Source organism: Salmo salar, chromosome 19, assembly GCF_965601325.2.
Source record: "Salmo salar chromosome 19, fSalSal1, whole genome shotgun sequence".
In the NCBI taxonomy this organism is placed as follows: Eukaryota; Metazoa; Chordata; class Actinopteri; order Salmoniformes; family Salmonidae; genus Salmo; species Salmo salar.
The window spans coordinates 67,058,630-67,202,808 of NC_138309.1; the positions used below are offsets into that span (position 1 = coordinate 67,058,630).

Below are 144,179 nucleotides of genomic sequence, written 5' to 3' on the forward strand. Positions count from 1 at the left end.
ACCTTGGACAACACCCTGTCGTTCTCTGCAAACATTAAACCTGCGACTTGCTCCTGCAGGTTCATGCTCTACAACATCCATAGGGTACGATCTGACACAGGAAGCGGCACAGGTCCTAATCCAGGCACTTGTCATCTCCCGTCTGGACTACAGCAACTCGCTGTCGGCTGTGCTCGCTGCTTTTGCCATCAAACCCCTGCAACTTATCCAGAACGCTGCAGCCTGCCTGGTTTTCAACCTTCCAAAGTTCTCCCATGTCACCCCGCTCCTCCGCACACTTCACTGGCTTCCAGTCAAAGCTCGCATCCACTACAAGACCATGGTGCTTGCCTACGAAGCAGCAAGAGGAACTGCCCCTTCCTACCTTCAGGCTGTGCTCAAACCCTACACCCCAACCCGAGCACTCCGTTCTGCCACCTCTGGTCTCTTGGCTCCTGCTCTGCTCAGCCCAGTCCAAGCTCTTCTATGTCCTGGCACCCCAATGGTGGAACCAGCTCCCCCTGAAGCTAAGACAGCAGAGTCCCTGCCCATCTTCTGAAAGCACCTGAAACCCTATTTCTTCAGAGTATTTTAAATAATCCCCCTCCTCACCTCGACTCCCCCACACCCAAAAAACATTACTTTCCTGAACCAGCACTTGACTCCCCCCCACCCCCCCTTTCTAGCTCTGACTTTGCAGATAGCTACATTATTGAGGAAAAGTGTACTTACTATGCCTGTGATATGTGGTTGTCCCACCTAGAGGATTTTCAGTATGGCTCAGATGTGATTACCACAAAATAAATTAAAAGGGACATTTTAGGTGCAGAATTGTATATTCCATCAAGGTGTGCCACGCTTCAAAAAAGGTTGGGAACCACTGCTCTACGGGCATATCAAAGTTCCAGAGAGGGATCTCTGCTAAGTTATGGCCCATTTTATACAGAGAAATTGGCATAGTAGGCAATGTAACCAACAACAGCCCTCCTTTTACTTGTATCATTGCACATCTTGCAAATCACCAGCAGATGGCGACCATTTTGAATCCATTTTCAATATGTTGACAAATTACGTTGAAACAATGTTGATTCAACCAGTTTCCATTGAACTGAAGCAGAAATTCAAGGTTGAAATTGGTCTGGGTTTGTATATCTCTGTGATCATAAAGGACTAGTCTGACTGGTTAAACAACAGTTTTTGATACACTATTATTGCAACTAATCTGTTATAAAAACATCAGATTTTCACCATGCAAGAGCTTTAGAAAAAAGACAATAATGCACAGATGACACACTGACTGCAGTGATGTAGCGCAGTGTTTTTTATGTGAGGGAGCACAATGTACCTTTTTAAATGACTCCATAATTTCCTCAAAGTTTGCACCAACAGATGTAGCCAATTGAATAGCCTATCAATATAGAACATGCATAAAATGCATGTTCTATATTGTAACGTCTGCCTATGCCCGCACATATTGTCTTTAATACCTTCAAACACCAAGTTAGGCATAGGCAAACTCATTTCAAAATAGGCCATCAATCATGAATGATAATACTTCACATTTTACGGTGAAACATCCAAACTGCTTCTCCATGCCAATCATGTGATTGGTCTCAATCAGTTTCATGGGAATATGCATTTAGATATTTTTTAATGACTGTTTTTTGAGTGAATTACAGCGGATGGTGTTAACAAACTATTAGCCTTTCTTGTATTTTGTTTCAATCAAAGCATATATCCTGCCTAGTGGTGCGCTCTGTTGAGTTTTGGCGCATGATTAAACAAATTTGACTATTCAGCTTCAGCTAACCATCATAAAATCTCATTAGAAATTAGGTGTTTTTGGTGCAATAGCAACATTATAGGCCTACTATGCAATGGTATTACAGTGCCTCCGGAAAGTATTCAGACCCCTTGACTTTTTCCACATTTTGTTCAGTTACAACCTTATTCTAAAATGTATTAAATACAGCGGCTTACGAAAGTATTCACCCCCTTGGCATTTTTCCTATTTTGTTGCCTACAACCTGGAATGAAAATGGATTTTGGGGGGGTTTGTATCATTTACACAAATGCCTACCACTTTGAAGATGCACATTTTTTTTTATTGTGAAACAAACAAACAAAAAAAAACTGAAAACTTGAACGTGCATAACTATTCACCCCCCCAAAGTCAATACTTTGTAGAGCCACCCTTTGCAGCAATTACAGCTGCAAGGCTCTTGGGGTATGTATCTATAAGCTTGGCACATCTAGCCACTGGGACTTTTGCCCATTCTTCAAGGCAAAACTGCTCCAGCTCCTTCAAGTTGGATGAGTTCCGCTTGTGTACAGCAATCTTTACGTCATACCACAGATTCTCAATTGGATTGAGGTCTGGGCTTTGACTAGGCCATTACAAGACATTTAAATGTTTCCCCTTAAACCACTTGAGTGTTGCTTTAGCAGTATGCTTAGGGTCATTGTCCTGCTGGAAGGATAACCTCTGTCCCAGTCTCAAATCTCTGGAAGACTGAAACAGGTTTCCCTCAAGAATTTCCCTGTATTTAGCACCATCCATCATTCCTTCAATTCTGACCAGTTTCCCAGTCCCTGCTGATGAAAAACATCCTCACAGCATTATGCTGCCACCACCATGCTTCACTGTGGGGATGATGTTCTCGGGGTGATGCGAGGTGTTGGGTTTGCGCCAGACATAGCATTTTCCTTGATGGCCAAAAAGCTCAATTTTAGTCTCATCTGACCAAAGTACCTTGTTCCATATGTTTGGGGAGTCTCCCACATGCCCTTTGGCGAACACCAAACATGTTTGCTTATTTATTTCTGGCCACTCTTCCGTAAAGCCCAGCTCTGTGGAGTGTACGGCTTAAAGTGGTCCTATGGACAGATACTCCAATCATCGCCGTGGAGCTTTGCAGCTTCTTCAGGGTTATCTTTGGTCTCTTTGTTGCCTCTCTGATTAATGCCCTCCTTGCCTGGTCTGTGCGTTTTGGTGGGCTGCCCTCTCTTGGCAGGTTTGTTGTGGTGCCATATTCTTTTTTTAATAATGGATTTAATGGTGCTCTGTGGGATGTTCAAAGTTTCTGATATTTTTTTATAACCCAACCCTGATCTGTACTTATCCACAACTATGTCCATGACCTGTTTGGAGAGTACCTTGGTCTTCATAGTGCCGCTTGCTTGGTGGTGCCCCTTGCTTAGTGGTGTTGCAGACTCATGGGCCTTTCAGAACAGGTGTATATATACTGAGATCATGTGACAGATCATGTGACACTTAGATTTCACACAGTTGGACTTTATTTAACTAATTATGTGACTTCTGAAGGTAATTGGTTGCACCAGATCTTATTTAGGGGCTTCATAGCAATACATATGCACACACCAATTTTCAGTTTTTAATCTTTTTGAATTTTTGGAAACAAGTTTTTTTTACTTCACCAATTTGGACTATTTTGTGTATGTCCATTACATGAAATCCAAATAAAAATCCATTTAAATTACAGGTTGTAATGCAACAAAATAGGAAAACCGCCAAGGGCAGTGAATACTACTGCAAGGCACTGTAGATTTTTTCCCTCATCAATCTACAAACAATATCACATAATGACAAAGTAAAAAACGTTTTTTATTTTTTTTGCCAATTTATAACTGATAATAAACTGAAATATTACATTTACATAAGTATTCAGACCCTTTATTCAGTACTTTGTTGAAGCACCTTTGACAGCGATTACGACCTCGAGTCTTCTTGGGTATGACGCTCCAAGCTTGGCATACCTGTATTTGGGGAGTTTCTCCCATTTCTTCTCTGCAGATCCTCTCTAGCTCTGTCGGGTTGGATGGGGAGCATTGCTGCACAGTTACTTTTAAGTCCCTCCAGAGATGTTAGATTGGGTTCAAGTCCGGGCTCTGGCTTGGCCACTCAAGGACATTCAGAGACTTGTCCCGAAGCCACTCCTGCGTTGTCTTGGCTGTGTGCTTAGGGTCGTTGTCCAGTTGGAATGTGAACCTTTGCCCCAGTCTGAGAGCTCTGGAGCAGGTTTTCATCAAGGATCTCTCTGTACTTTGCTCCGTTCATCTTTCCCTTGATCCTGACTAGTCTATCAATCCCTGCCGCTGAAAAACATCCCCACAGCATGATGTTGCCATCACCATGCTTCACTGTAGGGATGATACCAGGTTTCCAACAGACGTGACGCTTGGCATTCAGGCCAAAAAGTTCAATCTTGGTTTCATCAAACCAGAGAATCTTATCCTGTTATGGATAGGGGGCAGTATTTTCACGGCCGGATAAAAAACGTACCCGATTTAATCTGATTATTACTCCTGCCCAGAAACTAGAATATGCATATAATTATTAGCTTTGGATAGAAAACACTCCAAAGTTTCTAAAAATGTTTGAATGGTGTCTGTGAGTATAACAGAACTCATTTGGCAGGCAAAACCCTGAAAAGATTCCTTACAGGAAGCGCCCTCTCTGACCATTTCTTGGCCTTCTACACTCTCTTTATTGAAAACTGAGGATCTCTGCTGCAACGTGACACTTCCTACGGCTCCCATAGGCTCTCAGAAGGCGGCAAACCGCTGAATGATGTCTTTGCAGGCCCTGGCTGAAAAACACTAGCGCATTTGGATAGTGGTCGATCAGAGAACAGAGACTGGAGGCACGTGCACGAGGCGACACCATGTTTTTATTATTTCGTCTTTGAACGAAAACAACGACTCCCGGTCGGAATATTATCGCTTTTTTACGAGAAAAATCGCATAAAAATTGATTTTAAACAGCGGTTGACATGCTTCGAAGTACGGTAATGGAATATGTAGAATTTTTTTGTCACGAAACGCGTCGGGCGCGTAACCCTTCGTCACCCTTCGGATAGTGTCTGGAACGCACGAACAAAACGCCGCTATTTGGATATAACTATGGATTATTTTGAACCAAACCAACATTTGTTATTGAAGTAGATGTCCCGGGAGTGCATTCTGACGAAGAACAGCAAAGGTAATCCAATTTTTCTTATAGTAAATCTGAGTTTGGTGAGGGTCAAACTTGGTGGGTGTCAAAATAGCTAGCCCGTGATGGCGAGCTATCTACTCAGAATATTGCAAAATGTGCTTTCACCGAAAAGATATTTTAAAATCGGACACCTCGATTGCATAAAGGAGTTCTGTATCTATAATTCTTAAAATAATTGTTATGTTTTTTGTGAACGTTTATCGTGAGTAATTTAGTAAATTCACCGGAAGTGTTCGGTGGGAATGCTAGTTCTGAACGTCACATGCTAATGTAAAAAGCTGGTTTTTGATATAAATATGAACTTGATTGAACAAAACATGCATGTATTGTATAACATAATGTCCTAGGCGTGTCATCTGATGAAGATCATCAAAGGTTAGTGCTGCATTTAGCTGTGGTTTTGTTTTTTGTGACATTATATGCTAGCTTGAAAAATCGGTGTCTGATTATTTCTGGCTGGGTACTCTGCTGACATAATCTAATGTTTTGCTTTCGCTGTAAAGCCTTTTTGAAATCGTACAGTGTGGTTAGATAAAGGAGAGTCTTGTCTTTAAAATGGTGTAAAATAGTCATATGTTTGAAAAATTGAAGTTTTGGGATTTTTGAGGAATTTGTAATTCGCGCCACGCCTATCATTGGATATTGGAGCAGGTGTTCCGCTAGCGGAACGTCTAGATGTAAGAGGATTTATTTCTCATGGTCTGAGTGTCTTTAGGTGCCTTTTGACAAACTCCAAGTGGGCTGTCATGTGCCTTTTACTGAGGAGTGGCTTCCGTCTGGCCACTCTACCATAAAGGCCTAATTGGTGGCGTGCTGCAGAGATGGTTGTCCTTCTGGAAGGTTCTCCCATCTCCACACAGGAACTCTAGAGCTCTGTCAGAGTGACCATCGGGTTCTTGGTCTCCTACCTGACCAAGGCCCTTCTCCCCCGATTGCTCAGTTTGGCCGGGCGGCCAGCTCTAGGAAGAGTCTTGGTTGTTCCAAACGTCTTCCATTTAAAAATGATGGAATCCACTGTGTTCTTGGGGACCTTCCATGCTGCAGAAATGTTTTGGTACCCTTCCCCCAGATCTGTGCCTCGACACAATCCTGTTTCGGCGCTCTACGGACAATTCCTTTGACCTTACGGCTTGTGTTTTGCTCTGGCAAGCACTGTCAACTTATATAGACAGGTGTGTGCATTTCCAAATCATGTCCAATCAATTGAATTTATCACAAGTGGAATCCAATAAAGTTGTAGAAACATCTCAAGGATGATTTTGAGTCTCATAGCAAAGGGTCTGAATACTTATGTAAATAATCTGTTTTTCATTTTTAATACGTAAAAACTTCAATAAAATCTGTTTTTGCTCTGTCATTATGGGGTATTGTGTGCAAATTGATGAGGAAAACAATTATTTAATCAATTTTAGAATTAGGCTGTAATGTAACAAAATGTGGAAAAAGTCAAGGGGTCTGAATATTTTCAGAATATATTCGTTTCTGTTAAATGCAAAATGAATCATTGTAATCTTGCAAGACATTGATTCAGCTTTGATCTAACTTTACTAAATGAGAAACATTGTGAGAAGTGATAATCTTCTATTTATATGTCACGGTTGTCGTCTGGAATGGAGGATCAAAACGCAGCAGGAATGTGGATGCTCATCTTGATTTATTTATAAACTAAAGTGAACACCAAAATAATAAACAACGAAGAACTCACAAACAACAAAACAGTCTTGTAAGGCTCACACACGCAAGACAAGAAACAATCTCCCACAAACACTGTCAGGACGTGACAGTACCCCCCCCCCCCCCCCCCCCCCCCCCAAAGGTGCAGACCCCGGATGCACCTCATAAATAAACAAAACCCAAAACAACAACAAAAAAATGGGAGGGAAGGGACGGTGGCTGCCGTCACCGACGGCACTTGTGCTACACCCCCCCTCCCCAACCCACCTATACAGGTGGTGGTTCAGGCTCCGGCCTACTGTCTTCCAGAATGCAGACAGACTTAATCCGTTTCGGGCCGTAGGCAGACTCCCCTCGTTCCGGATTGTAGGCAGACCTCTTCCATTCCACACTGTCGGCAGACTCATTTGAAACACAGTTACTTATATTTAGTTCTGGACCATTAATAGACTTACTCAGTTCCGGGTTGCTGCTAGACTCCTTTGGTTCCGGGTCATAGGCAGACTCACCCGGTTCTGGGTCACAGGCAGACCCCCTCGGTTCCGGGCAGGCGGGCCACTCTGGCAGATCCGGCGCGGCGGGCCACTCTGGCTGATCCGGGCAGACGGGCCACTCTGGCTGATCCGGGCAGACGGGCCACTCTGGCTGATCCGGGCGGCTCTGGCGACTCCTGACTGGCGGGCGGCTCTGGCGACTCCTGACTGGCGGGCGGCTCTGGCGACTCCTGACTGGCGGGCGGCTCTGGCGACTCCTGACTGGCGGGCGGCTCTGGCGACTCCTGACTGGCGGGCGGCTCTGGCGACTCCTGACTGGCGGCCTGGCGACCTGTTACGAACCGGCTCTGAGTTCGCAACAAAAGGGAGACAACGTGGAGACAAGGAGTATCAAAATATATATTTATTAACTAAAGTAACTAAATAATTAACAATGGCGTGTGTAATCAGTAATCAGTAGTGTAAGTGAGTGTTTTGCATACCTGAATGTAATAATGCAGGGTGTTGAAAGGTGCCAAAGCAAATAACCAAAAAGCCACAAAACTACACAACCAAAATCAACAAAGTGTCTGCATGGAGAGAGTCCCCCTTAATGACTGTGGAAGAGGTCTATTTATCCTGGGACCCAGCCGGGCCCAGGTGCTTCCCATTTAGCTGACGACCCTTCCAACTCCGCCCACCGGCATCCTAATAAGGAAACAAGAACAAAGAGAGAGAATACGGCAGACAGTGGGAGGGTCGTCACACACCCCCCCATAAAACCGGGGACCAACAAGGGCCCCGGAACAACGTACCAGCCTCTGCGTCCCAAATTGACACAGGCCTCTGCGTCCCAAATGTATGAGGGGTTACATGTTCACCTTCCACTTGCCGCAGCCAACCTCCTTCTCCCCAGACCTCAGCAACCTTTGTGCACAGGAAGCAAAATTTAAGAGGAAAGGAGAACACAAGACCAGGAGGGAACAGACAGGAAAGTTAGAACATGACAAAACCAAACAATGGTCAGTCACATAACACTCAGGAACAGGGCGCACAAGAGACCACATCAGCTACAAACGCAAACAACATCTCCCAACGGTTCATAGTCACTTCTCAACGGTTGTCATTTCCCAACGATTCATAGTCACTAAACTCATCGAATACGAGTACGAGTACAGACCAGAGGGTGTAATAAAGGCAAACATTTAATGTGCCCTACTCGTCAGTGGCACCTGCCAATAGCACAATAACAGGTCAAATTTGCTCACAAACTTAGCTGCGCCGACTTGATCAACGCAGTCCTCCCTCCGAGGAAGAGGAAATTAATCTGGCTTAGTGACTCCGTTTACCTTACGGTGGTCCGTTCCATCCGGTTTACTGACCAAGATACAGGGAGAAGCCCAACTGGAGAAAGAAGGCTCTGCTATCTTACTCTCCAGCATGTACCTGACCTCAGCATCCAGACAACGCAGTTTCTCTACAGAAACTCTATAGAACCGCTGACGAATGTGGTCAGCATCTCCAATTTCAATATCATGCTCTATCAAGTTTGTACGTGTAGGTGTCACAGAATACAAACCTGGAATTTTCCGAATCAGACCAACCAGCTCTTTCCGCCCGTCAACAGGTAGCTGAGTAAAAGGGCTATCCAAAATATCCAGTGTCTCTGAATTTTTCTATCTACCCTGCAGTATACAATCATCGGGACCAGGAACATTTTCGTCCTCATGCACAGACCTAGCATTGCAAGAACCAAGGGAAGTAACGGTATCAGCCAAACGAACAGGTTTACCATCCTCTGTAGACTTCCACTTTCGCATCAGAACATCCTCTTGGAGAAAATAACCATGTGCGACATCTCCCAAGTGTTCCACAGGCACAATTTGGTCACGCAACTCTTCTAATGTGGGGTCAGTCCGTGGCGCATTGATTAGATCGGAGCGGAATACAGATAACGGGATAACAGGGAAAACAGTGATAGACTTCTTTGTGGTATTCTCACTCACCGGAGCAGGGACCAGGTCACCATGGCCCACAGACCGCGTCACTGCACCCGCAGAGAACACCGCTGGGAAACTCTGCGCACTCTCATCAGGAATCCCTACAATTGACGGTTTAGTGGAAACCACTAGAGATGGAAACACGACAGGCCACACACGCTCACCAGCCAAGTTATTCCCAAGGATAACGTCGATACCCTCAATAGGCAACGAAGGACGCACCCCCACAACAACCTCACCTTTCACCAGTCCACAATCCAATATCAGTTTATGCAATGGAACTGACAGATTGTTCAAACCTATTCCCCTAATTAGAACACTATTCCCAGAATCAGTCTCAGCAGAGAAAGGTAACACAGATTCCAACACAAACGATTCCGAGGCACCTGTGTCTCGTAGGATCTTCACTGGCACTAGGTTCTTACTTCCTAACATAGACACAAAACCCTCCGTAATGAAAGGTAAATAGCCTGGGTCAATATGGACTTTCACATGCCCATGGGCCTGAGACAATGTGTCAGGAGTAAACTGATGTGGAACAGACGCAGCTAACGCCGTAGGCCTACACTTAACGTTAACACACGTACTGAATTTACCCCTAGACCTGAGAACCGGACATTCGTTTTTCCAATGACCTGAGCCTTGACAGTAGTGACACTCTTGACCAAAGTCAGTTTTACCACGGGAGTCAGGCTCAACCCTAGTTGAATAAAACTCTGCCCGTGAACCAGAGTATCTCGGTGAGCGAGGCCCAAATCTCTCCGAACGCCCCCACTCACTCCAAGTACGGGGTTCTACAAAAACACTTTTGTGAGTCAAAACATATTCGTCCGCCAAAACCGCAGCTTCAGCGACAGTCTTTACTTTTCGTTCGTTAATATACATCGCTATATGACCAGGGATTGTGTCCTTAAATTGCTCTAGCATAATCAGATCACACAGCCCTTGAAAAGTCATAACCGCAGCGGCGGAACACCAGCGATTAAACTGTGAAGATAATTTTCGCGCAAACTCAACATGAGTCTGCCTATCATCCCTTTCTAAAGTTCTAAATCGTTGGCGGTAAGCCTCAGGAACCAATTCGTAAATCTGTAACACTGCCATTTTAATCTTATCATAACTGACACTGTCGGCTACACTAAGAGCTGAATATGCTTCCTGCGCTTTACCAGTCAGCACACACTGCAACATTAAAGTGCGGTCAGAATCAAGCCAACTCCTAGCGTCAGCAACACGCTCAAACAACGAGAAGAACGTCTCAGGGTCCTTTTCATTAAACTGAGGCAACAACCGTAAATTCCCAACAATGTCAAATGTGTCCGGGGCACGACCAAAAGAGGAACGACTCCTAAGTAAATCTGCATCACCTTCCCAGAGCAAACTCTCCCCCGAGAGCTTTCCTTCCCTAACCAACTCTAGTCGCTCTTGTTGCAGCTTGATTTTAGCACGCTCCATATCCTGTTTAAATTCCAATACCTTTTCATATTTTAACCGATCAGCACGCTCCATATCCTGTTTAAATTCCAATTCCTTTTCATATTTTAACCGATCAGCACGCTCCATATCCTGTTTAAATTCCAATTCCTTTTCATATTTTAACCGATCAGCACGCTCCATATCCTGTTTAAATTCCAATTCCTTCTCATATTTTACACGATCATGCTCTAGCTGTAACAGAATCAGCTCTTTCTGCTGTTCAAAAAGAAGACTACTAGGACTAACCGATGGAGCGGTAATTGTAACATATCGGGGAGACGGCGAGTCCTCAGCAGAGGCTGCCCCAGTGGTATCTTCAAGAATACCACTCTCCATCAGATTGGCTTTCAATATTAACCTAATATATTTTTTTTTTACGTTTATCACTAATTTCAACCTTATAGTGTTCAGCAACCTTCAACAGCTGTTCTTTAGTACATACATCTAACAGTTCCTTTGATGGAAAGCGAATGAACTCGTCTACTTTAGACGCCATAGTCAAAAAAATTCTCACTCAACCCCTCTACTGAGCACACCAGACCACAAAAAGAGAAAATACAATCACACCGGGCACCAAAATGGAGCTTCCCCAAAATCTACAATAACTCAACCCTAGTGTTCATGCAGATTTGCGGTGGGTAATTATGCACTGTAGCCCGCTGGCAAGGAAGTAACCCCCCAGCATGCTGGTAGATTCCCCCAAGCCACGGATGTGCCCCCGAGACAACTGCTCAGTCCACAGACACCACACAAAAATAACAAACATTAACAATGCCCAGCATATTCCAAAAATGAAACACGTCGCTAAGCCTATCAGGGGAAAAAGGTTATAGCTCCGGGTAGTAAGTTTCACTGCCCTATCCAAATCTCCCACCAAGGTACACAGCTGATTGTACTCACCTCCTCAGACCAACGTCCCAACAGCAAGTAGAACAAGCGTTTCCAGGCTAGGCAGGGGCCTGGAAACTAACCAATGTATTCTCTCCAACACAGCACACAAACCAAACAAACAAAGGCAACCAATACTAAGCACCAAACTCAAACTAACAAACAAAGCACCTCAATTTAACATACCTCCACGTTTTCTCCCAAACGCAAGTTCAAGATCCCGGACGAGCCCCCACTTGTTACGAACCGGCTCTGAGTTCGCAACAAAAGGGAGACAACGTGGAGACAAGGAGTATCAAAATATATATTTATTAACTAAAGTAACTAAATAATAAACAATGGCGTGTGTAATCAGTAATCAGTAGTGTAAGTGAGTGTTTTGCATACCTGAATGTAATAATGCAGGGTGTTGAAAGGTGCCAAAGCAAATAACCAAAAAGCCACAAAACTACACAACCAAAATCAACAAAGTGTCTGCATGGAGAGAGTCCCCCTTAATGACTGTGGAAGAGGTCTATTTATCCTGGGACCCAGCCGGGCCCAGGTGCTTCCCATTTAGCTGACGACCCTTCCAACTCCGCCCACCGGCATCCTAATAAGGAAACAAGAACAAAGAGAGAATACGGCAGACAGTGGGAGGGTCGTCACACGACCCCTGACTGGCGAGTGGCTGACGCACTAGATGCCTAATGCGTGGTGCTGGTATTGTAGGCATCAGCCTGGGAACACGCACCTCAGGGCTAGTGCGGGGAGCGGGAACAGGACGAGTCAGACTGGGCTGACGCACTGGAAGCCTGATGCGTGGTGCTGGTACTGGAGGTATCAGCCTGGGATCACGCACCTCAGGGCTAGTGCGGGGAGCAGGAACAGGACGAGTCGGACTGGGCTGACGCACTGGAAGCCTGGTGCGTGGTGCTGGTACTGGACGTGCCAGACCGGGGTTTCGCACTTCCGGGTCCGCACGAGAGACAGGAACTGGAAACACCGGGCCATGGAGGCGCACAGGCGGTCTTGATCTCACCTCCTGCACAACCCGTCCTGGCTGGATGGAACTACTAGCCCTGTACGAGCGGGGTGCTAGTACAGGGCGAACTGGGCTGTGCAGGGGCCTGATGGTTGCTGTGCGTAGAGCGGGAGTAGGGTAGCCTGGTCCTACGAGGCGCACCGGTGACCAGACGCGCTGCGCAGGCATCCTCCTACCAGGCTGGATGCCCACTCTAGCACGGCATCTGTGAGGGGCTGGAATAACTCGCACTGGACTGTGCGTGCGTATGGGCGAGATTGTGCGCACTTCAGCAAAACACGGCGCCCTCCACTCCATACGGTCCTCCATATAAACACGGGTAGCTGGCTTAGGGCTCACCCTTGGCCCAGCCAAACTACCCGTGTGCCCCCCCCCAAAAAAAAATTATTGGGGGTGCCTCTCGTGCTTCAACGCCAGTCGTGTTCCTCGGTAGCGTTCCCGGTCTTCGCTCCATTTTCTCCATGGGCCCTCCCCGGCCATAATATGTTCCCATGTCCATTTCTCCCGTTGGTCCAACTTAAATTCCCCTTGCTCCTCAAAGTCCACCTGTTGCTCCTTCCTCCGCTGCTTGGTCTGTTTGTGGTGGGAGATTCTGTCACGGTTGTCGTCTGGAACTGAGGACCAAAACGCAGCAGGAATGTGGATGCTCATCTTGATTTATTTATAAACTAAAGTGAACACCAAAATAATAAACAACAAAGAACTCACAAACAACAAAACAGTCTTGTAAGGCTCACACACGCAAAACAAGAAACAATCTCCCACAAACACTACACCAAACAATTACCCATATATAGGACTCTCAATCAGAGGCAACGAGAAAGCACCTGCCTCCAATTGAGAGTCCAACCCCCCATTAACCTAAACATAGAAATACAACTAACTAAACTAAACATAGAAATACATTAACAAGGAACAGTGCCCAAAAACCCCGGAATACATAAATCAAATACCCTTCTACAAAAACACCACCCTGAACCACATAAAACAAATACCCTCTGCCACGTCCTGACCAAACTACAATAACAAATAACCCTTATACTGGTCAGGACGTGACATTGTAAAAATAATAAGTGATGAGTATGACTGTTAGGCGTAGGCAACATATCTTGATGAGATGTCATTTTCATGGTGCTGAAAGGACAGCACCAGGATCGCTCAATGATGTTAAAGAAGTTGAACCAACTTGTGGTGCTGAAGGATAGCTCTGCCATTCGCACAGTTCAGGAACAAACAACAATAATTTGCAGCAGGCCTATAGCCTAATAGGCCTACAACTAAGTGGTATAGCTATTTGTAGGCTATACCCCAATGTAATTACAAAAACATGTTGCTTAATATCATTGCACTGTTTGAGGAGAGCTTCATCGCAGGTAGGCATTTAATTGTATTCTGTAGCTCACACACTGTATCATAAATAAACTTTGATTTAATTAGCTTGAACACATATACTCTATTACAATATACTCTTACAGAATAAAAGAAAACAGAGGTGAACTCAGAATGTATTTGCAAAGATTAAACATGTTATCATATCAATTGACCAAGTAGTGAACATAAATCACTACTACGTAGAATTGCAGGAAACTTATTTTAAAACAGCCATTAAATCAAGCTTTTGGTGTGGTGTATTCATGCATCTCAATAAACTATAAGCTAAATTAATTATTACCTCCAAAAATTGGCCCAATTCACATTTCCAATTGCCCACCCTGACATACCAAGCTAGATTTGGGCCTGTGTCTCAACCAATAGCCAATGTAGGCAAAATATCCCAAGCAAGTTTACAACCTCTCTGGTTTGGGTGTACTCGGCAGAACGGTGTTGCCGTGGTCACAAAACGTTCTGCATTCCACTGCGCAAGAGTGGTCCGTGGAGTTTTATGAACATCAAAGGCAGACTCACAGTGAGTTTTCCCTCAGATGCAGAAAATACTTACATGACTGTTCCGCCCACGATGAAAACAACGAGTGGGATTAACTATAGGGTGAGAGTAGACAGGAGAGATGAATGGACCATGAGTCAGGCAGACACCTTTTAACATTTGTAATATATTTAGGTGGCATTCAAAACCATACATGGCATGCACCTGTGGACTGCGGTTCAAATGACATGTAAATCAAATACTGTAAAAGGATCAATACCATGGGGTTCCACACTGGCACTGTGTCAACATCAAGATGTTACAGTAGCCACCTCTTCTAGAACAACCAATTAAATCATATTTGACTGAATGTGCAGGTATAACTATCATATCAAACCCACAAATATAAAAATGTTCATTACTATAGGGTCTTCCTCAAATAAGTTTTATTGATTCATTGCATTTTTATTGTAGGGTTGTGGTCTCTAGTAATTTCTAGGATACATGGCTTTGATCTTAGAGTAATGCATAGGCCTATTCATAGGAAGAGACACAACAGTTATAGCCTATTTAAATAACATGGAAGCTACCATTAAGCCGTTTCAACGCCTTATAGTCGATGTGAAATTGACTGCAGTGTTTGTCAGAGCAGGAGACATTCCAAATATCGGTCTTCTCAAGAAAACGTCTGTAGCGTCCAAACCTAATATGACCCATCTATGGAAAGATATGACTCACAAACACAATTATCGTCTGAAGGTAGCCCAGTACCACTTAAAAAGAATTATGGAAGTATACACTACAGTTCAAAAGTTTGGGGTCACTTAGAAATGTCCTTGTTTTTGAAAGAAAAGTACACTTTTTGCCCATTAAAATAACATCAAATTGATCAGAAATACAGTGTAGACATTGTTAATGTTGTAAATGGCTATTGTAGCTGGGAACAGCTGATTTTTTATGGAATATCTACATAGGCGTACAGAGGCCCATTATCATCAACCATCACTCCTTTGTTCCAATGGCACGTTGTGTTAGCTAATCCAAGTTTATTATTTAAAAGGCTAACTGATCATTAGAAAACCCTTTTGCAATTATGTTAGCACAGCTGAAAACTGTTGTTCTGATTACAGAAGCAATAAAACTGGCCTTCTTTAGACTAGTTGAATATCTGGAGCATCAGCATTTGTGGGTTCCATTACAGGCTCAAAATGGCCAGAAACAAAGCACTTTCTTCTGAAACTCGTCAGTCTATTCTTGTTCTGAGAAATGAAGGCAAGAAATCAGAATAGAAGAGGAGTGGGAGGCCCCAGTGCACAACTGAGCAAGAGGACAAGTACATTAGAGTATCTAGTTTGAGAAAGAGACGCCTCACAAGTCCTCAACTGGCAGCTTCATTAAATAATACCCGCAAAACACCAGTCTCAACGTCAACAGTGAAGAGGTGACTCCAGGATGTTGGCCTTCTAGGCAGAGTTGCAAAGAAAAAGCCATATCTCAAATTGGCCCAAAAAAAAAAGATTAAGATGGGCAAAAGAACACAGACACTCGACAGAGGAAAATTGGAAAAAAAGTGTTATGGACAGATTAAACTAAGTTTGAGGTGTTCGGATCAAAAATAAGAAAATTTGTGAGATGCAGAAAAGTGAAAGGATGCTGGAGGAGTGCTTGACACCATCTGTCAATCATGGTGGAGGAAATGTGATGGTCTGGGGGTGCTTTGGTGGTGGTAAAATGGGAGATTTGTACAGGGTAAAAGGGATCTTGAAGAAGGAAGGCTATCACTCCATTTTGCAACGCCATGCCATACCCTGTGGACGGCGCTTAATTGGAGCCAATTTCCTTCTACAACAGAACAATGGCCTAAAGCACAGCTCCAAACTATGCAATAACTATTCAGGGAAGAAGCAGTCAGCTGGTATTCTGTCTATAATGGAGTGGCCAGCAGTCACCGGATCTCAACCCTATTGAGCTGTTGTGGGAGCAGCTTGACCGTATGGTATGTAAGAAGTGCCCATCAAGCCAAGCCAATCCAACTTGTGGGAGGTGCTTCAGGAAGCATGGGGTGAAATCTCTTCAGATTACCTCAACAAATTGACAACTAGAATGCCAAAGGTCTGCAAGGCCGTAATTGTTGCAAATTGAGGATTCTTTGACGAAAGCAAAGTTTGAAGGACACGATTATTATTTAAATTAAAAATCATTATTTGTAACCTTGTCAACGTCTTGGCTATATTTCCTATTCATTTTGCAACTCATTTCATGTATGTTTTCATGGAAAACAAGGACATTTCTAAGTGACCCCAAACTTTTGAACGGTAGTGTATATGGAAGTAGTTTAGTGCCACAAAAAAGGGGTTAACCTGTGAACCCATTGGGAATATGGGTCCCAAAAAACAGTGATTTTTCTTATATCGCTCAGATACAGGAGACACTTCAAAACAAACTTCCTTTTGATTTATTTTTTGACCATCTGTTTTACCATGTATGAATATGCTATTCAATCAGTTTTTCTATGGGCTAATAGCAGTAAGGCCAAATTCAATGATCAATAAAATAATGTATATGTATTCTTTGGGGACACCTACGGGGGTCCTAACATTCAAAATCAAATACCAAAATGATCCATGGTATGACCATCTTAAAACAATTCCATATGTTAGCTTAGTAGAACACCCCCAAGGCTTAGACTTTTAGGGGTTTTAATCCCGGCCATTACGTCTTCCTTGATAATATACAGCCCCCTGCTGTTTAAGTTTATGGTACAGTATAGATCATCATATTGCCTTATCACATCAAATCAAATTTTATTTGTCACATGTGCCGAATACAACAGGTGTAGACCTTACCGTGAAATGCTTACTTCCGAGCCCTAACAACACAGTTAAAATAAAAATAAGAAAGTATTTACTAAATAAACTAATGTAAAAAATAAAAATACCAAGAATAAAATAACAATAACGAGGCTATATACAGGGGGTGCCGGTACCGAGTCAATGTGCGGGGCACAGGTTAGTCGAGGTAATTCAGGTAATATGTACATGTAGGTAGGGGTAAAGTGACTATGCAGAGATAATAAACGGAGAGTAGTAGCACCGTAGATAATGGAGGGGGAGGGGTCAATGCAAATAGTCCAGGTAGCCATTTGATTAGCTGTTCAGCAGTCTTATGGCTTGGGGGTAGAAACTTTTAAGAATCCTTTTGGACCTAGACTCGGCACTCTGGTAAAGCTGGCCGTGCGGTAGCAGAGAGAACAGTATTTGACTATAGTGGCTGAAGTCTTTGGCAATTGTTAGGGCCTTCCTCTGACACCGCCTGGTATAGAGGTCCTGGATGGCAGGAAGCTTGGCCCCAGTGATGTACTGGGCCATACGTACTACCCTCTGTAGCGCCCTGCGGTCGGAGGCCGCTCCACTACAGCCCCGTTCCTGTAGCCCACTATCATCTCTTTTGTCTTGATCCACACTGCCAGGTCTCTCACCTCCTCCCTATAGGCTGTTTCATCGTTGTCAGGGATCAGGCCTACCACCGTTGTGTCTTTGGCAAACTTAATGATAGTGTTGGAGTCGCGCTTGGCCACGCAGTCATGGGTGAACAGGGAGTACATAGGGGACTAAGCACGCACCCCTGAGGGGCCCCCGTGTTGAGGATCAGCGTGGCAGATGTGGTGTTGCCTACCCTTACCACCTGGGGGCGACCCGTCAGGAAGTCCAGGATCCAGTTGCAGAGGGAGGTGTTTAGCCCCAGGGTCCTGAGCTTAGTGATGAGCTTTGAGGGCACTATGGTGTTGAACGCTGAGCTGTAGTCAATTAACAGCATTCTCACATATGTGTTCCTTTTGTCCAGGTGGGAAAGGGCAGTGTGGAGTGCAATAGAGATTGCGTCATCTGTGAATCTGTTAGGGCGGTATGCAAATTGGAGTGGGTCTAGGGTTTCTGGGATGATGTTGTTGATGTGAGCCATGACCTGCCTTTCAAAGCACTTCATGGCTACAGACGTGAGTGCTACGGGTCAGTAGTCATTTAGGCAGGTTACCTTGGTGTTCTTGGGCACATCACGCATGGGACCATGCACTATGTGCTAGCATGGCATGCACACATGGCTGGTGGCAGCATGTCACTAATAAACAATGTATTCTGAACAAAATAAAAGATCCCCAAATTGTTCCATGATCACAAAAAGCTTATTTCTCAAACATGATGTGCACAAATTTGTTTACATCCCTGACAGGTGTGGCACATTAAGAAGATGATTAAACAGCATGATCATTAGACAGGTGCACCTTGTGCTAGGGATAATAAAAGGCCACTAAAATGTGCGGTTTTGTCACAACACAATGACACAGATGTCTCAAGTTTGAGGGAGCGTGCAGTTGGCATACTGACTGCAGGACTGTCCACCAAAGCTGTTGCCAGAGAATTAAAATGTTAATTTCTCTACCATGAGCCGCCTCCAACGTCATTTTAGAGAATTTGGCAATACATCCAACCGGCCTCACAACCGCAGACCATGCGTAACCACGCCAGCCCAGGACCTCCACATCCGGCTTCTTCTCCTGCGGCATTGTCTAAGACCAGCCATCCAGACAGCTGATGAAACTGAGGAGTATTTCTGTCTGTAATAAATCCCTTTTGTGAGGAAAACCTCGTTCTGATTGGCTGGGCCTGGCTCCCCAGTGGGTGGGCCTGACTCCCAAGTGAGTGGGTCTATGCCCTCCCAGGCCCAAACATGGCTGTGTGCCTGTCCAGTCATGTGAGATCCATAGATTAAGGCCTAATTTATTTAAATTGACAGATTTTCTTATATGAACTGTTGCATGTTACGTTTATATTTTTGTTCAGTATAGTTGGCGTCGGTAAAGTTCTCTGTCATCTTTTGTGGAGCAAAAAAATTGTGTAGCAGAAAAATGTTCTGTGCAAATGTCTAAATGACATCAGTTTGACCAGATGTAAGGAAAAAGAAAGCTGGGAAAACGACCCAACATGTTTAGGATTTCAGTTCGGCTTCGATGCATATTTTATGTGGTTGAAATAATATCAGCTTTTATTATGCTTTTCTGATGAAGATGGCACCTCTACAGATGTTTATCTAACTGAGCATTGCATTCTCTCAAGATGCAGAAAGAAAGAAATCCTATTTCTACACTCTTGTTCCCAAGTTCCCATTTGGTGTATAATTTTACTGCAAGAAATGTTTTATTCTGCATGAGTTATTATTTAAGCCCTATTTGCAGAGGACTAGTATTAATAGAGAACATTGGTTATGTATTTATTACCGCAGAATGCCCATGTTCCAGAGGACGATTAGGACAGGATTAGATTTTTGTAATTCTTTCTTCTTATATATACACACTACCAGTCAAACGTTTGGACACACCTACTCATTCAAAGGTTGTTCTTTATTTTATGCTATGTTCTACATTGTAGAATAATAGTGAATACATCAAAACTATGAAATAACACATATGGAATCATGTACTAAACAAAAAAAGTGTTAAACAAATAATAATGTATTTTATATTTGAGATTCTTCAAAGTAGCCACCCTTCGGCTTGATGACGGCTTTGCACACTCTTGGCATTCTCTCAACCAGCATCATAAGTTAGTCACCTGGGACGCATTTCAATTTGTTAAAAGTTAATTTGTGGAATTTCTTTCCTTATTAATGCGTTTGAGCCAATCAGTTGTGTTGTGACAAGGTAGGGCTGGTATACAGAAGATAGCCCTATTTGGTAAAATACCAAGTCCATATTATGGCAAGAACAAATAAGCAAAGAGAAACAAACAGTCCATAATTACTTGAAGACATGAAGGTCAGTCAGTCCGGAAAATTTCAAAAACTTTATTTTGGCATTAATACGTGTCACATATCAGTTTGCAAACAATGTAAAAAAAGAATAATAATTTAGTTAATAAAGCCGCATACAAACATGAACTGTGTTCGAATACCCATAGTAACATACTGTATATTACATACTTAATGAGTATATACTACATACTATTAGTTAATTTTAGTATACTGTAAAGGAAACGGTATCCTTTCAGTTGAGCGTATTAGCGCTTCGCCTGTCTACTGGAAGTTGATGCTGTTGCTATGCAACCTCTTACTAGCTTGTTAGCGTAACAAATGACTAGCTAGACATCTTACAATTCCGGGTGTGTTTGTAAATCTGGAGTACCAGAGTGCACTCTGGGCATTCGTAAATTCAGAGCATTGTCAGATTGCATTGTGAGATTGTTCGTTTGTACATTCAGAGCATTTCGCTCTCAGAGTGTTTAGAGCGCACACTGGATGCTCTGGCGGAGGTAAAGGGTTGATCTGAGAGTTCTGACCTCGCAACGGCAGTTAAGCACCCAAGCTAACTGCCTAATGTTGGCTAGCTTGCTAGCTACTTCCAGACACAAATGAGAGAACACCACACTCTGATCATTTTACTAGCCCTAGCAGAGCTGGTTAGGCTGTTTTCATGTTATCCAGAGCACAACCATTTCGCTACACTCACAATAACATCTGCTAACCATGTGTGTGTGACCAATAAAATTTGATTTGGTGACTGCAACTGTGCTGCTGGCAACAATAAAAAAAATGTTTTTTGATGTTTACTGACACCGGTCATATGAAGAGAAATTATAGATAAAACGTGTTGGTGATCATCGGCCATAAACATTACACAAGTTGGAAATCACAAATTCAACAATGAGTGGTTTGGAAAGAATCAGTGGCTAACAGCAAGCATTGCAAAGCAATCCCTAGCCTGCTATTCAGTGGAGTCCAAGTCTGGGTTTAGTGGTCTCTTTTCCAAGTTTAGAAGGATAAACATTCATGCTCTCAATCCAGCATGATTTCTGCCCGTTGAAAACTACTGGAAACTCGGAACTGGGAAATTTCATTTTTCAGGGAGTACAATACAACTTGGAACTGTGGAGAAAAAAAATTGCTCTGACTGGAAAAATACGTTTTGAACGGTCATCAAACTTGGAATCCCAAGTCGGGAACTCTGACCTCTTTCTAGAGCTCCGACCTGAAGATAAATGACATCATGATTCAACCTTGTTTTTTCACAGTTGTCTTGAAAGCACCAAAATTTGCCCACAAGAAGGATCGCCGCGGCACCTTTCTGTTCAAGTGAGCACAGCACAAGGTGAGTCTAAAAATGTATTGTATGCTGCTGCATAGATTAAGTAATATACCAGGGAGATAGTATCACTTTCTTAGCTAAAGTATACATAAGTGTAGGTCATGTAGTAAGCTGTTAGCAGCCCATGTGCCTTACCCTAATAATTTGGTCAATTTACCCCTTATAACATAGCCTAATGTTCTGACTTGTTGGTGCACATGTAGCCTGTAACCTGTTTTAGAGAAATGTAATCATCAAATATTGTAAGAGCTTTCATTGTCTGTATATACAATTGAAGTCGGAAGTTTAAATACACCTTAGCCAAATGCATTTAAACTCAGTTTTCACAATTCTGACATTTAATCCTAGTAAAAAGTCCCTGTCTTAGGTCAGTTAGGATCCCCACTTTATTTAAAGAAAGTGAAATGTCAGAATAATAATTGAGAGAATGATTTATTTCAGCTTTTATTTCTTTCATCACATTCCCAGTGGGTCTGAAGTTTACATACACTCAATTAGTATTTGGTAGCATTGCCTTTAAATTGTTGAACTTGGGTCAAATGTTTCAGGCAGCCTTCAACAAGCTTCCCACAATAAGTTGGGTGACTTTTGGCCCATTCCTCCTGACAGAGCTGGTGTAACTGAGTCAGGTTTGAAGGCCTCCTTGGTCGCACACGCTTTTTCAGTTCTGCCCTCTAATTTTCTATAGGGTTGAGGTCAGGGCTTTGTGATGGCCACTCCAACACCTTGACTTTGTTGTCCTTAAGACATTTTGACACAACTTTGGAAGTATGCTTGGGGTCATTGTCCATTTGGAAGACCAATTTGCGACCAAGCTTTAACTTCCTGACTGATGTCTTGAGATGTTGCTTCAATATATCCACATCATTTTCCTCCCTCAAGATGCCATCTATTTTGTGAAGTGCCCTCCTGCAACAAAGCACCCCCACAACATGATGCTGCACCCCCATGCTTCACGGTTGGGATGGTGTTTTTCGGCTTGAAAGCCTCTCCCTTTTTCCTCCAAAAATAACGATGGTCAATATGGCCAAACAATTTCATCAGACCAGAGGACATTTCTCCAAAAAGTACGATTTTTGTCCCCATGTGCAGTTGCAAACTGTAGTCTGGCTTTTTTATGGCGGTTTGGAGCAATGGCTTCTCCCTTGCTGAGCGGCCTTTCAGGTGATGTCGATATAGGATTTGTTTTACTGTGGATATACACTGCTCAAAAAAATAAAGGGAACACTTAAACAACACAATGTAACTCCAAGTCAATCACACTTCTGTGAAATCAAACTGTCCACTTAAGAAGCAACACTGATTGACAATAAATGTCACATGCTGTTGTGCAAATGGAATAGACAACAGGTGGAAATTATAGGCAATTAGCAAGACACCCCCAATAAAGGAGTGGTTCTGCAGGTGGGGACCACAGACCACTTCTCAGTTCCTATGCTTCCTGGCTGATGTTTTGGTCACTTTTGAATGCTGGCGGTGCTTTCACTCTAGTGGTAGCATGAGACGGAGTCTACAACCCACACAAGTGGCTCAGGTAGTGCAGCTCATCCAGGATGGCACATCAATGCGAGCTGTGGCAAGAAGGTTTGCTGTGTCTGTCAGCGTAGTGTCCAGAGCATGGAGGCGCTACCAGGAGACAGGCCAGTACATCAGGAGACGTGGAGGAGGCCGTAGGAGGGCAACAACCCAGCAGCAGGACCGCTACCTCTGCCTTTGTGCAAAGAGGAGCAGGAGAAGCACTGCCAGAGCCCTGCAAAATGACCTCCAGCAGGCCACAAATGTGCATGTGTCTGCTCAAACGGTCAGAAACAGACTCCATGAGGGTGGTATGAGGGCCCGACGTCCACAGGTGGGGGTTGTGCTTACAGCCCAACACCGTGCAGGACGTTTGGCATTTGCCAGAGAACACCAAGATTGGAAAATTCGCCACTGGCGCCCTGTGCTCTTCACAGATGAAAGCAGGTTCACACTGAGCACGTGACAGACGAGACAGAGTCTGGAGATGCCGTGGAGAACGTTCTGCTGCCTGCAACATCCTCCAGCATGACCGGTTTGGCGGTGGGTCAGTCATGGTGTGGGGTGGCATTTCTTTGGGGGGCCGCACAGCCCTCCATGTGCTCGCCAGAGGTAGCCTGACTGCCATTAGGTACCGAGATGAGATCTTCAGACCCCTTGTGAGACCATATGCTGGTGCGGTTGGCCCTGGGTTCCTCCTAATGCAAGACAATGCTAGACCTCATGTGGCTGGAGTGTGTCAGCAGTTCCTGCAAGAGGAAGGCATTGATGCTATGGACTGGCCCGCCCGTTCCCCAGACCTGAATCCAATTGAGCACATCTGGGACATCATGTCTCGCTCCATCCACCAACGCTACGTTGCACCAGACTGTCCAGGAGTTGGCGGATGCTTTAGTCCAGGTCTGGGAGGAGATCCCTCAGGAGACCACCGCCACCTCATCAGGAGCATGCCCAGGCGTTGTAGGGAGGTCATACAGGCACGTGGAGGCCACACACACTACTGAGCCTCATTTTGACTTGTTTTAAGGACATTACATCAAAGTTGGATCAGTCTGTAGTGTGGTTTTCCACTTTAATTTTGAGTGTGACTCCAAATCCAGACCCCCATGGGTTGATAAATTGGATTTCCATTGATTATTTTTGTGTGATTTTGTTGTCAGCACATTCAACTTTGTGAAGAAAAAAGTATTTAATAAGATTATTTCTTTCATTCAGATCTAGGATGTGTTGTTCAAGTGTTCCCTTTATTTTTTTGAGCAGTATAGATACTTTTGTACCCGTTTCCTCCAGCATCTTCACAAGGTCCTTTGCTGTTGTTCTGGGATTGATTTGCACTTTTTGCACCAAAGTACGCTCATCTCTAGGAGACAGAACGCGTCTCCTTCCTGAGCGGCATGACAGCTGCGTGGTCCCATGGTGTTTATACTTGCGTACTATTGTTTGTACTGATGAATGTGGTCCCTTCAGGCGTTCGGAAATTGCTCCCAAGGATGAACCAGACTTGTGGAGGTCTACAATTTTGGCTGATTTCTTTTCATTTTCCCATGATGTCAAGCAATGAGGCACTAGAATTTGAAGGTAGGGAGGCACTAGAATTTGAAAGTAGGCCTTGAAATACATCCACAGGTACACCTCCAATTGTCTCAAATTATGTCAATTAGCCTATCAGAAGTTTCTAAAGCCATGACATCTTTTTCTGGAATTTTCCAAGTTGTTTAAAGGCACAGTCAACTTAGTGTATGTGAACTTCTGAACCACTGGAATTGTGATACAGTGAATTATAAGTGAAGTAATCTGTTTGTAAACAACTGTTGGAAAAATGACTTGTGTCATGCACAAAGTAGATGTCCTAACTGACTTGCCAAAATTATAGTTTGTTAACAAGAAATTTGTGGAGTGGTTGATAAACAAATTTTAATGACTCCAACCTAAGTGTATGTAAACTTCCAACTCCAACTGTATGGCCCCTTTATTTATCCTACAGTTGGTGTACAGGGAGAATACTGTATAAACGGCCCATGTTGTGAATTCCGTCGCTGTACTTTTCAAAAGTGCTGACCAAATAGTGATATTGACTACGTCCGTCCTAGCTCACTAATGTCTTGATCGAAATTATGGATTGCCTCTTAGGTGCTCAGTCCCCTTATGCCATAGTTTTACATCTCAATTGTCAGTAGAAATCACATGTTTAAGCAAGTCAGATTTTTTAAAAGGCAGTAAATGAGTCTGAATGAACTGTTTAACTGCTAGACAAGGCTCCGCTGATAGCCAGGTGTAGAAGTGGGAAGAATTCACTCCATGGTGCTGAAAAGAAAGCTCTGCTGTTGGGACAGCTTTAAGTCAGCCCTAACAGTTTGTGGGCACTGTTTGTCAACAGTAAAGTGCAATTAATGTATTGTTTAGTGGCTTTGCTGACATGAATACCCTTTGCCCCACCAAGATTTACATGCTTGGGTACTGAGTAGACTGATACCTATGGATTGTGGATCAATGAAATGGGGTAAGGCTGTACAGTGCAATATGAATGTCAATACACACAATAGGGTGACTGGAGAGGTGACTTCCCACAGTCAAAGTCCAGCAATAAGAGCTACGACAGTAATATTTGTGTAAACGCTTCAGTTGTGTTTTGTTGGTGTCAATGTATCACTTTCAAATAGGGCCTTTAATTTTGAAGGCGAACCGCAAATTACATTATTGTGGCTAGCTTCACATAAGTGTGTCCTACCATAACTAATGAAATGAACCGACGTATAAATGTGTGGTATTTTAGATGACACCAAGCTAGATAGTTAGCTAGCTAACTATAGCCACTGAAACAAATTGTCGTTTTTTGGTGTGTGTGTGTGTGTGTGTGGGGGGGCATTGTCTGCATTCATCAGCTAGCTAGCTTTCTTTCTGACCAGCACTGTCCCAGAGCTTGGTGAAGTTTATCTGCGCTTGTCGGACGACAATTGAATGTTCACGATGTCACTGTGACAACCTTCTACAGACATGTGGATAGACCAAATGTAAACCAACCTTTTTACCGCGTTCACGTACTAGTCAGAACTGGGTCACTTTTGACTTGCTAACTAGTTGTAGTTAATTACGCGCCTCGTTCAATTTATTAACTAATCAGAAATGTCCGAATTTCCTATTTCCGACTAGCATGTAAACGCGGAATTATTCCCATCAATACTTCTGTAATGTGATAGGCTATACATGTAATGTACAAATCGGAATTATTGTAGTTTACTTAAACGATATTTAATTCATCTGTCATGCCCCGCCCTTTCTCTATAGTTTACATAAAACCTAGCAGCCATAGTGTGCAATGTATGTATTTAACAGAAAGATGTTTACATTATGTTTATTCTACAGACCTGGGTGAAGCGCACATCTGCTTCTTCATTTATGCACCAAACATACCAGATTTTTGTCATCGGCGCAGGTTGCAGCACCTGTGTGTTAATAAAACCATGGGAGCTAGCCCTGTATAAATTCTTACAGTAGGCCTATGCCTACATTTTACTTTTAACTCAACAGCAACGTAAAGAAACGCTTTTTATTATAGCCTAGTATCAATATGCCTATTGAAAAAAATCTATAACAGCAACAATTAATGGACTTTCTTCGAGGCTACTGGATTGTTTCAGCCATTATAGTACACGAATCTCCTAAAATGTAAAATCGGCGCGCGCTTATAAAACCCAAAGGCACGTTTCAAATTCATCAGCCGGTTGATCAGAAACCATACCATGTATGCTGGGAACACTAACGGCTGGGTGGCTTTTCAGCGTCTTGTTCATAAAAGCAATTACGATTGTTGCGCTAGATGATGCGTTCACCCCCAAATATCGGTTTTAATAATGGGAGAACCAAACATGTTGGGAAGCGTGCGCTGCACAGGTGGGCAAATTGCAGTGTACAATGGTTAGGCAGTGTATAAGAAGTGTCTACACTGGCCGGTCTATAATATAAAGACCACCTCTTTTACCGTCAATCGCCTGTATAGGAACCAAGTGGGGGTACCATAGGCTTGTGTTCCAAATGGAACCCTATTTCAAGATGACACCTGGGAAATTCCCCCAAAACATTGAAAACGATTTCAATAAGAACTATAAAACTATACAGAAATGTGTTCAAACATAAAATAGCTGCCACATAAAACCTTCTCCTTGAAGTAAATAATAATTACCCCAAATACAATTTGCTTGTCAGTCCCCTAACATAAAACGGACAGAGTGGGGAACTGAAATGACCATCCGAACATACTTTTTAACCTTCTTTAGCTTATGTTGCAGATAACTGGAAAATATACCAAAATACATTCATACAGCAAAACAAGGTTACTCTAAAGTACAAGAAAAATAGAAATTGCAAATGGAAAAAAATAGGTGTCACTTTGTGCAAAGATTCTCAATTAACTTGATCTTGTAACCTTGGTAGAGGAAGAAAAAAAACATCAAGAAAATTATCAACATTTACCAATGAGATCAGATGATGACTCTAGACCATTACATAGGTAGTCAACAGTGTCGTAAGAGTCCTCACAGAGCTATACACATTTAGACAACTAGAAGAGCTATGCTCTGATTAACATTTATAAATCCCCTTATTTGAAACAAAATAAAAAGAGGCACTAAACATTAACAGAAATAGCACCAAACTTCTATAAATGTCTTCTTTCACCATCACGAGGAAAAGCAGGGAAAAAAGGAAAACTAGTCAAAGACTCATCTTATTACCTATATAAACTAGGCTATTAGAAAAATAATTAAAAAGCATGCAAGAAAGAAAAATATAATTCATCGAACACAAATGGGGCAAACTGATTTGTCATGCCTTGTTTGAGGACACTAAGATGGTTAAGGGGGGAGGGGAAAACATCTGCATGTGTGTGTCATGGATGTTACTTTAAGGTTAAAAAAAAGTTTATTTCAATTGAAAATTCTATATAAATATCTTTAAATACTAAAAGCAACCAGATTTTGGTGAAGAGCATTTGCCTCCCTTTCTAATAACTTAAATAATTAATTGGTATTTGACAGCAGCCTTTTTCTACAATACACAAACTAATTCAGAGCAGAACATTACATTTCCAAAGAGTACAGCTTTCCCAAGACACCTTTCATACAAAGAGAGGGAAAATCTGAATCACCATTAAAAGAGAAGTGGGCCGCCAACAGGCTCCTAAAACCCAAAACGAGAGTTCAATGTGCATAAAGTGAGGGGTGGAGCATCGTCCCCTAGAAAAATCATAGGAAACATTGCTCTTCCAGAGAATAAAAGACGGTTAGTAGTTTGGCCAAATGATAAGACTACCCTACACCATCCTGCCAAATGTTGAAGCAATGCAGTGTCTTTTGAGCATCATAAGATAGTGACTAATGAACATTAATACAAAAGATCAGCATTGTTGCAAAAATGACTATAGCCATTGACAATCCAATGACTCGCAGTGTTATATGTACCATCCTAACATAGAAAATCTAATTATGTTCCGATTCGAAACCCTTATGGACCGATCTGTTCTAAAAAGCAAATGTCATCTTGGGGACTGATTCAAGCAAATAACATAACCTCATACATTGTCTATTTCTTCTTCTTTTTTTTTTTTACATTTTCTTTTCTAACAAAAATGACCAAATAAATGGATCCTTTTATAAAAGTATGCTTGCCTCTCAGTGGCTATTGGTCCACAAGTTAATACATTTCGGACCACTTTCAATGTGGCAGCGACTGTGGTTGGCACCCAAGGTTAAAAGCCAAAAGTCAGCTGGTGTGTCATGTCTTTTCAGTACGGATACGGAAAAAAAAAAAAAAAAAAGAGCACAGCCAATGACACTTTAAAAAAAGCTATGATGAAGTCAAGAGAAATGAAAATGGAAGCCACTACTGTCCAAAAAAGATTCCCTGACATTTTTGGTCAACAGTAACGAGTTTGTGAACTCTTACTAAACTGGAGCATGGTTGGTCAAAAGGCTGTCTTCTTGAGCACTTTGAAACATTGTGTTTAATTTGGGTGGGGGGCCACAATCAACAAGGCTGGGGGGAGTAACCAAGACATCCTCATGATGTGTAATGTAGTTTTCAAAGCATACCGCTGCCTTGACATTTCCCCCTTTAATGTAGCCCCTTTTACATAGCAGTGGTGACCGAGTCGGGGTGAGACCCCAGGTACCCAGGCGAGGGGGCCTGGTAGGGGTCTGCGCCCTGGCCAGAGCAGCCCGTGGCTGGGGACACGGCCAGGCTGCGGAACAGCAGGTCCATGGATGGGAGCAGGGGCTTGAGCAGGCTGACCGGGCAGAATGCAGAGCCGCCGTGGGGGGTGAAGTTCACCTTGTTGGGGTCGGGGCAGGAGGAGAGGAGGAGCGAGGACTGGGCTAGGTGTGGAAAGCTGTGGGAGAGAAAAGGACAGTTGTTAGGAGCAGGATCACAAACTGTTCAAATATGTTAGTAGACCTGATATCAGGGTTCATACACATGACATATGGAATTTAATGACTTTTCCTTTTAACCGAATTTCCATGACCAACAATTGACGGCGTCTCTGAAGTAAAGTGTAAAAAAAAGTATGCGTAATGTGGTATCGACACTGGGAGGCTGCTCTCTGATCCCATGTACCATCACCTGTTGTTGAGCAAGGCACTTAACACCCCCCCCAAAGTAGAATACCTGTTAGGCAACAGTATAAAACATGTGGTCAACCCTCACTCTGGAGAGCTACCTTGATGTAAAACAAATAATTAGCTCATTCAATATATCAAAGATCAAATGGCTATGGTAGGCTACAAATCTTTTTATTCAGCTGAAGCAAGCCCAGAAATGTTCTTCATGAAATGTACCTTTTCTAGTTTAGTCATATTTATCTTAATCAGCTTAGAAGTGTTTACTTTGCAGGCTGACTAGCATCTATTGCAACATCCCATACGTTAGATGCCCAAATCAACTGGCATCATATACACATTTTGAACCCACATAATCCAAAAGAAAGGCTACATCTAATATTTTTTTTACTGAAATGAATGTTCACAATTCTAATTATTTTGATTCAGATGATTAGATCAATGCAATTAAACCGAATACCAACTAATACAATGGTTAAGTGAATTGTTTGTTTCATCAAATAATTGTTTAAATGAATCATATGAATCGTTCAAAAATGTACATCAACCTTGTATGGCTTTATTCGTGAGTGTCGGGGATACGCTTTTTTAGGACATGACGAAAACATTAATACATGCTAATAACAGCTAAACACTTAACTAGAGGGTACAAGATATGTTTTGATTTGGCTAGTTAATCATATTTTATAGGCTATGCCTACCTGCTGCTGAAATGTTCGACTCGCTCTCTCTCCTTGAGCAACGGCCCACTCATCTCACACAAATACAGACGAGCTAAAGTGTTATTCCGATCCTGGCAGATATGATTTTTATTGATAAAATATTGAAATAAATCACAATAACAGAAATGATAAAATAATTTCCATTACGTTTCGGATTTTATTATTTTCTAAAACTTTTCCAGGACTGGGAAACACCATTTTAAAATTCCATTACTTTTTCAGGATTTTCATGATCATATGAACCCTGTGATTGACACACCCAGTCTACAATAACTTTGAAACCACTGGGGGTCAGTGCAGACTCAATCTAAGGAGCCATATGTTACTGTTCATAAGCTTTTTGGAATAAATGCATGCAAGTCAGAATGTTTTGTATTTATCTATATACCAAAGAATACATCTGTCCATACATACACGTTAATGTGTATTTACATTTGTGTGTGCATGTACGTTTCTGTGCACATCAAACAATTGTGCATGTGTGTGCGTGTACGAGTATTTGCGAGAACCTACCTGGTCTCCTCACACACGCGGACCTTCTCGCAGCCCTCGGGGGGCTCCCTCTGGAAGCAGTAGCTCTTGTTGGGCCGGGGCGAGGAGGAGAGCAGCAAGGGGGATGGCTCCCACCCACGCTGGGATGACAGTGGAGACAGGAGACACAGCTCTGCACCCTCCGCCACACCTGAAGCGTGGTGTGAGAATAGATCCAATATCTGAATAGGTCCAATATCTGTGTTTCTAAATTCCTATCACTGATGCCCAGTTCAGATACAGCAGCCGAGACGGTTTTATGCAGTTTGCTTGATCTGAACGGTCTTGCTGGAGTTTCCTAGGTTCAACATGTGAAATCTTAGCTAAAGACTTGCGACTGGCCAATCAGAACAGTGCGCTGACATTCTGTGTTTAGCCAAGCAGCTAGATATCAGCAAGCTGTGTGCTTGGCTAGCTATCTCTCTCACAAAGTGTGCCCTGTTTCTAGTGCATGCATTTCATGCTACAACAAGTGGAAACGTTGTATCACGTCATTGTAAAGAGGCACCATTACTGTGGAAACTGTCTCAACCATTTATAGCCAATTTAGCTTTTCCTGCCTGGTATTACTCAATTTTATGTTGATAAACCAAATGGGTCTTGTTCAGTAGGGAGATAACGTTTTGAAACAGATAAACCCGGGAGGTACACCCTGAACCTGTCCAATAAGAACAGTTTTCAATTGCAAAACATTTTGCAGGTTTGTGTGCACCTTACTGAACAAGTTTGTGTACACTACTTAACATAACACTGCACTGATGTTGTTACAGGGCTATATTGGGGAGAGACTGACCTGGGTCCTGATTCACAGGTAGGTCTTCTACAGAAGAGGAAGAGAAAGAGGAGCAGGGTGAGGGTGTGGGGGAGAGGGGCATGGTGGAGGGGTCGCTCTGGGAGCCACTGCTGCAGCTCAGGGGTGGAACTGGAGCCCTGTGGCCGTCAGGAACCTCCAGAATCTGAGAGAGACAGAAATGAATGCAGTGAATACACTGGACAACAGGACAAGAGTGAATACCTCCTTATTGTTTGAAGGAATTCTTATTATTCTTCCACTTTTGTCACAATATCGCCAGGCCCGATACTTGTTTTTCTTTTTACTTTGGCAATATCGAAGAACTTTAACACTGCTACTCTGACACCGAAAACTGCACCAATTGGCCCATAGTTGGTGGTGTATAAAAATAAACAAAATCTGAGTGTAAGGCTCAGCCCCGCTGACCCATTTGATGTAAAAAACACAAAACTTGGTATAGCAGTATTTAGCATAAGGAAAAACTTTGCTTCAAAGACCCATGAGGTCCGCCATATTGGATTTTCTGCCCTGTCGATGTTTTCGAAAATCATTAAAAAAAACGTATCATGAACTGCAAATCTGATTGACTTGAAACTCAATGTATATTCATCATGTCAGCCTCTACTAAGTTTGGAAAAAAGCTAAGCAATACGTCAGATGGAAGAGAAAATGGCAACTTCATAAAAATAATATTGCGTTCTCAATCAAGCCCTAATAACTCAACTTATCTTTACTCTATCAACTTGAAACAGTGTTTTGAGGGCATTAGTAGGAATGTTTATGTCGAAGCAGGTGTTGATATCTCAATAAACATGGAAAAAGCAAGCAATTCAGTTGTGAACCTGTTGTGGAAAATTACATAGTTGGTCATGCTATCCTGTGTTTTACTGCTTAAAGAATAGTCTAGTTATATGCTAGTGTTTTTTCTAACCTGATACAAACTTGTCTTTGAGTGACTTCGTCATAAGACTGGGCGTATAGCTAAGATCAGTTTAGGTGCAACTGCAGTATGCAAGACATCCCGTGGGTTTACTAAATCGGCAGGAAGTCAGCTGTGTGGAACCTTGCAGGAAAGAGCACATTATAGTGTGAAATGTGACAGAACGCAGTTATACGGTTGAGCCCTCGTGCTATCAACCTGCACAGACAAACCAAATCGCCTTTTTTACACTATGTTCTGCCCCCGTTTCCACACAACTGCTAAACTGCCACGTAGACAAAAATAGGTTGTACTTTTTCTATAAAATCAGAGACCCAACTATGTTAAGCTTTTCAACTCTGAACAATTCTTAGCGATGGTTGATCGCTTCATTTTTGGAAATCTTACACAATTGTTGTTTGAAATAATCTGCAGTCTCCCAATAGAATCTCTCGGACAATTTGGCGATGAGGATGAGATGCTAACTCCGCGGATCGAGGTTAACTGTACGCAGAGGCTGCATTAGACGTGGCAGGAAGCCCCACACTCTGACTAAGCGGAGCAGAAATTGCCCAGCCTCAGACCTGGCAGGGAGCGTCAGTGAGTGGATACGTCATTATGAACAGACAAAATAAATTAAGGGTGAGACTGATTTTCTTTTAAACATCATAGAAAATCATGTTTTGGGAACAGGTGGCGCACATTAGGTATTTTGTACAAGCAAAAGACACCCCTAGTTAGAAACTTTGTTGTAGCAGAGTTATTTCAGAATAGGGTAAGTCCTAGAATTTTTTTATTAGGAAATCATATAAAACAGATATCTAATATCTGGGCTCCCGAGTGGCGGAGATACAATCTTCGACAAAATCATTCGCAAGGAGATTCCTGCAAAAATATTATTTGAAGATGTGCTAGAAGCGTCACTACAGACCCAGGTTTGATTCCATGCTGTATCACAACCGGACGTGATTGAGAGTCCCATAGTTGCGGCGCACAATTGGCCCAGCGTCGTCCGGGTTAGGTTTGGCCGGGGTAGACCATCATTGTAAATAAGGTTTGGCCGGGGTAGGCCATCATTGTAAATAAGAATTTGTTCTTAACTTAATTAGGGTAGGGGGCACTATTTTCACCTCCGGATGAAAAGCGTGCCCAAAGTAAACAGCCTGTTCCTCAGGCCCAGAAGCTAGGATATGCATAAAATAATGTCTGTGAGTATAACAGAACTGATATGGCGGGCGAAAACCTGAGAAAGATCCATCCAGGAAGTGGGATTTCTTTATGTTTGTAGTTTTCCATTGACTGCCAATACAGATTCCATTGATTTAGGACTCAAATTGGACTTCCTATGGCTTCCACTAGATGTCAACAGTCTTTATAAATTGTTTCAGGCTTGTATTCAGAAAAATGAGGGAGTAAGACCACTGAATGAGTGGACAATGCAGTGTCCCAGAGGTTTTTCATGCGCACGACCGAGAGCGCGCCTTTCTTGTTTTCCTTTTATATTGACGAAGCTTTTGTCTGGTTGAAATATTATTGATTATTATGACTAAAAACCTGAGGATTGATTATAAACATCGTTTGACATGTTTCTACGAACTTTACTGATACTTTTCTGATTTTTCATCTGCCTGTTGTGACTGCCTTTGAGCCTGTGGATTACTGAACAAAACGGAGGTTTATGGATATAAAGAGGGACTTTATCGAACAAAACAAACATTTATTGAGTAAATGGGAGTCTTGTGAGTGCAACCATATGAAGATCAAAGGTAAGTGATTAATTTCATCGCTATTTCTGACTTGTGTAACGCCTCTACTGGTAACTGTTTATAATAATTTGTCTGCTGGGCGCTGTTCTCAGATAATCGCATGGTATGCTTTCGCCGTAAAGCCTTTTTGAAATCTGACACCGTGGTTGGATTAACAAGAAGTTCATCTTTAAACCGATGTATAACACTTGTATGTTTTATTAATTTTTATAATGAGTATTTCTGTTTTTGAATTTGGCGCTCTGCAATTTCACTGGATGTTGGCCAGGTGGGACGCTATCGTCCCACACCCCCTAGAGAGGTTAATAACTGACTTGCCTAGTTAAATAAAGGTTAAAAAAAATTAATAAAATTGTAATTAGGGCAAACACCCTGTCGAAGCAGGGACATCTCTAATTGGAATATTTGTGTTGAAGCAGAAGTATCCTGGTTGGAGACAGGCGTTGTGTTTCTCCGTTGAAGCAGAGAAGCGGCCATGGGACGATATGACACGGTTACGAGTTGTGATCGCAGGGCACAATCCTGGAGATAGAAAAGAAAATATTCCGGCAGGTAAAATAATTTTTTTTTTTTAAAACATTGTAAAAGAAAATGAATTCGTCAGTGTACTGGTAAAACAGTTGGTTATGATTGGGAAACCAGCTATACATTTAAACCCTACACAGACATGTGCATAGGAACTACAATGTGGGTATAACATTTAAAATTACAGAGTCATGAAAAAAATATTTTGAGGGAGAAGAAATACATTTTTTCATTATAAGAAAGGAAGAAGTTCCTAACGAAATACTGTTTGTTTTGTGTGTTTGATTTGTTTCCTGAGTGTGTGTGTGTGTATTGACGAGAGATTTACATTATGGACAGATGAATCGTTAGACTGGTATAAGACATTAGGTCTCATTCTCCAGTAGTAAATTGGCCGAGCTTCAGTATTGGTTCTAATACAAGGAATCAGGTGCCGTGACCAATTAAAAAGGCACAAATACCATAACTACTCTCCACGGAAGTGGGAATGACTACCTTGGATTTTTTTAAATTGGCATATATTGAAACCGTGACTGAGGAAATCTAAACTCGACACCGTTGAGAAAGGCACAGAAATAACCATCATAGAAGAGGTAAACTATAGCAAAGCCATAGAGGCACTAAAAAAAGCACAAGGGCATTCTACCAATTCGGCTCGTATATGGCTCGAATCTAATCATGGATAAAATTGGGCAGCATTTCCCTGTTGATGGAAAATTCCAATCTAACAAAGAATTCTGAGATGCTATGTTGAATTGGCACAATGACAAAATAAAATTCAAAAGCTCAATACATCAGTGTTTTGATGTACTCAGGATAACCGCAATAAACAAACTATTTGTGAAGTAAATTGAGTATGTAGTATGCTTATTGGTTTCAGGACACAAAATCATTAATTTAATTATGACAAATGGTAAGAAAATGTTGAGCAATGTCAAAGTAATGACTTCAAATAAGTTACGTTATGTTGACTGCCAATTTGTTAGTTAGGCTATCCTTATGAATCGCATAGCATTACAGCAGTATGTACCCGTAATATATGTTAGCTAGCTACCTAACGTTAGTTGGCTACTAATACATTGAACTTGCCAGTATATATTAACTATATGCTATGTAACTACCCAATGTTTATTGACATGATTACTCACGTCATTCTTAGCTTAGCTAAATGGTACAGTCATTATGCTTTCTCAATGGACATTGTTAAATTGGGTGCTTCGTAAAGTCGCTCTGGCCATCTGCTCCGATTTCAGAGCACTCTCGTCTGAATGCACCAGAGCGCAGAATAACCGTTGAATTTATGAACACTCAACACCCGTTGAATATGGCCGGTGTCAGAAAATCGTTGGGGGAAAAAAACTTTATTAAATTGTTGGCAGCAGCACAGTTGGTCACCAATGCTTTGGATAACATGAAAAACGCCTAACCAGTTCTGCTAGAGTGAGTAAAATGGTCAGAGTGAGGTGTTCTCTAATTTGTGCCTGGAAGTAGCTAGCAAGCTAGCCAACTTTAGCCAGTTGGCTTGGGTGCTTGACTGCCGTTGTGAGGTCAGAACGCTCAGATGAACCCTGCTCCTCGGCCAGAGCAGGCAGTGTGCGCTCTGAACAGTCTGAATTTCCGAACAACCGAAGTCATAAAATGTCTAACTAGTAATTTGTTATGCTAACAAGTTAGCAAGAGGCTGCATAGCATTAGCATCAACTACCGGTATACATGCAAAGCTCAACTGAAAGGTTACCGTTCATTTACTGTACAAAAATGAACTAATAGTATATACTCATTAAGTACGTAGTATATTAGTATTGGTATTTGAACACAGCTTGGCTATGTGAGGATGTTGATAAAATGTGTACCTAAGCTTTGATGGCAGGTTTGTAACCTGTTTTCAAAATGGATCTTGAGGGGGGAGTGGACCAACATTTATTATTGGGATTAAATAGTAAAGGAGGTTTTGAGAGTGGAATCCAATTCCACTCACTTTGCAGCTGTGCGTGTGGTTAATAGTGTCACAGTGAAAGTCACCATGTTTTAGGTGTGAGGCTGTTGGTTATTGGAAAAGTGAGTGTAGCGGGGCAAGAGTTCGAAATTGGCAAAATTTACAACAGGAAAAGTATTATATTTAGTGGGGAAACAGGCAAAATCGAAAGCGATGTGACTACCATCCATGTCATTGAACATAGGACCAGTAACAATAACCGGATATTGCTACAGGGCGACTGAAGTGGAGCTGATTTTGGGGTTGGATAATCCTTGCGAAAATCAAAGTGAATTCTAAAAGGTAACATATTAAAATTGGCAGCATATTTGGGCGAAAGCAAGAATGTTCCAAAAAAGTCCAACTTTGTATCATGGTGCATTTAAATAAATCGCTAAAGGGTTTTCATTTGAGGGTTCTGTGTTGGTACAGTATGTCGTTAATTTGTTATTGGCGTAAAAAGATGAAGAAACTCATATGCCAGACATTACCTTCATTAGTAAACTATTTGGTAGAGAAGGGTCACAAGACATCTTATGGGAAAGTACAACCAGCGAAACAAGAAATAACATATGAGGGTTTCAATTTTGGAAGTGACGAAGCACATTACACATGATCGAGTAGGAACAATGCGCTCTTTGAAACAACCAAACACTCCTTGCAGACTCAGGAAAACCCTGGGGGTTTTTAATCTTGTGAGACATTCTATTTAGTCTTATTCTGAAATAGATTTATAAAATTGACGAAAGGGAGGAGGGGTCACAAGAAATTTGAGTGATGTAAATAGTGAGTAATTGTTTGTAGTTTTGAAAAAGCAATTGTGTCAGGCGACAGCATTGGGGTTGCCAAACCTAAAATTACCTTTTACATTTTAGACAAAAACGATTAATGAGTGGAGGGAGGACAGTGGCCTTCCTGTGAACAGAAGCTCATGTTTTGTTTTGTCTGTAATTTAAAACGTTTTGTTCACCTGGTAAAGTGACAGATGGAAAGACAGAGGTAGAGTATAGTAGAGATTGTAGAGGGAAACAAGTGTTAGAATGGAAGAGAAATGTACTGGGTGATGGTGATTGAGAGGGCTTCTAAAGTTAAAAAGTAGAGATGTAGACTAGTGAAGGTAACAAAGGCAATGAGAAGTTAATCATTTCGAATTTGAATTGTTTGGACTGATTAAGATTTAGCAAAGTGAAAACTAACAAAATGTTTAATTTCTCTCCCTTTGAAATGTTTCCCAAGGCAACAGCCTTGGGAGAGTAGTTAGTAAAATTCTGCAGTTTTATAAAGGTATCCGCATTCCGGCCGTAGGGGGAGCTCCCATATAAGTAAGGCCTGGCCATTTATTTGTTTATGCCATACGTTTTACCCCACACCAGCACGCACACACAACTCACCTATTAGGAATATTTGTTAAGTGGTGTTAATACTGTGTTTGATTTATTGTGTGTGGTCTTTTTTAATTTGGTTGTAAACTGGGTACGTAGAATGATGGAAATGTTTGAAATATTTTTTTTATGGTTTCTGAGGTACAGGCAAAGAAAACACTTAATGGGGTTGAATGACCTTTGTTCTGACTTCCTGTTGAGGCCCGACACCCTCACTAGAAAGACTGGAGACATTGGGTGAGATCTAAAATGGGCTATGTAAACACTAGTAATTAGAAGAAGTTTATAATTTTGCAATAGTCCTATGTGTGGACCACGAGAAGGACAGAGAGAATGCTACCCCTGAATGAGGGACACCTGTCTCTAGTCTATTTTACCATTACTTTATGGGATAGAATTATTTCCTTATGGAGTTATCAAGAGTTGTAATTCTAATTTGATGCTATTCTAATTTGTTTATTTTTTTATTTAACAGGCATGATTGTTTTTTTAATTACCGGTCCCCTGGGGCCTGTTGGTAAATAAACAAGTAGATTTTCTTCACATGCCTGCCTGTAAAAGGGAAAAATATATATTGGTAATGGTTGACATTTACTCCAAATGGATTGAAGTTTCAACACCTCGAGTAATGTGTGTATTACTGTTGTTATGGTTGTTCTTGTTTCGATACAAATCTCACCAGATTGGGTCTGCTGTATGGTCGGGATGTCTCCCTAAGGATTGGCCCTCTAACTCCCTGACCTTGTAACTTTGCAGTGAGATCACCAAGATGATAGGAGTATAAGCCAATTTGGGGGAGAAAATGGTTTAAAGTGTGTATTCTTATTCTCTTCGACATTTGAGATAGAAATCTGTATAAATAAATTGGTAGGAGTAAGAATTGGTCAGATTAAATAATTTATGGATTTCCTGAATCAGAAATGCCCTAAACTAAACTGTTGTTCTAGTCTGTCCTCTCTCGAGGTTATGGTGAAGATGACCACAGGTAGTGTCTAGATGCACAGAAGGAAACATTTGACCAAGAACAGTGTGAACCTCAACAACACCCCCCCCAACCGGCTGAAGTAATGGCGAAAATTTAGCTCACTACGGGCCTGCCCTGTACCACTTCTACAGAGTGCGACAGGAGTCCACGTGGAGTGAGCATGGAGAGAGATCCTGTCCAAACTTCTCTCACGCTGCTGGTGTACAGGTAGGAAAATGGACAAGGCATAATGGACTGTAAAGGACACTGGCAGCTAAGATGAGACAACAAGGCCAAGGGTTGAAAGTCATTTTCAATTGCGATATATTAAGTGAAAGAAAGTCTTTCCTTTTCCCTCATGTTAATGCTTGTTTAATGAACATGCTTGTAAGTAATTTTCTATTAGGTTGAGACTACCTCTCAAAATGGAGGAAATGTCATAGAAAATTCCATAAAGTTGAAGTCAGAAGTTTACATACATCTTAGCCAAATACATTTAAACTCAGTTTTTCACAATTCCTGACATTTAATCGTAGTAAATATTCCCTGTCATAGGTCAGTTAGGATCACCACTTCATTTTAAGAATGTGAAATGTCAGAATAATAGTAGAGAGTATGATTTATTTCAACTTTTATTTATTTCATCACATTCCCAGTGGGTCAGACGTTTACATACACTCAATTAGTATTTGGTAGCATTGCCTTTGAATTGTTTAACTTGGGTCAAACGGTGCGAGTAGCCTTCCACAAGCTTCCCACAATAAGTTGGGTGAATTTTGGCCCACTCCTTCTGACAGAGCTGGTGTAACTGAGCCAGGTTTGTAGGCCTCCTTGCTCGCACATGCTTTTTCAGTTCTGCCCACAAATCTTTTATGGGATTGAGGTCAGGGCTTTGTGATGGCCACTCCAATACCTTGACTTTGTTGTCCTTAAGCAATTTTGCCACAACTTTGGAAGTACACTTGGGGTCATTGTTTATTTGGAAGACCCATTTGCGACCAAGCTTTAACTTCCTGACTGACATCTTAAGATGTTGCTTCAATATATCCACATACTTTTCCTACGTCATGATGCCATCTATTTTGTGACGTGCACCAGTCCCTCCTGCAGCAAAGCACCTCCACAACATGATGCTGCCATCCCCGTGCTTCACGGTTGGGATGGTGTACTTCGGCTAGCAAGCCTCCCCCTTTTTCCTCCAAACATAACGATGGTCATTATGGCCAAACAGTTCTATTTTTGATTCATCAGACCAGAGGACATTTCTCCAAAAACTACGATCTTTGTCCCCATGTGCAGTTGCAAACCGTAGTCTGGCGGTTTTGGAGCAGTGGCTTCTTCGTTGCTGAGCAGCCTTTCAGGTTATGTCGATATAGGACTCGTGTTACTGTGGATATAGATACTTTTGTACCTGTTTCCTCCAGCATCTTCACAAGGTACTTGCGTACTATTGTTTGTACAGATGAACATGGTACCTTCAGGCGTTGGAAATTGCTCCCAAGGATGAACCAGACTTGTGGAGGTCTACAATTTCTTTTCTGAAATTTAAGTCAAGCAAAGAGGCTCTGACTTTGAAGGTAGGCCTTGAAATACATCCACAAGTACAATTGACTTAAATTATGTCAATTAGCCTATCAGAAGCTTCTAAAGCCATGCCATTATTTTCTGGAATTTTCCAAGCTGTTTAAAGGCACAGTCAACTTAGTGTATGTAAACTTCTGACCCACTAGAATTGTGATACAGTGAATTATTGTTAAAACCTCTAGGCTAGGTGGGACAGTAGCGTCCCACCTGATTCACATCCAGTAAAAGTGCAGGGCGCCAAATTCAAACTACAGAATTGTAAATATTTAACATTCTTGAAAATACACATGCAATATGTCAAAATAAAGCTTAACCTCTTGCTAATCCAGCCGCGGTGTCAGATTTCAAAAAGGCTTTACGACGAAAGCAAACCATGAGATTATCTGAGGACAGCGTCCAGCACACAAATGCATAACAAATAATTTTCAACCAGGGAGTTGCGACACGAAAGTCAGAAATAGTGATATAATATATGCCTTACCTTTTAAGATCATCTTCTGTTGGCACTCCAAAAGGTCTGTTACATTACAAATGGTCCTTTTGTTCGATAAATGTATTCTTTATATCCATAAAAACTCAGTTTAGCTGGCGCACTTCAGTCAATAATCCACTCGGTTTCCATCGGTCAAAATGCATACAAAATGAATCCCAAACGTTACCAGTAAACTTATAAATCAATCCTTAGGTACCCTAATACGCAAATAAACAAAATTTAAGACGGAGAATCGTTATTGTCTTTACCGGAGATAAACAAAAAAACCGCACTCTCTCGGCCATGCGCATGGAAACTCTACAGCCAAGCCCTTAGAAAAACTACTTCTTCTGGGTCATTTTTCCAAAAACCAGCCTGAAACTCTTTCTAAAGACTGTTGACATCTAGTGGAAGCCCTAGGAACTGCAATCGGGCACGATTTCGCCCTATTATAAAAGTGCCAGCCATTGAAATCAGTGGTAGGATGAAAATACTTTTTTGGGGGGATGGTTTGTCTTCGGAGTTTCGCCTGCCATATCAGTTCTGTTATACTCGCATACATTATTGTAACAGTTTTAGAAACTTGTGTTTTCTATCCAAATCTACCAATTATATGCATATCCTAGCTTCTGGGCCTGAGTAACAGGCAGTTTACTTTGGGCACGCCTTTTATCCGGAGGTGAAAATACTGCTCCCTACCAAAGAGGGGGCGGCAGCGTAGCCTAGTGGTTAGAGCGTTGGACTAGTAACCGAAAGGTTGCAAGTTCGAATCCCCGAGCTGACAAGGTACCAATCTGTCGTTCTGCCCCTGAACAAGGCAGTTAACCCACTGTTCCTAGGCTGTCATTGAAAATAAGTATTTGTTCTTAAATGACTTGCCTAGTTAAATAAAGGTAAATAAAAAAAGAGAGGTTAAAGTTCTTGAAATGTTCTGTATTGACTGACCTTCATGTCTTAAAGAAATGATGGACTGTCATTTCTCTTTGCTTATTTGAGCTGTTCTTCCCATAACATGGACTTGGTCTTTTACCAAATAGGGCTATCTTCTGTATACCCCCCCACCTTGTCACAACACAACTGATTGGCTCAAATGCATTAAGGAGGAAAGATATTCAAGAAATGTACTTTTAAGAAGGCAGACCTGTTAATTGAAATGCATTCCAGGTGACTACCTCGAAGCTGGTTGAGAGAATACCAAGAGTGTACAAAGCTGTCATCAAGGCAAATGGTGGCTATTTGAAGAATCTCAAATATTGATTGATTTGTTTAACACTTTTTTGGTTATTACAAGATTATAATTAAAAAATAATAATAATTCTCATGAACTCCAAACTCAGAATTTATGTTAATCATGTCTGTCTCTAGTACATTTGAGAAAAGCAATACATCCAAAGATTAGAAAATGGCATCTTTGTTTAGAATAGTTACATTTACACAAGGGATTATGTATAATGCTTCCATGCTTCCTCTCAGCGTGCACCTCTTATTGCTACTTGCAGCTATATTTAAACATTCTGTTTAGGATTGAGATTTTCTGCAAACCTGTTGAAACAACTCTTGAAGTGACAGATTGTGATAAGCTTTGAAGGCACTAAGCTAAGCACCCTGGGACTAAATACCTCCCTCTGCAACTTGATCCTGGACTTCCTGGCGGGCCGCCCCCAGGTGGTAAGGTAGGTAACACATTTGCCACGCTGATCCTCAACACGGGGGCCCCTCAGGGGTGCGTCCTCATTCCCCTTCTGTACTCCCTGTTCACCCATGACTGCATGGCCAGGCACGACTCTAACACCATCCTTAAGTTTACCGACGACACAACAATGGTAGGCCTGATCACCAACAACCGGGGTTTGATCCCAGGCAGCCAAACACGACCGGGAGAACTATGAGGCGGCGCACAAGCATCATCCGGGTTAGGGGAGGGTCTGGCCGGCCGGGATGTCACTCTAGCAACTCCACGCGGCAGGCCAGGCACATGCACGCTGACTCGTGTCCCCAGTTGAGCGGTGTTTCCTCCGACACATTGGTGCGGCTGGCTTCCGGGTTAAGCGAGCAGGTGTTAAGGAGTGCGGTTTGGCAGGTCATGTTTCGGAGAACGCATGACTCGATCTTCACAGTTGCAGCAATGAGACAAGATCGTAATTGGGTCACACGAAATTGGGGAGAAAAAGGGGGTAAAATATATATTTATTTTTAAACTAAGAACTAATTCAGGAAACCAGGTAAGGTAACGAGATGGATTATCGCAATATAAAAAATATATTTTCCCTTGAGGAGTGAGTATTGGAAATTAGCACAATCTAAAAATGTAAATGTCTTACCCAGCACTGATGGTGGGGCGGCTGGCACACGAACATGCCCTCCAGCTCCTGGTTGAGGCCCTCCACGCTGCGGCGCAGACGAGGGGTCAGCTTGTACAGGGGGGTGGGTGGGTTGGGCTGGGGGAGAAAAGAGAGAAGCATCAGCTGATTTAATAAATTGAATTCATACTTCAAAATTGACTGACAATCAGTGGAAGACTACAGTAAAACGAGACAACAGAACAATACAGTAGGACATAAAGTACACATTCATAATGCATGTACAATGTATAGAGTAAACAAAACATTGGCATAGACAAACAAGCAAGCGTAGGGCATAGGTACACCAAATAGACACTTGCAACATGCAAGTATGGACACACACAAGCAGACAAGACACACACCACGCAAACAGAGCACATAAAAATGTCATATCGCTCCCAGTACACATCCTCTGAGTTATCAGTTAGTGACTAAACTTCGGAAATGTAAGGAAATTAAAACCCAGGTTTAAATAAGCTTAGTAGTGGAAATCGTTCAAAGCTTTAGCTGTGTTTGAGTGAGATAACCTAGAACAATGGAACCATACCAAAAGTACAAATCCAGCCTATCCGGCAATAGGCAGGCTCAAGCAAACACTCAAAGAATTTGAAAGATAGCAAATTACTATTTGAACCCAGGTTTGATATATTTTACAATGCATTATAACTATCACTGTGCTTATTTCTATTCTTCGTGTTTTGATGAGAGTAGGTCTATTTCTGAAGTGTGTATTGGCCCATACTTCCTTCTCTCCTTGCACAATGACGATAATGCAGTGCATATGGGTTGAAGGCCTATAGAAGGGTCATGTTCATTGTGTATCTTTCCCTTTCAAGACTATTCGACTCGTATCTAGATCCATGGGCTCCGATACAGAAAATATCATTTTTTGTTTAAAATGATTCGATGCGGTTTGATTAGAGGAACAAATTGGTTCGGTGCATAACATTTGTTACATAAAGACATACGTTTTCAATTCCAAATTAAAATCTGCTGCTAATTGAGCTCATGAGTTGGGCCTCTGAGCTGGATCTGTCTGAGCTGACTTCGCAGTGTGTGTAAATTATGTATATGACTATGGTGTATGTAGTCACCTGAGCTAAGCCATGAAGGAGACTAGCAGGCATCTTCTAGTCCACTATCCGATTTTTTTTTTGGGGGGGGGGCAATATGCTTTTTTACTTCCCCCTTTTTTGATCTGAAATCACCATCACCCACTTAAAAATGTGTTATGCAGTAGGCAATGAATACAGCGCTCACCTCCCTGACCAAGGCCCATCTCCCCCAATTGCTCAGTTTGGCCAGGCGGCCAGCTCTAGGAAGAGTCTTGGTGGTTCCAAACTTCTTCCATTTAAGAATGATGGAGGCCACTGTGTTCTTGTGGACTTTCAATGTAGCAGACATTTTTTGGTACCCTTCCCCAGATCTGTGCCTCAACATAATCCATTCTCGGAGCTCTACAGACAATTCCTTTGACCTCCTGGCTTGGTTTTTGCTCTGACATGCACTGTCAACTGTGGGACCTTATATAGACAGGTGTGTGCCTTTCCAAATCATGTCCAATCAATTGAATTTATCACAGGTAGACTCCAATAACGTTGTAGAAACATCTCAAGGATGGTAAATGGAAACAGGATGCACCGGCGCTCAATTTTGAGTCTCATAGCAAAGGGTGTGAGGACTTACGTAAATAAAGGTTTGTTTTTTACTTTTAACAAACTTGCAAAAATATTGATAAGGATCAAAACAAAGTTCATCCATTTTAGAATAAGTCTAACATAACAAAATGTGGAAAAAGTGAAGGGGTCTGAAAACTTTCCGAATGCACTGTATATAGCACAATGTTGAATTTCACCCCGTCTCAAAATGGAATGGTTTTGACTGTTTGGAAGTTTTTACAGAGTGAGCTTCACTTCTCCACCCACTTCGACCCGGCTCACACAAGTGATTGCTGTCCTCGTCATGAAATTACCAACTTTACCCTGTATATTTAAAAATGACCATATACAGATTTTGTAAAACAAAACTGCTGGTGAAACTTGATAGAAATAAAATCTAATGTAAGCCCCGATTAGCAGGTTGAGTTGTCTCCGGTACCTTACTTGTAGTCGGGAAAACAACATTTTTAACAGCGCATTTGATAACTAACCTATCAAATTACATTGGTTGCATCTCAACTAATAAAGCCTAATTTTGCTCAAGCCATTTGAATGCTGAACATGCCGCGCACCAAGCAGCACAGTTTGACTTGGCTACCGATACTGCCTGTGGTTGTTCAGCATGCAAAATAACTTGCAGATCAACATAGCAACGTGCATGCCCCGCCCACCTGAGGATCTGTCTACTATATCCATCCATTTCCTGTGTTTGATGGAATCAAATTCCACTCGTCACTTAAATCTCGCTGATTGATTGCTTTCATTTTTCTCCTGCGACTTGTTCATAGTCTTGCTTGTGCCTGTCATTTTTCCCCATTAACCTCTAGGGTATGTGGGACGAAATCGTCCCACCTACTCAACAGCCAGTGGAATCCCGTGGCGCGATATTCAAATACCTTAGAAATGCTATTACTTCAATTTCTCAAACATATGACTATTTTACACCATTTTAAAGACAAGACTCTCGTTAACCTCTTATGGCTAAGGGGCAGTATTTTCACGGCTGGATAAAAAACATACCCGATTTAATCTGGTTACTAATCCTACCCAGTAACTAGAATATGCATATACTTATTATATATGGATAGAAAACACCCTAAAGTTTCTAAAACTGTTTGAATGGTGTCTGTGAGTATAACAGAACTCAAATGGCAGGTCAAAACCTGAGAGATTCCTTTACAGGAAGTGGCCTGTCTGACCATTTCTGGAACTTCTTTGCCATCTCTATCTTTTACTAAGGATCTCTGCTCTAACGTGACACTTCCTACGTCGTCCATAGGCGCTCAGAGCCCGGGAAAAACCTGAATGTCGTCATCCCAGCCCCAGGCTGAAACACATTATCGCCTTTCTCAAGTGGCCGATCAAGGGACTCTGGGCTTAGGCGCGTGACCTGGCCGCCCCCGTCTTTGTGATTTTTTCCTCTGTTTGCCGAAAAGGAGATTCCCGGTCGGAATATTATCGCTTTTCTACGAGAAAAATGGCATAAAAATTGATTTTAAACAGCGGTTGACATGCTTCGAAGTACGGTAATGGAATATTTAGAATTTTTTTGTCACGAATTGTGCCATGCGCACGACCCTTCTTTACCATTTCGGATAGTGTCTGGAACGCACGAACAAAACGCCGCTATTCGGATATAACGATGGATTATTTTGGACCAAACCAACATTTGTTATTGAAGTAGCAGTCCTGGGAGTGCATTCTGACGAAGACAACAAAGGTAATGAAACTTTTGTAATAGTAAATCGGAGTTTGATCAGGGCTAAACTTGGTCGGTGTCTAAATGGCTAGCCGTGATGGCTGGGCTATCTACTGAGAATATTGCAAAATGTGCTTTCACCGAAAAGCTATTTTAAAATCGGACATAGAGTGCATAGAGGAGTTCTGTATCTATAATTCTTAAAATAATTGTTATGTTTTTTGTGAACGTTTATCGTGAGTAATTTAGTAAATTCACCGGATGTTTGCGGGGGGTATGCTAGTTCTGAACGTCACATGCTAATGTAAAAAGCTGTTTTTTGATATATGAACTTGATTGAACAAAACATGCATGCATTGTATAACATAATGTCCTAGGGTTGTCATCTGATGAAGATCATCAAAGGTTAGTGCTGCATTTAGCTGTGGTTTTGTTTTTTGTGACATTATATGCTAGCTTGAAAAATGGGTGTCTGATTATTTCTGGCTTGGTACTCTGCTGACATAATCTAATGTTTTGCTTTCGCTGTAAAGCCTTTTTGAAATCGGACAGTGTGGTTAGATAGAGAGTCTTGTCTTTAAAATGCTGTGAAATAGTCATATGTTTGAAAAATTGAAGTTTTTGTATTTTTGAGGAATTTGTAATTCGCGCCACGCCCATCATTGGATATTGGAGCAGGTGTTCCGCTAGCGGAACGTCTAGATGTAAGAGGTTAATCTAACCACACTGTGCGATTTCAAAAAGGCTTTACAACGAAAGCAAAACATTAGATTATGTCAGCAGAGTACCCAGCCAGAAATAATCAGACACCCATTTTTCAAGCTAGCATATAATGTCACATAAACCCAAACCACAGCTAAATGCAGCACTAACCTTTGATGATCTTCATCAGATGACACTCCTAGGACATTATGTTATACAATACATGCATGTTTTGTTCAATCAAGTACATATTTGTATCAAAAACCAGCTTTTTACATTAGCATGTGACGTTCAGAACTAGCATACCCACCGCAAATTTCCGGTGAATTTACTAAATTACTCATGATAAACGTTCACAAAAAACAAATTATTTTAAGAATGATAGATACAGAACTCCTTTATGCAATCGCTATGTCCGATTTTAAAATAGCTTTTCGGCAAAAGCACATTTTGCAATATTCTGAGTAGATAGCTCGCCATCACGGGCTAGCTATTTTGACACCCACCAAGTTTGGCCCTCACCAAACTCAGATTTACTATAAGAAAAATTGGATTACCTTTGCTGTTCTTCGTCAGAATGCACTCCCAGGACTTTTACTTCAATAACAAATGTTGGTTTGGTTCAAAATAATCCATAGTTATATCCAAATAGCGGCGTTTTGTTGTGCGTTCAAGACACTATCCGAAGGGTGACGCGCCCGACGCGTTTCGTGACAGAAAAATTCGAAATATTCCATTACCGTACTTCGAAGCATGTCAACCGCTGTTTAAAATAAATTTTTATGCGATTTTTCTCGTAAAAAAGCGATAATATTCTGACCGGGAAAACCTGTTTTCGTTCCAAGACGAAAAAATTTAAACATGGTGTCGGCACGTGCACGCGCCCCCAGTCTCATTGTTCTCTGATCGACCACTATCCAAATGCGCTTCTGTTTTTCAGCCATGGCCTGCAAAGTCACCATTCAACGTTTTGCCGCCTTCTGAAAGCCTATGGGAGCCGTAGGAAGTGTCACGTTACAGCAGAGATCCTCAGTTTTCAATAAAGAGAGTGTAGAAGGCCAAGAAATGGTCAGAGAGGGCACTTCCTGTAAGGAATCTTCTCAGGTTTTTGCCTGCCATATGAGTTCTGTTATACTCACAGACACCATTCAAACAGTTTTAGAAACTTTAGGGTATTTTCTATCCAAATCAAACAATTATATGCATATTCTAGTTTCTGGGCAGTAGTAATAACCAGATTAAATCGGGTACGTTTTTTATCCGGCCGTGCAAATACTGCCCCCTACCCTAGAGAGGTTAACATTACAGAGGAAATGTTTGTAATGACCTGTCAAAAAAACTAAATGGGCTCAATGGAATACGTTCTCTTTCGTTGTATCTAAGAAACGCTAAAACTTAATCTGGGATTTAACACACCAACATCACAAGAAAGTGAAGACAACTTATTTTGATGGGTGTCCATTTTCTGTGCAATTGAAAAAAGTAATAATTTAGTACTGTTGAAATGTTTACAAATTAGATGCTCTGAAATGAAAGCCACTTCCGAAACTAAAACATTTGGATTAGTGATATGTCTGATCTCGCAAACAATGTTGAGTATGTGTCGAGTGTGTTGATTTATAATCCGAGGTTATCCTGTTATTGACACCTCCGTTGAATTACGAAAGAGAACATGACAACAGTAATTAGAGGCAGTCTAGACAGCACAGGTGAATTCAGGTAGGGTAGACAGAGCAAGTGTTGGGTGGTTGCAGCCCTGTTCCAGCCCTTTATGTTAATGTATTTATATACGCAAATACACCAATATATTTATGCACGTCTTTAGTTTAACCTGTTAGGGCTAGGGGGCAGCATTTGCACGTCTGGATAAAAAAAATGTACCCGATTTAATCTGGTTACTAATCCTACCCAGTAACTAGAATATGCATATACTTATTATATATGGATAGAAAACACTCTAAAGTTTCTAAAACTGTTTGAATGGTGTCTGTGAGTATAACAGAACTCATTTGGCAGGCAAAACCCTGAGACATTTTCTGACAGGAAGTGGATACCTGATGTGTTGTATTACCTTTAAACCTATCCCATTGAAAAGCACAGGGGCTGAGGAATATTTTGGCACTTCCTATTGCTTCCACTAGATGTCACCAGCCTTTACAAAGTGTTTTGAGTCTTCTGGAGGGAGATCTGACCGAACAAGAGCCATGGAACGATGATGGCCCATTAGACACCTGGCGCGCGAGTTCATGTTGGGTACCCTCGTTCCAATACGTTATAAAAGAGTATGCATTCGTCCACCTTGAATATTATTCATGTTCTGGTTAAAAAAGGCCCTAATGATTTATGCTATACAACGTTTGACATGTTTGAACGAACGTAAATATATTTTTTCCCCTCGTTCATGACGAGAAGTCCGGCTGGCTTAGATCATGTGCTAACAAGACGGAGATTTTTGGACATAAATGATGAGCTTTTTTGAACAAAACTACATTCGTTATGGACCTGTGATACCTGGAAGTGACATCTGATGAAGAGAATCAAAGGTAATGGATTATTTACATAGTATTTTCGATTTTAGATCTCCCCTACATGACGTCTAGTCTGTATCGCAACGCGTATTTTTCTGGGCGCAGTGCTCAGATTATTGCAAAGTGTGATTTCCCAGTAAGGTTATTTTTAAATCTGGCAAGTTGATTGCGTTCAAGAGATGTAAATCTATAATTCTTTAAATGACAATATAATATTTTACCAATGTTTTCTAATTTTAATTATTTAATTTGTGACGCTGACTTGACTGCCGGTTATTGGAGGGAAACGATTTCCTCAACATCAATGCCATAGTAAAACGCTGTTTTTGGATATAAATATGAACTTGATAGAACTAAAAATGCATGCATTGTCTAACATAATGTCCTAGGAGTGTCATCTGATGGAGATTGTAAAAGGTTAGTGCATCATTTTAGCTGGTTTTATGGTTTTGGTGACCCTGTCTTTGAATCGACAAAACATTACACACAACTCTTGTAAATGTACTGTCCTAACATACTCTAAATTTATGCTTTCGCCGTAAAACCTTTTTGAAATCGTAAAACGTGGTTAGATTAAGGAGATGTTTATCTTTCAAAGGGTGTAAAATAGTTGTATGTTTGAAAAATTTGAATTTTGACATTTATTTGGATTCAAATTTGCCGCTCTTGAAATGCACCTGCTGTTGATGGAGTGCACCACGGGTGGCACGCTAGCGTCCCACCTAGCCCATAGAGGTTAACATATACAATAAGAAAATGTATGCATTAGTGCATTTAGAAGAAAAAAATGCTATTTGACAAATGTAATACCTGAATTCCCACTAAATTCCCTAGTAGTAAAATATTTGATGTATTATAATTCAGTTAATATCTGATGGATCTTCATCCCTTGTCCAACTGTTGAATTTATTAGAATTGTTTTTTTTCCCCCACAAATGTCAATGCAGTTACATGCTTATTTTAACACTGAAGGAGAGGAAGCATCAGTTGTCACAAAATATATTCGGTATTTTAAGAAGGTAGAAAAAAAGTAATGAGCAAAATTAATTTGGGAACCGACAATTCGTAACGTTTGAATGGGTTTTCTGACTGATGCATGCTACATTTGGATCGGTTTGGGCTCCAGCGGACTGATGCACTCGTATCTTAAACATTTGAACCAGGAACCGATGAGTATCATGCATCTTCAAACTAAAGAAAACAAGACTGAAAACAGGGCTATACTAGCTGGGCTTGACCATTAAGAAATGCTCATTTTCATTTGTTGCAAAACATTTAAAACATTTTTGGGCTGTGTGCCCTAATGAACACAACCCACTTCTACAGGCTGGCATCGGAAACAGTGTGTTCCACAGCTGGTGCAGAAAGCAGAAGTGGGTAGTGATATCGTCACTTTCCTGTTGCTTCACTAGTCGGCTATTTGATTCACTTCCTCTGATATGCTGCTTTGCTTATTGACTGTGTGGTCCACCACTCAGTTCTGTAAAATTGACTGTGGTCCACCGCCCCTGTTTCTGTAAAAATCTGAGATATGGGGCTGGATAAATGTAACCACTATCAAATGCATAGACTGAGCTATGGATGCAAGGACTGACCATCCATGATATCAAAATGATTGTTTCTATCATGTGGCTAAATGTTTATTTCATTTACTTTGTTAACAAACATTGGAGTAAAACAAGCTTATATTTTGGGTTCTGATGGGGTAACAACAGTTGAAGTAAGCTCACGAGGCATTTATAAGATTTATTCCGGAAGAATCAGAGCATTAATTTATAAGTCCAAAAATAAATGTAGCAACTGCAGATTGCCTCAGAGAATACATGGCTTGAAAATAGTTTGCATTGAGTGGCTGGACAAAATGTGCACATTCCCAGTACCAGAATATGTTTACTTAATAAGAAATAAAATGTACATACATTTTTTTATTTTAACTGAGTATACCAAACATTAGAAACACCATCCTAAAATAAGTTTTACCCCCCAGTTTTGCCCTCAGAACACCCTCAATTCATTGGGGCATGGACTCCACAAGGTTTTGAAAGCTTTCCAGAGGGATGCTGGCACATGTGGACAACAATGCTTCCCACAGTTGTGTCAAGTTGGCTGGATATCGTGCGGATGGTGGACCATTCTTGATACACACGAGAAACTTGTGTGAAAAACCCAGAAGCATTGCAGTTCTTGACACAAACTGGTGCATCTGGCACCTACTACCATACCCCCCCTTTCAAAGGCAATCTGCAATCTTGTCTTGCCCCTTCACCCTATCCATGTCTCTCGGCTTAAAAATCCTTCTTTAATTCTGAATACTGGGTCTAAGCTGACATATAGAAGCTGACATAAGGAATTGTTTTAAGATAAATGATCCATGGTATGACTCATTTAATTTACAGTGCATACGGAAAGTATTCAAACTGCTTGACTTTTTCCATATTTAAGTTACAGCCTTATTCTAAAATGTATTAAATCGTCCCCCCCATATCAACCTACACACAATACCCCATAATGACAAAGCAAAACAGATGACATTTTTGCAAACGTATTAAAAATAAAAAAACTGAAATATCACAGTTACATAAGTATTCAGACCCTTTACGCAGTACTTTGTTGAAGCACCTTTGGCAGCGATTACAGCCTTGAGTCTTCTTGGGTATGACGCTCCAAGCTTGGCACACCTGTATTTTGGAGAGTTTCTCACATTCTTCTCTACATTCAGAGACTTGTCCAAAAGCTACTCTTGCATTGTTTTGGCTGTGTGCTTAGGGTCGTTGTCCTGTTGGAAGATGAACCTTCTCCCCAGGTCCTGAGCAGGTTTTCATCAAGGATCTCTGTACTTTGCTCCATTCAACTTTCCCTTGTTCATGACGTAGGGATGGTGCCAGGTTTCCTCCAGGCGTGACGCTTGACATTCAGGCCAAAGAGTTCAATCTTGGTTTCAACAGACCAGAGAATCTTGTTTCTCATGGTCAGAGTCCTTTAGGTGCCTTTTGGCAAACTCCAAGCAGGCTGTCATGTGCCTTTTACTGAGGAGTGGCTTCCGTCTGGTCACTCTACCATAAAGGCCTAATTGGTGGAGTGCTGCAGAGATGGTTGTCCTTCTGGAAGGTTCTCCCGTCTCTACAGTGGAACTCTGGAGCGCTGTCAGAGTGACCATTGGGGTCTTGGTCACCTCCTTGACCAAGGCACTTCTCCCCAATTGCTCAGTTTGGCCGGGCAGCCAGCTCTTGGAGGAGTCTAGGTGGTTCCAAACTTCTTCCATTTAAGAATGGAGGCCACTGTGTTCTTGGGAACATTCAATGCTGCAGAAATGTTTTGGTACCGTTCCCCAGATCTGTGCATTGACACAATCCTGTCTGAGATCTACGGACAATTCCTTGACCTCATGGCTTGGTTTTTGCTCTGACATGCACTGTGAACTGTGGAACCTTATATAGACAGGTGTGTGCCTTTCCAAAATCATGTCCAATCATTGAATTTACCACAGGTGGACTCAAATCAAGTTGTAGAAACATCTTAAGGATGATCAATGGAAACAGGATGCACTAGAGCTAAATTCTGAGTCTCATAGCAAAGGGTCTGAATTCGTATGCAAATAAGCTGTGTTTTTCCTTTTTAATATATTTGCAAACACTTCTAAAAACCTGTTTTCACTTTGTCATTATAGGGTATTGTGTGTAGATGGCTGAGGATTTATTTATTTATTCTATTTTAGAATAAGGCTGTAACGTAACAAAATGTGGAAAAAGTCAAGGGGTCTGAATACTTTCTGAAGGCACTGTACATATGAAGTGGGTAAAACAGCATGCAAACATTATTAAAGTGACCAGTGTTCCATGACTATGTACATAGTAGCAGCAGCCTCTAAGGTGCATGGTAGAGTAACAGGGTGGTTAGCCAGCTAGTGACAGTGACTAAAGTTCAGGGCAGAGTACTGGGAGGAGGCCGGTTAGTGATGACTATTTAACAGTCTGATGGCCATGAGATAGAAACTGTTTGTCATGGAAAGAGCAGGTGTTATTAATGTTTTGTATACTCGGTGTTTGACTCCAATAAGAGAAGCCGTACACTCGTCTAGAATACTAAGTTCATAATACAAAAAAATATATACATTTGGACCAACTTTGAATGAAGTGAGCAGATGCAGGACAAAGATCAATGGTGGAGTGCGGGAGTCATACCTGTATGGTGCCTGGGGAGTAGCTGCCTTGAAGGTAGTTGTGGTGGCGGACCTTTTCGTTACCCCCCGACGCCCCGGGTTTGGGGAAGTGCTGCTGCAGCAGGTGTTTCAGCTTGGCAATCTGTGACGGGCAGAGTAGTGTCAGTCAACCTCAAAATACAAACAGTCTCTAAGGCTGTAAGAGCTGCATTCCCATGGATTATTTCAGAACGGTTGTCTTTGTTTTGTAAGTTTTATCTATTGTTTTAAAATCCCCTCTGTCGCACTATTCACAAACTCTCATCACTTATTCTGTTTCAAGTTCAGTAGCCTACCTCTCCTCTCATGTTGGGTGTGTGAGAAAATGCGCCTAGGCTTGGTCTCAATTAAAATTGCCTGTAGGTTATGTGCATGGGCGGACTAGCACACGCAGTTGTCTTTCCATGGAAATTAACTTTTTAAATATGTTAGGCTATAGTTTAGGCTCTGACATTGACTAGAAATAAATATTGATAACACATTTGAGTCTGCCTGCAAATTGTCCTGCTCCCATCAAAGTTATGCAAGATTATTTCGATGAGTTCTTTGTTGTGTGGGTTATTTGTTATCTATTGTATTAAAAGCAACTGTCGCAATATTCAAACTCAAAGCCTAATTCTTGCTGATTTACATTCAGTAGCCTCCCCTCGTATTTTGTTGGGCGGGCGAGATCAAGTGCGACTATACAGTTGAAGACAGAAGTTTACAGACACTTAGGATGGTGTCATTAAAACTCGTTTTTCAACCACTCCACAAATGTCTTGTTAACAAAACTATAGTTTTGGCAAGTCGGTTAGGACATCTACTTCATGCATGACAAGTAATTTTTCCAACAATTGTTTACAGACAGATTATTTCACTGCAACATCTGAAGATATCAGTCAGGAAGTTAAAGCTTGGTCGCAAATGGGTCTTCCAAATGGACAATGACCCCAAGCATACTTCCAAAGTTGTGGCAAAATGGCTTAAGGACAACAATGTCAAGGTATTGAAGAGGCCATCACAAAGCCCTGACCTCAATCCTATAGAAAATGTGGGCAGAGCTGAAAAAGCATGTGCGAGCAAGGAGGCCTACAAACCTGACTCAGTTACACCAATTAGTATTTGGTAGCATTGCCTTTGAATTGTTTAACTTGGGTCAAACGTTTTGGGTAGCCTTCCACAAGCTTCCCACAATAAGTTGGGTGAATTCTGGCCCATTCCTCCTGACCAGCTTCGCAGTCTGTTGATTGTGGCATGTGGAATGTTGTCCAACTCCTCTTCAATGGCTGTGCGAAGTTGCTGGATATTGGTGGGAACTGGAACACGCCGTCGTACACGTCGATCCAAACATACTCAAATGGGTGACATGTCTGGTGAGTATGCAGGCAATAGGAGAACTAGGACATTTTCAGCTTCCAGGAATTGTGTACAGATCCTTGCGACATGGGGCCGTGTATTATACTGAAATATGAGGTGATGGCGGAGAATGAATGGCGTGACAATGGGCCTCAGGATCTCATCACGGTATTTCTGTGCATTCAAATTGGCATTGATAAAAAGCAATTGTGTTGGTTGTCCGTAGCTTATGCCTGCCCAAACCATAACTCCACCATGGGGCACTCTTAAACTGCTTGCCCACACGACGCCATACACGGTGTCGACAGTTGAAACCGGGATTCATCTGTGAAGAGCACACTTCTACAGTGTTCCATTGGCCATCAAAGGTGAGCATTTGCCCACTGAAGTCGGTTGAGATGCCGAACTGCAGTCAGGTCAAGACCCTGGTGAGGACAACGAGCACACAGACGAGCTTCCCGAGACTGTTTTTAACAGTTTGGGCAGAAATTCTTCAGTTGTGCAAATGCACAGTTTCATCAGCTGTCCGTGTGGCTCGTCTCAGACCATCCCGCAGGTGAAGAAGCTGGATGTGAGGCCAGTTGGACTTACTAACAAATTCTCTAAAATGATGTTAGTGGCAGCTTATTGTAGAGAAATGACCACTCAGCTCTCTGGCAACAGCGCTGGTGGACATTCCTGCAGTCAGCATGCCAATTGCACACTCCCTCAAAACTAGACATCTGTGACATTGTGATGCATGACAAAAACATTTTTTTGTGGCCTTTTATCGCCCCCAGCACAAGGTGAACCTGTGTAATGATCATGCTGTTTAATCAGCTTTTTAATATGCCACACCGTCAGTTGGATGGATTTTCTTTGCAAAGGAGAAATGCTCACTAACAGGGATGTAAACAAATTTGTGCACAACATTTGAGAGAAATAAGCTTTTTGTGCTTACGGAACATTTATGAGATCTTTTATTTCAGCTCATGAAACATGGGACCAACACTGTACGTGTTGCGTTTATTCAGTATACGTCAACCCTATTGGCTGATATAGCCTGGCATCTTTTCACTCCCTCCTCTCCACATTTTCTTCCTCTGTTTCTGCTGCTAAAGCCATTTTCTACAACTCTAAATTCCAAGCATCTGCCTCTAACCCTAGGAAGCTCTTTGCCACCTTCTCATCCCTCCTGAATCCTCCTCCCCCCCCGCCCCCTCCTCCCTCTCTGCGGATGACTTTGTTAACCATTTTGAAAAGAAGGTTGACGACATCCGATCCTCGTTTGTTAAGTCAAACAAGACCGCTGGTCCTGCTCACATTGCCCTACCCTATGCTTTGACCTCTTTCTCCCCTCTCTCTCCAGATGAAATCTTGCGACTTGTGACGGCCGGCCACCCAACAACCTGCCCGCTTGACCCTATCCCCTCCTCTCTTCTCCAGACCATTTCCGGAGACCTTCTCCCTTACCTCACCTCGCTCATCAACTCATCCTTGACCGCTGGCTACGTCCCTTCTGTCTTCAAGAGAGCGAGAGTTGGACCCCTTCTCAAAAAAACCTACACTCGATCCCTCCGATGTCAACAACTACAGACCAGTATCCCTTCATTCTTTTCTCTCCAAAACTCTTGAGTGTGCCGTCCTTGGCCAGCTCTCTTGCGCTCTCTCTCAGAATGACCTTCTTGATCCAAATCAGTCAGGTTTCAAGACTGGTCATTCAACTGAGACTGCTCTTCTCTGTGTCACGGAGGCTCTCCGCACTGCTAAAGCTAACCCTCTCCCCTCTGCTCTCATCCTTCTAGACCTATCTGCTGCCTTTGATACTGTGAACCATCAGATCCTCCTCTCCACCCTCCGAGTTGGGCATCTCCGGCGCGGCTCACTCTTGGATTGCGTCCTACCTGATAGGTCGCTCCTACCAGGTGGCGTGGCGAGAATCCATCTCCGCACCACGTGCTCTCACCACTGGTGTCCCCCAGGGCTCAATTCTAGGCCCTCTCCTACTCTCGCTATACACCAAGTCACTTGGCGCTGTCGTATCCTCACATGGTTTCTCCTATCATTGCTACGCAGACGACACACAATGAATCTTCTCCTTTCCCCCTTCTGATAACCAGGTGACGAATTGTATCTCTGCATGTCTGGCAGACATAGTGTGGATGACGGATCACCACCTCAAGCTGAACCTCGGCAAGACGGAGCTGCTCTTCCTCCCGGGGAAGGACTGCCCGTTCCATGATCTCGCCATCACGGTTGACAATTCCATTGTGTCCTCCTCCCAGAGTGCTAAGAGCCTTGGCGTGACCCTGGACAACACCCTGTCGTTCTCCGCTAACATCATGGCGGTGACCCGATCCTGTAGGTTCATGCTCTACAACATTCACAGAGTACGACCCTGCCTCACACAGGAAGCGGCGCAGGTCCTAATCCAGGCACTTGTCATCTCCCGTCTGGATTACTGCAACTCGCTGTTGGAGCCTTTACTGACGTGTGTAGAGTGCGTGTTCGCTAGCGTGTGTATGACTCTTCACAGTCCGCGTTGTTGCACAAGTTGTAGTTTTTTCTTTTTAAATCTGATTTTACTGCTTGCACGAGTAACTTGATGTGGAATAGAGTTCCATGTAGTTTCCCAGAGTCTGTTCTGGACTTGGGGACTTGTGTTCTTGGTCCCCCCCCACTGAAATCACCATCACACACACTAGATTGTCTCAAATGTATTATATATATATATTTTTTAAATCAGGTATGACATAGTGTATTCGGAAATTATTCAGACCCCTTGACTTTTTCCATATTTTGTTACCTTACAGCCTTAAATCCATGTTAGGTTCTCTCAATCTACACACAATGCCCCACAACGACAAAGCAAAAAACAGATTTAGACATTCTTGCAAATGTATTCAAAATAAAGAACATGAAATATTACAGTTACATAAGTATTCACACCCTTTACTCAGTACATTCTTTTTTAACCTTTATTTTACTAGGCAAGCCAGTTAAACAAATTCTTATTTACAATGATGGCCGGCAGTACGACAGATTTTTTACCTTGTCAGCTCGGGGATGCACCAACGCTCTAACCACTAGGCTACCTGCCGCCCACAATTGTTGAAGCGCCTTTGGCAGCGATTACAGCCTCAAGTCTTAACGCTACAAGCTTGACATACCTGTATTTGTGGAGTTTCTCCCATTCTTCTCTACAGAGCCTTTCAAGCTCTGTCAGGTTCGATGTGGAACATCGCAGCACAGCCATTTTCAGGTATCTCCAGAGATGTTCGATTGGGTTCAAGTCCAGGCTCTGGCTGGACCACTGAAGGACATTCAGAGACTTGTCCCGAAGCCACTCCTGCATTGTCTTGGCTGTGTGCTTAGGTTGTCCTGTTGGAAGGTGAACCTTTGACCCGGTCTGAGGTCCTGAACGCTCTGGAGCAGGTTTTCATCAAGGATCTCTGTACTTTGCTCCATTAATCTTTCCCTCGATCATGGCTGGTCTCCCAGTCCCTGAAATAAATCCCCACAACATGATGCTGCCACCACCACCACCACCATGCTCCAACGTAGGGATGGTGACAGGTTTCCTCCAGACGTGATGCTTGGTGTTCAGGCCAAAGAGTTCAATCTTGGTTTCATCAGACTAGAGAATCTTGTTTCTCATGGTTTGAGTACTTTAGGTGCCTTTTGGCAAACTCATAGCAGGCTGTCATGTGCCTTTTACTGAGGAGGGGCTTCCGTCTAGCCACTCTACTATAAAGGCCTGATTGGTGGAGTGCTGCAGAGATGGTTGTCCTTCTGGAAGGTTCTCCCATCTCCACAAAGAAACTCTGGAGCTCTGTCAGAGTGACCATCGGGTTCTTGGTCACCTCCCTTACAAAGGCACTTCTCCCCCGATTGCTCAGTTTGGCCAGGTCTAGGAAGAGTCTTAGTGGTTCCAAACTTCTTCCATTGAAGAATGATGGAGGTCACTGTGTTCTTGGGGACCTTCAATGCTGCAGAAATGTGTTGTTACCCTTCCCCAGATCTGTACCTCGACACAATCATGTCACGGAGCTCTACAGACAATTCTATGACCTCATGGCTTGGTTTTTGCTCTGACATGCACTGTCAACTGTGGGACCTTATATAGACAGGTGTGCGCCTTTCCAAATCATGTCCAATAAATGTAATTTACCACAGGTGGACTCCAATCAAGGATGGTTAGTGGAAACAGGATGCACCTGAGCTGAATTGAGTCTCATAGCAAAGGGTCTGAATAAATATGTAAATAAGGTATCAGTTTTTATTTTATAAATTTGCAAACATTTATAAAAACCTATTTTTGCTTTGAATTATGGGGTATTGTGTGTAGATTGATGAGGAAAATGTTTTAAACCATTTTACAATAAGGCTGTAACGTAAAAATGTTTTGAAAAAGGGAAAGGATCTGAATACTTTCCTAATGCACTGTAGGCAATGAATATATAGCACAACTTTGGATTTCACCCCCTTATCGCAAATCAACTGGTTCTGAACACTTGGAAGTTTTTACAGAGTGATATTGTCTGCTCCTCTCGCTTTGGCCATGCAGAGCGCCTCTCAAAAGGGACTGCTGTCTATAAAATGTTGAAACTTTAACCTGTATATCTAAAAATGACCATATACAATGATTGTTTGAAGCAAAACTACCAAAACTATTGCTGATGGAGAACCTGAACAATCAAATAAAATGTATTGTAAGCCCTGTTAACCTCTCTGGGGTATGTGGGACGCTAGCAGCCAGTGAAATCCCTGCGGGACACACTCGCCAACAGCCAGTGAAATAGCAGGGCGCCAAATTCAAAACAAAAATCTCATAATTAAAATTTCTCAAACATACAACTATTATATCCCATTTTAAAGATACACTTCTCGTTAATCCAACCACAGTGTCCGATTTCAAAAACTCTTTACAGCGAAAGCATAACATTAGATTATGTTAGGACAGCGCCTAGACAAGAAAAACCACACAGCCATTTTCCAAGCAAGGAGAGGTGTCACAAAAACCAGAAATACAGCTAAAATGAATCACTAAACTTTGATGATCTTCATCAGATGGCACTCATAGGACTTCATGTTACACAATACATGTATGTTTTGCTCGATAAAGTTCATATTTATATCCAAAAACTAAATTTTACATTGGCGTGTAATGTTCAGAAATGTTTTGCCTCCCAAAACTTCCGGTGAATGAGCACATCAATTTACAGAAATACTCATCATAAACATTGATAAAATATAAAACTGTTATTCAAAGAATTATAGATACACTGCTCCTTAATGCAACTGCTGTGTCAGATTTCAAAAAACCTTTACGGCGAAAGCAAACTTTGCAATAATCTGAGTACAGCGCTCAGACATCAAAACAAGCCATACAGATACCCGCCATTTTGGAGTCAACAGAAGTCACAAATAACATTATAAATATTCACTTACCTTTGATGATCTTCATCGGAATGCACTCCCAGGAATCCCAGTTCCACAATAAATGTTTGTTTTGTTCGATAAAGTTCATCTTTATGTCCAAATACCTCCATTTTGTTCGCGCGTTCAGTCGAGTAATCCAAATGCACTGTGCTCGCGCAGTAAGTTCAGACGAAAAGTCAAAAAAGTAATATTACAGTTCGTAGAAACATGTGAAACGATGTATAGAATCAATCTTTAGCACGTTTTTATCATAAATCTTCCATAATATTCCAACCGGACAATTCCTTTGTCTTCAGAAATGAAAAGGAACACCTAACTCTCACGGGAGCATACGCGATTGAGCTCATGTCATTTTCTCAGTCATCTGACTCCATATGCTCTTATTCTCTCCCCATTCACAGTAGAAGCATGAAACAACGTTCTTAAGACTGTTGACATCTAGTGGAAGCCTTAGGAAGTGCAAAATGACCCCATAGACACTGTATTGGATAGGCAATCACTTGAAAAACTACAAACCTCAGATTTCCACACTTCCTGGTTGGATTTTTTCTCAGGTTTTTGCCTGCCATAGTTCTGTTGTACTCGCAGACATTCAAACAGTTTTAGCAACTTCAGAGTGTTTTCTATCCAAATCTACTAATAATATGCATATCCTACCTTCCTGGCCTGAGTACCAGGCAGTTTACTACGGGCACACTTTTCATCCGGACGTCAAAATACTGCCCCCTACCCAAGAGGTTAAGCAGGTATAACCAGATGAAAGTTGTCTCTCCGGTAGCTACTTTAATACCAGCAAAACACAATTTCAACAGCACATTGATAACAATAACCTAACAATAACCTAGCAAATTACATAGGTTGTCACAACTAATAAAGCCTAATAACACATAAGCCATTTGGGCATTTATTGCCTGGGGTTGTGGGGCATGCAAAATTACTTGTAGATCAATGACTGTCAACACAGTTACATGCAGTTTGACACATCAGTTGTCACAAAAGATTAGGTATTTTCAGAAGGTAGAAAGAATGTAATAAGAGCCAAAGAGAAATACGAACCGGTGATTTGTAACATTTGAATCCATTTTCTGACCAATACATGCTACATGGAACGGTTTGGGGTCCACGGACCCATGCACTTGTATCTTAAACATTTAAAATCGGGGACTAATGCGCATCGGTGAATCGTTACATCCTTAATATATTTTGTTTTATTATTCAAATATAAATTACCAAAGTTTCCATAATTACCAAAATGTCCAAACAATATGCTAACTTTGGTAAATTACCAGGAGTTTTGCAAACCTACATCTGTCTTTTTGAGACCCAAAAGCTTTCAACTCCTGTTCTCACACAAACACTTGTGATTTCATGCGATGTGAGTGGGTGTCAGTGCAGTACATGCCTCCTGTAGGTGCTCAGCACTGCCCCACGATGCAGAGCGTTTGTGTCCTTCGCTGCCTTTCCTGTTTGAAGCCTCGTCTGACCACGAGTCAGGCGTCTGGAGGAGGAAGAGCACAGTGTCATCATTATCATCTTCCTAAGTCACACGTTATTCCATGTCATGAGGGGTTCAGCACATGGAATCAAAAACATTTTACCCATGCCTAATGCAAGTTAAAAATACATAACTGCATTGGTGTCTTCAATTGTGTTTCTTAATTTTTTTTTTAATGTTTAGGGCCTTGAATAATGTCTAATAACATGCAACATTGACCTTTTGACTAGGACAAACGAGGGGACATGTAAGACACATTGTGTCATGTCCATCGTCTATTACCAGATGTGCTTTATGCTTAAGTGACATTACATCATGCATACTGTGATGAGAACACAAATCTTTGCACAGAGAGAAAGCAGAGCATAAGGGCTTGAGGTAAGAGACTCACACCATACCCCTACACACACCTAATCTGCTTGCTGCCTCTCAAGCCTCAGAGAGATGGAGAAAGAGGGAGAGGATGTGGGCTAGTGGCGAGTCCCTGCAGAGCGCAAGCACACAGATAGGATGGGTGCAGCCTGCTGCGCGACAAAAAAAAGGCCCTGTCAGCTGACTCCAGACATGTTCACACGACTGTGGTTCTCACTCCTTTAGAGAGCAGAATCACCACCTAACACTCATTTTTCTGTCTCTCAGTACTTGCCTTTTCGCTCACTCTCAATCCTCTGCTACAAGCCCAGCCCTAAATGCAACCTCTCCAAAGCCTAGACAAATACTTTTACAGGTAATTTACAGTCAATTGTGCTGGCTATTATTAACCTCAAAACACAAGTCAAATGATGTAGGCATAGCCTATTGTAGATAATTGTGTCTGTTTTTATTCTACATACATATAGCTTAATGTTCCTAACAAAGCCTAACTAGCAGAACATCTATAACTACCATCCCTGGGCTTAAATCAAAAACTTTCTGTGACTTTCCCCATTCAGATACATAAAATGGAGGAAATATAACAAACGGATATTGTCAGAGGATTCAATGGGAGGTAGTCACCTGGGTTGATTGGTTCTTCCTGCAGAGGCCTGCCTGGCCCTCGGGCTCTTTGGGCCAGTGGCCCTGTAGGTAGGGGCCCACAATGGCATCCAGAGAAAGTGTTCGCCGCATCCCAGGGGTCACCTGTCGCACTTTGGTCTTCTTCTCTGATAACAATGAAAGGAGGGGTTATTTTAACATGCATAGTTGGGAAAACATGTATAATGTCAAGTCTAGAAATCATGTCTTTCATTTTGCAGCTGCTGAAATAAGATTTTACCTAGGCAACATGCACTGTTGGTGGTGTTCGATAATACTGTAACATTACAGCAACTGCCCAGTGTGTCCAGATTTCAATTAAATATGACCTATAATTATACTGAAGAAAAATATAAACACGGAACATGCAACAATTTCTGAGATTTTACTGAGTTACAGTTCACGTAAGGAGATCAGTCCATTGAAATGAAATAAATTAATTGGGCCCAAATCTATGGATTTCACGACTAGGCAGGTGTGTAGCCATTGGTGGGCCTTGGAGGGCATAGGCCCACCCACTTAGCAGCCAGTGCCCAACCACTGGGGAGCCGGGCCCAGCCAATCAGAATGCGTTTTTCCCCACAAAAGGGCATTATAACTGACAGAAACACTCCTCAATGCCAATTGCAAGAACAGTTCGGCGGGAGCAGCAACACACAAGCCTAACATCACCATGCGCAATGCCAAACGTCAGCTAGAGTGGTGTAAAGCTCGCCGCCATTGGACTCTGGAGCAGTGGAAACACGTTCTCTGGAGTGAAATCACACTTCACCATCTGGCAGACCGATGGACGAATCTGGGTTTGGCGGATGCCAGAAAAACGCTACCGGCCCCAATGCATAATGCCAAGTGTAAAGTTTGGTGGAGTAGAAACAATGGTCTGGGGCTGTTTTTCAGGCTCGGCCCCTTCGTTCCAGTGTAGGGAAATCCTAACGCTACAGCATACAATGACATTCTAGACGATTCAGTGCTTCCAATTTTGTGGCAACAGTTTGGGGAAGGCCCTTCCCTGTTTCAGCATGACAATGCCCCATTGCACAAAGCGAGGTCCATAAAGAAATAGTTTGTCGAGATCGGTGTGGAAGAACTTGACTGGCATGCACAGAGCTCTGACCTCAACCCCATCAAACACCTTTGGGATGAATTGGAACGCCGACTGCGAGCCAAGCCTAATCGCCCAACATCAGTGCCCGACTTCACTAATGCTCATGGCTGAATGGAAGCAAGTCCCCGCAGCAATGTTCCAACATCTAGTATTATTAATTATTATATTAATGCCCATGATTTTCGAATAAGATGTTCGATGAGCAGGTGTCAACATACTTTTAGTCATGCAGCATGAGTGAAACAGTTTTCCTTCCAAAACATTGTCATTATTAAGCATGTTAAAAAGCTGCTTTTCTGTGTTGGAATGGATGGGCATACCCCAACAACAGAATGATGTGGGCGTATACTGGTCAATAAAAATATTCATGCATGACCGCTGATTGGCCAGCTCATCCTCCTCAGGCAGATCATCATGTTCTATGAGGAAATAGCAAGCCATTTTTAAACTGTCTATTTGAGATACAACTTTAAGGTGTTTTTTTTCTTTAAATGTATCTTTCAGGAGCATGCCGTCTATTTAAATCAGACAATGCCCACATTATTCTGACAAATTTTAGAATGTAAAAAATAATGTGAATGTCAATGCATAATGCCATTGGGTAGGCCTATAAAGAATATATATTTAATATTTATTTAACTAGGCAAGTCCGTTAAGAACAAATTCTTATTTACAATGACGGCCTACCCCGGCCAAACCCTAACGACGCTGGGACAATTGGGCGCCACCCTATGGGAATTCCAATCACGGCCAGTTGTGATACAGCCTGGAATCGAACCAAGGTCTGTAGTGACACCTCTAGCACTGAGATGCAGTGCCTTAGACCTCTGCGCCACTTGGGAGCCCATATATATATTCTTAAAAGCGGTAATGCATACCATTTTGCATACATTTTGAGTGGATTTCTTTTCCCTATAGTCTAAAACAATTAGATATAAAATGTACAATTAAAATTAAGTGCTTGAAAACGTGTTTGAAATTCCTTGAATTTCACTTGCCAATGTTTATGAACTCTGTATAAATAAAATCACCTGCTATTGAAATGATGCACGCATCATTCACTTTCCAGTCAGATCTTGACCGGGCAAGAAATTAAATATTTTGGGGCCAGTATCTTTCAATTGCATGTGCAGAGAGCATAGGACCTATATGTCCACTACTTTGCTTAGCCATTAACGATGCTATTGATAGCCTAACCGTTTTCGGGTAGATGGAAAAGCAATTAAAAAGTTAACTACAAAGTGCGCTACAGACACACTGCTTGTCAAACAACTGTCTGGCTGGTGTGCACCTGAATTAAACGGTAACACACAACAAACAAATAAGACATTTCTCAGATTTTTCCCAGACCTCATAAAATGGTCACCCGATGTGGTTTTACACATTGTTGTTGACATTGAAAAACAACAAAATAGTTTTTGAAATTCTGCTCTCTAGAGGATTTCGCAGAAAAGAACAACCTTCGACATCTGCAATAAATACATGTTGCACTTTATTTGAGCAGTCTCTTTTCTTTGCTGTTACAGTAAATCTATCCAAATCAATGTAAGAACAAGGGCATAGTAATTTAAAAGATGAATAGTCATTATTAGCCTGGTTCTGTACGGAATGCAGGCACATTATAGGACTCAAACTAGGTCAATTATCTTCTTTTTTTTGTTAAAACAAGTGTGTGGACCAAATCATGTGCTGGTGCCACCAGTGGAAAAACCTAGTGTAGAACCCCATTACACTTCTTTTAGTTGTATTTGGTGATGGGGAGACTGATACTTCATAAAGCCCAGAAAGGTGTTCAACCTGTTTTAACTAGTAACTTTTGCCGGAAGGTTCCAACAGTACAGCTGTATTACTACCACTGCTATACGACAGTTTCAAATGAAGTCATACAATCTAAGTTATGTAGCCTAGAGTAATATTACAGAAATTGCTGTATATTACAGCCATTTTGTCTGTTTTTGTTCAAGTGACCTTACTCAGCATTGGATGGTTGAATGGGTGTAACATTGTTTCAACCATTTCCTTTGTCAGGCAATTATTAAATTGTTCTGTTGTACATTTTACTGGTTGTTATCAGATGAAAGCATAACTTTTGAAAGCAGTTAGCATAAATGAACAATTAACAGTATAATTGCAAGACCTTATTTTCTCACCCACGCTCAAACTGTTTGTTTGGGTTTATGTTGAATGAGAAACTCAATGAAAATCCAAACATGTAGGTAACCTTAGCTAGCTATATCTGTACTGTCTGTGTTTACCATACCTGACTTGCCATTTTTCAAGCTGGTCTGTGCTTTGCTGTGCAGCTGGAATGGGACTGTTGCTCTCAAGGGCTGTGGACCAGAAGTGTCTCCCCGGGTCTGGCTGACTCCGCTTCGGCAAGACATCTTCCCAAGACGGCTGCAACTCGAGGTTTAGTTAGCTCGTTGAATTTCTGGTAAACGCTAGAATAGCCAACTTCTACAACTTGACTGGGGAGGTCTCACTCAAGCTAAAACAGCGGCTACCTGTTCCCTCTGAGATCTTAACTACTTCACGTTGATAACTAATCAAGTCAGTACATGTTTTTAATGGGTAGCTAGCTAAAAGAGTGTTCTAACTGGGCTATGCCTAAGAAATAGTTAAATGGATCGTCTTTGCTCTCTCGCTCGTGCGAATTAGCTAGCTAGCCAGCCAGCAGAGTTCCTTTGTGACGATAATGAGCAATTTCAGCACTTTTGTCAAAGAAGGAAGCAGTCCAACCTCAGTAAGTGAATAAACTACATATCGTTAGTCTTCTTAGTAAACGATATATCATCACCATTACTCGCAATGGAACTTAATTTTGATCACCAACTAAGTTGAGGTGGTCACGGTAGAGTTTCTTGCGTTGTTGATTCACGCCAACTCAAAGAACTTTCACGCTCGTGTGGATGTAATTATGCGGGGTGGGTCCAGTTTTGAATCTGAGATTTGGTTGGCTGGTGAAATGTATTACCATAAGTCCACTGAGCAACTCACTACCAATCTATCACTGTGACAGAAAAAAAACATGTCACTGCCCAATTAATTTGTCATATTGATTTGAACGTCCTCTTGTTTTTGTTTCAATACTGGGATAATCAAACTGGACACGGATTCAAAATCCTATCACATAGCCTAGGCTATTCAAGCATATAAAATGCTGCATTTCAATATTGTTGTTTACAATTACTTTTAACCTGAAATCCTGGAATAATATTTGTTGTGCACAATGTGCAGTCTTCAAATGACATTCATCTATACATCCATTATTAATGAATGAATTCAATGCATAAGCACATCTTCATTCATTCTAATAACGGCTCACTCTTATGTAATCAGTGTGTTAGTGTGTGTGTGTGTCTGAGGGTGGACAACGAGGTGTATCTCCGCAGAGGGGCGATTGTGGAACATGGGTGGTGTGTGACAGTGTGCGTTGTGATAGATAACTGTCCCTGAGCTGTGAGAGAGGGAGTGTCAATGCTGTGACTGGAGAGGGGATAGAGATAACACTCAAACCAGAAGTAGTAGCCTTTAACCACAAATTCTAGATCAGCTTTAACCAACCTATATTAAAAGGTTACCCACTGGTAGGTACAAAGCAAAACTGACCCTAGATCAGCAATTCAAGTGGAACTTCAACCTACACCAGAGATAACAGGCCATTGCATCGGCCTCCCTGAAATGGGAGGGAGTGAATGAGCAGCATTATCACAAAGGGTCACACTCACTACCTCATGTCCACGCACACAGTGTACATACTGTATGTCTTGTGTTGCTGCCCTCACAAGTCAAAAAGCGTCACGACAGAAAATCACTTACCCTTCACAAACTTTCCATGACCTATAGCATAGCCCACATGGGGTCATACCATAGATGTGTGTGCGAGTGCGTGCGTGTGTGTGTGTGTGAATACATCATTGGGTTATACCTAGGGAACAAATAGGACAGTATGTCAACCAGGAATGTGTCCTCACTCCTCAACATCATCTATTACCATCTTCCACGAGAGACCTACAGCAGTTGTTTGCGGTAGTCAAACAGACCTCTATGTCTGTTTGACTGTGCTAATTAATGAATGACTCTATCCTCTGACCCCAGTCTTTGTTCGGCTGGTTCCTTTTTTAAAGGGGAGGGGTGTTGGTTTACTAAAAGTTAGAATACAAAAGGAGGAAGACTACAAAAAGGGGAAGATCTGGTAGGTTTGGTGAAGTACACAACGGTAGTGGTTCTCTTAGATCTTAAGGGTCTAATTTAGAATTTAATGGCGAATGGCGGAAACATAACAGAGCACTGTCTCATCATAGCATGTTGTACTTCCATTCAGGTCAAATAAGAAAATGCACTGAAAACAATGCGAGATAACTTTTAAATCAGGCTCGTAAAAACTGGCACGTCTTTCAGAACTAGAACCCATATATGAACCTACATGACACAAAGACACATATCATTCAAGAAGAATGGATATGGGTCGTGCACTACAGTAGAGATAACATTATATTGTGACATAGCAAATGCAATAAGTCAACATATAGTACCTTCAAAAGGTACTCATACCCCTTGACTTATTCCACATTTTGCTGTGTTACAGCCTGAATTCAAAATGTATTAAATATGTTTTTCTCACCCAACTACACACAACCCATAATGACATAGTGAAAACGTGGTTTTAAATGTTTTTCCAAATGTATTAAAAAAAAGAATACAGAAATATCACATTTAAATAAATAAGTATTCACACCCGAGTCAATAAATGTTAAAATCACCTTTGGCAGCGATTACAGCTGTGAGTCTTTCTGGGTAAGTCTCTAACATGCTGACCATACCGCGACCATACCGTTGCAAAATAAAAGTATATATACATGTTATTCAATCGTTGCACTTAAGCTCACACTCCATTCCAGTTGGTTGTGGTGATGCACCTTAAAGTTGGTTGCCAACCGCCATATAAAGTCCAAAGAAGAAGCCTGAAAGAGGAGAGATTACTAGAAACAAATACGGTTCACCATTTTATCTGTGGATTAATTGTCAGCATAGAGGACCTTGTGCATTTCAGGTAAAATAATAACCTAATGTTTATATCCCAGGACAAATTAGCTAGCAACAGCAAGCTAGCTAGATAAATTGCTCTAAATGTTTAATGCTTTTTTACCTGTCCCCAAATTAATATAGTTGGTTCAGACGTTGATACTTCAACCTGAGTGTCCTGATTGCGGCTGGTGTGGGGGGACAAAATCAACATGTGTGCGATGTCACCTGCGCCGTCTGATCAGCATGTAAGAGTTATGCACACCTGAATTGTACAATATTTTAACATTATTCTTTTTAAAATTCTTCAAGCTCTGTCAAGTTGGTTGTTGATCATTGCTAGAAAGCCATTTTCAAGTCTTGACAGATTTTCAAGGCTATTTAAGTCAAAACTGTAACTAGGCCACTCAGAAACATTCAATGTTATCTTGTTCAGAAACTCCAGTGCATATTTGGCCTTGTGTTTTAGGTTATTGTCCTGCTCAAAGGTGAATTTGTCTCCAAGTGTCTGTTGGAAAGCAGACTGCACCAGGTTATCCTGTAGGATTTTGCCTGTGCTTAGCTCTATTCTGTTTATTTTAATTTTAAAAAACTCCTTAGTCCTTGCCAATGACAAGCATAACCATAGCATGATGCAGCCACCATCATGCTTGAAAGAGTGGTACTCTGTGATATGTTGTGTTGTATTTGCCACAAACATAACACTTTGTATTCAGGACATGAAGTTATTTCCTTTCCATTTTTTTTGCAGTTTTACTTTAGTGCATTATTGCAAACAGGATGCATGTTTTTAAATATTTGTATTCTGTACAGGCTTCCTTCTTTTCACTCTGTAATTGAGGTTAGTATTGTGGAGTAACTACAATGTTGTTTATCCATCCTCAGTTTTCTCCTATCACAGCCATTAAACTCTGTAACTATTTTAAAGTTACCATTGGCCTCATGGTGAAATCCCTGAGGGGTTTCTTTCCTCTCCAGCAACTGAGTTAGGAAGGACACCTGTATCTTTGTAGTGACTGTGTGTATTGGTACACCATCAAAAGTGTAATTATTAACTTCACCATGCTCAAAGGGATATTCAATGTCTGCTTTTATTTAGTTTTACACCCATCTACCAATAGGTACCTTTATTTGGGAGGCATTGGAAAACCTCCCTGGTCTTTGGTTGAATCTGTGTTTGAAATTCACTGCTCGACTGAGGGACCTTACAGATAATTGATAAATGTGGGGTACAAAGATGAGGTAGTCATTCAAAAATCATGTTAAAGACTATTATTTCACTCAGAGTGAGTCCATGCAACTTACTATGTGACTTGTTAAGCAAATTGTGGAAAACGTCAAGAGGTGTGAATACTTTCTGAAGGCACTGTACCATAATTATCCCTACTTTAGCAACAACACAAGCAATGTAATGTTTAACAAAAAAAAGGTCGTTTTATTGCTGCTTTAAATGACATATATCCAAACTCCCAACACCTGGGATGAGATAGCGATCTACATGAAGTTAAATAAAACGAGTAAGTATAATAGGAATTCATCATAATACAAAATAAATAGCATACACCCCCCCAAAAATTACAACATCCAATACTCATACAAGTAAGTCCTACACTCACACAAAAACGCAGTCACAGACAAACAGACAATTCAATCAAAACAATTCAATCCAGGTCAGAAGGATAAGTGAAAGGCAACATCTGTCCTGCGCAGCAACACAGCCTTGAATTGATATGCAGTTATGTCTCTTGTTGTTTCCCACACTTAAATTCCGTGCATTCGTGCAGTACAAGAGCAATTTATTTTCGCTATATCCTGAAAACCTGGATAACAGAATTGACTGAGTCGGGCCCAAAGCTTCATTGATACTTACTTGGTAATTTGAAGCAATGCTAATTTATTCTTCACAATCAGAGTGGCCACTACTGTAAGTTTAGAAATTATATAATAGAAATCCTTTTGCATCCCTCAATGTTAGCTTGTGCTAACAGACTTGTAATAATGCCACGTCAGGTGTAATATGGCAACAACAAAAAATGGTTACGCTTCTGAATGGTGTCAAGGTGGTCCTGACAGTTCAAAGTCCTGCACTGCAAGAGTTCACAGTAGGCAGAAAGTAGATACTAGTACCGATACTACTACCGACAGACTTGTAAGACTGACGACAGAGACAGACGAACACAGACAGATAGTTGCAATTCTACAGTACAACCCTCTAGGGAGGTTAAATGTTTTGTTCAACGGGAGAGATACATGTTTGTAGTTGCTGTAAATTGTAAATTATGATCTGTAATTGTATAATGGCTATGTTTTCAAGTAAGCAACCATATTTCCCATCTATAGCAGGTGGTCCGCAGTTCAGCCGAATAAAGACATTTAAAGACAGTGGAATTGATGGGTTTGGGCAGTACTGCAGCTCTTCCGGTTGGTTTTCTTTTTTGACACGATTGGAGATGCATGTGATAGACAGGCTTTTCAGTCAGAGATGAGACAGTCTTATAGAATGACAGTGTTTTGAAATGAGAGAGCATTGAATTTGAGGAATGAGGGTGGAATAAAGGGAATTTAAAGGTTTATTGAGGGGGAACATCGTCCTCCTTTTGACAGCAGAAGAAAAAAAGGAAAATTTGTGTTTATATTTTGACAAGTCCAGGTAGTCCCTCCCTGTTTCAGTTTGTCTTCACCCATTTGGTGCTTAATGAACACGACCCGGGTTTCTCATGTTGGGTTGTGCTGTGTCCCCCAGTGTTTGTGAATGGCAGTCGTTCTTTGGTGCCCTCTAGCTGGGAGAGAGGGCAGGGCTGTTGTCTGTGCTGATGTGGACCAGGCACTCGCTGGACTTAAGGCTTGCCAGGGACTTGCAGCTGGGCAGGGAGTTTAGAGAACCACACAGGACCATCATGGAAGGGGTGTAGTCTTTATCTAGGGGAAGGACATATGTTGTCAAAACCAACATGAAATGTGTGTTAGCTGTAGGCGTGTTCGTGTTTTTATTTTTATGAGAGCACAGGTGTGCGTGTGCACATGTGCATGATTTCTGCACGCTTGCGTGTGTGTCGCGATCTTATGCATGCATGTGTCCATGGGTCCATAGATGCGTTGCTGTCTGTGTGTGGTGTATCGTCATGTATCCTTATTTGTGAACAATACGGGTAGTGTGTATGAGTGTGTGACTACAGCACCTGCTGTGCACCACGCCTCTCCATTCTGCTGCCCTGCAGTATTCTGGAAGTCGGAGTCCAGGCTGACCACTGACAGCAGCTCTGTGCTGGGAAAGCTCCTCCTACAGGCATATGGGGACATAGTAAATATACTCTCGTTCTTTTTCTCACACTCCCTCTCTCTCTCGCAGCGCTGACACGATCCCCGATTCTACATGACAAACAATCATACCTACCTCATATCGTTAATTTCAATCTGAAAGTTCTGTCGTGTTTCAAGGCCAAGCAGACAAATATTTAAAAAACAAACATAATTGGCTGCACCTTTTCCTCCTTATTTCAATTGACTGATGAATAAAATAACGTCTTTATGAATTTAGGAACTAATTAAACCAAACTGTTGCTACATAGATGCAGTACAAAGACAAGCATTTTGCCGGGAGGATGTGGTCACACCTGCGAAAGAGCTTGCCATCGTCATGATTGTTGTAGGGCTGTTGCCATTGGTTGACGAGAGGGATTGACAGGTTTTTGGCCAAAATGTTGGAGTCACACGGAATCAGGCTCGTCCTGCAAAACACAAGAATCCCAGTATAATCAAAGCATATCCAAATTGTGTCAATATGGTAGGCTTTTACAGTGATATCCCTGTACTTCATTGTGAATATGTGTACGCCATACCAAGCTAACAATTCTAGGGAGAAAGAACATTTTTGTAAAGTTACCCGTAATGTTACCCTAATGTTTGAGTGTCCAGTTTTCTGTTAGTTAGGGGAACATTCTATCTATGTTACAATGTTTTTAGAATATACAAGATATACGATATTACTGTTCCAAGCACATTTCATGAGAACGTTGCAAGAACATTCCTGTGTCCAGTTTTCTGAGGGTTAGTAGAATATTCTATCACTGTCCCACCAAACATACACAGGACATGGTTGCCATGTTCTCACAATATAAGATATTAATGTTCTAGACACGTTTCATGAGAATTTTGCAAGAACATTCCTGTGTCCAGTTTTCTGAGGGTTAGGAGAATATTCCATTGATGTCACATCAAACATACACAGAACATGGTTGCCATGTTCTCAGAACGTAAGATATTAAAGTTTGAGACATGTTTCATGGGACCGTTGCAAGAACATTTCTTGTGTATCAGTCAGGATGTCACCTGATGGTCCCATGTTTTCCCCCCAAAATAATCATTACATATCATGCCTGGTTACTACGGCCAAGCCCATCAAGGGCCTGATTGGTGATTCACGGCTCTTTTTGTTTGTTGGCAAGGGATACTCACACACAGGGGTTTTAACATAGTGTTTTTATCTTACATACTTGACACGCACCCGAAACGTTTGACCCAAGTTAAACAATTTAAAGGCAATGCTACCAAAATACTAATTGAGTGTATGTAAACTTCTCACCCACTGGGAATGTGATGAAATAAATAAAAGCTGAAATAAATCATTCACTCTACTATTATTCTGACATTTCACATTCTTAAAATAAAGTGGTGATCCTATCTGACCTAAAACTGGGAATTTTTACTAGGATAAAATGTCAGGAATTGTGAAAAACTGAGTTTAAATGTATTTGGCTAAGGTGTATGCAAACTTCTGACTTCACCTGTATATAGCTGAGCATCTCAAAGAGAACTCCATAGTATTTTTGAACTCGACACCACATACCATGTAGAACAAACATCTGTCATTGAGAAACTTATTTTAATTAGATCAGATGGGTGCATCGCTGGGGCCATAAAGAATCAGTTGGATGGGAATTTGATTTCCATAGGGGGGCACATTTTTTTCATGGGACCTTCTGCATGTGCATGCGCTTGAGCTTGCACACATTTTTGAATGGGTGTTACAGTAAAGACCATAGGCGGCGTGTGAGTTTCAAGTTTGGGGAAGCTTACAATTTATAATACCATTTCTACCGATCTCTGTGCCGGTTATGATTTTCATATTCGCATTTTCGTAGAACAGTTTAATTTCAATAATAACGTTTTCATTTCTCAGGCTGAGAAATGTCACGTGGTTAATCATTAAAATCTTAATAAAAAAAAAGGAAAAAATCTAAAAGTTTAAATTCAACTCATGCGAGAGCACCAGCCATATAACACATTGATACACTGATCGATTGGCGGTTAAAAAAAAATGTTTTCCTATAGGCCAATGCAGCAGTAAGCGTATAACTTCCATCGTCAACTAAGTAAAATACATAAGCCTAAAGCCAAAAAATAAAAACAGCAGAGAATATCCTCATAAAAATCCAGGTTCTTTTAACCACATTAATCTCTCTACTCAGCCTATCTGCCACTCAAGACACATTGTCTTCATACACATTTAGATGCTTCTCACTGACAGCCGCAACCCTATAATCACCTAGGCTGCCCAAATTGCTGGCTTCACAAATAGGCATAGGCTTAAGTGATTTGAAAGAATCCACAGCAATTTTTTACAAGAAGCTAATAATCCTCTGTGGGCTAAATCATGCTCTCTGGTGAAGTATATTGAATGATTTTATTTAGACAGGTATAATTATATAATTTTCGTAAAACATCAATTTACTTTAGAGGAAGCCAGCACTGTTTATCCGCCAACTTTCCTTTCCAATTCGCAAGTGGCTGAAACCAGAGATCTGTATACAGTATAATGATGAGATGCTCATGTCTCCACCCTAACAATGGGAATCGTTGTCCCAAAAGCATGAAGGCAAGCTTAGGTCTGCATACTAAGCTCATAGAAACGCATTGGGCTTATTTTGATCATATTTTGGCGAGAGTGAGCCCTCTCACTTCTCCTTTTCCTCTTTGCTGAAACTATCTCACCTGAGAAAGCATTCGAGCAAGTGAAACAGCGCTCCTCTGTCTTACTATATGTAGCCCATGTATCTGATGCTGTCAGGACAAAAAGAGTATGATGTCATACTCGTTGTCCAAACACCATCAGATACATGGTCTACACATAATGAGACAGAGGAGCGCTGTTTCACTCGCTCGGATGCTTTATCTGAGATTATTGCTTCTTTCTGTCAGCACGCGTCTTGTGAAATAAATTATCTGTATTTAAATATTTTATTTGTACAGGCAAGGGGGTACGGTAGGGCGGGCCAGGCTTCCCAGACAAAACAGTTCGGAAGAGTTTGTGCATATATTATGACGACATTTTGTTAGTTTTGGACTTCGGTAAGGGTTTTGTTGGGTGTTCGGGCACACACATTTTTTTATCGAGGCCTCCCGATGTTCGGGAGGCGAAGTCTACGCCCCTTCGTCTGTGATTGGTCACACCTGGTTCCAATCCCCACTCTATCACTGTATGAGTACTTTATATTTTGCATTTTGAGGTCACCCTGTGCCTTTTGTTTATGAAGATATATTTTGAGCACAACAGCATTTGGGTTTCGTCCCACTTTGATCTATGGTGCTTAAATAAATTCAGTAGTTCTAAACCTGCGACTGCCTCCTGCCTACTCCTCTCTACACCAGTGACAGAATGACCGACCCAAGAAAACAGGAAGCAGCAGGACATCCTGACCTCTCTACTGTAGGAGCGAAGCTCCGCCACCACGACTCGTGCCTGGAGCGCCTTGGGACTGCCATGGATGAGATACCCGGGCCGTACGCCAACTGCAGGCTACACCACCACCTTCCCAGCTCCCCGCGGGGTTTCAACAGGGTGTTTACTCCTATTGTGGGGAGTCAGACAACCCCTGGATCAACTGTCCCAGAAGGAGAACCAGGCAAGGAAGCGACAGGCCGAGGAGCGCTCCTGCACCTTCACAGGTAGGTGTGGACGTGCCTTGCTCCTCTCTGTCCATCCAGCCCGTCCTCCCCCTGACTATCCTGCCCCCTCCACTGAGTCCTGCCCTAGTGGACTCAGGTGTTGCAGGCAATTTCCTAGACCGGTCAGTGGCCTTATCATACGCATTCCTCTAGTCCCTTTACAACCCTCTATCCCAGTCCTTGCCCTAGACAACCGTCCCCTAGGAACAGAACTGGTGCGCCAAACCACGATTCCCATTTCCCTCACAGTTGCTCACAACCACCATGAACGCATCACTTTCCTCATCTTAGACTCTCCTGCACACCCCGTAGTTTTAGGTTTCCCCTGGCTACAGCTGAATAACCCCAGTATATCGTGGACAGAGAGGAGGTTGTTGGGTTAGTCGCGGGAGTGTCAGGGGAGGTGTCTCTCTGTGTCAATCTGTGCCACCTCCGTGGAAATTCCGGACCAGGCCACCCACGTCCCTATAGGTGGCCTTTTTGAAGACTCGTGCCACGTGCCTGCCCCCTCATCGCCCATGGGACTGCACTATCGACCTACTGTCTGGTTCTACCCTCCCGCGGAGGCACATCTACCCTCTCTCACATGCAGAGACCGAAGCCATGGAGGCCTACGTCCAGGAGGCACCTGGTTCCAATCCCCACTCTATCACTGTATATACACTACCGTTATGGAAGTTTACACTACAGTTCAAAAGTTTGGGGACACTTAGAAATGTCCTTGTTTTTGAAAGAAAAGCACATTTTTTGTCCATTAAAATAACATCAAATTGATCAGAAATACAGTGTAGACATTGTTAATGTTGTAAATGACTATTGTAGCTGGAAATGGCAGATTATTTTATGGAATATCTATATAGGCGTACAGAGGCCCATTATCAGCAACCATCACTCCTGTGTTCCAATGGCATGTTGTGTTAGCTAATCCAAGTTTATAATTTTAAAAGGCTAATTGATCATTAGAAAATCATTTTGCAATTATGTTAGCATAGCTGAAAACTGTTGTTCTGATTAAAGAAGCAATAAAACTGGCCTTCTTTAGACTAGTTGAGTATCTGGAGCATCAGCATTTGTGGGTTCCATTACAGGCTCAAAATGGCCAGAAACAAAGACCTCTCTGATGAAACTCGTCAGACTATTCTTGTTCTGAGAAATGAAGGCTATTCCATGCGAGAAATTACCAAGAAACTGAAGATTTTGTACAATGCTGTGTACTACTCCCTTCACAGAACAGCACAAACTGTCTCTAACCAGAATAGAAAGAGGAGTGGGAGGCCCCGGTGCACAACTGAGCAAAATGACTAGTACATTAGAGTATCTAGTTTGAGAAACAGACGTCCTCAACTGGCAGCTTCATTAAATAGTACCCGCAAAACACCAGTCTCAACGTCAACAGTGAAGAGGCGACCCTGGGATGCTGGCCTTCTCGGCAAAGTTGCAAAGAAAAAGCCATATCTCAGACTGGCCAATAAAAAGAAAAGATGAAGATGGGCAAAAGAACACAGACACTGGACAGAGGAACTCTGCCGAGAAGGCCAGCCTCCTAGGCCACAAGCACTAATGAGGAACGACCTAAACACTGTCCCAATAAGGGTTATCTCATGGGCATGTGCTTATTGGGCCAGTAGAGTTAGGCCCTGTCCAGAAGAAACCCTAACCCCTCCTCCCTAGGCATTTACACTTATGTAGATGAAACAACTTGATAGGTGTAAGCAATAGGGTGAATGCACTTTGAAGTAAATCTCAGCTCTGTTAAAAGTACACTCAAGAAAATATATTTTATCGATCATGGTGATTCAGGAGTATCATTAAAACAGATTAATATGCCCAACCAACATTAGACAACTATACAGAAAGCCCTTAAATTGCTGAAATAGATCAATCAAATCAATGATCAGAATAGTCATATTAACCGATACTTGACATGGACATGGTGTCATACCATAGCGGGAAAGATTGGAGTATCACGAACCAGGAGGTTGTGAGTTCAAATCCCAGGTGAAGACATGTTGAATAATAATTACTCTATAAACATGCACAATGTAATCCAGTGTGAAAACACTGTATGTTAAAAGTATCCTTTGCCAATAGACAAAGCGATATGAATGGATCAGTCGTTCACCAATCCGTGCCTTGATTGGCTCTGCAACTGTGATGTGTATTTTTTTGCAATGTTCCCATGAAACATCTCTAGAACATTAATATATTATGTTCTGAGAACATGGCAACCATTTTCTGTGTATGTTTACAAAAACCGAGAAATTCCGTAATTTGATGTGTTGTTGATGGTAGTGGAAAACGCTGTCTCAGGTACCTCTCTAGAATGTCCCATAATTTTAAGAATGTGAAATGTCAGAATAATAGTTGAGAGAATGATTTATTTCAGCTTTTATTTCTTTCATCACATTCCCAGTGGGTCAGAAGTTTACATACACTCAATTAGTATTTGGTAGCATTGCCTTTAAATTGTTTAACTTGGGTCAAACCTTTCGGGTAGCCTTCCACAAGCTTCCCACAATAAGTTGGGTGAATTTTGGCCCATTCCTCCTGACAGAGCTGGTGTAACTGAGTCAGGTTTGTAGGCCTCCTTGCTCGCACACGCTTTTTCAGTTCTGCCCACACATTTTCAATAGGATTGAGGTCAGGGCTTTGTGATGGCCACTCCAATACCTTGACATTGTTGTCCTTAAGCCATTTTGCCACAACTTTGGAAGAACGCTTGGGGTCATTGTCCATTTGGAAGACCCATTTGCGACCACGCTTTAACTTCCTGACTGATGTCTTGAGATGGTGCTTCAATATATCCACATAATTTTCCTACCTCATGTTACCATCTATTTTGGGAAGTGCACCAGTCCCTCCTGCAGCAAAGTACCCAGACAACATGATGCTGCCACCCCTGTGCTTCACGGTTGGGATGGTGTTCTTTGGCTTGCAAGCCTCCCCCTTTTTCCTCCAAACATAACGATGGTCATTATGGCCAAACAGTTCTATTTTTGTTTCATCAGACCAGAGGACATTTCTACAAAAAGCACGATCTTTGTCCCCATGTTGCAAACCGTAGTCTGGCTTTTTTATGGCGGTTTTGGAGCAGTGGCTTCTTCCTTGCTGAGCGGCATTTCAGGTTATGTCGATGTAGGACTCATTGTACTGTGGATATAGATACTTTTGTACCGGTTTCCTCCAGCATCTTCAAGGTCCTTTGCTGTTGTTCTGAGATTGATTTGCACTTTTCCAACCATAGTACATTCATCTCTAGGAGACAGAACGCGTCTCCATCCTCAGCGGTATGACGGCTGCGTGGTCCCATGGTGTTTATACTTGCGTACTATTGTTTGTACAGATGAACGTGGTACCTTCAGGCATTTGGAAATTGCTCCCAAGGATGAACAAGACATGTGGAGGTCTACAATTTTTTTCTGAGGTCTTGGCTGATTTCTTTTGATTTTCCCATGATGTCAAGCAAAGAGGCACTGATTTTGAAGGTTGGCCTTGAAATACATCCACACCTCCAATTGACTCAAATTATGTCAATTAACCTATCAGAAGCTTCTTAAGCCATTACATAATTTTCTGAAATTTTCCAAGCTGTTTAAAGGCACAGTCAACTTAGTGTATGTAAACTTCTGACCCACTGGAATTGTGATACAGTGAATTGTAAGTGAAATAATCTGTCTGTAAACAATTGTTGGAAAACTTACTTGTGTTATTGTCACGCCCTGACCATAGAGAGCCCTCTGGGCTCTCTATGGTGTTTTATGTCAGGGTGTGACTAGGGGGATTTCTAGTGAGTTTATTTCTATGTTGGTGTATGTGTATGGTTCCCAATTAGAGGCAGCTGATAATCGTTACCTCTAATTGGGGATCATACTTAGTGTGTTCTTTTTCCCACCTGGGATTTCCCACCTGCGATGTGGGATATCCCACCTGCGATGTGGAATACGGTCCCGTGTGGCTCAGTTGGTAGAGCATGGTGTTTGCAACGCCAGGGTTGTGGGTTCGATTCCCACGGGGGACCAGTACGAAAAAATTTATGAAATGTGTGGATTCACTACTGTAAGTCGCTATGGATAAGAGCGTCTGCTAAAATGTAAATGTAATATTGTTTTTGTGTGAGGGCCTTTGTGTGCTATGTTTTGCACGATCGTTATTTCTTTGTTGTTTTTTTTAAGTTTCACGAGCAATAAAATGTGGAACTCTACTCACGCTGTGCCTTGGTCAAATTATTTAAAAGACGGTCGTGACGGTTATGCACAAAGTAGATGTCCTAACCGACTTGCCAAAACTATAGTCTGTTAACAAGAAATTTGTGGAGTGGTTGAACACGAGTTTTAATGACTTCAACCTAAGTGTATGCAAACTTCCGACTTCAATTGTAAATCAAACTGGACGGACATCAGAAATGGATGGGAGAGGTTGAAGGTTAGAGGAAGGACAAGACTTAAAACAAACAAAATGTAACTATTGTAAAATAGATTGTGTCCGTAAAATGTATATAGTGTCACGAATCCCACCGACGGTGGCTCCCCTGCCTGCTCGAGCGGCGTTCGGTGGTCGTCGTCGCCGGCCTACTAGCCACCGCTGATCCCTTTTTCCTTTTCTGTTTGTATAGTCTTATTGGTTGCACCTGTTCCCTATTGTGTTTCTTGATTTGTGTTTATTTAAGCCTGCTTAGCCCGCCCAGGTTTGTGCGGGATTACTTTTGCTGTCGTTGTATTTTTTGGATGTGCTGGTTTAAGCCTTGTATTCTCTCTCCGGACTGTGTGCCCGTTGTTCTGGGTTGGTCGTTTTTTTACGTGCCCGTTTGTTTTGGCGTTGACCGTTTTTGTGCCGGTAAGAATAAAGGACATTATACCTTACCTCTGCTCTCTGCGCCTGACTCCTACCACCACTCCTAGTATCCCGTGACAGAATCCCGCACCACATTATGGAGTCAGCAGGAGCAGCCGCGCCCCCTCTCCCATCAATGGAGGAACGGGTCCTCCATCATACCAGCATTCTCCACCGGATCGGTTCAGCCATGGATCAAATGATGGAGAGGATGGACCGATGGGAGAGGAGTGGCCTCCCTACCTCATCCCCAGCTCCTCTTCCCCCTCCACCTACTACCCCTCCTCCGGCGTCCGGATCCGGGGCCCTACGCCTGGCTCTCCCCAGGGAGTACGATGGAGCGGCGGCTGGGTGCCAGGGGTTCCTGTTACAGCTGGAGTTGTACCTGGCTACCGTTCGTCCGACTCCCTCGGGAGAGGAGAGCGTGAGCGTCCTCGTCTCCTGCTTAACGGGTCGTGCCCTGGAGTGGGCCAACGCAGTGTGGTATGGCCCAGACTCGGCGAGGGATCACTACCCCGAGTTCACCCGCCGTTTCTGGGCCATGTTCAACCACCCACCAGAAGGCCGGGCGGCGGGTGAACGGCTGTTCCACCTGCGGCAGGAGACGAGGAGCGCACAGGACTTTGCTCTCGAGTTCCGGACCTTGGCTGCTGGGGCGGGGTGGAACGACAGGGCCCTGATGGACCACTATCGTTGTAGCCTCCGGGAGGACGTCCGCCGTGAGCTAGCCTGCCGGGACACTACCTTCTCCCTAGATGAACTCATTGACATGTCCATTCGTCTTGACAACCTGCTGGCTGCCCGCAGGCGTCCAGAACGGGCCCTGTTGGTTCCACCTCCAGGCCCTCCAGCTCCCATCCCTATGGAGCTAGGGGGGGCCGCATCGAGGGGGACCGGAGGAGGAGGCTCCTCCTGTACCCGGTGTGGTCAGAGAGGACACACTGCCGACCGGTGCTGGAGGAGCTCCTCTGGGAATCGGGATGGCAGGCAGAGCACTCCTCGTTCACCCCAGGTGAGTAAGCACCAGCCTCACCCAGAGCTCCCTGTTGGCCATATGTTTGTGCTTATAACTTTTCCTGAGTTTTCTCCCTCTTTTCAGCATAAGGCGCTAGTCGATTCAGGCACAGCTGGAAACTTTATGGATCGTGGGCTCGCATTAAGGCTAGGGATTTCCCTGGTGTCGTTGGACCAACCTTTCCCCGTGCACTCCTTAGATAGCCAACCATTAGGGTCAGGGCTGGTCAGGGAGGCCACGGTTCCACTGGACATGGTAATGCAGGGGGATCATGGGGAACGGATTAGTCTCTTCCTCATTGATTCACCTGCGTTTCCGGTGGTGCTGGGGATTCCCTGGCTGGCCAATCACAATCCTGATATTTCGTGGAGACAGGGGGCTCTCAGAGGGTGGTCAGAGGAGTGTTCAGGCAGGTGTAAAGGAGTTTCCATCGGTGCGACGACGGTGGAGAGTCCAGACCAGGTTTCCACTGTGCGCATTCCCTCTGAATATGCCGATTTGGCTATCACCTTCTGTAAGAAGAGGGTGACCCGATTACCACCTCATCGACAAGGGGATTGCGCGATAGACCTCCAGGTAAACGCTACACTTCCCAGGAGTCACGTGTACCCATTGTCACAAGAGGAAACGCTTGCTATGGAGACATATGTCACGGAATCTCTGAGACAGGGGTACATTCGGCCCTCCATGTCACCCATCTCCTCGAGTTTCTTTTTCATGAAGAAAAGGGAGGGAGGTCTGCGTCCGTGAATTGATTATCGAGGTCTAAATTCCATCACAGTGGGGTTTAGTTACCCCGCTACCTCTCATGCTACGGCGGTGGAATCATTTCACGGAGCACGTTTTTTCACGAAACTGGACCTCAGGAGCGCGTACAATCTGGTGCGTATTCGGGGAAGAGACGAGTGGAAAACCACGTTTAGTACCACATCGGGCCACTATGAGTACCTCGTCATGCCGTATGGGTTAAAGAATGCTCCAGCCGTTTTTCAAACCTTTGTCAACGAGATTCTCAGGGACTTGCACGAGCAGGGTGTAGTGGTGTATATTGATGACATCCTGATCTATTCCGCCACACGCGCCGCGCATGTATCCCTGGTGCGCAAGGTGCTTGGGTGACAGCTGGAGCATGACCTGTACGTTAAGGCTGAGAAATGTGTGTTTTCCAAATGAGCCGTTTCCTTCCTGGGGTATCACATTTCCACCTCGGGGGTGGTGATGGAGTGTGACCGCGTTAAGGCCGTGCGTAATTGGCTGACTCCGACCACGGTAAAGGAGGTGCAGCGGTTCTTAGGGTTTGCCAATTACTACCGGAGGTTTATCCGGGGCTTTGGTCAGGTGGCTGCTCCCATTACCTCACTGCTGAAGGGGGGCCCGGCGCGCTTGCGCTGGTCAGCAGAGGCGAACAGAGCTTTCAGTCGTCTGAAGGAGCTGTTTACCGACGCTCCCGTGCTGGCTCATCCGGACCCCTCTTTGGCATTCATAGTGGAGGTGGACGCGTCCGAGACTGGGGTGGGAGCCGTGCTATCACAGCGCTCGGGCACGCCACTAAAACTCCGCCCTTGCGCTTTCTTTTCAAGGACGCTCGGTCCGGCGGAGCAGAACTATGACGTGGGGGACCGGGAGTTGTTAGCTGTAGTCAAAGCTCTGAAAGTGTGGAGACACTGGCTTGAGGGGGCTAAGCACCCTTTCCTAATCTGGACTGACCACCGTAATCTTGAGTACATCCAGGCAGCTAGGAGACTGAATCCGCGTCAGGCCAGGTGGGCCATGTTCTTTACCTGATTTCGTTTCACAATCTCCTATCGGCCAGGCTCCTTAAACACGAAGGCCGACGCGCTGTCCTGCCTATATGACACCGAGAAGAGGGCCATCGATCCAACTCCCATCTTCCCAGCGTCATGCTTGGTAGCACCTGTGGTATGAGAGGTGGACGCGGAGATCGAGCAGGCGTTACGGTTGGAACATGCACCATCTCAGTGTCCAGCAGGTGCTCAGTACGTGCCGCTTGGTGTCCGTGATCGATTGATTCGATGGGCCCATAATCTCCCCTCTTCGGGTCACCCTGGGATCGAGAGGACAGTGTGGAGTCTTAGGGGAAAGTACTGGTGGCCCACATTGGCTAAGGATGTGCGGTTTTATGTCTCCTCCTGCTTGGTGTGCGCTCAGAGCAAGGCTCCTCGACACCTGCCTAGAGGGAAATTACAGCCCTTCCCCGTTCCACAACGGCCGTGGTCGCACTTGTCTGTGGACTTTCTCACCGACCTTCCCACATCTCAGGGGAACACCACAATCCTGGTCGTTGTGGAACGGTTCTCGAAGTCCTGCCGTCTCATCCCATCGCCCGGTCTCCCTACGGCTCTGCAGACTGCGGAGGCCCTGTTTACCCATGTCTTCCGGCACTACGGGGTACCCGAGGACATCATTTCTGATCGGGGTCCCCAGTTCACGTCCAGAGTTTGGAGGGCGTTCATGGAACGGTTGGGGGTCTCGGTCAGCCTGACCTCGGGTTTCCACCCCGAGAGTAATGGGCAGGTGGAGAGAGTGAACCAAGAGGTGGGTAGGTTTCTACGGACGTATTGCCGGGACCGGCCCAGGGAATGGGCGAGGTACGTCCCATGGGCAGAGGTAGCCCAAAACTCCCTCCGTCACTCATCAACTAACATGTCACCGTTCCAGTGCGTGTTGGGCTACCAGCAGGTCCTGGCTCCATGGCACCAGAGCCAGACCGAGGCTCTTGCGGTGGAGGAGTGGGTACAGCGCTCGAAGGACACTTGGAGAGCCGTCCAGGACGCATTAACATAGGCGAGTAGACGGCAGAAGAAGAGCGCTGACCAGCACCGCAGGGAGACCCCTGTGTTTGCACCAGGGGATCGAGTCTGGCTCTCGGCCCAAAACCTGCCCCTCCGCCCTGCCCTGCCGGAAGCTGGGGCCGCAGTGTGTAGGGCCGTTTAAAGTCCTGAGGAGGATAAACGAGGTGTGTTACCGGTTACAACTTCCATCTTACTACCGTATTAACACCTCGTTTCATGCGTCTCTCCTCAGGCCGGTGGTGGCTGGTCCCCTGCATGAAGGTGAGGTGCCGGAGGTCCCTCCACCCCCCCTGGACATTGGGGGGTCCCCGGCGTATACTATACGCGCCATTCTGGACTCCAGACGTCGGGTGGGGGGCCTACAGTACCTCGTAGACTGGGAGGGGTACGGCCTGGAGGAGAGGTGCTGGGTACCGGTGAAGAACATTTTGGACCCCTCACTTCTGAGGGACTTCCACTGCCTTCATGGGGATCGCCCTGCGCCTCGTCCTCCGGGTCGCCCTCGAGGCCGGCGGTGGCGCACTGCGGGAGCCGCGCGCCGGGGGGGGGGGGGTACTGTCACGAATCCCACTGACGGTGGCTCCCCTGCCTGCTCGAGCGGCGCTCGGTGGTCGTCGTCGCCGGCCTACTAGCCACCGCTGATCCCTTTTTCCTTTTCTGTTTGTATAGTGTTATTGGTTGCACCTGTTCCCTATTGTGTTTCTTGATTTGTGTTTATTTAAGCCTGCTTAGCCCGCCCAGGTTTGTGCGGGATTACTTTTGCTGTCGTTGTATTTTTTGGATGTGCTGGTTTAAGCCTTGTATTCTCTCTCCGGACTGTGTGCCCGTTGTTCTGGGTTGGTCGTTTGTTTACGCGCCCGTTTGTTTTGGCGTTGACCGTTTTTGTGCCGGTAAGAATAAAGGACATTATACCTTACCTCTGCTCTCTGCACCTGACTGCTACCACCACTCCTAGTATCCCGTGACATATAGTATGTATAAGCTGGAAGTAGAAGCTTAAGTGTTGTTGTTCATTAGTATACTCAATTAGGGGAGGGGTGGGTTAGTGGAAAATAATAAAGGAAAATATATTTACAAAAATATATGTATTTATATATATATATACAGTACCAGTCAAAAGTTTGAACACACCTACTTATTCAAGGGTTTTTCTTTATTTTTACTATTTTATAGAATAATTTTTACTACATTGTAGAATAATAGTGAAGTGAATAGTGTTAAACAAATCTAAATATTATTTGAGATGCTTCAAAGTAGCCACCCTTTGCCTTGATGACAGCTTTGCACACTCTTGGCATTTTCTCAATCAGCATCATGAGGTAGTCACCTGGAATGCATTTCAATTTGTGCCTTGTTAAAAGTTAATTTGTGGAATTTCTTTCCTTATTAATGCGTTTGAGCCAATCAGTTGACAATGTAGGGGTGGTATACAGAAGATAGCCCTATTTGGTTAAAGACTAAGTCCATATTATGGCAAGAACAGCTCAAGTAAGCAAAGAGAAATGACAGTCCATCATTACTTTAAGACATGAAGGTCAGTCAATCTGGAAAATTTCAAGGACTTTAAACCTCTTTTTTTTTTATTTACCTTTATTTAACTAGGCAAGTCATTTAAGAACAGGCTCTCATGAGGACCGGCACAGGAAAGGAAGTGTTACCCCTGCTGCAGAGGAGAAGTTCATTAGAGTTAACTGCACCTCAGATTGCAGCCCAAATAAATCCTTCACAGAATTCAAGTAACACACACATCTCAACATCAACTGTTCAGAGGAGACTGTATGAATCAGGCCTTCATGGTGGAATTGCTGCAAAGAAACCACTACTAAAGGACACCAGTAAGAAGAAGAGACTTGCTTGGGCCAAGAAACATGAGCAATGGACATTAGACTGGTAGAAAAGAGTCCAAATTTGAGATTTTTGGTTCCAACCGCCATGTCTTTGTGAGACGCAGAGTAGGTGAACGGATGATCTCCACATGTGTGGTTCCCACCGTGAAGCATGGAGGAGGAGGTGTGATGGCGTGGGGGTGCTTTGCTGGTGACACTGTCAGTGATTTATTTAGAATTCAAGGCACACTTAACCAACATGGCTTCCACAGCATTCTACAACGATACACCATTTTGCGCTTAGTGGGATGATAATTTGTTTTCCAACAGGACAATGACTCAAAACACACCTCCAGGCTGTGTAAGGACTATTTGACCAAGAAGGAAAGTGATTGAGTGCTGCGTCAGATGACCTTGCCTCCACAATCACCCAACCTTATCCCAATTGAGATGGTTTGGGATGAGTTGGACTGCAGAGTGAAGGAAACGTTGAAGATTCTCAAATGTAAAATATATAGTTTGTTTAACACTTTTTTTGGTTACTACATGATTCCATGTGTTATTTCATAGGTTTGATGTCTTCACTATTATTCTACAATGTATAAAATAGTAAAAATAAAGAAAACCCCTGAGTAGGTGTGAGTAGGTGTGTCCAAACGTTTGACTGGTCCGCTACATATGGGGATTGGAAATAATGCAGACAGTTACATTGATGGAAGCTACAATGTATCTGCAATATGAAAGCTGATCTACCTCCCTCCCCAGCAATTTTTTTTACAATAAAATAAGAATGTGAGAGTAGGTAGACTCCCTCTCGAACCCAGGCCACCAGCACCATTGCTAACCGCTGTTTTAAAGTCACCATTGTCCTCATGGGGAAATCCCTGAGTGGTTTCCTTGAATCCATGCAACGTATTATGTGACTTGTTAAGCATATGTTTATTCCTGAACTTATTCAGGCTTGCCATAACAAAGGGGTTTAATACATTTCAGCATTGTATTTAATTAATTAGTGAACATTTCTAAAAACATAGTTCCACTTTGACATTGTGTGTAGGCCAGTGACGGGTCTCAAACCCAGGCCACCAGCACCAAAGCAAACGCCCTAACCATTGTCCCAATAAGGGATATCTCAATACATGTGCCTATTGGGACAGCATAGTTAGGCCCTGTCCAGAAAAAGCCCTAACCCCTCCTCCTCCCTATGCACTTGTGTAAATCTGAAACAACTTGATAGGTGTAAGCAATAGGATGAATTCCATTTGAAGTAAATCTCACCCGTCTTAAAAGTACACTAAAGAAAATATTTTATTGATCATAGTGATTCAGGAGTATGATTAAAACCGGTTAACTTGCCCTACCAAAATTAGACAACTATACAGAAAACCAGCTAGCAATTCTAGAGGGAGAGAGTTTTTGTAATGTTACCTGTAATGTTCCCCTAATGTTTGAGTGTCCCGTTTTCTGTTAGTTAGTGGAACATTCTATCTATGTTAGCAAAAACCTTCTGAGAACCTTTTTTTAACCATGTTTTGACATTAGAGTTAGGAGAAAATTATCGGAATGTTAAACAAAACATACCCAGAAATATTCCTGCAACAACCCTATGAAACATGTCTAGAACATTAATATCTTATGTTTATGTTTGTGTGGGACGTTGACACATGTATGCTTCTTGCAACGTTCCCATGAAACGTGCCTAGAACACTAATATCTTACACTTAGAAAAAAGGGTTCTAATAGGGGTTTTCCACATAGCATAACCCTTTTTGGTTCCAGGTAAAACCCTTTTTGGTTCAAGGTAGAACCCTGTTGGGTTCCATGTTGAACTCTCTGTGGAAAGGGTTCTACATGAAACCCAAAGGGTTCTACTTGGAACCAAAAGGGTTCTACCTAGAACCAACAAGGGTTCTTCAAAGGGTTATCCTATGGGGACAGCTGAAGAACCCTTTTAGGTTCTAGATAGCATTTTTTTCTAAGAGTGTATGTTCTGAGAACATGGCAACCATGTTCTGTGTATGTTTTGTGGGATGTTGATGGAATATTCTCCTAACCAACAGAAAACTGTAAACATGAGTGTTCTTGCAACATTCCTATGAAACGTGTCTTGAACATGAATATATAACATTCTGAGAACATGGTAGCCAAGTTCTATTTGACATTAAGGGAATGGTCTCTTGGAAACATTCCTTGCACATCACAGGAACATTTTTATGAAAATGTTAGTTAATGACCTAATGAGGTTCTTAGGGAAATGTTCTCTAAAATTGTGGGAATGTTTGTTGTTAGCTGGGTACCTGTATGTGTCTCTGTAGTTGTGTGCATTGTGTGTGTATGTTTGTCTACATGTACGTCGCATGCATGCTCGTGCCTGCACGTGCATGTGTGTGCGTGTGTAGCCACTCACAGCTGCTCCTGCAGCTCCAGCACGATGGCCTCCAGCTCCCTCTTCTCCTGCTGGCTCTGCTCCTCCAGCTCCACTAGCCTCGCGTTCAGCTCCTTGTTCTCCGTCTCCACGTTTGTCAACTGGGATTCCCGCAGACGCACCAGCTCCTCCAAATAGCCCTGGAGACAAGCACACATCAGGGCTTTTTTTTAATGGAAGAAAACGGGCTGAAATTGAGTAAAATGGGGAGGTACTTGTCAAATAAGATTTATTTAATTTTTTTTATTTAAAAAGTTTTGCTACAGTGTGCCCTATGACCCAGCTACACATATCCAATGATGCCTTCCGTCTACTTCTGTCTTATCAATGAGTCCTATGATAGACTACAGAGAGTAATTGTGAGCCACATTATCTCTTGCAGATGAGGCATTTCAAGTTTTGGTTGGGCAGGAGCAGCATCTTCATAAGAACAAACTGTGCAATAACATTCAGCCCTGATCTCTGAGGTAAAAGTCATTTGGGGCATGCCTGGGCACGTGTATACACCACAATACAGACCTAGTGCCTAGTGTGTGAGTATACACCAAGGGCTAGTGTACAAGGATACACCTATGACCTAGTGTACACCTTGGAGCAACCTACCCTAGGGAGCAAGTGAGCTGTGAATAGAAGAATAGAAGAAAGACACCCAACAACGACTATCTTGTCCCCTGTACTTGAGTGCCACTCAAAGGCTTACTGTGGGGATCTACAAAGATACAAAATGGCCACTCACCTTCTGAGCGTAGACAATCTTGAACCTCTGCTCCATCTTGCGGCACTTGTTGGCCCAGCTCTCCTCGTCGGTGACCAGCGGGACGTAGGGGTGCTCAGGGACACTGTCATCACTGGTGCTGCTGTCGATGCTCCGACGGTCGTCGTCATCACTCAGATAGTCATAGCTACATAGACAACAGACAACAGACAACGACACATGTCAATAATAGGCCTATTTAGGCATTGTAATATTGGGCCAGTTTGCCAGACCCAGATTAAGCCTAGTCCTGGATTAAAAATCTTTCTCTATAGAGGATCACCATTAAAAGCATGTTTTAGTGTTGGCCAACGCAGCCGTTTTTTATCTCAATATCAAATAATTTCTGGGTAACAATCAAGTATCTTACTGTTATTATTTATTATTATTTATTTTCATTTAAAATGGTCAAAAATAGCTTCTTAGTAAAGAGCAATTTCTCAAGCATGAAGGTTGCTAAGACTGTCTAGCTGTGGTCTGAGTGGGGAGGGGAAAACTGAAAACTAGCTGTTATTGACAGAGAGGTTTGGAACTCTCTTTCTTAAATTTACCACCTGGTGACGTAGGCAGGCATCCATCCCACCCAAACATGCTGAAATTTCAGGCGGTCATTTTAAACAGCTGTTTAAACAGTGTTTAAACACTGTTCAACTTAATAAAAAAATAGTTTTCCTATCTCAAGGTTGAATAAAGAAATGAATAAAGTACAGTAAGTTCAAAATAAAGTAACATGGTTGACCGTAACTGGGTTGACGATTTCATCTTAAATCAGCCATAAATCCCCTTGTGACAGGGGGAATGGAAGCTTGTTGTCTGCAACAGGGAGGGGCAATTGTTAAAAACATTTCTAGCCTGTCCATCTATGGGTAACAGTGTTGATGTGTTATGGTCGACCCGCTCAGTTTTCCACCACAAAACACCAGAATATGGCCAAAAATAGTAGAACGAGCTCACCTGCTTTTGGGTCTTTCTATAAATAAAGGGGCCAAAGTGTGACATCAGGGTCAACATTTTTAAATGTGATCTTCTTGCAGCTTCACATGTGTAGTTACAGGAATAAGAGTCTAGATAGGTACAATGAGACCATAACTCTTACCAACAACAAAACATCTACATGTCGTTGAAAATGTCACACGAAACATGGACACTGCATGTTTCTTTTGCCTAGTAGCCAGGTCTGTTTGTGCTTTAGTCAACTTTTCTATAATTTATAGCCATGCTAAAGATTGTAGAATAATTAAAACGATAAAAAACAGAATTTCTATATTTCTTTAATAGTTGATATAATATAATACAATGGGTTCTGTCAACAAAATCATTGACAATAATAATAACCAGTAATGAAATCATTATAATCAATAAACTCTTCAAGCAGTGTGTGTGTGTATGTGTATGTGTGTGTGTGTGTGTGTGTGTGTGTGTGTGTGTGTGTGTATGTGTAAACTAGGAAAGAGGATGCAACAAATCAAGGAAATGATATTGAGATTCTCCCAAGGAAAGAAGAAGCAAGTACTTGACAGCTATTAAAATTGTTTGATAGTGCCAGACTGACTGAGCCACCATAATACCCATGGCCTGTCCAGAAACAACCCCTAGTCCCTACTGCCCAGAGTCTAGACATGTGTAGATCCGAGAGGGATTGATTTGTGGTGACATGGTGAGAGCTCCACCTTACCCTCTGATAGGCTTATTGGAATGCTGGTGGTATTGCTTACACCTATCCAATTCTCTCAGATGTCCACAAGTGTCTAGGTGTGTGTGGTGAACCTACAGCACGACACTTGAGGCATTGGTTGGATGATTAATTCCATTGGTATACACACACAGATTTGCACCGGTGTAAGCTGGACACACCCACGGCACCGTATCAGGCTGATCAGACAGGTCAGGGTAGCTGGAGACCTGCTGTAAACAGTTAAAGGATATAATGTCTACTATTCACACCCGTGCTTCATTCCAGTGAGATAGATGTGCAACCACTGACAAACTATAGCTAGGGCATATCTCTTATCAAATCAGATCAAATCTTATTGGTCACATACACGTGTTTATCAGATGTTATTGTGGGTGTAGCGAAATGCTTGTGTTTCTAGCTCCAACAGTGAAGTAATATCTAGCCAGTAATATCTAACAATTTCACAACAATACACACAAAACAAACAAATTCAAGTAAATTAATTAAGAATATGTAAATATATGGACGAGCAATGTCAGAGCGGCATAGACTAAGATACAGTATATAAATATGAGATGAGTAATTCAAAATATGTACACATTATTAAAGTGACTAGCGTTCCATTTATTAAAGTGGCCAGTGATTTCAAGTCTATGTATATAGGCAGCAGCCTCTAATGTGCTAGTGATGGCTATTTAACAGTCTGATGGCCTTAAGATAGAAGCTGTTTTTCAGTCTCTCAGTCCCAGCTTTGATGCACCTGTACTGACCTCGCCTTCTGGATGATAGCGGGGTGAACAGGCAGTGGCTCGGGTGGTTGTTGTCCTTGATGATATTTTTGGCCTTCCAGTGACATCGGGTGCTGGTAGCTTGCCCCCGGTGATGGGTTGGGCAGACCGCACCACCCTCTGGAGAGCCCTCTGGTTGTGGGCATTGCAGTTGCCGTACCAAGCGGTGATACAGCCCTCACCTCCTCACTGCAGCCTGTCTCGTCATTGTTGGCAATGGTCTGCAAACTTGATGATTGAGTTGGAGGCGTGCGTGGCCATGCAGTCGTGGGTGAACAAAGAGTACAGGAGGGGGGCTGGGCACGCACCCTTGTGGGGCCACAGTGTTGAGGATCAGAGAAGTGGAGGTGTTGTTTCCTACCTTCACTACCTGTGGGCAGCCAGTCAGGAAGTCCAGGACCCAGTTTCACAGGGTGGGGTTCAGACCTCGAGCTTAATGATGAGCTTGGAGGGTACTATGGTATTCCTCTTGTCCAGATGGGATAGGGCAGTGTGCAGTGCGATGGTGAGTGCATCGTCTGTGTATCTATTGGGGCGGTAAGCAAATTGAACTGGGTCTAGGGTGTCAGGTAAGGTAGAGGTGATATGATCCTTGAACTAGCCTCTCAAAGCACTTCATGATGAGTGCCACAGGGCGATAGTAATTTAGTTCAGTTACTTTTGCTTTCTTGGGTACAGGAACAATGGTGGCCATCTTGAAGCATGTGGGGACAGCAGACTGGGATAGGGAGAGATTGAATATGTCCCGTAAACACACAAGCTAGCTGGTCTGCGCATGCTCTGAGGACGTGGCTAGGGATGCCGTCTGGGCCGGCAGCCTTGCGAGGGTTAACACGCTTAAATGTCTTACTCATGTCAGCTACGGAGAAGGAGAGCCCACAGTCCTTGGTAACGGGCCGCGTCGGTGGTACTGTGTTATCCTCAAAGCGGGCGAAGAAGGTGTTCAGCTTGTCCGGAAGCAAAATGTCGGAGTCTGCGTCATGGCTGGTTTTCCTTTTGTAGTCCATGATTGTCTGTAGACCCTGCCACATACGTCTCATGTCTGAGCCGCTGAATTGCGACTCCACTTTGTCTCTATACTGACATTTTGCCTGTTTGATTGCCTTACGGAGGGAATAACTACACTATTTGTATTTTGCCATATTCCCAGTCACCTTGCCATGATTAAATGTGGTGGTACGTGCTTTCAGTTTTGCATGAATGCTGTCATCTATCCACGGTTTCTCGTTAGGGTAGATTTTAATAGTCCCAGTGGGTACAACATCTCCTATACACTTCCTGATAAACCCAGTCACCGTATCAGTATATTCGTCAATGTTATTCTCGGAGGCTGCCCGGAACATATCCTAGTCCGCCTGATCAAAACAATCTTGAAGCGTGGATTCCGATTGGTCAGACCAGCATTGAATAGTCCTTAGCACGGGTACTTCCTGTTTTAGTTTCTGCCTATAGGAAGGGATTTGCCGAAGGGAGGGTGGGGGAAGGCCTTGTAGGCATCCCAGAAGTTGGAGTAGCAGTGATTGAGTGTTTTAGCAGCGCGAGTACTGCAGTCAATATGTTGATAGAACTTGGGTAGCGTTTTCCTCAAATTTGCATTGTTAAAATCCCCAGCTACAATAGATGCGGCCTCAGGATATGTGGTTTCTAGTTTGCATAAAGTCCAATGAAGTTCTTTGAGGGCCGTCGTGGTATTGGCTTGAGGGGGAATATACACGCCTGTGACTAAAACCGAAGAGAATTCTCTTGGGAGGTAATGTGGTCGGCATTTGATTGTGAGGTATTCTAGGTTGGGTGAACAAAAGGACTTGAGTTCCACTATGTTATCACACAATGAGTAGTTAATCATGAAACATACACCCCTGCCCTCCTTCTTCCCGGAGAGATATTTATTCCTGTCTGCGCGATAAACTGAGAACCCAACTGGCTGTATGGACTCAGACAGTATATCCCGAGAGAGCCATGTTTCCATGAAACAGAGTATGTTACAATCCCTGATGTCTCTCTGGAAGGACATCCTCGCCCTCAGCTCGTCAACTTTATTATCCAGAGACTGAACATTAGCGATTAATATACTCAGAAGCGGTGGGTGGTGTGCGCGCCTCATGGGTCAGACTAGAAGTCCACTCCAAGTACCTCTTCTTCTGGCGATGTTTTGGGTCAACAATACCTTAAAAAATCCATCAATGTATAATTATTGTGCAATTTATATAGGCTACATTAAGGTTTTTCTTCAATTATTTTAGGCTATTTGGTATTAATGCATTAGCCTAAACTTTAGGGCTACAGGTGCCAAATAGCCTACACAGCCAACCGCAAAATAATGCTTTTGGGACCTGCCAGAAAAAGTTCACGTCAATCCATGGAGGCAAAAAGGACATTGTTTCATTCAATAAGACAAAAGCTGCAAAAGGAGAGTTGGAAATAAAGAGAAGGGAGGGCCAGAAAAGTAATGTTTGGAAAAGATTTGGTGAAGTGGTAAAAGAGGATGATAGCAGTACCGCTATGTTATGTGTAATGATTGTGAGGCTTTATAAAAATTTGACAGTCACAAGACGAGACTTCAAATAGGCCTATAAGTTCATGTCAAGGGAACTGTAGCCTACTGGGTTGAATGGAATCTGAAATCTGGACATTGACTAACCAAAATAACCTACTGTTTTCTGGCAAACTCCCAAGTCCTCTGATAATACTAGTCCCGTGCGAATCGACATCCCTGTGTTTTGAGAGAAATGTCTGAGTTTGACAGGTGTTGCTCACAGTTTGAGCAAGAAAACAATAACTGAATTGATAAATTGAATGGAGTGCTGCGCATAGCCTATATACGAAGGGCCTACATGTGTCAACTTTCACAGTGAATGCTTTTGTTTATAAGTTTTGTGCGAATGAATGGAACATCACCAAATGCATCATTAAATGCATATTGTGCCTATTTTATACAACCTTGTTAATAAATCACAAAGCAGCATAAAACTGAACTAAACAAATGGAACAAGTTCACTTTCTCATCCATAGCCTAAAAAACCATATCAAGTGCAAGTTAGCTGTTTAGCTCATATCTGATGGCTGGGGGGCATTTAGGACGTATTCTACTCCGGATCGCTAAAATATTTGAATGATTATGATCACACTTCCTCAATTCCAATATTATGACGACACTATACCAAAGATGGTTTGGTATGGTTTAGAAACTTGGGAACCAAACTTGAGTTATCAGTATAGCTAGCCTTTTATCGCCTGGACTTGTTGAAATATTTTCAAGTCTTGAAAAATACATTTAGCCTTCTAGGGCAGCATATGACATAAGAGAAGCTACATGTATCTAATTATAGACAAGTTTACTAACAAATAACCTCCAAAAATGTCGGAAATTATAAGCATAAACACATCTTAATCAGGCAACAAAAAACAATCCTGCACCCCACCCTGTAGCCTATAGCGCATTTTCTATATTTGCGGGTTAGGGTTGGGTGCTAGCCTAGATTTTCACTTTATCTCATATAGTCGGGCGGTTGCAGATGGGTTATTAGCAATTGCGGGTGGCTGCGGGTGAACAAACAGCTGACCCGCGCAACACCTGTAGCTAGGATATATCAGTCAGCTAGTTCATTAATACGAAAATACACACTAAATCTTATGCAGAAATTGAGAAATCTTACCTTATCTTGGCACTGTGGCACGGTATTGGCAGCTATTAATCAATTAATTAATAGATAATAGATTCATAGATGGAGATAGAAGGGTGACTTCCTACTTTGAAAGGACAGGAAGTGTTGGCTGTGCACTTGACCAGGCCTTCCACATTTAACCACACCCACAATGGAACATCAAAATATGAAAAACAAATAAATAGTCCGTTTTTACAATCCCGATTACTCAGTTTTAACTAGGAAAAGGTCAATGTGTAATTCATTTGTTAAATACTTAGTATATGATACAACAACAAACAACAGTATCATAAATGTAAGGAAAGAAACGTAGTGTTTAGTGTCACACTGTCACGGTTGTTGTCGGTTATGGAGGACCAAAACGCAGCAGGTATGTGTAAGCTCATCTTGACGTTTACTAACTTCCAAAATGAACACCAAAATAACAAAACAAGAGAACTAACGATTAACAGACAGTCTGGCAAGACACAAGGCTAAACACAGAACAATCTCCCACAATTAAACAGACAAACACACCCAACTAATATAGGACTTCCAATCAAAGGCAACACCACACAGCTGCCTTCAATAACCAAACATAGACATACAACTAACTAGATCAACATAGAAATACGTAAACAAGGAACAGTGCCCAAAAACCCCGGAATAATAAATCAAACGCCCTCCTAACTAACACACCACCCTGAACCACATAAAACAAATACCCTCTGCCACGTCCTGACCAAACTAAAATGACAATTAACCCTTATACTGGCCAGGATGTGACACACACGATTTTTGCAAAATCTGTGAAGACTCTTAAGCATGAGAAAGGGTTTAAACTAATAGCCTAATAGTTAATCAACATTTTAAGCTAAACATTCTGATCTGTTGCATCAGCCTCATTGCTTTAAAAAATCTATTTTTGATGCGAGTGGTTGTATTAATTTGGGATCTACCGCGTCCCAGATTGTGTTTGGAATATTTATTTCTCGCACAGAAGGACAAGTTCATCAATAGAATAGGTCAACTTTTGTACTATGGGGGATAGTAGATTGACGTAGGCTAGTGCTTTTGCTGTTCATTAGGCCTACTCATCTTGTTGGCTGACGAAAAGTAATTGTGGACAGTTCTTCTTACATCTTCAATATGAGCCTCAGAATTTGATAAGACGGATGCACACAGTTATGTCCCCGATGTGTATGTCTTCACTTGTAGCCTACTTCGGCGCGGAGATGTCTGTGAGAAGGACCCGATCACATGACGGGCATTGGCTAATAGGAATTGAGATACAGTGCATTCGGAAAGTATTCAGACACATTTACTTTTTCCCCATTTTGTTACGTTACAGCCTTATTCTAAAATGTATTCAATTGTTTTTTCGCCTCAACAATCTACACCCAATACCTCATAATGACAAAGCAAAAACAGGTTTTTAGAAATGTTTGCAAATGTACTAAATGTAAAAAACTGAAATATCACATTTACATAAGTATTCCGACCCTTTACTCAGTACATTGTTGAAACACCTTTAAAAGCCTTGAGTCTTCTTGGGAAGGACGCTACAAGCTTGGCAAACCTGTATTTGGGGAGTTTCTCCCATTCTTCTCTGCAGATCCTCTCAAGCTCTGTCAGGTTGGTTGGGGAGCGTCGCTGCACAACTATTTTCAGGTCTCTCCAGAGATGTTCGATCGGCTTCAAGTCCGGGCTCTGACTGGGCCACTCAAGGACATTCAGAGACTTGTCCCGAAGGCACTCCTCCGTTGTCTTGGCTGTGTGCTTAGGGTCGTTGTCCTGTTGGAAGGTGAACCTTCACCCAAGTCTGAGGTCCTGAGCGCTTTGGAGCAGGTTTTCATCAAGGATCTCTCTGTACTTTGTTCCGTTCATCTTTCCCTGGATCCTGACTAGTCTCCCAATATCCCCACAGCATGATGCTGCCACCACCATGCTTCATCGTAGGGATGGTGCCAGGTTTCCTCCAGACGTGACACTTGGCATTCAGGCCAAAGAGTTCAATGTTGGTTTCATTAGACCAGAGAATCTTGTTTCTCATGGTCTGAGTCCTGTAGGTGCCTGTTGGCAAACTCCAAGTGAGCTGTCATGTGCCTTTTACTGAGGAGTTGCTTCCGTCTGGTCACTAATATAAAGGCCAGCTCTAAGAAGAGTCTTGGTGGTTCAAACTTCTTCCATTTAAGAATGGAGGCCACTGCGTTCTTGGGGACATTCAATGCTGCAGAATTTGTTTGGTATCTTCCCCAGATCTGTGCCTCGACATAATCCTGTCTCGGAGCTCTACGGACAATTCCTTCGACCTCATGACTTGGTTTTTGCTCTGACATTCACTGTCAACTGTGGGACCTTATACAGACAGGTGTGTGCCTTTCCAAATAATGAGCAATCAATTGAATTTACCACAGTTGGCCTCCAATCAAGTTGTCGAAACATTTCAAGGATGATCATTGGAAACAGGATGAAATTGAGATCAATTTCAAGTCTCATAGCAAAGGGTCTGAACACATGTAAATAAGGTATTTCGGTTTTTATTTTTAACAAATTTGCAAACATTTCTGAAAACCTGTTTTTGCTTTGTCATTATGGACTATTGTGTGTAGATTGATGAGGGAAATATAGTGTTTAATGTGAGTGAGAGGTGCTTCAGAGCACGGCGATTGGCAGCCGGAGAAGGGAATTACCACTGGCCGCAAAAGGCATGGATTTTTTTAGGGGCATTACGGCCACACAAGGCGATGCCGCCAGGGAAATTCAAGGCATTATCCAGGGCTTGTCAAATTGTGAATGAGAGACTGATGAAGTGTGTGCAGACTGCGCAAGAAACAAAACAGCTCGTGCCTTTCATGAGACTTTTTTTCAAATCATCATTAGAGTCGCATCATGCAACCTTAGAATGTATTAATAATCAAAACATATAGCCCAATGTTTGTATCACAACTAAAGTTGCATAAATAACTCTAAATTAAGTATATAGGAGGACCTGTTTCTTTGTTAACTGCTCTACACAGAATAGCCGCATGTGCGCACTCCATCAGAAATCGCTTGGAGAAAATATCCTTTCTATTTTATTCAGCTATGTTCAATTGTATTCGTCATACTATATTGCCACAGAATTCTAACCGAATCTTGTCTGTTAAATGAACTAGCATAGCCCACAACCATGTGGCATTAGGCAGATCTGTGCCTAACATAAGGACAAGAGTATGCTATTCTGTTCTTCTGAAATAGACTACATTTTGTTCATATCATGTTTCTTAAGACCTGTCTAAATTAAAAAATGTATTTATTGTGATGGTGTAGGCTATATTACATGGATTTATTAGACTTTTTAAAATGTAGATGTTCCAAAGGTCTGCTTGTTGGCTATGCTAAATGTGTTTATGTTGATGAGCGGTAAATTACCGTGAGACCGGCTGTTATTTGCTTGACAATCACTGGCTGACAAAATGTCATGACCGCCACAGCTCTAGGAATGATCCCCCCTAAAATTCAGTTCAGTTGAATTTCGTTCATACTGTATGTCCCATTCTATAGTCATGTATCAATGAAAGCACATTAATACACATCCCACTGGTTGAGGAGCTGGACCACGCATGAGAAAGTCATTCTTTCCACAACAACGACACACTCCCAGCAGTGACTTATTGGTGAGATGCACAACACAAGGACAATGTTTTAATCCCCAATGGGATCTTACGCTAAAAACAAGGACAATATTTACCATGTCAAAGATTCCAATAAAGATCCATATTATTTACTTAGGATTATTTGTAAAAAATTTAAAAAAATAACTAACATGTTCAAACGTCATGATTATTTAAACTGTCTAACACTATCATAACACCAGGTTGTAATACACAAGGTTGTTTATGTTTTATGGTCATTTCAGTCTTTATAAACAATGTATAAACAATGTATTGTCCAATGTTTGTTTAATCAAGATTGTGGCTTTAACATAGCTCTACATTACCTCTGTGTGAACTTTAGGTATGGCGTGTAGTCGATGACAGCAGAGGATTTTCCATCCAGGGCCTCCCCCTTTAGACAGAAACTGTGGACAGAAAGTCATAACCCAATCAAACATGGACCTATGGACAGCAACCTTGTCATATGACTATGTCCATCACAGAATAATAAGGCCCTCTTGAGTTCCTCTCCTGGTTTCTCTCTGCCATTGTTGCTGTAACTTCCTCAAACTTTCTCAAGGCCTTGTTTTTGAAAAGCATTTTCTGACAAATTCATTTTTTAAAAGCACTAGAAAAACAATTGATTTCTCTGATTTCATCAAGCATGTTCTCCCAGCCTCACCTGAAGTCTATGGCTCCGAGTCCAATAAGCATCCCTGTTAGGACCATGGCTTCTTCCCTTAGCATGATGGCCCCATCACCATAGAACCTCCTGTAGCACACACACACACACACATCAATATGGTGTGTCAGGACCCTAGGTGTTTGTTGGGATTATTAGTTGTCATTAAGGTTGTGGCGGTCATGACATTTTGTCACCCGGTTATTGTTATGCAAAAGACTGCCGGTCTCACGTTAATTAACATAAACAAGTTCAGCATCTCCAGGCCTCCACGGAGTCCACACATACAAGCCACAGATGCACGCATTTAGAACATTTAAAAAAGTCGAAGAAATCAATTTAATATACACCATCACAATAAATCCATTATTTTAGTCAGGTCTAGAGAAACATTATGATGTGAAGAATGAACAGAATATGAGTTGGCCTACTGTATGTTATCTGGCTATGCTCAATGCCATAGGCTGTAGGCATGTTATTTAGCTGACAAGATATGCTTATAAGTCCCGTGCCATTATTTTATATTATACGATTTTATAGTAAGAAGAATATAATGTAACTTATCTGAATAAAATAGAAAGGATATTTTTCCCATTCTAGAGTGGGCATATGAAGTGGCTATGTTGAGCGCAAAAGGGTTTGAAACAGGGCCTATATGCTTGATTTAGAGTTATTTGGCAACTTTAGTTGTGAATGATACAAACCTTCGAAAGTCTTATAAATCAAAACATATATAGGCTGCATGATGCGACTATAGGCTATTGATGATTTGAGAAAGTCGCAAAAAAAGCTTGCGCTCTGTTCCTTGCCTCAGGCTGCACAGCTGTTCTCTCTTCAAGAGATCATATTTTAACCCACATGATGTCAGCTGGTACTTTTGTGGCAGGGCTGAAATACAACGGAAATGTTTTTTGGGGATTCAGTTCCTTTGCATGGCAAAGAGGGACTTTGCAATTAATTGCAATTCACCTGATAACATTCTGGAGTATATGCAAATTGCCATCATACAAACTGAGGCAGCAGACTTTGTGAAAATTAATATTTGCGTCATTCTCAAAACTTTTGGCCACGACTGTATATCCACAGTAAAACGAGTCCTATATCGATCTAACCTGAAAGACCGCTCAGCAAGGAAGTAGTCATTGCTCCAAAACTGCCATAAAAAAAGTCAGACTACAGTCTGCAACTGCACATAGGGACAAAGATCGTATTTTGTGGAGAAATGTCCTCTGGTCTGATGAAACAAAAATACAGATGTTTTGCCATAATGACCATCATTATGTTTGGAGGAAAAAGGGGGAGGCTTGCGAGCCGAAGAACACCATCCCAACCGTGAAGCACGGGGATGGCAGCATCATGTTGTGGGGGTGTTTTGCTGCAGGAGGGACTGGTGCACTTCACAAAATAGATGGCTTCATGAGGAGGAAAAGTATGTGGATATATTGAAGCAACATCTCAAGACATCAGTCAGGAAGTTAAAGCGTGGTCACAAATGGGTCTTCCAAATGGATAATGACCCCAAGCATTCTTCCAAAGTTGTGGCAAAATGGCTTAAGGACAACAAAGCCCTGAACTCAATCCCATAGAAAATTTGTGGGCAGAACTGAAAAAGCATGTGCGAGCAAGGAGGCCTACAAACCTGACTCAGTTACACCAGCTCTATCAGGAGGAATGGGTCAAAATTCACCCAACTTATTGTGGGAAGCTTGTGGAAGGCTACCCGAAATGTTTGACCCAAGTTAAACAATTTAAAGGCAGTGCTACCAAATACTAATTGAGTGTATGTAAACTTCTGACCCACTGGGAATGTGATGAAAGAAATAAAAGATGAAATAAATAATTCTCCCTATTATTATTCTGATATTTCACATTCTTAAAATAAAGTGGTGATCCTAACTGACCTAAGACAGGGAATGTTTTTACTAGGATTAAATGTCAGGAATTACTTCAGTCCCTGGATCGAATACAGGCTGTATCACATCCGACCGTGATTGGGAGTGCCATAGGGCGGTGCACAATTGGCCCAGCATCATCTGGGTTTGCTAAATAATCAAGTTAGGTTTCTCCATAAATAAATAATTCTAAATAACAAACTGGCTTTATTTACAAATTAGTGAGAATGTCTCACCCCATGTTCAAGAATTGCCTTTTTTTCACTACCAAACTACCGTTAGAATATGTTACTCAACAGTGTGTGTGTGTGTGTGTGTGTGTGTGTGTGTGTGTGTGTGTGTGTGTGTGTGTGTGTGTGTGTGTGTGTCTTTTTCTCACTTTAGGTTAAATGAAAACGAAATCTCCAAAATATCGTTACTTGTTAAACAAAGCAATTTATTATTATTATTAATTAATTTAGAATTATATAAAAGCCCCTTAGATATTGTCACGGATCCTAATGGACAATGCACCTTAGATATTAATTTAGAATCCTCCAATCCCCTAAATGTAATTATTGGCGTCACGTCATTGAAAAAAATATTTTTAGATATCCTAACGGAAACCCAGAGGGTTTTACGTTTTTCTTGGAACAGAAACACCATAATATTAATCAAATGAATTAAGTAAGTACCAGTCAAAAGTTTGAACACACCTACTCATTCCAGGATTTCTCTTTATTTTTACTATTTTCTACATTGTAGAATAATAGTCAAGACATCACAACTATGAAATAACACATATGGAATCAGATAAGAACAAATTCTTATATACAAGTACAGCCTACTCCTTCCTCCCCGTCGGGGGAATTGAACACCGGTCTCCCGCATTCTTTAGTACAGACATGGCCTGCTCTCCCTTATGTAAGGAATTAGGCAATTTCCCATGTTTACTACAGTATGTATTGTAGGCTATGTTTACTTGTCAGACTGCACAGTAGCCTAATAAACAAACGCAGGTGGCTTACATCTTCAAAATGCTTTAAATGCTTTATTGTACAAATGTAAAAGCATATATTGTACAGTACTGTGTTTCTTCATCAGCATCTTTATGTTTTCATTAATAAATTAATGATAAAAATACTCTTTCAAAATGCAGCTGTTGATTTAGTTATGGATCCATAACAAATTACTATGGGAATAAATATCACTGATTTACAGAAATATTGGAACAAAGTTGTCTAATGAAGGCAAACAATTTAGAATCCTCCAATCCTCTTATGCTGTAGCCTACTCCCGACCATCACGTTGAACAGCGCCATATTTTCCATTCCATCCTAATGGAAACCCAGAGGGTTTGGTTTTTTTGCGTTACTTTTTCAAATCATAATCGCACACCTCATGTAGCCTAGCCCATAGGCATATATGTTTTGATAAGGTTTGTATCACAACTAAAGTGGCCAAATAACTTCTTAAAATTAAGCACATTAATCCGCTTTACAAGGGGTGTAGAGCCTAACTGGCGTGTGAGTTTCAAGTTTGGGAAAGATAATTTTCACATAAAAATGCACTTTTATAATAAAAGCATTACATGCATAATCACATTTGCAGTCACTTTTGATAATGTTTTTTTACCACCAATGGAACATTTGCGCTTATAGCCTACTGCCATGTACGCATTGCTGCTCTTATAATGTGAAGAAATAGCCTAATAGTTTATTTTTTTTAAATTGCTAAATGTTCTGATCTGTTGCATCAGCCACATTGCATAAAAAAAGTTTTGGGATCTATCGCATACCACAAATGTCCCAAACAATGTTTGGAATATTTATTTACCGCACTGAATAGAATAGGTCAACTTTTGTACTATGGGGGATAGTAATTTGACATAGGCTAGTGCTTTTGCTGTTCGTAGGACTTGTTGGCTGATGAAAAGTAAATGTGGACAGTTCTTCCAATATCTTCAATAAGCACCTTGGAATTGGGTAAGGACGCGTGCAGTTGCGTCCCCGATGTGTCTGTCTTCACTTGTAGCCTGTGAGAAAGACCCAATCACTTGATGGAGAGCCATGTGAGTGAGAGGTGATTCGGATCACGCAGCACTCAGGGAGAAAGGCACAACACAGCACTCTGGGCCATGGGCACAACAACCACTAGCAAAAGGCATGGATTTTTTTAGGGTGCATTACGGCCACACACAGGGGATGACGCCGGGAAATTTGAGGCAATATCAAGTGCTTGTCAAATTGTGAATGAGAGACTGATGAAGTATGTTCAGCATGCGCAAAAAAAACAAAGCAGAGCTCACGCCTTTCAAGCAACTTTTTTCAAATCATCATTAGAGTCGCATCATGCAGCCTGACAGTGTATTAAAAATCTAAACATATAGCCCAATGTTTGTAAAACAACTAAAGTTACATTAATAACTCTGAATTAAACATATAAAAGTACCTATTTCTTTGTTAACCACTCAACACAGAATAGCCGCATGTGCGCACTCCCTCAAATCATTTGGAGAAAATATCATTTTTATTTTATTCAGCTTTGTTCAATTGTATTCTTCATATTCAAAAATAATATAAAATAATGACATGGAATTATAAGCAAATCTTGTCTGCTAAATGAACTAGTGAAGCCCACAGCCATTTGGCATAGCCAGATCAGGATGTAACAACTCAAGAGTATGCTATTCTGTTCTTCTGCAATAGACTACAATTTCTTCATATCATGTTTCTTTAGACCTGTCTAAAATAAATAATGTATTTATTGTGAAGGTGTAGGCTATATTACATGGATTTATTCGACTTTTTAAAATGTAGATGTTCCAAAGGTTTGCATCAGTGGCTTGTAGGCTATGTGTGGAGGCCAGGAGATGCGAAATGTGTTTATTTAATTGAATGCTCAATTACCTTGAGACCAACAGTTATTTGTTTGACAATCACCGTCTGACTAAATTTTGTGACTGCCACAGCCCAAGTCCTGACTCATGACTGCCGGTGCAGCATTAATACAGTCAAAGCAACAGCCCTAGTTGTCATGCTATGCACCCAGTTTGTGTGCCTGCATTAGTTGTTGGTGCACACTGTATGGTTGTGGCTTAGTTCAGGTATGGTTGTATTGTGGACTTTGGTGAACATTGTATAGTCATAGTGGCTGTCAATAGTTGCTCCTGATCATGTGATGAGGTAGCCCCGCCTGCGAACTTCAAAACCAGTCTCTGCCCTCAGACCAAGATGGAATATCCTCTAACACGTTGGTTGCTCCCGTGGGTCACGTCTTAGACCGTTAGTCCAAGAGGAAATTCCTTCTTGGTCCGAGGGCAGACACTGGTTTTGACGTTCGCAGGTGGGGCTACCTCATCACGTGACCATGAGCAACCATGCCAGACTCATATCCGCTACGATAGCATGGTTGAGGCATGGTTGCATTGTAGTCAGAGCATACTGCTGACCTGGTTGTCCGACTGTCCCTCAGAGCAGTGGATATGTATTCAGAGAGTCTCTTCTCCATCAGGGCTACTCGAATCCAGGCTCGACCCTGCAGAAGACAGACAGGCAGACAGCCAGACACTATTAATCACATGTATTTATTTGTTTATTTGTCAGGGACCATGTACAACATGCCATTGCACCAGATTTAGCTTGATAGCTACATTTAATCTGTAGTCCCTGCCAAATGCCAATGAGACAAACATAGCGCTACTAGGCTTTAAGTAAGTAAATAAGTAAGGATGCCAATCTCTTGCCTTGGCCCGCGAGGCGCTGATGTTCTCCATGTTCTCAATGCTGCTGATGCAGCTGTTCTGGACCTTTCCGCAGGCCAGCCTGATGAAGTCCCAGTAGCTGCGCTGTCCATCAAACCAGCTGCCCGACCCTGACCCCGCCCAAAGAAAGGGTAGAGACTGGTCACTCTCAAAACACTGCTTTTTGGAATGCATCCCTCTTCTGATTGTGATACTTTAAAATGATATGTCTTTATGTACTGGCAACTATTCAAATGTATTTGATAATATGTCAATGTTCTATAGTTTATACTAGTTTTACCTGTGAAGCCGTGGCTGAGGATGTGCTCGAGGACAGCTGCGAAGTTGATGAACTCCTCTGATGAGTCATCGATGGGCTCGGCGGTGTACTTCTCCAACAGAGTCTTTACTGAAAACCTATCAGGAAGAGAGAGACGGTTAGGTCACTACTAACTGATCGTTTTTCCACCAATCAACACAAAGATTGTTTCATGTGAATGATGAGGGTGTTAACCTGTTAGGGCTAGGGGGCAGTATTGACACGGCCGGATAAAAAACGTACCTGATTCAATCTGGTTACTACTCCTGCCCAGTAACTAGAATATGCATATAATTATTGGCTTTGGATAGAAAATACCCTAAAGTTTCTAAAACTGTTTGAATGGTGTCTGTGAGTATAACAGAACTCAAATGGCAGGCCAAAACCTGAGAAGATTCCATGCAGGAAGTGGCCTGTCTGACAAGTGGTGTTTCATCTTGGCTCTTTTTATTGAAGACTGAGGAACTTTGCTCTAACGTGACACTTCCTACGGCTCCCATAGGCTCTCAGAGCCCGGGAAAAAGCTGAACGATATCGAGGCAGGCTCTGGCTGAAACACATTATCGCTTTTGGCAAGTGGCCGATCAGAGTACTATGGGCTTAGGCGCGTGCCCGAGTCGACCGAATGCTTTATTTTCTTTTGTCTGTTTACCTAAATGCAGATTCCCGGTTGGAATATTATCGCTTTTTTATGAGAAAAATGGCATAAAAATTGATTTTAAACAGCGGTTGACATGCTTCGAAGTACGGTAATGGAATATTTAGAATTTTTTTGTCACGAATTGCGCCATGCTCGTCACCCTTTTTTACCCTTTCGGATAGTGTCTTGAACGCACGAACAAAACGCCGCTGTTTGGATATAACTATGGATTATTTTGAACCAAACCAACATTTGTTATTGAAGTAGAAGTCCTGGGAGTGCATTCTGACGAAGACAGCAAAGGTAATAACATTTTTCTTATAGTAAATGTGACTTTTCTGAGTGCTAAACTTGCTGGGTGTCTAAATAGCTAGCCCTGTGATGCCGGGCTATCTACTGAGAATATTGCAAAATGTGCTTTCACCGAAAAGCTATTTTAAAATCGGACATATCGAGTGCATAGAGGAGTTCTGTATCTATAATTCTTAAAATAATTGTTATGCTTTTTGTGAACGTTTATCGTGAGTAATTTAGTAAATTCACCGGCAGTGTTCGGTGGGAATGCTAGTCACATGCTAGTCACATGCTAATGTAAAAAGCTGGTTTTTGATATAAATATGAACTTGATTGAACAAAACATTCATGTATTGTATAACATAATGTCCTAGGGTTGTCATCTGATGATCATCAAAGGTTAGTGCTGCATTTAGCTGTGGTTTGGGTTTATGTGACATTATATGCTAGCTTGAAAAATGGGTGTCTGATTATTTCTGGCTGGGTACTCTGCTGACATAATCTAATGTTTTGCTTTCGTTGTAAAGCCTTTTTGAAATCGGACAGTGTGGTTAGATTAACTAGAGTCTTGTCTTTAAAATGGTGTAAAATAGTCATATGTTTGAAAAATTGAAGTTTTTGCATTTTTTAGGTTTTTGAATAACGCGCCACGGGATTACACTGGCTGTTACGTAGGTGGGACGATTTGTGCCACCTATCCTAGAGAGGTTAACAGACCAAAAATGACAAAGTATACTTGAAGCAACTTGTCATAATACCTTCATAAGACTATAATATCATTACAAATTCAGAAAACCAAATAATGATTCCAATAATTTTAGAACAGGAGTCTGTCAGGAAGCTCTCAAAGGAAGAGTCAATCAGCTTTTACCGGCAGGCTCAAATTTACAACACTCCATGAATAAGACACTTCTAGGAAATGACTCAGTGAGGAAAGAAAACAGCACATGCTCCAACAAAAGCAATAACAGTATAATTTGCAAGTTCAATGTGGCAAAGACAAGATCTGCCTATTGTAGGCCTATATGTTCCTCTACATACAATATGTTTTTCCTTTTACCAATCTGTTGTTATGGTAACTAAGAGATATTTCTTGCAGAGCAAAACACTCATGCACTAACTTTTACGTTAAATAATTCAGGAAGTCCTTTCACAGAATGTCCAATGAGACAGAGCTATATTACTGGGTGAAAATAGCCATTTGGTCGCACTAACCCCTGCTGAATAACCATTTCCAACCTCCTACATTTCCTAAGGTCATTAGACTCTGATGGGTAGGCTACTGCAGAGCCAGATAGATAAGGATCCTAGTCTACAGTCTCAGTGTTTTGTCTTGTTTTGCACCCTAAAGCACTGCTCAGAAATATTAGTGTGAGACTTTATGTAAATGGAGGGCCATTCATGTTGAGGTGGTCAGTCATTGTGATGAATTTCAGGGAGGGGAGCAGTCAGTCACACACACACACACACACACATACACATACACATACACACACACACACACACATCACACACACACACACACACACACACACACACACACACTGTTGAGTAACACATCACAATGCTTATTCTAACGGTAGTTTGGTAACAAGCCCAGGCAGAGAAGCAAGTGATTTCACTCTCCATTGTTCGGAGGGTAACAATGTCTCCTTCAGCTACACTGGGGCATCCCGGATACAAGAGAATAATTGGTTGGCAATACGGGAAGCCAGCAGTGCATATATTCACCTGATTTTTCATTGTACTTCAAACGAGCTAGGGCAAGACACGAGAATTTATATCCATGGTTAGTTCGGGTAGTCATTTTTTCTTTCAATTCTAATGTGTTCTACTGGATCTTAATGTAGAATATGCTCTATATTTATAGCTCTGATGCAACTATAAGGACACTAGCGGCACCCCACACTATGGGCGGTAAATCATTGGATCGGATTAATTTGATTCAATGCAATTCAATCTTTGAGGACTGCAACCATAGAAAAACAATTTTGCACAGACATTTTAGGGGGTTTCAAATGCAACTGGAGCCAAGTCAATTTTTAGGCAACTAATTTCAAATTCACCGGTGGCATCTTGTGTGACTATAAAAGTCTGTCTGCGACCAGGCACAGTAAAATAATTTGTTTGCAAAAGTTACTGGCCTGCCTTACATCATAGAAGGCCCTTCAAAATAGAATTACTATTGTGATGCATAATTGCTATGGTAATTTGGAATGATCAGTCAATGAGCCCCACTGGGCACAGACGTCAATTCAATGTCTATTCTACATTGGTTCAACGTAATTTTATGAAATTAAATTACATGGAAACAACATTGATTGAACCAGTGTGTGCACAGTGGAGCATTATGGGTAAGGTAGTCAGTCTACAGTTTACAAATTGGCCCACAAATGCATACATCATATGCATTGTGACAGCACTGTTACCTATGGCAACTGTGGCATTCCAAAATCAAAACATGGGAAAAAAACAATAATACAAAACACAGCGGAATATAAGTGGCCAGTGGCATGTAGCAGGGTGATGCACTTCTTTTGAGCCTAAAATGAAGAAAAATGCTGCAAAATTGTAGGAGGCGATTCCCTTGTCCTGTGGGTTACTGTATAACACTATAGAAGACTGGAGCCTTAAAAAGACTAAGGACCACTTCTAAGGACATTGCATTTCCAAGGACTCAACATTGCAATAGCCTATTACTCATCTTCCTATTGTAGGCAATTTTAAAGGCCTCGTGAGCCTATGTATCCTGACTCCCTGGGGTACCAGGGAGTACCTACATTCTGTTAAATGACTTAAATGTAATGTAATGTACCAGCTGCTATGCTATGTCCTTGCCCATAGAAGGTTGTCGTCATAGCAACGACACCCATCCGCGCGGAGACAATAAATTGCCCATGATGACATGAAACACTCTCAACTCACAAGAGCCAGGTCGATGGAAAGGATTCATTAACATTTTTTTTTTTAAACAGTCACGCTTGTGCTGTGTTAGTCTATGTGTAGTTTCGCTCATGAACATTAAATAATAAAGATATGCCCCCTCCCCATCCAAGTCATCTTGTTACAGTATAGGCCTGTGGATGACGTAATTGCTTCACAAGCTAAGGTATGGCTGCTGTAGTGTATCTTGCAAGTGCTCTGTATTGAAGGGGTGGTGGAAATGCTGGGTCTCTTCGTTTTGAAGGTTGTCTGCAAATGTCAAAATGATTCATAAGAAAAACAAGAGATAGCGCCTCACAATACGCTACTGTAGACCTAAACCTAAGGAGTGAGCGAAATCTGTAGGCACACCCATTTTGTAATAGCCTACATCTTAAAAATGCGCACATTACCTGCAAACGGTGATGAGGTTCTTGCGCTCCACGGCAACACTCCGAGAAATAGTGGATGTTTTTTTTGAGACATCGAGCATAGCCATAGTTGCCTGCACACAACTCGGCTCCATACGGAGATGGCGGCGCCGCTCAGCCCACTGTTATGAATCCTGCACCACGGGACCCCTCCCTGCCCAGGCGATGCTCCTCATCCACTTTTCTGTTGTTGGGGTAAAAGAAGATGACACTTTTTTTTTAAAGACACCCTCGCATGCCTCCACGTTTAAGTCTACAAGCTGAACCTCGGGACATGCATTGACAATAACAGAGAGCTGAATAATCTATACCGGTATTCCGCTCTCCTCTTCTCAGTCGGCAGAAATTTCCTTCGGTAGGACGAGGGTCTCGACAAAGAACCCGTTGGGTGATTGGTTTAGCTTTCTTGAGTGCGTGACGTCACACAGACGCTACACATAGCTGTCTGTTATACTAGGCAAGTCAGTTAAGAATCATTCTTATTTTCAGTGACGGCCTAGGAACAGTGGGTTAACTGGCTTGTTCCGGGGCAGAACGACAGATATTTATCTTGCCAGCTCGGGGATTTGAGCTCTAACCACTAGGCTACCTGATAGCCAAACGACTAGGCTACCTGCCGTTAGCTAGCTCATCAACTGTCATGAGCAGTAGCACATACCTAATGATGAAATAAATTAAAGCTTCACCAGCTCTACCAATTAATTTTAGTCTCACTGTCCGATCATTTAAAAAATGTGCCCACTATTTGTTATGTTTACCTTTCCACAAACTGTCTGGTATGTGTTGCTTGATATGAGCAAATGTATCAACGAGTAGGGCATGAGTCCATGATTAGTTAGTGCCTAGCGCTACTGCCTTGCCATTGAGCTAACTAGCTAGCCACATTTGAGTAATCCTAAATGTGATGGTCAGTCGATAAAAGATGAGTTGAACATATTTGTCTGAAAACAGACCAGTCGACAGTTATTGCCCGTCGTGAAATCATGTCTAACCAGTTAGCTAATGTAGCCTGTGTGCCCTGGCATGAGCTCCTGACTATTCTTCATTGCTGCGACTTGCTTGCGAGTTGAGATTTCTGATCACGTTAAGCTACGTTTCATTTAATTTTTTATGTTGGTTTGATCATGGGGGAGGCACTAGTAATGTCTGCAGTTTTCGGTTTGGCCATTTGTTTCAAGTGTATTAGTCAATAAATAAATCTCTTTGCCAAAATTCGTCATGTCTCCCATGTCTTATTCAGCTAGTAGTTGTTCTGAAATGCTTTCCTACATTTTACTCCCTCTATGTTTAATATAACACACATACATGAATTATTCATTTCGGTTGCCTATCCTGATGTGAAGTTTGTTCTACAGCAAGTATCTCTAGCCACAAAATTAAGGAAATTACAAGGGAGGGTGCGGGATTGTAAATGAGAACTTGTTCTCAACTTGCTTACCTGGTTAAATAAAGGTGAAATAAATAAATTACATTTCACCAAGGCCATTTTCTTGCCTGCCGAAATCCCCCCCCCCTCAAAATAAGGAAATTAGGAGGGGGGGATTTCGGCAAGCTATTTTCTTGCCTGCTGATATTCTCCCCCCCAATTCTATTTTGGGACTGCAAGGCCTGGCACACTTCAGAATAATTTTGGTAGCTCATGTTGACCACTAGTGTGTGCCACAGAAAGCAAAATTAGAGTATAAAGAAACAAACATTTATTTTAGAAACATTTTGTAATGTTTAAGAAAATAATGATAATACACACAAATATTATCACACAATAATACAAAACATCACAGAAAGTTAAGTTTGTTAACAAACATTAAATAAAAAAATACTACATTTTGATCTTTGCATAATAAGATATAAAATGACAAATTAAATATAAAAAGACAAACAAATATTGGAAAGCTGCAACAGCTCGACTGAACATTTAGTCCACTTTTTATGGAAAGTTTTCCAGGCGATACCGTCGCTTGGAACTCAATCCTAACCTCGTCCTGACAGGCAGCGCAGACATAATCCTCTAATGATGGGATAGTTTTCATACAGGACTGGTGGAACCATTGTGGGCAGCGGTCACAACCAATCGGAAATGTATGATGAAAATTTTAATATATTAAAAACATTAAATACATTTTCTTGAATTACAATGATTTAATTATCAGACAAAGCGGATGATACTACCTCTAGTATTCACCAAACTGAGAATTTTTTTTATGGGCATTTCAGTTTTCCCCAACAAAATTATGTTACACTTAAGATTCTAATTTGCAAGTATACAACGACACAGCTATAATATAATTTGACAGTTCTGTTTTGCTTTTTAGTCAGTATACTTCCAGTAGGTTAATTATACATTACTTATATTCTCATACTTACTTTCAAGGCAAAGAACCCACAAGTAACATCTTGTTGGCATGGGTGAGGAAGGGTACCACACGCCCATCTGGAGATATTACACCCCTTCTCTCTCAGGAATGATCTGAACATATATGTTAATACAAGTACAGCATTTTTAAACACTATTGATTTCAATTTAGAGATTAACAACAGAGGGGAATCTGAGAATGCAGGGATTCCAGCAGGGTGTGAGTTGAAGTAGTCAAATATGGAGCTGACAAAGACTGGAATGTAAATGACATGTGATCATCTCAGATTTTCTAACATCTGAGAATGGGCAGGCATTCCCTCGGATGAAGGGCATCACCGTCTTGCTGATTATGTGCTGTCATCCAGGTGGAAATGTCACCTGCATATCTGATGTAGGAAAAGAGATAAGAGATAAGTTGAGTGTCCTGTGAATATGTTTATGTATATGTACTGTACATGTGTGTGTATGTGTATATATATATATATCTTGGTATATTTTTTTTAATCTGAATTTATATTATCATTATTGTGTTGTGTGGTTGAAGGTAGGTTGATGGGGACAGTGGAGGTGCTGGGGGTGTCCTATTGAGGGCGAAGGGACCTATTGGGAAGGGGATTCTTCATGGAGGCACATTCAGGCATAGTTTTGTTGATTATATTATACATTTATTTTTTTTATTAAATTTTTTTCCCATTATTATAACAGTTTACTGTGATTATGGATAAGCACTCATGTTGACTTATATATTTGAACTTTATTTATCACCCAGAGTATACATTTTTGATTTGTTAAACTCAAAGAGAAAAAGTGTAAAAAAATGTAGGAAAAGAGTCTAGCGTCTAATTATTCCTGTGGTACACATCAGAGGGCATGATAGGTCACCAAAAATGATTCTGAAGTGTGCCAGGCCTTGCAGTCCCAAGACAGAAGGGGGGGAGAATTTAGGCAAGAAAATAGCCTTGCCGATCAAAATGAATCAGAAGTGTGCCTGTGTCACGCTGGTACAGTTGAAGTCGGAAGTTTACGTACACCTTAGCCAACTACATTTAAACTCAGTTTTTCCCAATTCCTGACATTTAATCCTAGTAACAATTCCCTGTCTTAGGTCAGTTAGGATCCCCACTTTATTTTAAGAATGTGAAATGTCAGAATAATTGTCACGTCCTGACCATAGAAAGCTGTTATTTTCTATGGTAGAGTAGGTCAGGGCGTGACGTTTTTTTCTTCTAGTTTAGTTTTTCTATGTTGTTATGTTCTAGTTTTGTATTTCTATGTTGGGTTTTGTTTGGGATGATCTCCAATTAGAGGCAGCTGGTCCTCGTTGTCTCTAATTGATGATCATACTTAAGTGGGTGTTTTTCCCACCTGGGTTGGAGGGAGATTGTCTTTGAGTTAGTGTATGGTTCACCTCAGCGTCACGGGTTGTTGTTTTGTTATTCAGTTTATTTATATGTATTGCATAGTTTCACAGTGAAAATAAAATGTGGAACGACACACACGCTGCACTTTGGTCAGCTCCTTCCTATGACAGCCGTGACAGAATCTCCCACCACCAAAGGACCAAGCAGCGTGGTCAGGAGAGATGGACCTGGGAAGACATCTTGGATGGAAAGGGATCCTGGACGTGGGAGGAGATCCAGGCTGGATGGCATCGCCTCCCATGGGAACAGGTGGAGGCAGCGAGAGCAGAGCGGCAACGAGACGAGGAACTAGCACGGCAACGACGGAAGCCCGAGAGGCAGTCCCCAAAAAATGTTTTTTTTGGGGGGGGGCACATGGGGAGATTGGCAGAGTCAGGTTGGAGACCTGAGCCAACTCCCCGTGTTTACGGTGGGGAGCGAGTGACGAAGCAAGCACCGTGTATGCGGTGATGCGCACTGTGTCGCCAGTTCCCCAGTCCAGAGCTTCCGGCGACGGTTCCGCAGCCCAGAGCCTCCGGCGACGGTTCCGCAGCCCAGAGCCTCCGGCGACGGTTCCGCAGCCCAGAGCCTCCGGCGACGGTTCCGCAGCCCAGAGCCTCCGGCGACGGTTCCGCAGCCCAGAGCCTCCGGCGACGGTTCCGCAGCCCAGAGCCTCCGGCGACGGTTCCGCAGCCCAGAGCCTCCAGCAGCAGCCTGCAATTCAGAACCTCCGGCGACAATCCAGGGTCAGGTGACACAAAAGCAGAGGGATCAGCGGGCGGAGTGGGGGTTACGCCCCGAACCGGAGCCGCCTCCTCTGCGGGATGAGAAGGTTCTGAGTACTGCACCAGAGCTGCCATATACATTTGTTCACTCTCCCTTACCCTCCTTTTTTTGTGTTGGTGCGTTCGGTGTCCGCACCTTTGGGGGGGGGGGGGGGGGTACTGTCACGTCCTGACCATAGAAAGCTGTTATTTTCTATGGTAGAGTAGGTCAGGGCGTGACAGGTTTTTTTTCTAGTTTAGTTTTTCTATTTCTATGTTGGGTTTTGTTTGGGATAATCTCCAATTAGAGGCAGCTGGTCCTCGTTGTCTCTAATTGGAGATCATACTTAAGTAGGTGTTTTTCCCACCTGGGTTTGTGGGAGATTGTCTTTGAGTTAGTGTATGTTTCACCTCTGCATCATGTTTTGTTATTCAGTTTATTTATATGTATTGCATAGTTTCACAGTGAAAATAAAATGTGGAACGATACACATGCAGCAGTTTGGTCCGCTCCTTCCTATGACAGCTGTGGCAATAATAGTAGAGAGATTTATTTCAGCTTTTATTTCTGTCATCACATTCCCAGTGGGTCAGAAGTTTACATACACTCAGTTAGTATTTGGTAGCATTGCCTTTAAATTGTTTAACTTGGGTCAAACGTTTCAGGTAGCCTACCACAAGCTTCCCACAATAAATTGGGGGTGAATTTTCCTGAGTCAGGTTTGTAGGCCTCCTTGCTCGCACTTGATTTTTCAGTTCTGCCCACAAATTTTCTATGGGATTGAGGTCAGGGCTTTGTGATGGCCACTCCAATACCTTGACATTGTTGTCCTTAAGACATTTTGCCACAACTTTGGAAGTATGTTTGCTGTCATTGTCCATTTGGAAGACCCATTTGCGACCAAGCTTTAACTTCCTGACTAATGTCTTGAGATGTTGCTTCAAATTATCCACATCATTTTCCTCCTCATGATGCCATCTATTTTGTGAAGTGCACCAGTCCCTCCTGCAGCAAAACACCCCCACAACATGATGCTGCCACCCCCGTGCTTCACGGTTGGGATGGTGTTCTTCAGCTTGCAAGCATCCCCCTTTTTCCTCCAAACATAACAATGGTCATTATGACCAAACAGTTCTATTTTTGTTTCATCAGACCAGAGGACATTTCTCCAGAAAGTACAATCTTTGTCCCTATGTGCAGTTGCAGACCGTAGTCTGGCTTTTTATGGCGGTTTTGGAGCAGTGGCTTCTTCCTTGCTGAGCTGAGGTTATGTCTATATAGGACTTGTTGTACTGTGGATATAGATACTTTTGTACCGGTTTCCTCCAGCATCTTCACAAGGTCCTTTGCTGTTGTTCTGGGATTGATTTGCACTTTTCGCACCAAAGTACGTTCATCTCTAGGAGACGTTTCCTTCCTGAGCGGTATGACGGCTGCTTGGTCCCATGGTGTTTATACTTGCGTACTATTGTTTGTACAGATCAACGTGGTACCTTCAGGCGTTTGGAAATTGCTCCCAAGGATGAACCAGACTTGTGGAGGTCTACAATTTTTTTTCTGAGGTCTTGGCTGATTTATTTGGATTTTCCCATGATGTCAAGCAAAGAGGCACTGAGTTTGAAGGTAGGCCTTGAAATACATCCACAGGTACACCTTCAATTGACTCACATGATGTAAATTAGCCTATCAAAAGCTTCTAAAGCCATGATATTACTTTCTGGAATTGTCCAAGCTGTTCAAAGGCACAGTCAACTTAGTGTATGTGAACTTCTGACCCACTGGAACAGTGAACAATTGTTGGAAAAATTACTTGTGTCATGCACAAAGCAGATGTCCTAACCGACTTGCCAAAACTATAGTTTGTCAACAAGAAATTTGTGGAGTGGTTGAAAAATGAGTTTTAATGACTCCAACCTAAGTGTATGTAAACTTCTGACTTCAGCTGGGGGGGGGGGGGTTGTAGGCAGCCACATAATTTATCCTGTGTTAATCTCTCTAATCAGGAACTAATCTCAGCAAAAAAAAGAAAGGTCCCTTTTTCAGGACCCTGCCTTTCAAAGATAATGCGTAAAAATCAAAATAACTTCACAGATCTTCATTGTTAAGGGTTTAAACACTGTTTCCCATACTTGTTCAATGAACCATAAACCATGAATAAACATGCACCTGTGGAACGGTCGTTAATTAAGACACTAACAGCTTACGGACAGTAGGCAATTAAGGTCACAGTGATGAAAACTTAAGACACTAAAGAGGCCTTTCTACTGGCTCTGAAAAACACCAAAAGAAAGATGCCCAGGGTCCCTGCTCATCTGCGTGAATGTTCCTTAGGCATGCTGCAAGGAGGCATGAGGACTGCAGATGTGGCCAGGGCAATAAATTACAATGTCCGTACTGTGAGACACCTAAGACATCACTAGAGGGAGACAGGACGGACAGCTGACCGTCCTCACAGTGGCAGACCACGTGTAACAACACCTGCACAGGATCGGTACATCCGAACATCACACATGCGGGACAGGTACAGGATGGCAACAACAACTGCCCGAGTTATACCAGGAACGCACAATCCCACCATCAGTGCGCAGACTGTCTGCAATAGGCTGAGAGAGGCTGGACTGAAGGCTTGTAGGCCTGTTGTAAGGCAGGTCCACGCCAGACATCACCGGCAACAACGTCGCCTATGGGCACAAACGCACCGTCGCTGGACCAGACAGGACTGACAAAAAAGTGCTCTTCACTAATGACTCGCGGTTTTGTCTCACCAGGGGTGATGGTCGGATTCACGTTTATCATCGAAGGAATGAGCGTTACACCGAGGCCTGCGTTCTGGAGCGGGATCGATTTGGAGGTGGTCCATCATGGTCTGGGCCGGTGTGTCACAGCATCATCAGACTGAGCTTGTTGTCATTGCAGGCAATCTCAGCGCTGTGCATTACAGGGAAGACATCCTCCTCCCTCATGTGGTACCCTTCCTGCAGGCTCATCCTGACATGACCCTCCAGCATGACAATGCCACCAGCCATACTGCTCGTTCTGTGCGTGATTTCCTGCAAGACAGGAATGTCAGTGTTCTGCCATGTCCAGTGAAGAGCCCGGATCTCAATCCCATTGAGCACGTCTGGGACCTGTTGGATCGGAGGGTGAGGGCTAGGGCCATTCCCCCCCCATAAATGTCCAGGAACTTGCAGGTGCCTTGGTGGAAGAGTGGGGTAACATCTCACAGCAAGAACTGGCCAATCTGGTGCAGTCCATGAGGAGGAGATGCACTGCAGTACTTAATGCAGTTGGTGGCCACACCAGATACTGACTGTTACTTTTGATTTTGACCCCGCCTTTTGGTCAGGGAAACATTATTCCATGTCTGTGGAACTTGTTCAGTTTATCTCAGTTGTTGAATCTTGTTATGTTCATACAAATATTTATACATGTTAAGTTTGCTGAAAATAAACGCAGTTGACAGTGAGAGGATGTTTCTTTTATTGCTGAGTTTATTATCTGCTGAACCGGTCCCAAAACTGGGACCTGTAACAGATTTTTGGGAGCTCGTCTGGGATAGGCGCCACCTGTTTCTCAGGAGCTGATCAGTGATAGATAACATCTGGGACCAATACGGATCTGCTCCTGAAATCCATGTTGCGGACAGACTGATGTGAGCAGAGACGGATTCTTGATTCTGGACGGTGTTGACCGTTCCTGAGGAAAAGGAAGAAGTTGCAATGTCGGACAGTGGGAGGAAGAGCCTGCTCAGCCTGTCAGCAAAGGAACTTTTTCAAATTGCCAATACTGTGAGTATTGAGGATGGAGGTATGGTTGAATTGTCGATTTTGAAAGATGACATTGATGCTGTTATACAGACTCATAATTAGTGATGCACCGATATGCCATTTTTGGCCGATACCTATATCAATATTTTCCTTGACCAAAAAAACTATACCGAAAACCAATAAAAAAAATGTAGCGGCCTTTTAAGCATTCTAGTACAGTTAAATAGTTAACACACGGATGGACGCAGCGGTCTAAGACACTGCATCTCAGTGCAAAAGGCGTCACTACAGTCCCTGGTTCGAATCCAGCCTGTATCACATCCGGCCGTGATTGGGAGTCCTATAGGGCGGCACACAATTGACGCCCAGCGTCATCCGGGTTTGGCCGGGGTTGGCCATCATTGTAAATAAGGATTTGTTCTTAACTGACTTGCCTAGTTAAGTAAATGTTACACACACACACTCACACCACACTGTCCAAAAGGTTATTTTGTTGTCATTTACGTATGTCCCCACTACCAGTTAAATATAATCAAAACCTATTTTGTTCACTTACTTGCTGTGCTGTTTTGTTGTTCATTTGTTCAGTCGTTTCATTCTCAGCCAGGATTTCTATGGAACGCCATTTGGGGCTTTGCGTGTCAAAAAATATACAAATAACACTATTTAACGTGTCAAATAAGCTTGTTGACAAATCAGGACCTGAATATGATCGCAAGTCACATAATAGCTTAAGGGGTTCATACAGGTTCATACATTTTTTTACGTAGTGATTACATTATCACTCGTATTTCATATGTCACAACGATTCATTGATATTTATGCTATGACGCTGGTAAAGTTGTCTCACGCACCTACACTGCTGGTCATAAAAAAAGCTAGCTAGCTCCTGGATGCAAACAATGTTCTTCCCCCCCCAAAAAACTATATAGCTAGGTGTCATCATATAAAATAACCCTAATTTATAAGACCGTTCTTATTTGATTAATGGTGGTCGGATCCATCTATGTGAAGCTAGCCACAATAAGGATTAGCCGCAATAGTGGACTTTGCGGTTAGCCTTCAAAATAAAAGTATGTCATTGACAGTGACGCAAATGAATACAAATAGTAGAATTATGCCATAATTGAATAGATCATGCTAAACAAGGTTGTAATGTTATATAAAATCAACAAAAGACAATAATTTGACAAAAATCTGTTGAAATCACACTGGATGTATTATACTTTAGAATTGCATTGGGGGCATGCTTATTTCACTGTACAGCCTTACCTATGGATTGTGGATCAATGACATGGGGTATCAGTCTACTCAGTGACACCCAGAGAGCATTAGCGTCGTAGCTCTTATTGCAGGACTATGAAAAAAATGTGAATTGAGCCACATTTATTGTCAACCTATGTGTATTGAACATTATTCCAGAGGAAAAACAATACTGCATGAATGTTTTGGAGTCTGATAACTCTGAGGAGGACGTTAGGAAAAACTATCTTGGGTATTGAGTAGACTGATACCCCATTTCATTGATCCCCAATCCTTAGGTAAAGCTGTATAGTGCAATATGAATGTCAATACACACAATAGGCTGACTGGGGAGGTGATTTCACACGGTCACAGTCCCGCGATAAGCGCTACAACACTAATATTTGAGTAAACTCTTCACAGTTGTGTTCTGTGGGTGTCACCGAGTAGACTGATACCTCATTTCATTGCTTCACATTCTAACGTTGTTTAACATTATCTAGTCTAAATATGGCATGATTGCACCAATTGTAACCTTCTGCATCACATTCAAAGAGGTACTTTAATTTGGAAGGCAAACCGCAAATTCCACTATTGTGCCTAATCCTTATTGGGCCAGCTTCCCAACACATAACCCGGTCCAGTCAAGCCTCACTAGCCAGATGAAGCTAGCTGGCTGCTTATAATGTTAGCTTTGGGCAACAGGGTTAAGTAGCTGGCTAGCTATTTATTTTCATGAACTGAAGTTCAATTTCAAAAGGCGAATAATAAGTTCAACCTAGCTAATACTAGGATTCCTAAATCATTGCTAAGAATAATGAAAATTACTGCAGTTTCTACTGGTCATTGTTTTAAGGCTGATTGTATTGGCGCTAGCTAGGTACCAAGCTAAAGCTAGCTAGCTACCCCAGAAGTTGCGGTCGAACAAATAATGCTTTATTACCAACGGTGGTATTGTAAACACATTGTTCGTGACTGGTGTTTGCTTGTTTGCAGACTTTTTTGTTCAACTTTGACAGTGCTACTGATAGTAGTGGTGGTGCTTGGCTTGCACGTGCAAATTCAGAACACACAACATTCTATAATAGAGCTGTGTTATTTGACGTGTCAAATTAAAAGCTTATTTAAAGCGTCAAATAGTGTTATTTGACATGTATCTTTTTTGACACGCAAAGACCCAAATGGCGTTCCATAGTATGTCGTGAAGGCAATATCAGTGACGCTATTACTGTGTAACTCCAGTAGGGCAACATCTGAAAAATAGCGCACTTGGTAGTGTGTACCGGTGCTCGACCAGTTGCGAAAGCCAACATCCCCCACGACAGAGAATGGTTGATTGTCAAGGGCAATGAATTCCATTATCTTGGTGTTAATGGATTTCGCCTTTGAGTTGTCTCACTGAAATTTTCTTACTCTTTCAAATGACTCTCAACTTGTTGACTGCTCGATCCACACAGCAGACATTGTGGGCTAGGTTAGGAATGCTGTGTTGCACGTGTTGCGCAAAATTTTACGCGGCGTCATTATGTGATGTACCTACATTATATAGGTATGCACGTCATTTTTGACATCGCTTTTTCACATCGCCGTTAAACTAGACATCAGGCCGATACCGATGTTGGCATTTTTAGCTAATATCAGCCGATTCCGATATGTTCACCAATATATTGTGCATCCCTACTCATAATGTAACACCACTGTTTGACCCAAGTGATACTATTGAGCCGTGCGACACATTAACAATCCCACCACCTACTGAAAAAGCTCATGCAGTCACAGCTACTCCAGTTGATGCTACTCCAGCTACTGACATAGCTCACACAGTCACAGCTTGCACAGTCAAAACGACACCAAATACTTACAGAGTGCTTGCAAGCTATGAGGAGCTTAGCAAGACACTTCTCCAACATGTTCCCGTACCTACCTCACAGCCGGTGTCCACACCGCCCTCTACAACACAAAACAGTGACACGCCATGCAGAAGCCTGCAGTCTGGGCTGACGGAACACCCAAAACACGAGAAGATGATCTCCTTAAGAGGCCTCTCCTACCTCCACCGTGGGGATTTGAAAATACAGAGGGGTCAAATTGGTTTGAATCGGACAGCAACCAATCAAATTGTGCCAGCTGAGAAAAAGTTGTGCGTGGCAGTGCAGAGGAACGTCGGCGGGTGAATTCAGATGGAGCCCTTGGAAAGATGAAACCCACAATTATTATTTTCAGATATAAAGACTACACTGTATCAACAAAAGACGGATTGCAACTTGCAAAACATGCGGGAAGAAAATGACAGACGGAGGCGCAACAACTTCCGACTTTGTTCGACATTTGAAGCTGCACAAAGAACAGTAAGTCATGGCAAATATAGCCAACAGATATATAATTCATAACTTTGTTAGTGTAGCATGTTGGCTAACGTAACGTTAAATCAATGAGCCTCCACACAGTCAGTCAGTGCGGGAACGTGATCATTGCACCCAAGATTGAGCTACAACTGGCTAGGCAGTTGGTTGCCTAAATCCTGCCTGATGTTACTGCTGTTCCTAAAGCCATTGACATATGTTAGTCTACTGTAACGAGCTAGCCAACTTCTACTGACTAGCAGCACTGTAGAAACTAATACATTGCAACGGAACGATTTGATTAGTGTAGTGTTAGCTAGCTACATAGTTGTCTTTGCTGTCTTTGTATCTAAGATAATTGTGTAGTTTAGAGTAATTATCGAGGTTAGCTAGCCAGGTTAACTAGTGTTAGCTAGCTACATAGTTGCCTTGTAAGGTGTAGCACTGAAGCTATCGAGGTTACCTGGCCAGCTACATTTTCAAACAAAGTCAACAACGCGGCCACTGCTAGCTAGCCTACTTTACCAGCCAGCAGTACTGTATCATTTTAGTCATTTTAGTCAATAAGTTGTCTTTGTCATAGTTTGTCATAGTTTGATAATTGTGTAGTTTAGAGTAATTATCGAGGTTAGCTGGCCAGCTATTTTCGTCCCCCGCGACGCCATTTCCAAACCTAGCCAACTATTACCGACGAGCAGCATTGTAGAAACTAAATACATTACAAAGGAACGTCTTGATTAGTGTTATGTTAGCTAGCTACATAGCTGCCTTTGTATCATGATAAGGTGTAGCACTGTAACTATCGAGGTTACCTAGCCAGCTACACTTTCAAACAAAGTCAACAACGCAGCCACTGCTAGCTAGCCTACTTCACCAGCCAGCAGTACTGTATCATTTTAATCATTCTAGTCAAAAAGATTTTTCCAACGTAAGCTAACTTTCTGAACATTCGAGACGTGTAGTCCACTTGTCATTCCAATCTCCTTTGCATTAGCGTACCCTCTTCTGTAGCCTGTCAACTATGTGTCTGTCTATCCCTGTTCTCTCCCCTCTGCACAGGCCATACAATTGCTTCACACCGCGTGGCCGCTGCCACTCTAACCTGGTGGTCCCAGCGCGCACGAGCCACGTGGAGTTCCAGGTCTCCGGCAGCCTCTGGAACTGCCGGTCTGCAGCCAACAAGGCAGAGATCATCTCAGCCTATGCTACCCTCCAGTCCCTCGACTTCTTGGCGCTGACGGAAACATGGATTACCACAGATAACACTGCTACTCCTACTGCTCTCTCCTCGTCTGCCCACGTGTTCTCGCACACCCCGAGAGCTTCTGGTCAGCGGGGTGGTGGCACTGGGATCCTCATCTCTCCCAAGTGGACATTCTCTCTTTCTCCCCTGACCCATCTGTCTATCGCCTCCTTTGAATTCCATGCTGTCACAGTTACCAGCCCTTTCAAGCTTAACATCCTTATCATTTATCGCCCTCCAGGTTCCCTTGGAGAGTTCATCAATGAGCTTGACGCCTTGATAAGTTCCTTTCCTGAGGATGGCTCACCTCTCACAGTTCTGGGTGACTTTAACCTGTTAGGGCTAGGGGGCAGCATTGACACGGCTGGATAAAAAACATACCCGATTTAATCTGGTTACCACTCCTACCCAGTAACTAGAATATGCATATACTTATTACATATGGATAGAAAACACCCTAAATTTTCTAAAACTGTTTGAATGGTGTCTGTGAGTATAACAGAACTCAAATGGCAGGTCAAAACCTGAGAGATTCCTTTACAGGAAGTGGCCTGTCTGACCATTTGTTGAACTTCTTTTCCATCTCTATCATTTACTAAGGATCTCTGCTCTAACGTGACACTTCCCACGTCGTCCATAGGCGCTCAGAGCCCGGGAAAAAACAGAATGACGTCATTCCAGCCCCAGGCTGAAACACATTATCGCCTTTCTCAAGTGGCCGATCAAGAGACACTAGCTTATGCGCGTGACCCCGACCGCCCCCGCCTTTGGGATTTTTTCCTCTGTTTGCCGAAAAGGAGATTCCTTTTCCCAAGAGGTGCAAGAGGTGCAAATAAGATAGAGGAAACCAAGTCTAGATTTAACTTTAGCCTGCAGCTTTGATATGTGCTGAGAGAAGGACAGTGCACCATCTAGCCATACTCCCAAGATCTTGTATGAGGTGACTACCTCAAGCTCTAAGCCCTCAGAGGTAGAAATAACACCTGTGAGAGGAGGGGCATTCTTCTTACCAAACCACATTACCTTGTTTTTGGAGGTGTTCAGAACAAGGTTAAGGGTAGAGAAAGCTTGTTGGACACTAAGAAACCTGTCACGTCCTGACCATAGAAAGCTGTTATTTTCTACGGTAGAGTAGGTCAGGGCATGACTTTTTTTTTCTAGGTTAGATTGTCTATGTTGGGTTGTTCTAGTTTTGTATTTCTATGTTGGGCTTTGTTTGGGATGATCTCCAATTAGAGGCAGCTGGTCATCATTGTCTTTAAATGGAGGTCATATTTAAGTTGGTGTTTGTCCCACCTGGGTTTGTGGGAGATTCATTTTGAGTAGTGTATGTTTCACCTCTGCGTCACGGTTTGTTGTTTTGTCATTCAGTTTATTTATGTATTGCATAGTTTCACAGTATGAATAAAATGTGGAACGACACACACGCTGTACTTTGGTCTGCTTCTCCTTACGACAACCGTGACAGAATCTCCCACCTCCAAAAGGACCAACCAGTGTGGAATGGACCAGTGGACTTGGGAGGAGATGAGCAGGAGTATATCCAGGGCTTTGGAGGAATTAGGGGCAGGAGAAAACCGCCTCCCATGTGAATAGGTGGAGGCAGCGAGAGCACGGCAACGAGGGAAGCACGAGAGGCAGCCCCAAAGATTTTTTGGGGGGGGGCACACAGGGAGATTGGCAGAGTCAGGTTGGAGACCTGAGCCAACTCCTCGTGCTTACCGTGGGGAGCGAGTGACTGAGCAAGCCCCGTGTTATGCGGTGATGTGCACTGTGTCGCCAGTGCGCATTCACAGCCCGGTGCGCTCTGTGCCTGCCCCACGTACCAGGCCTCCAGTGAGGTGCGTGTCACCAGTCTGGCGCCACCTGTGCCAGCCCCACGCATCAGGCCTCCAGTGCGCCTGCCCAGTCCGGTGTGTCTCCTGCTCCTTGCATCCGCCCTGAGGTGCGTGTTACCAGTCTGGCACCACATGTGCCAGCCCCACGCATCAGGCCTCCAGTACACCTTCCCAGCCCACAGCTTCCTGCAACGTTCCCCAGTCCGGAGCCTCCAGCGACGTTCCCCAGTCCGGTGAGACCTGTTCCGGCTCCACGTAAAAAGCTTCCAGTGATGATCCATGGTCTGAAGGCTCCAGTGATGATCCAAGGCACGAAGCCTCCAGTGATGATCCATGGTCCGGAGCCTGTAGCGATGATCCATGGCCCGAAGCCTCCAGTGATGATCCATGGCCCGAAGCCTCCAGTGATAATCCATGGCCTGGAGCCTCCAGTGATAATCCATGGCAAGAAGCATGTAGGGATGATCCATGGCCCGGAGCCTGTAGGGATGATCCATGGCACGAAGCCTCCAGTGATAATCCATGGCCCGGAGCCTCCAGTGATAATCCATGGCACAAAGCCTCCAGTGGTGATCCATGGCGCGGAGCCTGCAATGATGATCCATGGCATGGAGCCTGCTGCGGTGGTCTGCAGTCCAAAACCTCCAGCGGCGGTCTGCAGTCCAGAACCTCCAGCGGCTGTCTGCAGTCCAGAACCTCCAGCGGCTGTCTGCAGTCCAGAACCTCCGGTGATTATCCACGTTCCGGTGACACAAAAGCGGAGGGATCAGCGGGCGGAGCGGGGGTTACGCCCCGAACCGGAGCCGCCTCCTTTGCTGGAGGATCCACTGGATGAGAAGGTTCTGTGTACTGCACCAGAACCGCCATAGACATTTGTCACCCTCCCTACTCTCCCTTTTTTTTTAGGTGCATTTGGGGTCTGCACCTTTGGGGGGGGGGGGGGGGGGTACTGTCACGTCCTGGCCATAGATAGCTGTTCTTTTCTATGGTAGAGTAGGTCAGGGCGTGACAGTTTTTTTTCTAGATTAGATTTTCTATGTTGGGTTGTTCTAGTTTTGTATTTCTATGTTGGGCTTTGTTTGGAATGATCTCCAATTAGGCAGATGGTCATCATTGTCTCTAATTGGAGGTCATATTTAAGTTGCCGTTTGTCCCACCTGGGTTTGTGGGAGATTAATTTTGAGTAGTGTATGTTTCACCTCTGCGTCACGGTTTGTTGTTTTGTCATTCAGTTTATTTATGTATTGCATAGTTTCACAGTATAAATAAAATGTGGAACGACACACACGCTGTACTTTGGTCAGCTTCTCCTTACGACAACCGTGACAAAACCTTTGTTGTAGAGCATTTAACCTCCCCACGTCTACCTTTGACTCATTCCTCTCTGCCTCCTTCTTTCCACTCCTCTCCTCTTTTGACCTCACCCTCTCACCTTCCCCCCCTACTCACAAGGCAGGCAATACGCTTGACCTCATCTTTACTAGATGCTGTTCTTCCACTAATCTCATTGCAACTCCCCTCCAAGTCTCCGACCACTACCTTGTATCCTTTTCCCTCTCGCTCTCATCCAACACTTCTCACTCTGCCCCTACTCGGATGGTATTGCGCCGTCCCAACCTTCGCTCTCTCTCTCCCGCTACTCTCTCCTCTTCCATCCTATCATCTCTTCCCTCTGCTCAAACCTTCTCCAACCTATCTCCTGATTCTGCCTCCTCAACCCTCCTCTCCTCCCTTTCTGCATCCTTTGACTCTCTATGTCCCCTATCCTCCAGGCCGGCTCGGTCCTCCCCTCCTGCTCCGTGGCTCGACGACTCATTGCGAGCTCACAGAACAGGGCTCCGGGCAGCCGAGCGGAAATGGAGGAAAACTCGTCTCCCTGCGGACCTGACATCCTTTCACTCCCTCTTCTCTACATTTTCCTCTTCTGTCTCTGCTGCTAAAGCCACTTTCTACCACTCTAAATTCCAAGCATCTGCCTCTAACCCTAGGAAGCTCTTTGCCACCTTCTCCTCCCTCCTGAATCCTCCTCCCCCTCCCCCCATCCTCCCTCTCTGCGGATGACTTTGTCAACCATTTTGAAAAGAAGGTCGACGACATCCGATCCTCGTTTCCTAAGTTAAACGACACCGCTGGTCCTGCTCACACTGCCCTACCCTGTGCTTTGACCTCTTTCTCCCCTCTCTCCCCAGATGAAATCTCGCGTCTTGTGATGGCCGGCCGCCCAACAACCTGCCCGCTTGACCCTATCCCCTCCTCTCTTCTCCAGACCATTTCCAGAGACCTTCTCCCTTACCTCACCTCGCTCATCAACTCATCCTTGACCGCTGGCTACGTCCCTTCCGTCTTCAAGAGAGCGAGAGTTGCACCCCTTCTGAAAAAACCTACACTCGATCCCTCCGATGTCAACAACTACAGACCAGTATCCCTTCTTTCTTTTCTCTCCAAAACTCTTGAACGTGCTGTCCTTGGCCAGCTCTCCTGCTATCTCTGTCAGAATAACCTTCTTGATCCAAATCAGTCAGGTTTCAAGACTGGTCATTCAACTGAGACTGCTCTTCTCTGCGTCACGGAGGCTCTCCGCACTGCTAAAGCTAACTCTCTCTCCTCTGCTCTCATCCTTCTAGACCTATCTGCTGCCTTTGATACTGTGAACCATCAGATCCTCCTCTCCACCCTCTCCGAGTTGGGCATCTCCGGCGCAGCCCACGCTTGGATTGCGTCCTACCTGATAGGTTGCTCCTACCAGGTGGCGTGGCGAGAATCTGTCTCCGCACCACGTGCTCTCACCACTGGTGTCCCCCAGGGCTCTGTTCTAGGCCCTCTCCTATTCTCGCTATACACCAAGTCACTTGGCTCTGTCATATCCTCACATGGTCTCTCCTATCATTGCTATGCAGACGACACACAATTAATATTTTCCTTTGCCCCTTCTGATAACCAGGTGGCGAATCGCATCTCTGCATGTCTGGCAGACATATCAGTGTGGATGACAGATCACCACCTCAAGCTGAACCTCAGCAAGACGGAGCTGCTTTTCCTCCCGGGGAAGGACTGCCCGTTCCATGATCTCGCCATCACGGTTGACAACTCCATTGTGTCCTCCTCCCAGAGTGCTAAGAACCTTGGCGTGACCCTGGACAACACCCTGTCGTTCTCCACTAACATCAAGGCGGTGACCCGATCCTGTAGGTTCATGCTCTACAACATTCGCAGAGTACGACCCTGCCTCACACAGGATGCGGCGCAGGTCCTAATCCAGGCACTTGTCATCTCCCGTCTGGATTACTGCAACTCGCTGTTGGCTGGGCTCCCTGCCTGTGCCATTAAACCCCTACAACTCATCCAGAACGCCGCAGCCCGTCTGGTGTTCAACCTTCCCAAGTTCTCTCACGTCACCCCGCTCCTCCGCTCTCTCCACTGGCTTCCAGTTGAAGCTCGCATCCGCTACAAGACCATGGTGCTTGCCTATGGAGCTGTGAGGGGAACGGCACCTCTGTACCTTCAGGCTCTGATCAGGCCCTACACCCAAACAAGGGCACTGCGTTCATCCACCTCTGGCCTGCTCGCCTCCCTACCTCTGAGGAAGCACAGTTCCCGCTCAGCCCAGTCAAAACTGTTCGCTGCTCTGGCACCCCAATGGTGGAACAAGCTCCCTCACGACGCCAGGACAGCGGAGTAAATCACCACCTTCCGGAGACACCTGAAACCCCACCTCTTCAAGGAATACCTAGGGTAGCATAAAGTAATCCTTCTAACCCCCCCCCCCCCTCCCCCCCTTAAAAGATTTTGATGCACTATTGTAAAGTGGTTGTTCCACTGGATATCATAAGGTGAATGCACCAATTTGTAAGTCGCTCTGGATAAGAGCGTCTGCTAAATGACTTAAATGTAAATGTAAATGTGTGTGTTAAGGTTGGGCGATTGTGTACAAGCCTACATCTCCCGATTGCGTCCCATAGCGATCCTCGATAGTCGATCGCTATTAGGGGGGGGGGGGGGGGGGTCTTTCTTATGGCTACCCATGTATTTCCATGGAAATATAAAGTTTATTTGGAAAGTAATAAATATATTTTTAAAAGCATTCATGACTTGCATAATTGTAATATACTAACTATTACTCTTGTTAAAAATATGAAATGGTATTACATTTGGTGAAGAGCACATTATGACTTGTTTAGGACTCGAAACTCAAAGTTTAAGACTTGGGACTTGAGTTGGGACTTGAGTGCTAAGACTTAAGACTTACTTGTGACTTGTAAAACAATGACTTGGTCCCACCTCTGAGATAGTGCCCGTGGCATTTTCCTGTGAAGATGAGAAGAAAATGAGTAAAAACAAAACAAATACAATTCCATGTACAGATAAATAGTTCAGCATTTAGTTTAAACCTGTAAACAGGTGAATTAACACTCCTCAGTTAGCAGGCTCAAGTAAGCTAAAACCCACATGTAAGCAAATACTAACTAGCTGAAATTGTTAACAAGTTAGAAATGATTTAAACACACTTTGCTGTAGGCTACTATTTACTAGTTAACAAAGAATCATATATGTCATATGAAATATATTCACCCCACCCAGTATTGTAATCAAAACTTACCAGAAAGCATGCCGTCCTTGGCTCAGACAGTGTAGTAGGGTGGGCTCAATAGCATCTCATTAGTGTGTAAGATCTTGAGAATCAGATGTACATGTGATGGAAGAGTGCACTGCACATGTGATGGAAGAATGCACTGTGCATGCAGAGGGTTGCAGTTCCATTGAATTGGGGATAGTTTAACCAAAATATGCCACAAGACCTAAAATTGCCTTATGTGTATCCCACAAAAAAGGTTCGCTGTTATAAGCAAACTTCTTTGATGATTTTAAGCAAAATTCACCAAATTCCAGGGCTTAACTTCCCATGGAAAATGTCCGGGAAATTTCCGTAAATTTACCGGAAAGTTTCCAACACTATGCAACCCTACTCACGAGCATAATCGATTCAATGAAACAGTCAATGTTGCTTCTTTTTCAGTGAGGAAGGTCACAGGGCCATGGGCTGTGTAAAGAAACCAAAGCGCCAGGGAAACTGGAGCCGGTCGCTGCAAGGGGACGCCCAGTGACCGGGCCCCGACAACCATCCCAGGCTAATAGTGTCTAAAGAACTGAGCTTAATACAGAGCCATGTGGTAATACCAATACGCCTCCCTGTATCACACCAGAAGTAGTCAGCGTACAACAGAGACGTAGGCTGAGAAAGATCTCCACTTTACCCTCACCAGACCAACCAGCTGCTAAAAATAAACATGTTGCAAGACTCATAGGGAGAAGAGCCCTGACCCAATGTAACTTGAATGGCTTAGCAGTGAGTGCTTTGCTTGACACAGGAGCTCAAGTCAGCATGATAGATCGTATTTGGAAAGACATATACCTACCTGATCTTGATATCAGATAACTAATTGAAATCATTAACGGTGATGATGAGCTGGAGGTGTATGCAGTAAATGGAGACCTTATCCCTTTCGACGGTTGGGTTACCATAACAGTAAACTTACCTAGGAATGAGGCGGCAGGTGGTTAGAGCGTTGGACTAGTAACCAAAAGGTTGCAAGATCGAATCCCCGAGCAGACAAGGTAAAAATCTGTCGTTCTGCCCCGAACAAGACAGTTAACCCACTGTTCCTAGGCCGTCATTGAAAATAAGAATTTGTTCTTAAATGACTTGCCTAGTTAAATGTAAAAAATGAGGACCCCAGCCTGTCAATAAATGTTGCTTTCCTAGTGAGTAGTCTACCACTGGATAGGCCATTGCTTGGGATCAGTGTACTTGAAGAACTGGTCCAAGGGCAACCAGAGAGACTCATACCTACCCTCATTACCCTACTCTGTGGGGCCATCTCTGTCCCGATTGACAAAGCAAAGGCCATTGTGAGCTGTATGCAGACCGTAAAACCCAATGTGGAACAAGGATGCCTGAGACATTGCCGCTGGCCAGGAAGCTTGGGTTAAGTGTAGAGTTCCGCTCAGTATGGACCAATCTGATGCCCCAGTGTTGTTTGAGCCAGATAAAAAGAGTATGCTGCTACAGCAACTGGATATGGGTGAAGGCTTGGTAGAAATCCAGGACCCAAAGAGGCCATATGTAGCAACAAAACACATCATCATCCTTCCACAAAAGACAGCTCTGGGCAGTATTCAGCCCATTCAGAAGATGGTTGAAACAGTCTCATCCAGCAAATCAGAATTCAATGTGAACGTCAACAGCGTTACCAGCCCACCAGCTGATGGAAACCCATCACTGTGGCACCCGCCAGTTGACATCAGTCACCTAGACGAGAGGCAGAAAGAGACAGCCAAGAAGATGTTATATAAAGAATCAGCAGCGTTTGCTCGAGACAGCAATGACATGGGGTGTATTCCAAGCCTGCAAATGTCACTCAACCTCAAAGATGACATTCCTGTGCAGAGAGCGTACTCATCAGTCCCGAAGCCATTGTTCCAAGAAGTTAAGGGGTATATTCAGGATCTTCTGATGAAGGGGTGGATAGTGAAGTCTAAGTCTCCTTACTCCACTCCTGTTGTGTGCGTCCGTAAAAAGGATGGAACGTTGCGCCTCTGTATTGACTACCGCCTGTTAAACCAGAAGACGGTAGCTGACAGGCACCCATTATCCAGAATCAAAGACCTGACAGACACCCTTGGTGGCTACTCCTGGTTCAGCACCTTAGACCAGGGTAAAGCCTACCATCAAGCACATGGGAGCTCTTTTATCACCACTTCATTAAGTCAGGATTCCTATTTGACTCAGGCATGCCTCCTTGACAGCCCAATATTTCCTCATCTCCCACCCCTTCCAATGCAAGTATCCCCGATGCTTCTCTCTCTTTTTCCCCTGCCCCGCTACAAAGTTTCTCCCTGCAGGCAGTCACTGAATCTGAGGTGCTAAGGAAGCTCCTTAACCTGTTTGGGATAGGGGGCAGTATTTTCACAGCCGGATAAAAAACGTACCTGATTTAATCTGGTTACTACTCCTGCCCAGAAACTAAAATTAGTAGATTTGGATATAAAGCACTCTAAAGTTTCTAAAACTGTTTGAATGGTGTCTGTGAGTATAACAGAACTAATATGGCAGGCCAAAACCTGAGAAGATTCCATACAGGAAGTGCCCTGTCTGACAATTTATTGTCCTTCTGTAGCATCTCTATCGAAAATACAGCATCTGTGCTGTAACGCGACATTTTCTAAGGCTTCCATTGGCTCTCAGAAGGCGCCAGAAAGTGGAATGACGTGTCTCCTGTCTCTGGGCTAAGAACAGCAGGAGTATTTGTTAGTGGTCAGGCAGGGAACAGTGACACTGGAGATGCGCGTCCACGAGACTACTCCATTTTTTTCTTTCAGCCTTTGAATGAATACAACGTCGCCCGGTTGTAATATTATCGCTATTTTACGAGAAAAATAGCATAAAAATTGATTTTAACAGCGTTTGACATGCTTCGAAGTACGGTAATGGAATATTTTGAATTTTTTTTGTCACGAAATGCGCTCGCGTGTCACCCTTCGGTTAGTGACCTCAACGCACGAACAAAATGGAGCTATTTCAATATAACTATGGATTATTTGGAACCAAAACAACATTTGTTGTTGAAGTAGAAGTCCTGGGAGTGCATTCTGACGAAGAACAGCAAAGGTAATCCAATTTGTCTTATAGTAAATCGGAGTTTGGTGAGGGCCAAACTTGGTGGGTGTGAAATTAGCTAGCCATGATGGCCGGGCTATGTACTCAGAATATTGCAAAATGTGCTTTTGCCGAAAAGCTATTTTAAAATCTGACACCGCGATTGCATAAAGGAGTTCTGTATCTATAATTCTTAAAATAATTGTTATGTTTTTTGTGAATGTTAATCATGAGTAATTTAGTAAATTCACCGGAAGTTTGCGGTGGGTATGCTAGTTCTGAACATCACATGCTAATGTAAAAAGCTGGTTTTTGATATAAATATGAACTTGATTGAACAAAACATGCATGTATTGTATAACATAATGTCCTAGGAGTGTCATCTGATGAAGATCATCAAAGGTTAGTGCTGCATTTAGCTGTGGTTTTGGTTTTTGTGACATATATGCTTGCTTTGAAAATGGCTGTGTGATTATTTTTGGCAGGGTACTCTCCTGACATAATCTAATGTTTTGCTTTCGCTGTAAAGCCTTTTTGAAATCGGACAATGTGGTTAGATCAACGAGAGTCTTGTCTTTCAAATGGTGTAAAATAGTTGATTGTTTGAGAAAATTGAATTGTGGTATTTTAGTTGGTTTTGTATTTCGCGCCGTGCGATGCCATTGGCTGTTGGCTAGGGGTTCGTCTGTCCTTAACTTGACCCCAAAAAAACATCTGTGTCAGATGGTTTAGACCCTTTCTTCTTTTAGGTTGCTGCCCCTATCATCGCCAAGCCTATCTCCAAACTTTTGAACCTGTCTTTCCTTTCTGGGGAGGTTCCCATTGCTTGGAAGGCAGTCACGGTTTGTCCTTTATTTAAAGGGGGAGATCAAGCTGATCCTAACTGTTATCGGCCTATTTCTATTTTGCCCTGTTTATCAAAAGTGTTGGAAAAACTTGTCAATAATCAATTGACTGGCTTTCTTGATGTCTATAGTATTCTCCCGGGTATGCAATCTGGTCTCCGCTCAGGTTATGAATGTGTCACTGCAACCTTAATGGACCTCAATGATGTCACCATTGCCCTTGATCCTAAGCAATATTGTGCTGCTATTTTTATTTTGGCCAAAGCTTTTGATACGGAAGACCAATCCATTGTTGTGGGCCGGCTAAGGAGTATTGGTGTCTCTGAGGGGTCTTTGGGCTGGTTTGCTAACAAACTCTCTCAACGAGTGCAGTGTATAAAGTCAGAAAATCTGCTGTCTCAGCCACTGCCTGTCACCAAGGGAGTACCCCAAGGCTCGATCCTAGGCCCCACGCTCTTCTAAATTTACATCAACAACATAGCTCAGGCAGTAGGAAGCTCTCTCATCCATTTATATGCAGATGATAGTCTTATACTCAGCTGGTCCCTCCCCGGATTTTGTGTTAACCTCTCTAGGCTAGGCGGGACGAATTCGTCCCACCTACGTAACAGCCACTGCTATCCTGTGGCGCGATTTTCAAAACCTTAAAAATCCTATTACTTCAATTTCTCAAACATATGACTATTTTACAGCCATTTAAAGACAAGACTCTCGTTAATCTAACCACACTGTCCGATTTCAAAAAGGCTTTACAACGAAAGCAAAACATTAGATTATGTCAGCAGAGTACCAAGCCAGAAATAATCAGACACCCATTTTTCAAGCCAGCATATAATGTCACCAAAACCCAGAAGACAGCTAAATGCAGCACTCACCTTTGATGATCTTCATCAGATGACAACCCTAGGACATTATGTTATACAATACATGCATGTTTTGTTCAATCAAGTTCATATTTATATCAAAAACCAGCTTTTTACATTAGCATGTGATGCAAACTTCCGGGGAATTCGCTAACATTTTACTAAATTACTCACGATAAACGTTCACAAAAAGCATAACAATTATTTTAAGAATTATAGATACAGACCTCCTCTATGCACTCGATATGTCCGATTTTAAAATAGCTTTTTGGTGAAAGCACATTTTGCAATATTCTAAGTACATAGCCCAGGCATCACGGGCTCGCTATTTAGACACCCGGCAAGTTTAGCACTCACCATAATCATATTTACTATTATAAAAGTTTCATTAACTTTTGTTGTCTTCGTCAGAATACACACCCAGGACTGCTACTTCAATAACAAATGTTGGTTTGGTCCAAAATAATCCATCGTTATATCCGAATAGCGGCGTTTTGTTCGTGCGTTCCAGACACTATCCGAAATGGTAAAGAAGTGTCGCGCGCATGGCGCAATTCGTGACAATAAAATTCTAAGTATTCCATTACCGTACTTCGAAGCATGTCAACCGCTGTTTAAAATCAATTTTTACGACATTTTTCTCGTAGAAAAGCGATAATATTCCGACAGGGAATCTCCTTTTCGGCAAACAGAGGAAAAAATCCCAAAGGCGGGGGCGGTCGGGGTCACGCGCATAAGCCAGTGTCTCTTGATCGGCCACTTGAGAAAGGCGATAATGTGTTTCAGCCTGGGGCTGGAATGACGACATTCTGTTTTTTCCCGGGCTCTGAGAGCCTATGGAAGACGTGGGAAGTGTCACGTTAGAGCAGAGATCCTTAGTAAATGATAGAGATGGAAAAGAAGTTCAACAAATGGTCAGACAGGCCACTTCCTGTAAAGGAATCTCTCAGGTTTTGACCTGCCATTTGAGTTCTGTTATACTCACAGACACCATTCAAACAGTTTTAGAAAATTTAGGGTGTTTTCTATCCATATGTAATAAGTATATGCATATTCTAGTTACTGGGTAGGAGTGGTAACCAGATTAAATCGGGTATGTTTTTTATCCAGCCGTGTCAATGCTGCCCCCTAGCCCTAACAGGTTAAATGCTCTACAACAAAGGTTTTGTCACGGTTGTCGTAAGGAGAAGCTGACCAAAGTGCAGCGTGTGTGTCGTTCCACATTTTATTTATACTGTGAAACTATGCAATACATAAATAAACTGAATGACAAAACAACAAACCGTGACGCAGAGGTGAAACATACACTACTCAAAATTAATCTCCCACAAACCCAGGTGGGACAAACTTTAACTTAAATATGACCTCCAATTAGAGACAATGATGACCATCTGCCTAATTGGAGATCATTCCAAACAAAGCCCAACATAGAAATACAAAACTAGAACAACCCAACATAGAAAATCTAATCTAGAAAAAAAACTGTCACGCGCTGACCTACTCTACCATAGAAAAGAACAGCTATCTATGGTCAGGACGTGACAGTATCCCCCCCCCCCCCAAAGGCGCAGACCCCGAATGCACCTAAAAAAAAACGGAGAGTAGGGAGGGTGACAAATGTCTATGGCGGTTCTGGTGCAGTACACAGAACCTTCTCATCCAGTGGATCCTCCAGCAAAGGAGGCGGCTCCGGTTCGGGGCGTAACCCCCGCTCCGCCCGCTGATCCCTCCGCTTTTGTGTCCCCGGAACGTGGATAATCACCGGAGGTTCTGGACTGCAGACAGCCGCTGGAGGTTCTGGACTGCAGACAGCCGCTGGAGGTTCTGGACTGCAGACCGCCGCTGGAGGTTTTGGACTGCAGACCACCGCAGCAGGCTCCATGCCATGGATCATCATTGCAGGCTCCGCGCCATGGATCACCACTGGAGGCTTTGTGCCATGGATTATCACTGGAGGCTCCGGGCCATGGATTATCACTGGAGGCTTCGTGCCATGGATCATCCCTACAGGCTCCGGGCCATGGATCATCCCTACATGCTTCTTGCCATGGATTATCACTGGAGGCTCCAGGCCATGGATTATCACTGGAGGCTTCGGGCCATGGATCATCACTGGAGGCTTCGGGCCATGGATCATCGCTACAGGCTCCGGACCATGGATCATCACTGGAGGCTTCGTGCCTTGGATCATCACTGGAGCCTTCAGACCATGGATCATCACTGGAAGCTTTTTACGTGGAGCCGGAACAGGTCTCACCGGACTGGGGAACGTCGCTGGAGGCTCCGGACTGGGGAACGTTGCAGGAAGCTGTGGGCTGGGAAGGTGTACTGGAGGCCTGATGCGTGGGGCTGGCACAAGTGGCGCCAGACTGGTAACACGCACCTCAGGGCGGATGCAAGGAGCAGGCGACACACCGGACTGGGCAGGCGCACTGGAGGCCTGATGCGTGGGGCTGGCACAGGTGGTGCCAGACTGGTGACACGCACCTCACTGGAGGCCTGGTACGTGGGGCAGGCACAGAGCGCACCGGGCTGTGAATGCGCACTGGCGACACAGTGCACATCACCGCATAACACGGGGCTTGCTCAGTCACTCGCTCCCCACGGTAAGCACGAGGAGTTGGCTCAGGTCTCCAACCTGACTCTGCCAATCTCCCTGTGTGCCCCCCCCAAAAAATCTTTGGGGCTGCCTCTCGTGCTTCCCTCGTTGCCGTGCTCTCGCTGCCTCCACCTATTCACATGGGAGGCGGTTTTCTCCTGCCCCTAATTCCTCCAAAGCCCTGGATATACTCCTGCTCATCTCCTCCCAAGTCCACTGGTCCATTCCACACTGGTTGGTCCTTTTGGAGGTGGGAGATTCTGTCACGGTTGTCGTAAGGAGAAGCAGACCAAAGTACAGCGTGTGTGTCGTTCCACATTTTATTCATACTGTGAAACTATGCAATACATAAATAAACTGAATGACAAAACAACAAACTGTGACGCAGAGGTGAAACATACACTACTCAAAATGAATCTCCCACAAACCCAGGTGGGACAAACACCAACTTAAATATGACCTCCATTTAAAGACAATGATGACCAGCTCCCTCTAATTGGAGATCATCCCAAACAAAGCCCAACATAGAAATACAAAACTAGAACAACCCAACATAGACAATCTAACCTAGAAAAAAAAAGTAATGCCCTGACCTACTCTACCGTAGAAAATAACAGCTTTCTATGGTCAGGACGTGACAGGTTTCTTAGTGTCCAACAAGCTTTCTCTACCCTTAACCTTGTTCTGAACACCTCCAAAAACAAGGTAATGTGGTTTGGTAAGAAGAATGCCCCTCCTCTCACAGGTGTTATTTCTACCTCTGAGGGCTTAGAGCTTGAGGTAGTCACCTCATACAAGATCTTGGGAGTATGGCTAGATGGTGCACTGTCCTTCTCTCAGCACATATCAAAGCTGCAGGCTAAAGTTAAATCTAGACTTGGTTTCCTCTATCTTATTTGCACCTCTTTCACCCAGCTGCCAAACTAACCCTGATTCAGATGACCATCCTACCCATGCTAGATTACGGAGACATAATTTATAGATCGGCAGGTAAGGGTGCTCTCGAGCGGCTAGATGTTCTTTACCATTCGGCCATCAGATTTGCCACCAATGCTCCTTATAGGACACATTACTGCACTCTATACTCCTCTGTAAACTGGTCATATCTGTATACCCGTCGCAAGACCCACTGGTTGATGCTTATTTATAAAACCCTCTTAGGCCTCACTCCCCCCTATCTGAGATATCTACTGTAGCCCTCATCCTCCACATACAACACCCGTTCTGCCAGTCACATTATGTTAAATGTCCCCGAAGCACACACATCCCTGGGTCGCTCCTCTTTTCAGTTCGCTGCAGCTAGCGACTGGAACGAGCTGCAACAAACACTCAAACTGGACAGTTAAATCTCAATCTCTTCATTCAAAGACTCAATCATGGACACTTACTGAGAGTTGTGGATGCTTTATCGATATATTGTTGTCTCTACCTTCTTGCCCTTTGTGCTAATGTCTGTGCCCAATAATGTTTGTACCATGTTTTGTGCCTCTACCATGTTGTGTTGCTACCATGTTGTTGTTATGTTGTGTTGCTACCATGCTGTGTTGTCATGTGTTGCTGCCTTGCTATGTTGTCTTAGGTCTCTCTTTATGTAGTGTTGTGTTGTCTCTCTTGTTGTGATCTGTGTTTTGTCCTATATTTATATTGTATTTAAAAATAAAAAAAATATCCCAGGCCCCCGTCCCCGCAGGAGGCCTTTTGCCTTTTGGTAGGCCCTCATTGTAAATAAGAATTAGTTCTTAACTGACTTGTCTTGTTAAGTTCAAAAAAATTACTCAATCTCGGTCTTCAAAGTTTGAATCCATATCCATATGCACATTCATCAGATGAACAGAACGGTACCGCCCTGAGCCCCCATCGATTACAGTGGCCTATGATAGAAACGGTAGATCAATTAAGAAATAAAAGTGACTCCAACACACAAATGCTGCGTACACATTTTAAGAATATAGCAAAACTAACCACTTGCTTGTCAACCATGCGTTTTTTCAGTGCGACCCATTGTACAGCCCTTTGTCCACTGATCTCCACGGATGGTTGTCGGCATGGTTGTATGCTCTGCAAAAACACATTCATGTTTTTAGTGCGCAAATTTGTTTTATTTGTTTATTTTTAAACCTTTATTTAATTATTGATTGTATTACACAGTATGCCTACACATTGATAGGCTATATACTTTGTTAAAAAGAAAATGCACTGAAACCAAAATACCTTTTAGTTTTGGTGATCCTCTCAGCTCCGGCTCATTTTCAAGTCCTCTCGTGGTTATGGTCCCAACCCTGGAACAGGTAGCACCATAGAAAGAAGCTGGCTTGATGAAAACGACAATTTCATCTGTTCTCTTTGGTCGGAATGTCATTTTTTTTTAGATAAACAGCTAGTTTTTGAATTGTAACTGTGTTAAAGGTGGAGTTTGGTGCAGGGTGAGGAGTACTGGAAAGGTGACTTTCACACCTACAGTAGCTGGGCTATAAAGAGTCTGTTGTCCTGCTAATCGGGCTACAAGTGTTTGAAAACCTGTTTTCAAAATGCCACCAGGGGCCTGTTGCACAAAACTAGGATAAGGGATTAAGCCAGGATATCTTGGTGATCCTGGCTCAATTGATCCGTAATCCGGTTGCACTAAAGATGGATAGGGGGCAGGAGGATATGTTATGGTATAAATTACCATGGAGATTTATTCTGTGGAGCTAGCCTGCTCCAGACCAGGCTAAATTCCAGGATCTATTTAATCTCATCCCTAATGTCAGTCAGCAGTCACCACAAATGGAAACCAATAGTTATTTCACTGCTCACTATACATTGTTATCACATAACTAGACCCACTGTCATTATTTAAACGTTTGTGATCATTAATTTCAATGATTTTGGATAAAAAATAATTTTTAGATTATGTTGCTATCATTAGATAATTTACAGTTTCCCATAGACTATAAGGCTATATATAAAATGATAGAATATTAGGGCCACAGAGGGGAAAAAAACACAAGTAATAATATTGTAACCGGTTGTTTTAAAGGAGGACAGTTGTTAAAATGACAGATGTGGGGCATTTCGTGAAATTGTACTTCAGTATGGTTTCATAAACAAAGACATGCTGATGTGCCAGAATATTAAGTATCACATTGTCATAAGTATCAAAACTGTAAAAACAATATGTAGCTTTTCTGCAGAAAGAACCAGCCTCATAAATTTATGACTTTATCCTTTTTCTTCAGTGTGGCCCTAGTACTCTGTCATATAAACAAATACACATTCCATATGAATATAAAAACACAATGTGTAACATTATGTTCCTTTATTGAATAAGGACAAAACAAAGCAGGTAAACCATCAGCTCCTTTCGAAACTGAAGTCACAGTGACTACAAGATGGAAAGCACAGAATCCAAGCATATTATACAAAATGATACATACACATTCAAAGGTCTGTATATAACACACCCTGCATGTCTGCACACTAAAATAAATGCAGGACAAATCCATACACATCAACTGAACAGACAAATGAATGGATGCAGTAGCCTCCCTGCAGCCTTGTATTACACACAGTATACCGCACAAACATCATAAGAGGCCAAATTCGTAAAAAAACGAACCCAAAAAAAACCCAATTCCTCTGCCACCGCAGGACATATTTAACCAAAATTGAAAGCACACATACTAACTAAAATAATTCAACACATATTGGTCCCTCAGCAGCCGACCACTGTCGTCATCAGGGAAGATTGCCGGATTGTCCCAGTCCATGGCTGGTGGCACTCTGGGGGCCCTCTCCTTCCTCAGGCAGGCCACATTGTGGAGGACAGCACAAGCCACAGTAATATCACATGCCCTAACAGGGCTGACCCTTAATTTGTGAAGGCAGTGAAAGCGTGCCTTCAGGAGGCCAAAGGTCATTTCAACTCTGGCCCTGGTCCTGGCATGGGCATGGTTGTAGGCCTGCTGTGCTTCCTGGGGGTCTGTGAAAGGTGTCAGGAGAAAAGGCTGGCAGCCATACCCCCTGTCTCCCAGCAGCACACCAGAGAATTCACCTGTCAACACAAAATCTCATCATTACTACCTCATAAACACAGTGATATTCTTGACACAGCCATGATGGTTATAAATAGGGGTTGTGTGGCTTACCTTGTGATAGGCACTGATAGATTTCAGAGGCCCGAAAGATTCTGGAGTCATGGACTGAGCCAGGCCATTTTGCCACAACATTGCTGATCACACAGTCAGCATTGCAGACCATCTGAAATCATAAGATGAGGAATATTACACCAATCAATGCACATCACTTGCAATGCAGAGTGTTCGTCAATGGACAATATCAAAAAGTTATGTTCACCTGAACATTAATGCTGTGAAAGGATTTCCTATTCACAAAATCGGCCTCATGGGCACCTGAGGGGGCTTTTATCCTTATGTGTGTGCAGTCCACTGCACCAATGACATTGGGGAAACCTGTCACACAAAGTAATGAGTATCCTACTATGTGTTAACAGTTGTCCTGTAATTTGTAGATCCTCTTACCTGCAATCCTATAGAACTCCTCTTTGATGTCACAGAGTCTTCTGTGGCCAGGGAAGGAGATGAAGACATCTGCTAATGCTTTGATAGCCAGACACACACTCCTTATTGTGCGGCAAATTGTGGCCTTGTTCAGCTGTTCTGCATCCCCCACTGAGTACAGGAAGGCTCCACTAGAAAAAAAGCGCAAGGCCACACAAACCATTTGCTCCACACTCAGTGCATGGCTCCGTGCAGTGCGGTGCTTAATCCTGGGACCCAGTAGTCTGCATAGATACCTGATGCCATCTGCAGAAAACCTGTATCTTTCATATAGATGGTCATCAGGGAAGGCCAGTGGGTCCAACCGGTCCCTGAAGACCCTTTCTCGCCTGAAGGCTCTCCTCAGCACAAGTGCTTCTTCATCCACCACATCTCGCACGAATGGGCATGCCATTGTCAGAGCAGAAAGGAACACACAATTTTGGGCCTTCATATAGGCTAGTGGCCACACCTGGTGCTGGGGGGGTGGGCAAAAGAGGGCGATGCCTTATAACGATGACTTGGTTGTACTGATTGCTGGGAAAATAAAAAAAACCTTAGAAAGATGCCACCGTCCTGTGTGCTCACAATAAGAGCTCATATGTCATGGCTCACTTGACTTTACGAGAATATACCTAATTTTTATTTTGAGCTGTGTCATCTTCTTGGAGCTGGGGGAGGAAAGAAAAATAATGATTAATACATTTGTGTTACAGTTAGCATACAGTGTACATTGAAGGCATATCTCACCTCCCTCTCAAGTTTTTTTATTTCAAGGTCCAGTTTCCTAATTGTCCTCTTTTTTATTTCGGACTCCAGTGCAAGATTTTCCATCTTTTTCTTCTTGTACTGAATGTCTATGTCTGCCAGTTCTATTTGGCGCCGGAGGTGGTTGCCATACAACTTTCTGATAGCTTGTGAGCTCTGTGAACACAATACAATTAGCGCAGCTGGAATTTGGCAGGATGTGGTGTCCTTTTATTAATACGCACTATGTTGCCAGGCTGGTTTTCCCACTGTATAGCATCTGGGTCCTGTAAAAGAAATTAGATTTTTTGATTTTGATGAGGACTCCTCACCATTGTAGAGTAAATAGTACTTTCACAGTCTTAACATGATACCTCATGCCTTCTGGAATCCAGAGAGATGGTCTCCTCCTCATCATCGTCTCCATCATGTGCTGTTGCTGCTGCACTGGGGCCTTCACCCTATCACATTTAATCGGATTCATATTGAAGCTAGTAGACAAGACATGCCAGGCCTACAGTATGCCTTTGATGGAGTACTCACTGGATCAGCATCGTCTGGTGCTTGTGCTGGTGGCTCTAACAGGAACACAGTGCTGCCAGACACTGCAAGGCAATAGGTAAACCAAAGTCAGACAGTCCAAATTGATTCAATATGAATGTGGTTGTATCCCATGTAGAGATGGAAGGACATACCTTGAATGAAGCGGGTGGCATCTTGGGAGGAACCTATGCTCGTCTCTTTCCCCCCAGGGATCCCCTCTAAGACGGGCCTGCCTTTATTTAGCTCCAAGGCCATGTCCTCTGCTGGGGTAAGGTCAGCCTTTGGTGACCCACCACCCGTGCCTTGTCTGTGGGTATTCTTTTTCACTGCTAAAACAGTACAGACAATGTGTGAGCAGGCACCTTCTGG

The 144,179-nt window shown here is 42.9% G+C and overlaps 2 protein-coding genes and 1 long non-coding RNA gene across 4 annotated transcripts in view; all 3 read right to left on the reverse strand.

Moving 5' to 3' along the window:
* Nucleotides 1-26,368: 26,368 nt before the first annotated feature.
* On the reverse strand, nucleotides 26,369-67,704 carry LOC106579087 (protein FAM117A). The gene is made up of 8 exons (XM_014158633.3): nucleotides 67,050-67,704; nucleotides 63,667-63,812; nucleotides 62,578-62,673; nucleotides 54,400-54,519; nucleotides 43,611-43,727; nucleotides 31,703-31,865; nucleotides 30,892-31,060; nucleotides 26,369-29,427 (listed from the first exon to the last, which is right to left on the reverse strand). The coding sequence occupies exons 1-8, from the start codon at nucleotides 67,171-67,173 to the stop codon at nucleotides 29,169-29,171; spliced, it is 1,194 nt and encodes a 397-aa protein (XP_014014108.3). The 5' UTR covers nucleotides 67,174-67,704; the 3' UTR covers nucleotides 26,369-29,168.
* A 3,519-nt stretch (nucleotides 67,705-71,223) lies between these two features.
* On the reverse strand, nucleotides 71,224-111,470 carry rundc3ab (RUN domain containing 3Ab). Of its 2 annotated transcripts, XM_014158631.3 has the most exons (12): nucleotides 111,380-111,470; nucleotides 111,051-111,252; nucleotides 106,764-106,879; nucleotides 106,466-106,593; nucleotides 106,172-106,257; nucleotides 100,850-100,939; nucleotides 100,512-100,592; nucleotides 90,405-90,570; nucleotides 89,651-89,808; nucleotides 73,429-73,542; nucleotides 72,994-73,094; nucleotides 71,224-72,733 (listed from the first exon to the last, which is right to left on the reverse strand). In XM_014158631.3, exons 2-12 carry the CDS (start codon nucleotides 111,161-111,163, stop codon nucleotides 72,591-72,593), a joined length of 1,296 nt encoding a protein of 431 aa, XP_014014106.2. In that variant the 5' UTR covers nucleotides 111,164-111,252; nucleotides 111,380-111,470; the 3' UTR covers nucleotides 71,224-72,590. The 2 variants fall into 2 exon arrangements, with proteins under 2 accessions (XP_014014106.2, XP_014014105.2); XM_014158630.3 differs by having other exon boundaries at nucleotides 111,051-111,440.
* A 32,270-nt stretch (nucleotides 111,471-143,740) lies between these two features.
* Nucleotides 143,741-144,179, reverse strand: part of LOC145862268 (uncharacterized) — a 1,229-nt gene continuing 790 nt past the window's right edge. The window contains exons 2-3 of the long non-coding RNA XR_014381568.1: nucleotides 143,963-144,139; nucleotides 143,741-143,872 (exon numbers count right to left, since the gene is read on the reverse strand). This is a non-coding gene — a long non-coding RNA (uncharacterized LOC145862268). The remainder of the gene's footprint in view (nucleotides 143,873-143,962; nucleotides 144,140-144,179) is intronic.

What these genes read in the sequence shown, in the direction of transcription:
- rundc3ab (XM_014158631.3), bottom strand. Translation starts at nt 111,163, where the DNA reads ATGGAGCCGAGTTGTGTGCAGGCAACTATGGCTATGCTCGATGTCTCA. An exon ending in TACCTAAAGTTCACACAGAG is followed by an intron (nt 90,571 to 100,511) that starts GTAATGTAGAGC and finishes TTGTCTATGTAG; the next exon opens with CTATGACTATCTGAGTGATG. An exon ending in AGATTGTCTACGCTCAGAAG is followed by an intron (nt 89,809 to 90,404) that starts GTGAGTGGCCAT and finishes GCTTGTCTCCAG; the next exon opens with GGCTATTTGGAGGAGCTGGT.
- LOC106579087 (XM_014158633.3), bottom strand. Translation starts at nt 67,173, where the DNA reads ATGTCTTGCCGAAGCGGAGTCAGCCAGACCCGGGGAGACACTTCTGGT. An exon ending in CTTGAAAAATGGCAAGTCAG is followed by an intron (nt 63,813 to 67,049) that starts GTATGGTAAACA and finishes CATTGTTATCAG; the next exon opens with AGAAGAAGACCAAAGTGCGA. An exon ending in CGCGTGTGTGAGGAGACCAG is followed by an intron (nt 29,428 to 30,891) that starts GTAGGTTCTCGC and finishes TCTCTCCCACAG; the next exon opens with CTTTCCACACCTAGCCCAGT.